The following is a 144179-nucleotide window of genomic DNA, read 5'->3' on the forward strand; positions in this document are numbered from 1 at the left end:
CTACATCTATCTGTCCCCTACTAAGAATGCAAGCTGGTTTCAATCGTGAAAGACCTCACCAAGCTGTGTATTTGTAGAAAGCCCTTTTCTAAACCCTTGCTGATGTTTATTTATCATTTGGTAACTCTCCACAAAATTTGATAAATTTTTAGCAATTATGTGTTCTCATAATTTACAAGAAGTGCTTTTAATGAAATCGGACGGTAATTAGTAAGTAGTGCAGAATTGCTTTGCTTATAAGTCGGGATGACCTTACTACTTTTCCAGTTGAGAGGAAGAGCACAGTCTTCAAGAGATTTAATAAAAATCAACGTTAGATAATGAGAACCTTTTCAAAAAATTTAGTGGTATGTCGTCTGGTTGGCACGATTTATTTATATTCAACTACAAATGGTTAAATACTCCCTCCGGTGTTACTTAATTTACTTTTATCAATTGAATGGGAAGACAAGTTAGAATGAAAAATTGTAATTTGATCATCATCTCTGGTAAACAACGATTGATAGTATTCGTTAAACAAGTTTCCAATCTCGTCCGTATCGGCAGCTTCTGATTGTTCTGTTAAAATTGACGTTAAATATTTCTTTCTTGGAGTTACAACCAAAACTTATCGGATACTGATTCCATAAAAGTTAGAAGCCTTATTGTAGTATAAAAGGACTTCGGCGAGCGAACCGCATCTTTCAGCTTTCGAGATTACGCAAACACTTCAGCCTTCCCATCGGGAGTACTCGCGCCACGGTAAGACTTCTTTGTTGTTTCTTTCTAGGTGTATCACGTCTCTCGTTATCCACAACATGTTTATGCGCTTTTTCTTTACACAAACGAGAAGAAACCGTTTTATTTCTTCCTGTATTGAGTCCTAAACCTATCCCAGAGCAGGTCAGTCGACGGAGATAAAGATTTCGCAAAATTTTCAAACTCTGAATAGCGAAGGTCGAGAATTCTAAAATACCTTTATCATCGGCCCCACCAAAGTACGGCCCCATTGTTACATATTTTGGTTTCTGCTGGAATAAATCCAGTGAACAGCACATAATTACTGCACAATGATTTGAAATTCACTCGTATATCGCCGGTATACGTGAACTGTGCCATTTCGTGGATAACAAAAATTAAATCGACTGTATTTTGATTATGCTAATTTTTTCAACGTGAATTTGTGTCTTCCTAATTTGTAACGAGCTATAGACCCTGAAAATATTGAAATAAACAAAAACATCGCAAATAAATAGATCACTGAGATTCATTTAAGCAAAAGGCAAGACCGAAAGAAATTCCCCGTACTCTTTTAAAGTTTACGCTGCAACATTGGGCAAACGTATATTAATGAAATGCTTATTGTTACAATGCAATCATCATTTTTGGGTTACCAAATTTTTTGTCCTCGCTATCATATGTGCTTCCTCTAAAGATCGCTGTGACTGTCTAAAATAATCCACTGCTTTATGTATTCTAGGCATATGATTATTTTTAAATTTAGTAATATTTTGTCGAATCGCTTCTGAGCGTTACCTGTGTCTTTCCAGTTGCAAGCTACCATACTGGGCGAAGAAAACTCACACCTACCTGAGATGAAATCAGATCGGCCGGCAGAGAGGCCGCGACAATTTTACGTTTTTTTTAGTAGTACCGTAAAACAAAATTTACAGTACGGTACCGAAAGTTTACGGTACAATGAAATTAAGTTACACTCTACTTTTTACTTTTAAGAGGAATTATTCATGTTGTCGGTGCATTTAAAGTGTGAACGCACAATCGGAACTATGCTCTATTCTGCAAATTTCATCAACAACGAATAAAAATGCGTGAAATCACTCTTTAAAAGATTAATTTCTGTCGTAATTCGTGACTGAGGCTTGTAGCTGCAAAATACTTAATTCAAAAGTAACGCAAAGACAACGTTATTAGTTTTCAGAAGCAACGGTAAAGCTACTCTGTTACATTTTAGAGGAAGGTAACAACTTTATCTAACGTGTATTTTCTTTTCCTTTTTTTGGCGAACCAACGAGCACCGATACATCGGCGCTTATTTTGTAACAGGCACAACACAATGACCACACAACGACGCACATCGTCGTTGTGTGGTCGTTGCTGTTTATAAAATAAACAAAAAACAACGACGACGATGAACCCGACGACAACAACAACACTTCTTAGTGTCGGACACGTTGGTAATAGTTGTAATGATGTATCTCTATTTAACAGGTTCATTGTGACTAGACACACTCCTGTGCATTACTTACCGAGCAGATGTCCTGAACATGTGCGCGTTAACGAAATATGAACGCCTTGGTGTAATAAGCACCGGCGTTTTGTCCGTCGACAAGATGACATAATAAGTTTGGTACCTCGAAAAATAGTCTGGAGGGTCACTTGTCCCACGGCTCCACATTTGTAGCCAGTTTGGGGCGATCAGCAACCAACGCAGTTACCAACAATGCGTATATTCAAACTTATCCGAAAAGGTTTACTGATTGTCTCTTATAGGGTTCACACAACATCAAAATCCAACCGCAGTCTACTCAACACGTTTGAAAACAGCACCGGACGAGCCAAGGAAATTTCAAGCGTCTAGAGAGATCGGCATTAAAATTATATAAAATAAGCAATGCCAGGATACTATCGAAAGTCAACAATATGCATAAAAGTGCAGGAGGATAGAACAGATATGATGTTTCTTCAGATATTCACAAAAAACATCAGCAAAAAAAACCTTACTTGAAAATCGGCGGTGACATCATCCAGCAGTGCGGCCACGATGACGGTCAAAGCAAGCGCTAAGCAAAATGTCTTCATGGCTTGGCTTTTGCTGCTTAATCTGCAGTCACACTGTAACCTGAAACCAATCCGGGCTTCTTTTTATACGAAGAAAAACTGAAGGAGGAGGAGGAGTTGAGAGCTTGCGGTGACTTCAGTACATCGAGCTCTGATTGGAAGGATAGCTTCCAGTTGCAGATGCTGTCCACCTTTTCCCAAATGCCAGGCTATGCGCGAGGGGCGTTCGAGGCATTTGATCGCACTGATTGGAGGGGGGAAAAGGAGTACTGTGTCGAGACAAAGACGGCTAGTCTTCGCTTCTACCCATTAATTCTTCATATTAGCGCTGGGCGCTGTGACGTCACCGCATGTTCTCCTCCTCCTCCTCTTCAGTTTCTCTCTGTATAGAAAAAGCCTCTCCTCCCTCTTCCGCCCCAGCAGATATTAAAATGACATGTGACCTTTTCGCATGACGCAGGGAAGCTGCCTTTCCGCGCGTAAAAAAAGAAAAAAGAAGAGCAATATCGTCGTTTTGTTTTGAGCATAGGATGCATTTTGTTTCGTGACATTTAATGTGCAACCGTGAACGATGTTCTTACGGCGAATGTCAATACGAACACGGTATGGTTGTCACGGTCAAAATTTTGTAAAATATGCTTCTTAACCTCCGAAGCTTCCAGCAGTATCATACCGACGATTAGTAAGTGTCACATGAGTATCATATTTTTTGTAAAAATATCTCGCAGAGTTACACTACAGATATTAATGGGGTTGTCTTTTACAGCGATAACTCCATCTTTGCGACTTAAGCGCAATGAAATCCCAAAATTATGCACGATGTAGTTCTCTTATCAACGTGATAAAAGGTAGCAACATGTTTTTTTTTTCTGCTAATTAAAAAAAAAAAAAAACTAGAATGTCGTGATCATTGATCAGGAGTAAAAAGGCGAAAGAAGTCGGTGATGATTGTAGTTTTTTTGTTCTGAGGTCGCCTACACTTCGTCTCATCCTACGATGGACTAAAGCCCGCCAGGTTCAATCACGAGCCTGTTAGAAACCACGTGGTATATTTGCTCCGTCATAAGTAAAAGCGCGCCAAAACGCGCCATGCGGAGGCGAGTTTTTTGTCTGCTTATCGAGCCCTCGCGGCGGCTCCGTCTGCTTGCTACTACTCAAGACTGCTGAAAGGATTAAACACCGTCTCGAAGCGATGGGAAGAAGAGAATGTGGGGTCAGAACCAGTGGCCATTAAGAAATGAAGATGGGTCGGATAGAGTGTTCGACATGGGGGCGTATGTATGAACCGCGCGCGGAAGGGAGATGCCGGTCCAGGCATGTTTTTCGTACACAAAAGTTGGATTCGATTTGATTGTTATGGCTCAGGCAAAACGACTTTGTCAGTGTTGCCTGCGCGCCTTCCAACTTCCCCAAACAGTTTACATATTTAAAAATATGGCAAGAACGTTTATTAAACTAAATACTATGTATTTTTATTTTACCAATATAAAATAGTGCGCTCTCATAACAGAGAACCATATGCGTTATATAAGTGCCCTTCGTAGTCTGCGTATCGGAATATCTCACGCGCACTCTTTCACAATGCGGATGTAAGCTTTATAAGTCCATCATAAGTTGAAAAGGAGCATAGATGGCATAACTTGAGTGTTACAAGGGACCCAACTTATTTGTTCATTTATGTGATAATATTGCTACCCCAACCCCACTGAAAAAAAAAAGAATCTATATAAGAACTGGTAGAAAATATCCAAAAACTGATATGAAATCTCCAAAAACAGATATGTGGCATATAAAGCTAATATAAAATATCTCGAAACTGATGTGCGACATATAATAACTGATATGCGACATATGCCAACTGATAAGCAACATACAAGTTCATATGTGTTTTAAATATTAAGCTTTATAACTTTCATGTCAGAATTTGCCATGTGAACAATAAGCATATCAGAACCACATTGTTATAATTTTTTTCAGTATACGACGTGACGCGCGGGCAAGCAAACACGTGGCTTGGAAGCGTAATGGACCAGCCTGATTTATTGGATTTCAAATAATTACGCCATGAGCGTTTACTTTTTACTAAGAGATTCTCTCCCTGAGCCGTTCAAAATACTCTCAATGTCATGACATTACTAAAAAAGTATCAACAATCTGGGAATATCATTTATTGCTGAGGTGGTAACCGAGAAAATCCGTACCTTCAAAACGATTAGTATAAAAGGCGGAAACGCAAAACTCAGAAGTAGTTATCGGGCGTGCTGTTGTAGTCACGCTCGTTGTGCCGTGTATCTGTATTGCTCAATGTTATATGTTCAGCTGCATAATGTATGCATAATGTATCTACATGTGTGGTAATTGTGGCGTGAGCAAATAAAAACATTTTTGTAGCACATAAACTGGGCGGTGGTACCTAGCGCCACCTAGCCTAACTGAATGATATATGCGACATATGAAACCAATATGAAATTATACGTTCTGATATGAAAAGTGTGTTCAATAAACATATCAGAAATAAATTTATATAATTTTTTCAGTAGGAAATACAGGTGTATATTAGAAGTAGGGTACAGATAATACAATAAAATTGGAGAAATCAACATATCCCAAGAGGCGGCCAGCTCTAGTTGGGTGAGGCAAATACTTCATTGCGTGCTCCGTCTACACCTCAATCTTTCTGCTTTTGGTAACACCTTTTCGCACGCGTAGCCGAAGCCAGTTGAAAGTCTCCAGGTGCGTGCTGGGAAAGGAGCTTCCACTCAAATCTTAGGTTGTCACCGTTTCTTTTACAGGAGGTGTGCTTAGGCGTCTCCATAAGTGACCTTCAATATTTGTTTCCCTTATTACGTTTCTTTCACTTCGTCATGACCACAGCAGGGCAGGTTATTGCGATTTTAGATTCTACTGTTTCCTTCTCCCCAGCATTGGCCTTTGTGGTAGCTCGTCAGCACCCGCTTCAATGACTAGGCATCCGGGTAAGACAAGAGAGTGTGAGCATTGGCGGCTGTAATCTGGGGTGTGTTCAAAGGGTCTATAGTGTAGAACACCCTCGAGAGAACTTGAATTGGTGATAATCTGAAATAAGTTATGGCAGTTCATATATGGTTTGAGGGAGAACAAATTTAAAACGATCAATAAGAAACTGAAATTTATTTACGTTTTTGAATGTGAAGCTCTAGTGTTTTCTCTAGTCGAGGAACTAAACTAGTAATCGGTGTTAATATAAAAGTTTCCTGCGATGATTTGGTAGAGACCTCTCAGTCTGTCATTTCTCGCATAGTGTCGAAGAGGAGCTGGATCTTTTTGATTTCACAATGGCGACGGCGTGTCATGCCTTTCAACTTGAAAAGAAAGTGTCCTCATGTGTATTATTTTTCAAGTTTATGTATAATGTAAGCTGTGTATGTTTCCTAAACGACCTTAGCACATTACAGTGTAGGCCAACTTAATGTTTTAAGAGCAAGTGATTCACTTGAACGTTTTACATTTGGGGTGATATTTTTATATGCCATAAGATATTTGTAGCCTCGGAGGTGACGAACACAATCTGGGAGTTTTAAGAGAAATTATTTGGAATGTAAATTATTCCTGCTCAGGGATCTTGTGAAGTGTATGTCCGTCTAAGCTGTGATTATACAAGCCAGGATATTTTTCTTTTTGCGCGATGTTCATAATTATTCACTTGAAGGAGTTCAGAATTATCTGCAAGGTTTTCTACCAGCTAGCGAGTTTACATAAACATATGCTTGGTTTAAACTGGTTGTCAGGGGAACTTACAATGCCGTATAAAATGCAATTACACAACAACTGTCTATTGACATTCATTTCTGAAAATATCTATATTATCAATAAACGATAAAAATAACAGAGCAGAAAGAATAGAACCTTGTGATACAACAAATTAACGTTGCACCTATCTAAAACAAAGCCCTCTAGAGTAAACAAAAAACAACCGCAACTGCACAAACAATAACAAATTGTTGCCTAATTGCCACAGAGACTCTTAGCTAGTTTAAGCTATTTTTTTTTTCATTTTAGTATCGCATAAAATTTTTGTAGCAGCTTACTATGCGAGACAACGACAAGCGCTTTTTTTCAAATTTTAAAATACGACGTTAGCATGTTTGTTTTCATCGAGTCTGGAAGCAAAGTCGTCAACATTAACAGAGGGAGACAAATCCGTTATAGCTGGCAGTGAGAGTATCTAGTATGAAAGTGCTGTTTTCGGTCAAGTGCCTTCCGGTTAATTCCGGATTTAAACAAATAAATGTTCAATAAACGTTTATTAAGAACCCTTTTATGGTCACCTAGACTTTCTAATGTAAATAACAAGATTATTAAGACAGTTCATGATTAACACAGAAAATACAGAGTTGATTATATTTCACCTCGAAGTCTTTTTGGTGATAGAGTAAATGAAATATAAACGCAGTATTGGTAGACATTCCGAACTGCTATAATTTTGTGCACCGGCTGAAAAAACTTGAAATTTATATAAAAACAAAAACAAATTCGGTCGTTAGTACCTGCATGACTTGGCAAATCGCTCTTTATGTCTCCCAAGAATGAAGCATGGTTCTTAGCAGGTCCGTAAACCGCATCTACTTGGGGGGATGTTTCGTCAAGCAACATTTTTCACAACAGCATTCCTGTTGACTCTTGGTCACCTCTACCTCATTTCACCTTAAATTCAAGCATGACCAAAGCCTGAAAGACAAACAAGTGCATACACACAAACTACAATCGTAAAGTCCCAGCGCACTGTCTGCACTTGATTCGATGAGTCGCCGGACGAACACGTACAGAATTTAGGTAAATGGTCAGCTAGAACGAGAGGGACAAACACAGACAAGGAGAAACAGAGACATACACACCGCTGTGTGTATGTCTCCGTACAGAAAGCGTGAAGTTGCTATGTCTGCTCTGCATGACTGGCACCTCGACTCGTACCGATCGGCTGCGCTCGGACTTTATGCGGATCGAAGTTTAGCTGAAGGTGTGACATGCCCTTTTGTAAAATGCCAACTCCTACTACTAAGCTTCCCCCGTTTTTGCTTATATACCTGGTCGCATCACTCTTTACATCGACAGCTGTTAGTGGCAGCCAAAGTTACTAGAACAACTCAGCTGGGAAACTGCCATAGAGCCTTCTTTGAAAAATTGTCTCCGATGCGTACTCAAGAACCGAACTGAAGGCGATCGCAACGCTGCTATTTCTCCCGCAGCGGCCACTCCGCGAACAGCACGGCTGCACGCATTGGCTCAGGTAGAGTTGCGCAAGGGCCGGTGATGCCACCTCACAGTGCCATTTCCGGAGTAGCTATATAAAGCAACTTACATTTTTTTTACTCCTCGCTAAAGGGCGGCGCAGTTATCGTATTCAGTTTGGTTTCGGTGGGCGCGAGCGTTTCGGGGCTTTAAGGGTGAGTTTCCCGACTCAGTGATTTAGTAATGATGGCGGTACCCCCTCCGGGAAATCCACGGTCGTCCTCTTCGCGAAAACGTCCGAGGACATCAATCTTCAGATGGCTCTAAAGGCCTGTCCAAACAGGATACTACAAAACTCACGACTCCGTCAAATCGTGCCGCGCTGCGCCTCCGGCCGTCGGAGGGAAATTTCCCTCCGTCGAAACTGCCGGGGGGAAACTTCCCCCCGTCAAATCTCCCCCTCGCTTCCTCCACGGCAGCCTTGCTCTGCTCATCACGTGGGTCCGGAGAGCCACTCACACGCTCTGTTGGCTGTCGGTCAGTCGCTCAAGGCCTCCGCCGTTTTTCAAGTCCCGAAAACGGGAGTGTGAGGGGGCAAGCCAGGCGAGTGCGCGTGGTGTCCAATGTCTTGTCATCTTGCAGCAGTTCTGTGGATTGGATTGGATTCCCGCGGCTCTTGTTCTTAACGTACCTCGTATAGACAAACAAACCTGGTTGGTTTGGAGTTTAATAAAATAAATGATATATTCTTACGTTCTCAGTGTTTCTACATACAACTAAAAGTCTCACTGTTGTGCACTGCACTTTATTTATGTTTTTCGAGCTACGAACGTGGATTTTGACAAAGAAAGCTGAGCCCGGGCGGCCGAAACACACCCTTCGACGCAGGAATGTCCCAAATCCACCCGAAGCCGGACCTCCTTGGCCTTCAAGCCGGGACGACGGCGGTACGCGAGGGCGTTGGCGAGGTGAGCGGTGACGTCAAATCTCACGAGTACCGACGTCAGAGAAAAGTGGAGGAGAGGAGGAGAGCAGTCGTGATCGTAATAATTTTCACGACTCCTGCAAACATTTTCACGACTCCGACACATCGTAAAAATAGAAGCGTCCGCTTCAATTTTCACGATTTGTCGGAGTCGTGCGTTTTGTAGTGCCCTGTTTGGACAGCCCTTAACCCGTCGACGGCAACCAATTGAAAAGTCGAAATGTTCCTTCCGTCAAGCTGGATTACAACGAGTGAACAACGCAGTGCCGCAATCATGTCTTCTGAAATCAACCGCTTTATCAACTAGGCTATTGACAGGGCAAATTTCAGTGAATTAAAAGAGATACACATTCCACCTCTTTTGACCCTTCGTAACTCTTCGGCGTCTCGCGCGCTTCCAGTGTGCAGGTGAAGCCAGAGTAAATTCCACCTAGAGCAACCCCTCCCCCCCTCATTCAGACATCATCACTACAGGATTCAGTTGAGCTTCAATGCTATTGCCGCTTTGGGAGGTTCTGGGATTTACTAAAAATGACGTCATGCCTTGGCTTTTTTTTTTGCGCAATATTGAGCTGACACCTCCTTATACCGGTGCGTGCGCACGAGTACCTAAGCAGATTAACTAAAAAGCTGCATGGCTTCACCTCAGCAAGCTCGTTGCCGGTTCGAATAGCGTAACTTTCAGTTACGGCACTCTAAGGTGGCTTATATCAGACAAGAATGAGGATGAGGCACGGGAGAAGAATCAAGAATGGAAGAAAAAAACGGAGCGGAAACTTTCAAAATTGTGCTTCGGGAGGCGACGTAAAAACTACATCGATTTCATAAGAATAGTAAATTACGCGAGCGCCGAGCTGCTACTGTCACTCTGACACACGTTACGCGATATCATAAAATGACCTCATATATGCTTATGCAGTAAGTTATTGTTTAGACCAGTTTCTGCCAGCATGAATATGTCTGGCTCACGAAGAATATCATATGCTCCACAGTTTGGGTGTTATTAACAATGCTTTCGCATTCATATGAAGTGCTTTGAGCTTGCCTCACGCAGTTCCAACCCCTCTCCTACATCATGCAATTCTGATGCCTCGTGTGGATCAAATAGACTGCCCTTTTCAGAAGATGTGTCCTTTATGTACACCGAATTCACATAATTCACCCTGTCATACCATAGCTTAGAGAAATTGAGTTTGTCCTTCCAAAATCTTAGAGCTTAAATTTTTGGGCTTAAGCTCACAGGCATAAGCTGAGCGAGTTGGTTCATATTTCAGACAAGGCCAGCTCAACTAGAATAAACGTTCATAGCTATATTAGACCTACAGAGCAAGGCTGCTATGAAAGTGTATAAATAAAAAAAGACACTCGTAGAAGAGGCAGAGCAATGCTTTGTGATATTTGAACCCTCCCAGGGACATGCCCAGCGAGTCTCGAAAATTCTCAGGTCATAGTCGTGGCGCCGATACCCCTTACTCAAAGATTTCCTGAGAGTGAAATGTCCCGGCTACAACATATTGCTGAACCAGTTGACCAAGGCAAATGCATGACAAGGCGTATATAGATATACGTAATGCTTTCTTCCTACATGGAAAGTTCACATGGTAACAAAGGAAAAGGCCTGTCCAAAAATTTCCCCAATCCAGGTAATCTGAGATGCAATTTTTTTGACGCAGGCAGAACGTGTGCTTGCTATGTGACCAATGCTTGCAATTCTACCAAATTTGAAAGACATGGACAAGGTGACGCTAGTACGGTACATTGCGTCAAAGGCTCTCGAAGAGAAAACATCACACATTATTATTGAAGGGATTGACTGCCTAGAAAGCTTAAAATGCCAAACGCATCAAAAGTTTATTTTTAGATCAACAATACATGAATTGCAGACCAAGGACCTCTGGCTTCGTGCATCGGACAAATAGGGAGGGTTTGTGGTTCTGGATTTTGAGAAGTATGGAGAAAAGGCCACTGAAGCCGCGGCTAAGTATTTCATTCCAGCGGAGGAAAAAATAACTAAATCAGCTAAAAGCGCCATTTTGAAGATATTCGAAGACAGCATTAAAAAAAAATCTCGTGACGAAAATCAAAGGTAGAAATGAGATCCATCTGTCTGTGTTTCTTTTTCAGCCAAATACACAAAGACGACGTTCCGTTTCAGGCTAGAGTCTCATAACAGAACACAAGGCAAAGACAGGTGTCGACCTATCTGGCAAAGCAGTTTCCCTAGTGCACGGTGCAAGATCCTTCCAGACTCCCAACACCAAACGTGTGGTAGCCTCTCTTCGGGAGAAGGGGCCTGACATCGCTTCCAGGTTTTCCATCGATATACAGGACTTATATTACTCCATGCGAAATTCAAGCCTGCTATCAATTCTTTTAACGACCATCGAACAGCAGAATTTCGCAGCCTTGGAAAACACAGCCGCCACGAATCTGGATAGTTTCTTGGAGCTTCTTAGTGTTTACCTGACGGCAACGGCAGTGTCGCGAGAGAATTGTTCATATGCACAAAGGAGTGGAGTGTGCATTGGGTCACGCGTGGTCCCGTACCTCAGCGATGTGTTCCTCGCGGCTTTCGGAAAGGCTATTCAAGAAAGATTCAAAGATCCAAGGATTGAAAGCATCATCCGTTACGTCGATGATTTCCTCATTCTATGCAACGCAGTGGTGGATGACGCAAGTGACGGGTGCCGAGACACAGTCATGCGATGCTCGGACCATAACTGCTTAGGGCTCACATACACCGATGAACTCCCCGAGGATTCTTCCATCAGATTCCTGGACCTGGCGTTGGAATTCAAACGTAAACACGTGTGCTTGAGGTACCAAGCCAGGCGATGCAAGGCCTTCTACCTTACGACTCAGGACACTTTATGAATAAAAAACAACGGGTGTCCACCACAGCCCTTTTATCCGCCCTAAAGAAGACTTGTCACACTCAGAGCGAACGAAGTTTTAAAACTCGGGTCTCGAAAATTAAGGACGCTGGATATCCAAAATCCCTCCTCGTAGCGGTTTGCCAGCCGCTCTGCAGGACCATCAAGCGCGGATTGTGGTGCACGGATGAAATCAACAAGGGAAGGACGAAGACTCGGTATGCATGCGATCGTTCGTGGTGGCGCCCTATGTTCACGGGATAACCAACAGGCTACAAAAGAATGCTGGGCGGGAAGGCGTTCAGGTGGTGTATTTGCCTCCGAACAAAGCCTCTTCCATATGTCGCAAGGTAAAGCAGGAACGAAGCAACAACGAGAGTGTATGTGGCACAGCTCACAAGTCTCAATACGCCCTGTGTGAAAAGGACGTGGAGTTCCACATTCCGCTGACAGGCGGCCGAAGTTACATTGGACACACCGGGCGATGCATTAGCAATCGTACGAGGGAGCAGACTACATCAGTGAAAAATCTGTCAGCAGGGGGACATTTGCCAAGCCATCCCATTGTCGTGTGTGTCAGTGTTCAGCACGGTTCTGCGACTTAAAAATCGTGGCAAGGGACAGGACAAAATTGGCTCGTGAAATCCTGGTGGCCCATTCCATTGAGTAAAACGGCTATGACTTCGTTAGAGAACTTTCTTTCTCGCTGCACGAGAAAGAAAAAAAAAGTTATTTTGGTGGGTAAATATTCGGTGAAGTAGGATGGCAAAATCAGAAAGAATAATATTTTCTTAATGTAGGGTTCTTAACAGAAGAGGAAGAAAAATAAAACTCAGTTGTTAGTCCAGCGGTTTGTAAGGTCTTTACTTTGTATGTATGTTTATTCTACTTCAAGATAGAAATCATCGTTTAAAAGTATGGCGTTCTTTTTTTTAACTTATAGGCGTACTACAAGAGAGCAGCTTTCTGTTTGAAGTAACAACTTTATAATAAAGGGGCGATTTTTTTTTGGAAATAAACGACCAAGGCAATTAGCCTTTTGTATTCTTAATGACTGGATTTGAACGCCTAGTTTATCGAGGCCCAGGTTTTGTAGAAGTTTCTCAAATTTCTCCTGGGTGGTTTCATTTGAATTCGACCAAGCTTGTCGGGGCCGGTCCTCAGAATTATCTGCCAAAAATATATGTGAAATCCCAATCCCTGCGATGAACAAAACTGCCTTTCAAAAAAATTAGAAATATGTAGTTCGCGAGAAAAAAAAACATGGAACGCTGCCGGGTGAAATGCGTGGAAATCGCGATTCCATTTCTGCTCAAGTTTAGACGGTCTTTACAAGATATTGAGTTATCACTTACTCCTAATACTTTTCATACTATAAGTATGCGATGTGTTCTATTTTTAGAGGAAAATTATTGTTTTTTACCATTTTTAGTTATTATTAAATAAAATCGCAAACATGCCACCCAGAGCAATTTCGACTAACATTAGGATAGTTATATCAAACGAACGGTATGGAGCTATGTCATGAGACATATAGCAATACGTAGCTATTTAAATACCCTATCGATTGGTATGTGTTTCTTGTTTATCGATTTTATTGAACACTATTGATTTCACCCCAAATATGTTCAAAAATTGAAAATATACAAATTTCGAAATAAATCGCCCCGTAAACAATTGGGCGTTGAGTCTGGGCAAAGGCACAGAGCGACAATATCCTCAGCCGTTATTTTTTCTTCCCGTACGCTGTTGAGGGCAGATAAGTACAAATCAAAATTTGTGCAGCACACGCATGCACACACGGTTTGGTCAAGGTTCAGCTTAACCCATTTTAGTCGCAGCGAATAAAATTTGGTCAATCCTAATTTGGAGTCCGGGTTAGCTTTCCTAAACAGCTTGTAGGCTTCTCTTATGGACCTGGTCATGTAGCGCTTGACAACGGCCTGTTGTTCCCCATCCTTCATAATGTTTACAACGTCCTTTTTGTTGGGGCTCTGCCGGGAACAGTCGAAATCATCGTCGGTGTAAAACTACGTGGCTGACTGCACGATGTCCTCGCCTATCTTAGCGCCTTGGTATGGCTCGAGACGATCCCATACGACAAAACGTTCACGAAGTCGCTTGGCCTTTTTTAGTATGTAGCTCGATGCCTCCGGGATTAAACGTGCGACCTCGTTAACAGTTAAACTTGCAGGCACAAGCGTGAGCAGCTGGCATCTCTCCTGGTAAGACGGTGTCTTGACAAAGGCTTCTCTGAGGTTTGCCCACCACTCGTCACAGTTAAGGCAGGAGGATTCAGTCCGGGAGTTTGACTCACTCGTTTCCAGGCTATATGCTGTAGCCAACTTTTTACGTACTTGTCTGCTGTACGACACTTCCATTTCCCGCTGTTTTCTTGCCGCATAGGAGTGACGGCTCTTCGGGCTTACGACAGACGGCATCCGCAAGGGAGTTGTCTCAAGCCCTTTAGCAGATATTTCTTCGTTAATGTCATCTACTACTTCATGTTCTTCAATGAAGCTTGCCGGAGAGCTTGAAGATGGGTCACTCACCGCACAGGCTGAAAGTTGCTCACCGGTGCGTCGAAAACAGTTCTGGCAGAGCATATCCGTCGACAGAACAGTAGCAGCTTTGGCTGGAGACAGAATTATTTTCAATGCTTCTACGTTGAGGTCGGTTACGGGTCGAAAATGTCGGTTGCGGTATATCACTCGCTTATGACTCTCAAAGTAGTCGGCACAGGACTTCCTTTTGACGCTGAAAACTGCAGCCATGACTGAAACGTGGACGTGAGAAATACGAGTGGCCCCCTAATTCTAAGTTCAAACCCGTGTGTCATTCCTTGCCGCGATCTTTTGCTTGTTTATTATTTCTCTCTTTCTGCTTTTATCTTCTTGTTGTTTTAGTATCGACGACTGTGTGAATATAATCGCTGAAAACCATCACCGAGAAAGAGCGCGCTGTATGTCTTTTCATTTAAAGGGGAGGGAAGTAATAAATAGCGAAAAACGACGATAATAAAATCGCGGGATAAATGAGGACTGCAAACTTTAGGAAACACGTACAAAATCAAATAGACGAACTTAAAAGAGATAGACGCCGACAGAGAGTTCCTCTTTGGTGTGGTGCTTGCGTGCCCGAGACTGGTCTTGCCGGCAACTGCCAAAAATCACAGTGATCATAACTAAGATGCGTTGCGACCCCTGCGTAAACAAAGTTCCGCGCGTTCAGGAGATCGGCATGATAAAGTCAAAACTCTACTCTGTTCGTCTCCTCCTCTAGATAACCTTGACTAGACGGAGACAGACAAGTTTGCGCAGTGAGGTCCTTTGGTCAGAGAAGGATAGTTGGGGACAGCGAACCGGTCCGATAAAGAGCCTCGGTCGGGAGCACGAGGTCAGCAAAGCTTATCTTAGATCAACGAGGTCAACTAAGCTTATCAATGATTGTCTCAGATGTATCGTCTGAGACAATTATTGCTCTCCCTCGCGCTGATCAAAAGGGACCCGCGTTTGAGTCAGTTCGATGAAGAACAGAGTGCTACTTACGTTAGCACCCCGTTTGATGCAAGAAAAAAAAAAACAGTTTGTTTTATTATTTTTATTTTGAAGAGGAGTCGTCTTCAAGTTCTACGTGGCTTTCAGAAATATTTTGTTCGTGATTTGTTAAACTACGTAAACAAATTACAACCAGATGTCCAACTCTCTTGGTGAAACGCCGGCTGCCGCTTTCGGGAACTCTACGTTCTTAATTCCCACCAATTTCGCTCCTGTTCGTGTTTCAAAGTAAAGGAAATGACAAGAAGCTTCCTTTAGCCGTGAAATTTGAAGGCAAAATTACAAAGCAATAAGAACATTTTAATCATTGTTCTTTCTATAGCTATAACGGCTTTTGCAATAATAGTAAGGGGTTTCATTTCTCTCAGAAACCGGGCTATCGTATGTAACATATAGGTTGCATATTCAAGTTCACTTAACCGCACTCTGCTTCAGCGATTTAATCGGTAAGAACACTCGCCCGCCAAATCTCAAAATATAATGTCTAGCTTGTCCCGCTCTCAGACTGCAGGTGGCATTACTGTTAACATGAATGGTTAATTTTGCCCTCCGTAACATGCGTCAGATGTTCCAGGAGTCGTCATGAGCATATATAATGGCAAACTGATCATGATGAACTGGCTTCTAAAACCGATTGTTATTATTGAGGCTGCCAGTACCCTTGTGGTGAAGCCAGAATAGTTGAACCAAGGATTGAGTGACAGGCTTAAAATTGGCTTATTTAACTGGTTGTCACCAAAATACAACAAAAATATTACACCCAAGACTTATTTACACTATTTCTACACCTTATGGGCTATGAAGTAGAGAAGTTAGAAGAAAATAAAAAATGGCCTTTTTGAAAAAATTTATTTCAAAATTTGTATATTTTCAATTTTTGTACGCATTTGGGGTGAAATCAATAGTGTTCAATAAAATCGATAAACAGAAAACACATACCAATCGATAGGGTATTTAAATAGCTACGTATTGATATATGTTTCATGACATAGCTCCATACCGTTCGTTTGATATAGCTATCCCAATGTTAGTCAAAATTGCTCTGCGTGGCATGTTTGCGATTTTATGTAAAAATAACTAAAAATGGTAAAAAATATAATTTACCTTTAAAAATAGAACACATTGCATACTTATAGTATAAAAAGTATTAGGAGTAAGTGATAGCTCAATATTTTGTAAAAACCGTCTAAACTTGAGCAGAAATGGAATCGCGATTTCCACGCATTTCACCCGGCAGCGTTCCATGTTTTTTTTTGTCGCGAACTACATATTTCTAATTTTTTCGAAAGACACTTTTGTTCATCGCTGGGATTGGGATTTCACATATATTTTTGACAGATAATTCTGAGGACCGACCCCGACAAGCTTGGTCGAATTCAAATGAAACCACCCTCCTATATTTCTTTTTTGGTGTCAGTTATTCCGACATTAATAAATTTTATCCCCTTGGTCGAGTCTTGGAGCCTGCATATTTTTTAACAAGCCAGAAATTCCATGCAGCAAAGTAGATGTTTGATTTTAGATATTGGTGCCTGGGCCACAATTGCATTTTTTCTAGTTGTGAAACAGCCTGTTCTAAGTTCTGAAAATGTTCATCGTTTTTTTTTGTTTTCTTTTTATTTCGGTGTGCACACGGAATTGCGTTTCGCCCTTAATGTAGACTTTAAACACTAGCGCATACTTTGGTCACAATTTCTTTCCCTTGCAGCCTTGTGTTTGGGGATGATCTGTGGGGTTCATTACTGCCCTTTCATTCAGAAGGTTAAAAGATACCAAGACCACTCATCCTGCTTAGTGTTTGCGTCATGAGGGCTGAACTTAGCATTTTGTTTATTGAGCAACAATGAGTTAACAAGTTCGGTAGATGATAGACGTCCGACGTCAGCCCGTTCGTCACAGAAAGGGAATGAATCTCAAGTCCTGATCCAGAAACACGCATTGTTCATCGCTGAAATCGAAAGGTAATTGAAAAGGGGTCCCGATAGACCCCTTGAACTTCTCCTTGGCGATTGATCTAAAAGTCGTGCAGTCATTGCAGGGTGTGGAATGGCGCTCATAATTGTAAATGTCATAATACGAAGATGTCCTTACAAAAAGTTCAAAGTCAGAAAAAGGTGAATGCAGGCTGATTTTTAAAGCGTCATTCTTGAGAGGACAGAAAAACTAATCGCCGACTAAGAGGAGTAGTCGTTCTGCTTGTGAACGTTATGGTGATATGCAGATGTTAGTCCCCCCTATAAACAAAAAAAAGATACAAATATTGCTCACCACTCTTCGAAAACGTTACTGAGTACTTTACTCGCTACCGAGATTAAAAAAAAAACGTAGCTACTGTGCTACATTAGACAGGAACGAGTTACGTTCTCGTCCTTCTTTAGAATGCGTCATTCCAAAGAGTAGTAACATTTCGAGGTCGTCCATCTTGAATGTTTCTTCGCTTTTAAGCAGGTCACTGATAACCCCATTATAAATACGCCTTTATTGTTGCAGACACTCCAAGGGGGCGTAATATAAGTTAAAAAAAATACACCAGGAATATACCTTTTAAAATGTGAAAAAGCTCGCCGAAAATTCGGAATAGAGTATAGGATTTAGTTTTTTTTTTATTAACATTCTTTCAGTAGGCAGACATGCTTCGATTTTTGCCAAATATTCGACTGAGAAAATAGTTGGCGACGAATGAACTATCTGATTAATCTTTAGGGTAATGAAATATTTTCTCAGCTTATTATTTCAGCATCGACCTTGAATTAGATGGAGTTTGGCTGCTAGTGCAAATACTTTGACACTCTAAATGACATCCACTAAGATTTCAGCACCTCAGAAAACATTAATTACATAAGCCAATTATTTTTTGCTGAAAATAAAAATTCGACTGATTTTCATTCTCGATTAAAAAGTACTGACATATGGAAATATTCTTATGTAGTTCATTCAACGAGATAAACTTTTCATGAAGAATCTCTTTAGGTCTCACCAGCATAGATTGTATGCTCATGTTTTATGCACGGTCTTGAAAATAAACCTCCCTCAAGCTGAAAGGAGCGTTGCAACGGTATTCGTTTGGAAGGTTTTTCACTTTACACGAGCTTACTGGCACTAGTGGGACCCAAGTATACACGCTTGCAACGCCACTGACCAAGAAACTGCTCTGTTGCGGTGTAGCTTCAAAACCAAAAGCGAGCCTTGTCTTTCAACCTCTCCTTCGCAAAACTTGATGATGTATCCAGGGTGTCGCAGTAACCCCCAGTGATGATATTTGAATGCGGCTCAAAGATGGTCCCGCCTCCCCGCGCATTGCGTGAGCACTCGATTTGGCCTCGCTATATTCAATACTCGACGAGCATTCGGGTAGTGACCCGTGCAATTGCAAGTGTCCAGTTGCTGATATGACGACAATGGCCGAACCATAACAATGCCTGAAACTCAGCGCGTGTCCTGTGCTCTGTCAAGGCGGGTACGTTTGCAGTAGGTAAACGCTTTTGAGTTTTTACTCCTTTCACGCTGCAGCTCGTTTTGCAAACGCGGCCCGCAAACCCCGTGGCCCTGATCGAACATTTGCCTCATCTCTTAAATCTAGGCTTTCTATACCGACGACTGACAATTTTCAGCGTGAACTTGGATCCGCGCGCTCTTCTTTGTTTTCTTTGTGATCCGTGTCGGCGTCTAGTCGGTGAGGTCACTCTTGCGCGAAAGTCTGCTTCGCTCAAGCACCGATTCGGCGAATCATCGCCACTCAACGATGGAGAGTCCCTGCACCGCCGTCACCTCAACGGCGAAGATGAACGCAATCTCCTTGAATCAAAAGCGTGCCATCCTCGACGGAGTGCGCATAAACGTAAAGAATTCCGTCCACCGCCGGCGTCCTCCTCAGGGCCGTCGCAGCTGTCGACACGGTCCGTACGTTGCAGGATCTTTTTTTTGATTGGAGCTTCTCGCAGTTGGCAAGCAGCGGCTCTGGTCTAGCAGAGGACGCGTGTAAGAAAGCCTTGACCGCTTTCTGCAGGCTCGATAAACATGTGCCTATGACAACCCATGTTATCTTTTTTTTCTTCATGCTATTTGTATGAGTTCATATATAACGAAGAAGCGGATATAGCGAAGCGATTGTTGATTCCCGTTGACTTCTTTATAACCGATTTCGACGGTAGATCATTAAGGTTAGAAATTCGTTCTATTCGGCGGAGATTGATACCACAGGGGCGCCACAATACTTGGTGTCCCAGTAGACTTCCGGTAGTCTATTTATTTGTTTGTCAGCAACGCTGAGTGAACGGGTGAAAAAATTTTCCTTAGAATTGTTACCTGTAACACGTTTGTAGGAACCTAGGTGCGTTGTAGAACTTAGTAAAAATAACAAAAAGATGTGAGACAAAAGGAAGAGTAAAACCGGAAGCGGTAAAACCGGAAGGGGTCCGCCGATAGTTGGCGGCAGCTAGGTTGTTTGCAAACAAAGTCGGTGAATATTCGCAAAGCACGAAAACTGTTGCGTCGTCCCTTTGCGAATGACAACCAACATTGAGATGATGAAGTCATCTAACCATTGAGTTCCTTCATGAGTTTCATAAGATATTCTTTTTCAAGCTATTTCTACCAGCTTAGCATGCCTTCGTGGTATGTTTCAACTTCCCTACCGCAAGTGTTCGTAGATAGTATACAATGCCGCGTGTAGTGTTTAGATAATAACATTATACATATCCATTTTTTAGCACAAAATAAAAACAATCATATGCAATAGCTCAATAATACGTAAATGTTCCCGCACTGCCAAACGAGTGGGAGGGACCCCGTCCGCCACGCCAACAACAATGTTGTTGGCGTGTGGTCCTGAGCATGACCAACGCCTAAAGGAGGTGCTGCAGCACCTGAGCAAGGCAGGACTGACGCTCAAAAAGTCGAAGTGCAAGTTCGGCGTGACTAGCGTCGACTTCCTTGGTGTCGTCGTGAACGAGCATGGGATTTCACCGGACCCCAAGAAGTGTGAAGCGGTTAAACAGATGAAACCACCCGTCGACGTTGGAGGCGTCCGGAGACTTCTGGGAATGGTGAATCACGTGTCCAGGTTCTTGCCACACTTGTCGGACACGACTGCACCTCTTCGAGCTTTGCTGGGCAAGAATAGCGCCTGGACCTGGGGACTCGATCAGCAGTCTGCCTTCCTGAAGCTGAAGAAAATGCTGTTTTCAGAGGTCTGCGTGGCAAAGTACCATCCGGCGCTTGCTACTGTTGTGTCCGTTGACGCCAGCTCGTTTGGACTTGGTGCTCTGCTCCTGCAGGACCAGTGCTCAGGAGAGTGAAGAGCAGTGGCTTTTGCGTCTCGGTCCTTGACCCCCACTGAGCAACGGTACAGCCAGACCGAAAAGGAGGCCTTGGCGGTCACTTGGGCGGTTCAACGTTTTGATGAGTACGTCCGAGGCTTACAGTTCTTGGTAGAAACGGATCACCCTCCCCTGACGTCTTTGTTTGGCAGAATGGATAAGGATGTCCTCCCGCTAAGGATTCAACGCCTCCGCCTCAAGTTAATGAGCTACCAGTTTAAGATACTCCACGTTCCTGGCAAGCTGTTGGCGACAGCCGATACCCTATCCAGGGCACCGTTAAGACAAGCGTCCGCGGTGGTCTGCACAATGGAACTCTTCGTGGAGGATGTGGTTCATGGGATCCAAGACACGTCGCCCGTTGGACTCGACAGGCTCCGTCAGGAGCAGGCTAGAGACGGCGAGTGCATGGCGCTCATGAAGCACTGCAACCATGGTTGGCCCGTAAAACCCAAGGTGGGAGTCAAAAATTCTGAAGTATTGGAAGCACCGTGGCGAGTTTACAGTGTGCGACGGGCTGCTCCTCAAAGGGAGTTGTCTAGTCATCCCTTCGTCGCTTCAACACGAGGTCCTCCTGGTCATCCACGAGGGTCACCAAGGTGTAAACCGCTGCCGCGCTCGAGCGCGTGACTCTGTATGGTGGCCAGGAATCAGCAAGCGGATCAAGTCTATGGTGCAGAACTGCGGGCGGAGTGCGACTACACGAATCCAACGTGCAGAGCCTCTCTTGCCATCACCTTCGCCCGAGCTGCCCTGGCAGCAGCTAGGAATTGAGTTGTTTCAATTTAACGGCCAATACTTTCTGCTGATTATTGACTACTTTTCACGATACTCTGAAGTGATCACACTAAGAAACACGTCCTGTTCATCAGTGGTCGAGGCTGTAACAAGTGTAGCGGCACGCTTTGGCATTCCAGAGCTCATCCGAAGCGACAATGGCCCGCAGTTTAGGGCTCAGGAGTTTGCGGACTTCCGACGTGACTATGGCTTCAAGCACGTGACGAGCAGCCCGCGCTATCCTCAATCCAACGGGGAAGTTAAGTGCGCGTTCCGGACAATCAAGGGCCTCTTCTCCAAGAACGACGACCCGTTTCTGGCGTTACTGGTCTTCAGAGACACCCCGGGGCCGTCTGGGTTCAGCCCCGCACAGCTGTTGATGGGACGACGGCTGCGAACCGGCTTACCGAAGCCCTCGGAGAAGCTGAAACCCGAGTGGCCATCGACGGAGGTCTTCCTCAAGAAGGACAAGGCAGATAAGCGTCGGCAGGCCACCGACTTCAATCGTCGACATGTGGCGAAAAAACTGCGTCCGCTCGCTACAGGCGAGGATGTCTGGGTCACGGACGTCCAGTGCGGTTCCAAGGTTTTAAACGAAGCACAGCGACCACGTTCGTACGTGGTGGAGACACCCCGAGGAGTTCTGCAGCGGAACCGGAAGAATCTGGTGCCGTACAAGCCTCCAGTGGCGCCTGTTCCAGAACCTCCTGATCTACTGAAGTCGGACGAGTCACTTACTAATGGACTTCTTGGTCTGCAGCAGCGGACTCTCAGCCGTCCGGCAACCCCTGACGTCGTCAGTAAGAGACCCTTGTATCCTGAGTCTGAAGTAGTTCAGAGGTCTCAATATGGTCGGGCGATAGTCCGCCCCAAAAAAACTCGACCTACAACTACGGTCTGTGGTGTAAGAGAAGATGTACTCTTTCCAACGTTGTGGTGTTGTTGTGGTGTTGTTGCGGTGTTGGTAAGAGTTGGTGGTTTTAGGGTTTTACGTTTTAGACGTCACCGGTATCTTTGGTCTTTGGCGCCACGTATTTGTTAAGTGGGTTATAAATGAAGCCGCCGGAAGCGAACTGCTTCTACCTCGTCACCGGTTCTGGGACCCTGCGTGTCGTGTTCCACTACAGTGTCGATAAAGGCTTTCCAGGGTAACAGCGCAGTTGAAGGCGACAAGTGCGAGCTAGTACACGCTCTACCGGAAGCTCTTCCGATACAGCGTGTACATTGCCGAACTGCATATTTCAATTCTTCCTTTCTTCTTGCTTTTTATTTATAAGTCGCCGAGAGGCCACATTTCTACCATCTGCTCTGCCGCTTTGCAAGTGTTATTTGCCTCCAGCACCAAGTTATTTTTTTTTTCGTACAGCGTGAAATGAGGAATCTCACTGATAGCAGCCTTGCCCCAAACTTATAATAGGACGTTAATCGACAATAGTTGCGGCCTGAACAGTTTATTTTAAAATAGCTGTCAAGGGTAGGAATCCCCTCTCGGGGTACTTGCGATGCACCTTCAGGCGAATGGCGTTGTGTGTGAATTCGGCATGCTTGACAGTCCCCGTGCTCGAAACTTCTACATGGCGAGGTCTTCGCTTCGGGGGCGCCAGTTTGCCAGATAGACACTGCGCCTTGTACTTCGCGACAGTACGGGCGCACACTCCGGTGTTGTTACTGACCGTCTCCAGGACTTCACGTCCGACTTCTCCGGGAAACGCGTTCTTGTACTCGCGTACACGTTGGCGATCACCTGATTGCACTCTTTCTAGGTCTGCGCACAACGAATCTTCGAAAATATCCGAGCAGGAGAGGTACTCGAGCTTGTTACGTAAGACGCCATCTTCTCATCTTTTACACAACCCGAAAACCCGAAAATTCGCAGCTGCTGCCGCATGGACGAAAACGAAAACAATTTAAAGTAGTTTACATTATTTTTTCCTTTTTATTGAAAAAAAAAATCGTGCCCCGTCGAAATCATAACACCACTATCAGTTGCTAGCTCCAAGGAGGCACATTTTTCGACTTTTTTTATAAGTGTCTTCGCAGGGGACGCACTATTTTATGGGGTGAACGTAGACACGGTCGGCGATGCAAACCGGTGCGCGAGCTTTGACTGCGTTGCATGCTACGTATGAAACGGAGTATAGTCTTGAATAAGCTGCTGCACCTTCACTCACTCCCAGAGACGCACCGCACGACAGTTCTAGAAATATGTAAAATGCAGACGCAGGATTCGGTTTTGAATAATATGGACGACGCGAAACTTGTTGAATGTCGTATAAAACGAATTCTCCAAACGAGTACTCGCAAGTGTAGCTATGTGGAAAGATGCCTGCTTCTTACGGAGCGAACCCAGATTCGATGCAAAAAATAAACAGACGTTCTTTTTTTTTTTTTACAATTATTTTTGAGAAAAGTGAACGTCGACGAAACTTTGTGCATTATTTTTTTTCCTTTCCTTTTTAACATTTTTTTTTTTGCATAACTAATATTGAAAAAAAAAAATGTCGACAAAGCTTTGAAGTAAATGGTGTCGGATTTCTTTCTAGAGGTGCATAGGGAAACGGCGGGGCTTAGGTTGCCGGCTGGACGCCGCGAAGCAGCATTCATACTTTTTTTTGTTTTTCGGTAGGGCAAATGCTGCTGACCTGTGACTCCCGTTGAGAAGGGAAAGAGTCAAAACAGAGTCACACGAAAAATTGACTCTCTAAGAGAGTCGTGAAGTGTCAAAGAGAGTCATGGAAGCAGTGACTCGCTTTGGACTCCCTTTTTTTAAGAGTGTAGGACACATGGCTCACTGTCAATTATCTTGGTGTTTGCTTTCGGAAGAGGAAGAGTACATGTTGAACAGAAATTATCAACGATTCATTGACGTTTGGCAATATGAGGCTAGCTTTCTTTTGGCGGTGAGCTTCCCGCTTTTTAGACGGCAGAAAAGGTCAATGAGCTCGTTCTTCCCCAATCGCATAATGTGATGTCCTCTTCGTGTCTTAGGGCCGGTTACACCAACGTCGCTTACCTTAACCCAAATCGGCTCTTTCTTAAGTCGGCTTAGCGTGCTAAACCGAGCTCGAATAAGCACGGGTTTAAATTCCGGTTGCACCAACGTAGACCCGGCTTTACAGACGCGTCCCTAGCTAAACGCTGGATTTGCGCAGGGGATGTAGGGACAAACAGAGCGAACTAGGGAACCCTCAGAGGGACGAATACGATTGGCGGAGAGGAATCACGTGATGTAAACAAAAAAACTGCCGTAGTAGTCGTCGTCGGCGTCTGCTTTCGCTGCATTTCTTCGGTGAGTAAGGAATTAAAGGTCTCCAAATTCAATCATGTGTTCGCTTAACGTTCAAAAGCAGGAGTCAACGTTTTAAATAAACACGAATGTTCTTTACATCTGTGATTGTGCGTTTAATATCCGTTGATAACAAAATATTTTGATAGTGACAGTAGTTTTCGTGCTCACATTTTGAGATAAAGGAGCCATCGGGGGCCCCAAATCTCACCGAACGCGAGAAGGACGCTCTAGTCGCTACATCGCTGAAGACAAAACATCATCGAGATTAAGTAGGCAGGTAAGATGACTACTAAAATAAGTCGTGCCTGAGACCGATGAAGTTCAAAACAGTGACGAACTTGCCACGGCAGCTGCGAAAATGCCCATAAATCGTCGAACAGAAGTCGTCGAGAGGTCAGGTCACGAGACCTTGCATCGACGGTACTCGTTGCTATCAGCAGGGTGACAGAACTGCACTGTACCGTCGTCGAACATCCGCTGCAGCCTCAAACGGACTTCAGTTTCACACTGTCGAGTTCAAAAAAAAAAAAAAAAAAAAAACTCTCACTAGCACATCACATCGTGCCGATAAGAACGGTCGTCCCTTCGCATCACCTGCCACAGCCTGCCCCGATACAGCAATGAACGAATCTAGCATAGTAGTCGTTACGATTTGTCGTCACCAGGAGTGAAAGATATAAAGCAAAATATTCCTAAAAGATCGCGATCACCAAAAAAGTTACGGTTATGGAACGATACAGTTTTCTGAAGCCAAGATTCTACTCGCGAGATTAGGAAAATTCACTGAAGATTGTCTCAAAACTCAGAAAACGAAAAAAAATTTGAATTTTCGCTGTTTTATTACTCAAAAGCGCCGCAATCTAATGCAAACGGCAGAGATATCGATAATCAGCTGATCGCCGAGATCATGTACTGCCACTATTCAACGCGCTGATCGGATTGAAGGATACGCGCTGCAAGTGTAAATAAACAAGGTGGTAAATAATACGTTACAGTTATGCGAAAATTAGCAAGTACACACGCATAAGCTCGTTGACAGAAGAACCAACGGGAAGGCAGACGTGAGCCCCACAGCTCCGTACGTATCCCGGTTATGGCTAACACGCCCTGAGAGCTTAGAGCTAACTTGAAAACAGGGGTCGATAAACACTTCACGAGACAATATTTTGCATCCTTGTCACAATCAAAGGTCATTCTGTCGAGACTTTCACGCTGATGTAGCCTAAAACATTTTGCACAACGAATTTCGTCCACCGCGTCGACCGCGACAAACCAGCCGCCATGTTTTAAATCCAGGATTAAGAAACAATCAAAAGCAAAGCGCCCAATGTTGAGCGCTCAAGTTAAGCGTAGTTTAGTGCTAGGTTTAGCGATAAGCGATTTTGGTGCAACCGATCGAAACCGAAACTAAGCTTAGTTTCCCGGCTAAGCTCCGCTTTGCGCTAAGTGGTGTTGGTGCAACCGGCTTTTAGAAAATAAATACATGTCTTGTCTTCTCAACAAAGCAGTTAATTTGCTGACAATATCATGTTGTCCGACCTCTTGTGTGTGCTTATCCACTCATAGGGGTCGACCCAGTCGTCAACCTTTTTGTCACCGGAACCAGTGGAGAAGCTTGTGTCTTGGGGTTGGGCGATGCCAATCTCAGGTGGCGGCCTGGTCGGGAGGTCCATTGCTTGTTCACCAGCAGGCATGCCTTTGGCCTAAAAGAGCTGGCGGTTACATAGTTTTGTATAGAGGGGAAGAAAGAGTTTGTGATACATACCCTCTCCAAAGCATTAGGTGAATAATATGGTATAGTTCAAGAGTGTCAAATGAGATGGTTTCTCACACAGATCCCAGTCGTTCTGTTTTTGGCCAGCTTACTGCCTTCCTTTCTTTATCGGAGCAATATAATAACGGTCAAACACATATTCTATTGTGAAAAAAAAAACATTTATGGGCTTAAGAGACCTGCATAGTTGCTCAGTTCAAAATGGGGAGCATCGTTTTTTTTTATTTTTTTATTACTGAAGCAACAAGAAAGTTTGCGATGAGCAACGTTGTCTTTTGTCGGACCTCTGCTGCGTTGCCATGAGCGACACCATCACCGCAGGCGCTGCTCATCATGGTCTCCACTATCCGTGAGAGCTCCCAATTCAATCAACTTGTCCGGCCTCTGTCGCGGAGCGAGCGTTATTGTGGTAATCGTATATAGTGACTTGTTTTGAGATCACGCCACTGTACGGTCGCGTGGTGGCTCGAGCATATGGCGACATATTTACGAATTGAAAAAGGGCGCACACTCAACGGGTTTGGTTGATGTCTTGGAATTCGTCCTAATCGGTCGTCCCATTTACTTCGTCCAGGCGCGATCTTCTGCGGCACCCGCCGGTTCCTTTCTGGGCCAACGCCATGGCTTGGTGAGCCCTTGTCTACCGTTCCTCGGCACGCCACGCCCTGGGCAATTAGCTACCGGCGCTGTTCCCGCTTTCTTACGCGCCGAGCAGTTTTTGGATTCAGTCGCGACTTAGGCCCTTGGCCATTCTGAATGGCGACAAGAATGGTATTTTTTTATAGTTAGTATAGGCAACGAAATGGAAGACGAAAACCCACAACCCGCGTCCCGAACCACTGCTCTAAGTGCGGACGCGCAACAGTCAATCGAATGCTCGAATTAGAATTTCGCTGTTCAAATACTACATGGTTGCATGTGTCGCCCATGTACTGCCTTCAGAACGTCACCGATACCTACTCCGCCACTGCCTGGGAGTGGAGGGTCAACAGGTCTTAGACACGCTGCCGTCTTCTCGCGCTGTCGCTGTGCCGTCGCCAGCAAACGAGGTCAGCCGCAGCCATTTTTGGAACTCCGACAAAGAATGTCGACCAAGAGACTGTCAACGCCCTCAACACAGGCTTCAAAAGGTTGTGCGATGTCAGCCTGGAGCATCACCGCTTCCGACGGTGCTATCAAGAGCCCGGAAAATCCTTGTCGGATTACTTCACTGCCCTTCGAGACTTGGCAGTTCCGGTCAACTTCGATCCTGAACAAGACCGAAACAGTCTACGGCTGGAGTGCTTTCGTTACAATTCTAGAACATCTTGTCCTTGACAGGAACCTCCCATTAGAGCATGCTGTTCAAATCGTCTGGAATATTAAAAGGGTCAAAACCGAAGCCAATGACATAAGCATTACCGCAGAAAAGCCACTCACATACAACGTCATGAACGCCACTCAGATCGTCGGCTACCGTCAACTACCTTCACGTAGCGCGTTGTCCTCCCGTCAATCAACGAGGCGGAACTTTTCAAGATGTCACGGTGAGCTGCAGAGCTCGCGATTGAAGCAAGCTTCACGTGAGTCCGTCCCTTTTACCACAAGTAGAACTGACTATCGCACTCCGAGGTATAACGACCATCAATGGGCTCCGTCCACTGCGTTCGGTCTCGACGAAGCCGTTCTGTGTTTCTTGGTACAGCTTATCGTTCGGTGAGAATAAGATGAGTTTTCTTCTTTGCACAGGTTGGAAAGCTTATTAAGAGCAGAGAAGACGACGTCACTGTTGAACTTATTGCCGATATTTTTAATGCCATGAGAAAGACTGCATCTGTAGGGCAGAACGACTGGTCTTGTGGTTTCACCCTGGCTCTTACAGTGGTTTTTAGTGTTTTAGTTTGCTCTCTGCAGCTGTTTTTAATAAAAAATAGGGTATCCGGCAGATGTTAAACTTAAAATTTGTGCATCAAAGCTTGCTGCAATGGAGTGCTCGCCAGAGGTTTGAAGCGAGTTGGCTAGACATAATTTTACGATACCTCTTTTTACCAACTTAGAATGTGCTGAATGAATTCAGCACATTCTACAAGCCAGTGACTTTCCCAGATCAACCATGGTTGAAGGTCGGAATTGAAATCGTGGGTCTTTTTAGCGTGCAGAACCATCATGTCGCTACGCCATGACCCTGGTCGATTATTGTTCAAAGTGGCCAGGAGTGCAATTCTGCTCAGATGTCACCACCGCAAGAGTTACAGGATTCTTGCATCTGGTATTCTTCAGAAAAGGTTTACCAGAGAATCTAGTCTCCGACAGCGGTCCTAGATTCATGTCCAAACAATTCGAAGACTTTCTAAGCTTTTGTGGAACCAAAAGTTGAACACCACGCGATTTCGGCCTACTAACCGCAAGCGAACGTGCAAGTTGAGTGTTTTAACAGAACACACGGTGGATTTGTCAAATGTGCATCGAGAGAGAAACGACTGATAAAATCTGCTGTGTTGATTGTATAGGCATATGCAGATGCAAACGACATGCGAAAACAGGTCTCTCTCGTGCTCTGCTTCTTCATGGTCGCAAGCCCCGGACTCGATTGAACATCTTGGGTCTCATCACTTTCTTCGCAATTGCTTTGAGGAAGTGCGGCGACTTCGTCAACGTGTTCCACAATATCAAAACAAAATCAAAGCTTACGCAGTCAAAAGGCAGAGAGCTTGAACACCGAAGTTTAAGGTAGCACAGCTGGTCCGTGCGAGGAAACCTGGATCCATTCTAAAAGAATCCTCTCCCTTGAGCAGTCCTCCTCGGATTATCAAGCGTGTGGGCCAGTTTACACTTCAGCTAGAAAATGGAAGAGTATTGAATGCCTCAAAGCTAGCGGCAGTTCCAGAACCAGCTTCCTCACGTTTGGGCATGAGAAAACTGCTGTCAGCAGGGAAGCTAATTCAAAGGTCAGCAGATCATCAGCGTTGGCAACCACCGCCTGCACAACCGGGCTGGTGGGGCCAGCATGGCCGACAGACGCCACGGACATCATTTCGTTCTCCAACACCAGACGGAAAACTGACGAGGTCAGCTCCTCGGCCGACATCTCTCACTGTATATCGACCCTTATCGGTACCCGCCACAGGTCCAAAGAGATTTGTGCCGCTGTCAGATGGACCACGGCGGGGACGACGTCCCAAGATTTGAAACTGTCTCTGACGTTATATACTATGTAGGAACATTTCTTTCTCTCTTATCCATTTCCCTTCTTCTTTATTATTCTTTCGCCGTTCCATTTCTTCGATCTTTCCTCTTCATTTTTAACTTGTTTAATTACTTTCTTCAGGCTTTGTTTTTCTTTCAATTACCTTCCTAAAATGGTAGGAAAAAAACTTGCATATTTTTAATAATTACTTTACAATCACTTGGTCTTCTTCTGTCTTTTCTTCTTTCTGCTTCGTCTTCTTTACTAAAGATAAAACCGACCAGTCTTGTGTCAGCCGCGCTTGTGTGTGGTCGCTTCATCGCGGTCCTCCAGACACCACCGCTAGTTCAGTTTCTTGATATAAAAAAGGGCAGAACTGTAAAAATGCCTAGTGTTGGCTGACGTGTTCTAAAGTTTTAATTGCTTATTAAGTTGGAATTGTTTTCTTATTATGCTGCCACAAACGTTATTTCTTATTTGCTCCAGAGGCGGCATATGTTGTTATCTAAAATTGTTAATTGTTCTGAAATGACGCTACTCGGCATCAAAACAAGCTGGCTCGTCATAATGCTGGCCGGACCGGCAAGAATCCCGCATGTGGAGTCGCTGTCGCAATAAGCCGCTGAGGGCGAGGCTGGAGCGGACCGCCGTAATTTCGTGCACGGGGGAGGATTGTAGAAATGACAAGCCGCGCATCTAGAATGAACTTGGCGCCCCTCCTTGCGTGCGTGCTGTTTGTTTTGATGCATCATCACGCCATTCACTTTTTTTTTTTTTTTTTGTTTTTTCGTGTTTACGATAAGCCGTGCTTGGCTAGATGCGCGGCTTACGATTACTACTAACCTCACCCGTGCTTAAAATTGCTGCAGTCCCTTTCAGACTCGCTCTCAACGGTTTATCGCGACGAAGTCTCTTTATGCGAGATTTCCGCACTTCTGGCCGTCGTTCTGTCGAACCAGCTCATTTTGATTCAGACTGAACGTTCGCCCAGTGACTCAGGCACATGACGTCATGTTCGGAAATAAAAAATGGCGCGCGCTTAGCGCTCTTGGTTCCTGTCTTGAAATTCGTCCCGAACGGCCGTCTCATTTACTTCGTCTCAGCACGGCCGTCTACGGCCCCCGCCGGTTCTTGTCTGGGTCAACGACGTACCTAAGTTAGCCCTTGTCTACCGTGCCGAGGCACACCGCACCTCTGAGCGAATAGCCACGGTCGCTCTTCGCGCTTTCTTACACACCGAGTCGTCTTTAGCCCCACTCACGGCTTAGGTGCTCGGCAATCCTAAAATTTACTACAGTTATGGGCTTTGCTTTGGCACACAGCGAGAGAAAGCCAGATCAGCATTTTAAACAGCTTTCTGGAATACTCAACAACAGACAATACCTCTCCATCGGTCAAGGCATCGAAGCGGAAAAACAAAATATTGGCGACCCGTAAGGCTCCGATAGCCCTCGTTCCACAGACGGAAGGAGCAGCTATGCGGAGGGCAAGTTCGTCTGCTTCTTGCGCATGGGGTAGCGGTGACGTCAGAACGACGAGCCCTGATTGGCTGATCGCGACCCCCTACCTGAGCGTCGTCTGCTCCTTTGCAACGTCGTCTGCTCGCAACGTCGTCTGCGTCTGTCTTACCTTTCCTGCGACTTTCGGAAGTGCAGCGGCCAGATTCACGAAACGATCTAACGCCAAAAATGTGCGTAAACAAAACTTAAGAACAAATTCGCATTCACGAAACGAAAATTTTGTAAGTTTTGCGCAGGTTACGACGAAATTCTACCACAGCTCCGAAGCTGTCTTATGCACTTCTTACGATCAAATCAGCATGACCGACAGCGTCGTGGTCGCGACGACCCACGGACATTTAATTTTCTACGTGCGCTTCTCACGCGTCCCGACTTCAAGCAGCAAGAAAACAGTAAAAAGTACTTAAAACAGACCATGACGCACAAGAACGCCGGATCCACAAACACCCAGGAAAAGCTCCAACGGCCACGATTCCATCGAACGCGACCAAGCGAGTTCGGCAGTTAGGCCTAGCAGGTACTCCGCGACTCGGCCTACCGTCTGCCCATGACCGGTTGGCGTGCTGAATGGAATATGCCCGCGCGACCCTTGTGAACCTTTCCCGTATTATATTTTGATTGCTGAGCTCAATTTTAGATTAAGAAGTCAATTTCTTCTTCTTGTTATCTCCTTGTTTCCCGAGGCAACAGTGACTCTCGCCGGTGAAAAAGCGGTGAGTCTCCGACAGACGCAGGAAAGGTAAAGCAGCCATCGCTTTGACTAGCAGACGTAAAGCAGACGGCATTAACTGCGCCAACCCGCCGACGCCGTTAAAGAATGAGGGGTCTCGCCGCACACGAAAGCAGGGAAAACTATTTGGGAGGGAACTTGCGGACACTAACACGCTCACTCTCGGTTCTTAGCAAACAAACCTCGGCGCCTCGGGACACCTCGCCAGTGAGTCCTTTGACTTCCCCCCTTGATGCGCGTCTGCTAGTTGTTAGACAAAAACAATGTACCACTCGAGCTATTTCGTCTGCCCTCTCTGAAAGGCGAAGCCGAGCTTTCTCGTAAAGACCTGCACTTCCGAAAGTCGCAGGAAAGGTAAGACAGACGCAGACGATGTTGCGATCAGACGACGTTGCAAAAGAGCAGACGACGCTGAGATAAGGGGTCGCGATCAGCCAATCAAGGCTCGGCGTTCTGACGTCACCGCTACTTCCTTTCTCATGCGCAGAAGACGAAAATCAGCCCACTTGCGACGCGTATTGCAGCAAATACAGCCATCTCTGCGTCAGACATTCCAGCGCTACGCCACCTCGGCGTCTCGAGGGGATTCTTAGGTCTATTTAGAGCAAGACTACGGCGTGGGGTGTAGCTGTCGTTTGAAGACGCTCCGAACGACAGTGACAGTCCTGATTAGAACACCGTTACGTGCAAGAAACAAGCGGAAACGCGTACGCGTCGATCCTCCTAGAGCTGCATCGTGCGGTGTCGCAGCCGAGCCCCTTCCTAAGCGCTTCACCGAGACTAATATCCTCCTGGAAGCCATTCTCAGGCACAACATACTACGGCTGCATGTACGATGCATTTGATAGAAAGGGAAAACACCATCACGGTCAGGATTGAATCGGAGGAGGTTGCTAAGTTCATTCGGGAGATCAAGGAAGTCACCGTTATGGGACGAACTACACCTGTGCAAGTATTCCGGACATATGGAGCTACTTACTGCAACTGAGTCACTGATGACATCCGCACTCTATAAGAAGACCAGCGGGGCGAGGTCCTGAACCTCGAACTTGAGAATGAAAAGATTCCCATGATGGCAGCCCTGCGTTTGGGCAAGAAATGACGGCGGTGTTGCATTTTTACAGTGACAATATCCCTCGATCTGTTCTCTACAGCAGGCGGTACATAAAAGTATTTCCGCACAAGCCAAAGGCAATTAGCTGCACTCACTGTCATTGCCAGGCCCACAAGCCGGACATATGTCCTCACACTCCGATTTGTGTCACTTCCGGCAACATGCACGACAACGTCCCTAGGCCCGCAGCTGCCTGACTTGGCCCCTGTTTTGTCACAAGTGTCGTAAGTCAGTGCACGTAGGCACTGACCGAGCCTGCTTGGCTTGGGTGGAGAGAAGCAAGCCAACCCGGAAAGAGGTCAAGAAACACATGGTACTCACCAAGATCCTGCGACAACAAAAGATCGCGTCGCGCGCAGTTAAGCTGCCGTTCCCACCCAGCTTCACCAGGTAGGCCGGCATGCCCAAGCGCGGCAACAAATTACCGACACTGCCTGTGGTAACGCAGTCGACAGGAGTACGAAAGCTCATGAACGCCTGCACTTTCCTGAAAGCAGGACAGGATCGGTTCAAGAGCATCGTTAAAGGCTAGCAAGAGATCTTTCACTACAATTGCAAGTTTTCGCAAATAAAAACATTTTTTGCTAGCAACACCCCGCTCATCACTGCTACAGCATGATTCGGATCCTACAGGGGATTTGAAATGGGCTCGGCGGGCGGGCGGCCGAGCTTCGAGCAAGTTTCGGTGACAAGCCAAGTTGAAACGTGACGTCATCATGCTACAGGATGCATAACGCGTGCTTTCAAGTTTCATAAACTCTACGTCTCCTCATGTGCTTCCGTCACTTCCCTTCGTCAAGCGGCAGAGACGATCCTCCGGGAAAGCCTTTCATGTACGTGCGGCCGCACTGGGCTGAGCACCATTTTGAAACGGGCGCGTACTGGACGCTTGTGCTGTACATTATTGTGTAAAGTGTTTCCAGTAATTTCTTTGTCCCTTAGAGTGAATTTCAACGCCGTCATTGTATTTATAATGGTCCGTGTTTTTAGAGCGAATGATAATAAAATAAACAACAATTGAAACGTCATATTGTCACGGGTGGTGACCAAAAAACAACAAATAAACAGGAAGATATAAAAGTTTAATGTGGCGAACATGTGCCAAAAATAAAAGTGTACAAAAAATAATAACAGAGCGTCGCGGGCGTCGAAGTCGGCTTAACACCAGAGTCGACCGCTATGGCGAGACTGAATGCAGATCGCCACGCGGAGCCCCTTATGTACGCGTGTGGGCTTCTGGAATAATCGGCGTAGAAGGTTCGGCCTGTAGTACATTCTGACCTCGAACAAGCAACATGTTTCTCGAATTTACCAGAACATTACAGTGCCAACAAAAATGTGCCTCTGCGGCCAGGAATCGAATCCTGGCTTTCAGCGTGGAAAGCACGCGCGATAACCGTTAGACCACGAGCACGCTGCCTTCTTCGTCACCTGCACTCGCGGCATTATCTCCCCCCTCCCCCTTTAAAAAAGTGCATCATCCCGATGCAGCACAAAACAAAAACACAGATCCACAGCAAAAGGATAGCAGACTCGCGAGTCACACTTAACAGTTCAATCTTTGACGAAAGTCCAGAGTTCTATCGTTCGTAATACGGTTTGAGCTGGACGACGTGCACCACCTCGGCCCGTGGCTGGCGTCTTGCAGATGGGCGCGTTCCGTTGGGTAGAGCTTCGTAGTTCAGATCGCCGAGCCGTCGGATGGTTTTGTAGGGTCCAAAGTAGCGTTTGAGAAGCTTCCCGCTGAGACCGCGGCGACGAATGGGAGTCCAGACCCAAACCCTGTCTCCGGGTTGGAAGTGGACGTCCCGACGACGAAGGTTGTAGCGGCCAGTGTCGACGCGTTGTTGGGCTTTAATCCGGAGTCTGGCGAGCTGACGGACTTCTTTTGTCCTTTGGGCAACCACCTGAGCGTCGTCGCTTACGTCGACAGCCGGTTCGTGGGGCAACATAGCGTCCAGCATTGTCGTTACCTTGCGCCCATGCACCAGTTGAAAGGGTGTCACTCCGGTGGTCTCTTGCACGGCCGTGTTGTAGGCAAATGTGACGTACAGCAACACCTCGTCCCATGTCTTGTGCTCGACGTCAACGTACATGGAGATCATGTCGGCGATGGTTTTGTTGAGTCTCTCCGTCAGCCCGTTGGTCAGCGGGTGGTACGACGTGGTGCGACCATGGCTGGTATGGCTGAGACGAAGGACTTCTTGCGTCAGCTGGGTCATGAATGATGATCCACGGTCTGAGATCAGGACTTCGGGAGCGCCGTGCCGGAGGACGATGGACTCGATGAAAAACTTGGCGCCTTCAACAGCCGTTCCTGATGGAAGGGCTTTTGTCTCGGCATACCGCGTGAGATAATCGGTTGCGACGATTATCCATCGGTTTCCTTGCGTCGGCGGTGAGAAAGGTCGGAGTAAATCCATACCGATTTGCTGGAATGGGGCAGATGACGGCGCAATAGGCTGAAGAAGTCCTGCCGGTCTCGTCAGTGGCTTTTTCCGTCGTTGACACCCGTAGCAAGATCGGGTGTAGTGGTGTACTGTCTTCGCAAGCTTGGGCCAGTAGTACTTTTTGCGTATCCTTGCAAGAGTCCTGCTGCAACCAGGGTGTCCCGCCGTCGGGTCATCGTGGCAGGCTTGAAATATTTCTTCTCGAAGACTGGAAGGGATCACCAACAGCCACGCCGTGTTGTTGTCGCTGAAGTTCTCCTTGTAAAGCACGCCTTGTGGGATGGAAAAGGTTGGCAGTGTTCGTACAAAACCGCGGGGAACGGCGCTTCCTTGTCCCTCTAGGTGCTCGATGAGTGCTCGCAGCTCAGGGTCGTCTCGGTGGAGTGCTGCCATGTAGCTGACATCCAGAGTGCCGAGGAAACACTTATCGTCGTCCTCTTTCGTGCAGGCAGGGCCGGCCTCGACTGGGGCCCTTGACAGGCAGTCGGCGTCATTGTGCTTCCGGCCGGACTTGTACACCACGGTCATGTCGAACTCCTGCAGTCGTAGGCTCCACCGGGCGAGGCGTCCGGAGGGGTCCTTCAGATTCGCCAGTCAGCAGAGCGAGTGGTGGTCTGTGACCACGCGAAAAGAACTTCCATACAAATATGGGCGAAACTTTGTTATTGCCCAGACGACAGCGAGGCACTCCTTTTCAGTCGTTGAATAGTTCCTCTCTGCGTTAGACAGCGTCCAACTTGCGTATGCGATAACTCGCTCTGCTCCGTCCTGTACTTGGGCTAATACCGCACCAAGTACGGTGTTACTGGCGTCGGTGTGGATCTCTGTTTCAGCGAAATGGTCGAAATGGCCAAGGGGCGTCTGGAGTCTTCGTTTGAGTTCGGCTAATGACATCTGGTGTTGTTATGTCCACTCGAACTTTACGGCGTCCTTCGTGAGGTGTGTCAGCTGTGCGGATAGCTTGGCGGAGTCTCGAGCAAAGCGCCTGTAGTAGGCACAGAGTCCGAGAAATCATCTCACGGCCTTCTTGTCAGACGGCGGCGTAAATGCAGCTAGGGCGCGGGTCTTCTCGGGGTCAGGTAGAACACCCCTGTTTTTCACGACGTGGCCAAGGAACTTTAGTTCCCCATAGGCGAACCGACACTTTGTTGGCTTGAGTGACAGGCCGGTGGTCTTGATGGCTTGAAGCACGGCTCGAAGTCGTCTGAGGTATTCGTCGAAATCTCGTGAGAATACCATGACATCGTCCAGGTAGACGAGGCAGCTCTTCCATTTCAGACCTGCCAGCATGGTGTCCATGACGCGCTGGAAGGTGGCTGGTGCTGTACAAAGTTTGAACGGCATCACTTTGAAATCGTACAGTCCGTCGGTAGTGACGAAGGCAGTTTTCTCCCGGTCATGTTCGTCGACTTCAATCTGCCAGTAACCACTCTTCAGGTCCATCGACGAAAAATATCGGGAGTGGCGCAGTCGGTCTAACGTGTGGTCGATGCGGGGGAGCGGATAGACATCCTTAAGGATGTCTATCTTCGTCACAGCGTTTGGTCGACGATAGTCCACGCAGAACCGCAGGGTTCCGTTCTTCTTCTTTACAAGGACGACTGGGGACGCCCATGGGCGTCTTGAGGGTTGAATGATGTTGTCGTCAAGCATCTCCTGGACTTGACCTTGTATCACTTTCCTTTCCTTTAAGGAGACTCGATAGGGCGACTGGTGGACAGGAAGCGCGTCGTCGTCGGTAACAATGCGATGTTTCGCCATTGGAGTTTGGCGAATCTTCGATGTCATGACAAAATAGTCACTGTATTCGGCAAGAAGACCAACCAGTTGCCGGCGCTTTGTAGCTGGGAGTTTGGGGTTGATGTCGAGCGGCGGCGGCGTCGTGCTCTTCTGCTGTGGCGACGAGGTTTCCTCGGAGATTGCGGTGACCACGGCTGGCGCCTGAAACTCTTCGACGTGGCCTCGGTGCAGTGGCGGATCCAAGGGGGGGGGGGGGGGGGGCGCGGTGGGGGCGATCGCCCCCCCCCCCCCCCAATTGCCTCGCCAGGCAACCCCCCCCCCCCCCCCCAGGGTTCTTCGTCAGCTCGAAGAAAAAACGTGAGCAATCTACGCGAGGGACAAAAGATTAAAACAGCGGTGGGTGGACGCGCCTGCTGGGCGCTTCCGAAGTGAGGTTTATCTCCGTCAAGGTCATGGTACGTCTTCCCGACAGGGACGGCGCCAGGAGTTTCGAAGTGGAGAGACAGTGGGGAGGCGCACCAAATATCAGGGTCCTCGACTGCAGGCACACTTCCAAACAAGGCCAGCACGTCGAGCACGGGGGGAAAATGCCTTCAACATATCTAGTCCCCTTTCTCTCTCTCTCCCTCTCTCTCTTTGGAGGTTGTCTGCGAAAAATTTGTGCCATGAAAGCTCCCAAACGCAGACGCCAAGCAGCCTTCCTCCAGGGTACGGATTATCCTTCCTCTCTAGCGGCCGCCTTTTCATCCCTTTTCGTTTGATGGTTTCGTCGTGGTTCTGGGCTTGTCTTTTGGTATGTCTTTTTTGGCTTGCTTTGAGATGCTGTCGCCCACGGGCTCACTGAAGGTATCGTATTGGCACGGTGTGCTCATGGCCAAGGAAAGTGCGGAGAGGACGTACCAGGAGGAGACGTTCCAGGGGGGGGGGGGGGGGGGGAGAATGCAGCTTGTACAACCAGGTGACCAATTGCTTTTCTACTCAACTGAGAGAGGAAGCAAATGCTCTGGGTACAGTGTAGTCTGGGTCTGAGCTTCTGAAAACGTTCTGGACTTCCCCACGACCTTGGCTCAAACATAAGCCCGCTTTCGTCCTCGCCTCCATCCCTCACTGAGGATCAGCGCCGCAGCGCGGAATACAGAAAGAAGCCCACGAGCGCCAGAAGGGGGAGATGTTTCCTCTAATGGGCTCCATACTGCCTGCGGTACGACTTCTCGTCGCGGGAGGCTAATAAAAGAAAGATAAACGGTACGAGCACTCTAAAGGCTGGAGGCTGCTTACACGGGGTCCTCAAGCCGACGCAGTAGGCATTTTTTTGTATACACTGCCGTTTCAACTTAGGGTGGCGGGACATATTTTAGGAAAGGCGACCGCTACCCCTTGTCTCCCCTTGGCGCCGTCTTTACTTTTCGAGTTAAACGCGGCTTCTGTGGATTGACGGCAGAGCTTTCGCGCGGCTTTGCAGGAGCCAGTATGTATGTGTCGAACGGAACAGAAGCGCGACTTGCTGGTTTGCAACTGCAGCTTTGAATTCCCCATCTAGGGACTTGGGGAAAACGAGCCCTTTCAAAGATGCGACCATACATAAATTAAATAGATAGTGCCTGTGCCCGTTCGAGTGAACACCGACTCCCAAACATCCATGCTGCAGTCGTAATCGGCCTTTAGCCCAGTTGAGATTCCGCTCTGCCCCATCATATCTCTGCACCTGTCCTCTCGACCCTGACGAATGAGCTACCTACCCAGAAACAAGTAAGTGTTCCTTTCATACAGAAAATATCCAGACGAAGTGCAATTGAATATAATTTGGAAGGATCCACTGCTGGTTTCAGGTCTTGTCTAGGTTTAAAAGTTATAGTTGCCGAACTGCAACATGCTTTCAAAAATATTCAACAATTATTCGTTTTTGTTCTCTCGAGTTGCATCGAGAACACGTGAAAACACGAGTTTGGGTTGGCAATGCCGCATGTGCTGCGCTCTGGACATTCCAGATATACGGTGAACAAACGACGAACTTGCCTGGCAACGTTCCTTTCGCTCGCTGCGTCAACAGTGTTTTGACGCCGCGAGCAGCGTCGAAGCCGCCGGGACATTTTTGTCGCTTGTTTGCAACGTACTCGCTCGATTGAAGCAACCGGCGACAATGAAAAGTATGTTTTAAAACCACGTTCTGCATTTTGGCACTGAATATAAAGTTCTAGCTACTATGCCAAGCTTAATCTCAAAGAACAGCCGAGTTTTAGATCAAACGTTTTTCGCATTGTCATTAGCTGCATGAGCTTTCCCCGTATAGTTGGCAAAGGTTGGCTCTCCGTAGATGCTCTGCGGGTGTAACGAGAATATATAAATATTCAAGCAGAAGGAGCCCAAAACTTGTAGTCCCGCCGGGGATATCTGAGCCATCAAGTTACACTGTCTGCAATTGTCACAGCCGCCATAGCACCAAACATTCATCCCAAGTAGTTAAACTTCTTTTTCTATTTCTAGCGCGCTGCCACGCGAATGGAGTAATCCCGTTTCCTATTACAAAATTCCTTGCGTTATGGTGTTCAGAAAGGATAGTGCCACCACAATTTTCTAGATACCTCTAGCGTGGTCACCCGAAAGGTTTTAATTCAAAGAGTTCATCCCCGACAGGTAAACTGATACAAAAGTTCTCAAGATCTATATTAGGTTATCAGAGTTGAATAAAAACGATAACTCCACGAAAAATATAAACACGACCCCCCCCCCCCCCCCCCGCCGTTTTACACCGAGGAACCGCCCCCCCCCTCCCCTAAAATGGAGGTCTGGATCCACCCCTGCCTTGGTGGTACCCTTCGTTAGGTGCTGCGGCTCCTCTCGAAAGTTTGTCACAAGAACAGTTGTACGTCTTTCTTGGAGATCCGTTACGCCTCTTGCGACACCAATTCCTTTTTCGAGGAGCAGTTGGACGCTGTTTTCCAGAAGAGCTTCACCGTGCATGGCTGCGTCGGTTACAACGGTGACGAAAACACTCGACCGCGGCGGTAGGTTCACATCGTCGGCGATGACGCGGATCGCGGTTGACGTCGTGTTGGTCTCCACAGGCGGTAAAACAGGTTTTCGCAGCGTCAACTGGTTTGCCCCGAGGTCGATGTCGACGCCATACTTGTAGAGAAAGTCCATTCCGAGCATAACGTCCCTCGAACACTCTTGCAGAACGACGAACTTCACAGGGCACGTTTCACCGTGGATCTCGACGCGAGCAGTGCGTCTCCCGACTGGCGTGATGAGATGTCCTCCGGCGGTTCGTATTTGGGGTCCATCCCACGGCGTCATGACTTTTCGCAGGCAACGAGAGAGCCTCCCACTCAACACTGAGTAGTCTGCTCCGGTGTCCTCAATGCCGATGCGTCGTGGCCGTCGATTATAACGTTTAGGTTGTTTGACACCGATGCAGGAACGTCGTTGTGATCCGTAGCGTCGAGAGAGTGGGAGCGCTCCGTCGTTCTTGGAGGCTCTTTACTACGGTCGTCTTCGACAACGCCATCTCCAGGCGTTGCCGCACTTAGCTTTCCCGGCGTCGCAGGGGAGACACGCTTTCCCGGCGGGATCGTGACACTGGGGACGCTGAACGTCTTGGCAATGGGGAGCGGGCTTCACGGCGGAGAGACGACACTGGGGAGGGCGAGCGTCGAAGGTACTCCTCGATGTCGCGAGGGCGTTCGCCGTACCTCGGGCGTGGGTCGTTTGGGTGGAACCCACGCAGGCCCATTTGCCGGCAGGGACAACGGCGGTAGATATGGTCGGCCTCCCCGCAGTGGTAGCAGATGGGTTGTGGATCCGCTGTCCTCCACACGTCGGTTTTCCTTAGCGCCGGCTGTTCTCGGCGGTCGTACTGACGTACTTTGTCGTTGCGTCGGGGGTACACCTGCGTTGGTAGGTCTCGTCGTGGCGCCACCGGGTAATGTTGAGCAGTTGGCGGCGGTCGTCGGGCCACTGCGGCGTAGGTCACTGTCGGCTCATCGGCTGCGGCCACGATGGCAGGAGTCTCCGGTTGAATTGCGCGCTGAACTTCTTCGCGTACCACTTCGGCTATCGACAGCGAAGCCGGCTGGTTGGCAGCAGGCAGCAGCTTCCTGAACTCTCCCCGGACGATGTCGCGAACAATTGCTCGAAGATTGTCAAAGCTGATGCCGCGCTCGTCGAATCGGGAAGACGTCACCGTCAAAGCAGCAGGCGTGCCGGCGAGTCCGTTGTGGTGGGTGGCTCGGATTGACAGGGGCCGCTCGATGTTAGTTGCCTCGGCGACGAATTCATCGACAGTAGTTGGTGGGTTGCGAACAAGACCACCGAAGATGTCACTCCTCACTCCTCTCATCAGGACGCGCAGCTTCTTCTCCTCGGTGGACTGAGGGTCGGCGCGGCTGCTCAGGCGGAGGACGTCTTCAACGATGCTGGTGACCGTTTCGTTGGGCCCCTGAGTTCGTGCTTGAAGGATGTCTTCCGCTCGCTCTCGTCGTGTCTGGTTCGTGAATGTTTCCTTCAGGCCAGCGATACACGTGTCCCACGATGTAAGTGACGCCTCGTGGTTCTCGAACCACTGCCTCGCGGTACCCTCCAAGGAGAAGTAGAGGTTTCGGAGGCGCTGCTCAGTGGTCCATTCATTATGGCGTGCTACACGTTCGTAGTGCAGAAGCCAGTCCTCTACGTCTTTGTGGGTCTCGCCATGGAAGTTCTTCGGGGTTCGCTGTGCAACAGGCAGGTAGACGACGGCGGCGGCGGTCGGGGACTGCGATTGCTGGTCGTCCATCGTCGGCCTCGTTGGCTGCTTGGTCCTGGGTGGCAGAAGTCCGTATTCCGGGTGTAGACCTTGGGTGCGGCGACTGGTCTGAGTTTTAAGTTCCACGTTGAGTGGTCTTCTCACCGGGCTTGGAATTGGGCTTGCACTGCGGGCCCTGGGAGGGGAATGCTGCACGGGCATGCGCTACCCCACACCTCTACCAAAATGTCACGGGTGGTGACCAAAAAACAATAAATAAACAGGAAGAAATAAACATTTAATGTGGCGAACTTGTGCCAAATATAAAAGGGTACAAAAGATAATAACAAAGCTTCGCGGGCGTCGGAGTCGGCGTAACACCAGAGTCGACCACTGGGGCGAGACTGAATGCAGATCGCCACGCGGAGCCCCTTATGTACACGTGTGGGCTTCTGGAATAATTGGCGTAGAAGGTTCGGCGTGTAGAACATTCTGTTCTCGAACAAGCACATGGTTCTCAAATTTACCAGAACATTAAATTACAAAGTCAACAAAAATGTGCCTCCGCGGCCAGGAATCGAACCCTGGCTTTCAGCGTGGAAAGAACGCGCGATAACTGTTAGACCACGAGCGCGCTTTTTTTATTGTATAAAACGTGTTTATTTACAAAATAAAAGCCGCCAGCTTGGCAGCAGCAGAAGGACGAAGCATATATGCACAGCACTTTTCTAACATGTCACTAGCATGATGCAGCACGCTTGATTAAGGGGTAATGATCATTTACAAATTATAGTGTCTATATATATTTTTGCCTCTTTTTACCATGTGCATTTCTAAACAGGATTTCATGGCAGGCCGCTGCTCCAAGTCAGACATTGCAGTGTGCTCCAGCACGCTGCTGGTGTAAGCAAAGCCGTCCACAAAGTGGTTCCAAGCGGTTTTGCCCTTCTCAGCCACCATTAAATGGTCCACTCGTGACTTCCAGACCGCGTGCAGCCCGAGTAGAAAAAGCACTTCGACACATTTTTTGTTATCGCCAGCTTGGATTTCAAGAAACTTCATAGTATTCCAGTCCGGCAGTGTGTCTATGCTGAACGCGTGGCCAAGCTCCGACCAAAATATCTCAGCGTTTGTACAGTACATGAACACATGTTTTTACCGTTTCCGGGAAAGGACACAATGCGCAATTAGTGGTCCACGGCACGGAGAACCCTTTGCCTTCGAGCCATGTCTTCACGGGTAGAACTTTCATATGGCATTTAACAAAAAAAAATCTTTGGTGCTTGTTTGTGCGGGATAATTCCGCAAACGTTTGAATACCGACGATACTCCTGGGGATCCATGTGGGGGGCGATACAACGGAGGCGGTATTGTCAGATCGATGGTATCCCAGTAAAGCGTTTTCCTTTTCACCTGTATGAGGTAGTCCCAGGAAAAACGGCTTTGGAAGAACTCGATCGCGTCTTCGATCTCCTTGTAAAATCTATGTACAGGAGCTCTCGGAGAAGCCTCCACCGTACTCACTTGCCAGGTCTGCCAGGTACTGCCCTCCTAAACATTTAAAAGACCGTGCCGTCCCCGGATTCACTTGGTCCCGGAAAAACAAAAACCGTTGTACTTTCAATTTCAACTCTAAATTAACGAGCTCCAGCCCTCCCTTGAAAAGACTTAAAAACAAATTAGTTCTGCGCGTACGTTCAAACAATGATTGCCAAATGAAGGTAGCACAAAGTTTATGAAATTTGTGAATATCTGATGAACGAGAAGGCACGATTTGTGCGGTGTACCATACGCTAGAAAAAAAGATAGAATTGTAAACAAAAGATCTATTGAATAAAGAGAGGTATCGTCCGTACCATTGGCTCATTTTTCCTTGTACGCTCTTTAAATGAATTCCATCCCGGCCCGTACTTATCTGTGCAGTTTCAAGCCCAACCCCGAGGTAATTAGTGACTGAGCAAGACCAGTTCATGCCCATGTAGCACTTAGGTGTTGTCACCCATGGGCCTAGCCAAGACCCAGTTGATTTTGTGGTGTTCATATTTGCCCCTGATCTGCTTCAAAACTCACTTATATGCTTCACAGCGAACTCCACCTCTCGTTTAGAAGTGCATACAATGGTGACGTCGTCTGCTTACGCAAGCATCTTAGTTGGTAGCTCGCCGAGATTCGCGCCCTGGATATACGTATTGGCTGTTATTGTTTTACACGGGGGCTCTAAGTATAATGCAAACAATAGCGGTGACATTGGACACCCTTGTCTGACTGAGGATTTTGCCCGGATGGAGGCAGTCTTGCACCTGTTCACTAATAATCGAGTGCTTATGTCTTTATAGCATATTTTAATGTATCTAGTTAGTCGATCTCCCAGGCGGCAACGGTCGAGCAGAGCGAAGAGATAAGAGTGTGACACCCTGTCAAAAGCTTTGCTTAGGTCTACTTGGAGCACTGCTATGTGGTGTTGCTCTTAGACCACGAGCGCGCTGCCTTCTTGGTCAGCTGCGCTCGCGGCAATCTCTGTCTCGTCTTTAGCGCGTATGGGGGCGACCACGCTCTGATCCATTTCCCACAGAGACTCCGTCCAGCAGACAGCTAAAATTAGCGAGAGATGCCGTGAGTGCGAGAGTTGTCGACATCTACCAAGCTACCGCTAACATTAACGAGAAATGTCGCGTGATAATGGTGAAAGTCCACTCTAGCTAAGGGATTCAGATACGCGCCATCTACAAACAGATTGGGAAACTCACACGCACTGCGTGCGCGCGAAATTACAGATGCGCACACCTTAGGAAGACGCGCAATTCAACTTTTCAGCAACAGATGGCGCAAGGCCAGACCCACGCTGCAAGATGTCGCTCACGCTATAACAACAAAGACGTTTGGCAACAAAAGACACGCGCACCTATGAACGGAGGTGTCAACTGCGCAGCAATTGAAATATCACGTGAAGCTGGTCACATGACGTACAGGGAAAACACGCGACAATGAATTTCTCGTCACTAATCCCACGTCGACGGACGACATATCTGTGGCGTCATAGTGACAGTGCATTTTCCCTCCTGGCAGATGGCTCAACAATCCTGAACTCTTCAATCATCACATTTCTCCGGTAGCGCCCTCCGGCGAAAGATTCAGCAATTCTGTTACAGAAGCCAAGTGGCAGGAAAACACGTAATCTGAATTGCCCGCTCGACGTACGAAATACTAGGACGAGTTAAGCGGTCTCGGAAGCAATGTGCTCGTAGCTCCAATAAAGAAAAAAAAATGTGCTCGTAGCACATAGAGAGGTCGATCCCCAGCCGGCCGCGGAGCCTTTTTTTATCGATTTAAATGCATTTACCGCGCAGCGATTCAAATACTGTCACGTGACCATCATGTGACCGCAGCGCAGCGCCCTCTGTCGAATGTAGCATAAACCCTGTGCTACATCACGTGAGCGCCCTCTGTCGGACGCAGCTCGAACCCTGTGACATCACACGTCAGACGCCCTGAGCGCCGCAATTAGAGTCCTATAGCGCCCTTTGTCAGACGAAGTCGTACCCTATGACATCACATGGTTGTTATGAGATGATGACCACAGCTGTCAACACCTAGTCAACCACGCTTGTGGTTTGAAGTCTGTGGTTTGAGGTGCGTGACCTCACACCTGTACCTCGGGGGGCGGGACCCGGGCGAGCTCCGATTGGTCACTGGCCAACGCCCATGCCCTGTCATTGGCCCCTGGGATGGGAGAGAGGGAAGAGGCCCCGCCCTGCTGCTCTGTGATTGGTCGGGACTGGCCCCGTCCCCTTGGGGCTTTGATGGACAGGTGACCGAGTTGTTTATTTCCTGTTCAATCGTGTATCATATAACACTACTGTGGGGCTCCCGCAGGGATCGGTGCCCTTGCCCACCTTATTTAACTTGCCTATGGCGGATCTGGCCTATGAACTTAACAAGGTCGTGGGTTTTGGATTCATCATCTACGCCGACGATCGGTCAGTTTGCACGTATGGGGAAGATCGGAGGGGAGGGGGCGAAGAAATGGTATTTCAAGCTGGACTTAACAGAACTGACACGTGCCTAATTCTTGGTGGAGTGCGAGCCGCACTAGAAAAGACAACATATGCAGTTGTCAACTCGCCCCGCGTGTATACGCGCGGCGAAAACTATGCATCACAACTCAAACAAATACTTTCTGGAAGGCGCAACCAGCCAGCGGCATCGGCTAAGGTCCTTGGGATCACATCCAGGCGAACGAAAGGGCACCCTATTGCTGCACAACTCACTCAACCATGGCAACCCTGGGCTAAATGGAATCCGCAGGATTTTTAGCGCTCGCTGAGAGGCAACTCAGGCCGTCGCCAAGCGGATGGTCAAAGAGATCGTAGTGTCCAGGGTGTGCTATTGTGCGAATCATTACATGCTTACGGCGCGGCAGTGGCAGTAGCTAGCAGTCCTAAACTACTAGGCAATAAGAGTCTTAACGGACCTTCCCCATTTCACGCCAATCCCGATGTTAAGGCAGTAGGTGCCACTGAGCCGAATGCAAGACGTAGGCGGGTGAGGAAAGATGCGCACGAAGCTCATCCCTGGCCAACAAAGCAGGGCAGGTCCATTCAAGGACTTCAGAGTGTCACACCTCAATGTCTTCCGGACCTACCGGAGCCGATTCCCCCGTGGGAAGACCTCCACGTCATCAACAAAAGCAAACCAACACTACGCAAGAAGGACTCAGGGCAGCTCGCAAGAAAAACATTCAACACGCCAAGGAACGAAAATATTTTTCTATTTAAGCCAGGCTTTAACAAAAAATACGCATGCAACTTAAAAAAAAAAAAAAAAGCCTTTTTTACAGAAGGTTGAATTGACATATTTCTACTCTGAATAAAAATACATGCCCTGAGCCTGCCTGGCACATGACACGGTATGCCGGTACCGAAAATACATGTTCAATAACGTTGTGCGTTAAAAACTTACAGGTCAGAGTTTATTTATTTATTTATTTATTTGCATACTCTCAAGGCCCGGAGGCATTACAGAGAGGAGTGGTACTATACAGTATAAAATCGTTGGCTACTTTCTTGAAGTCTGTGGCTTCAATATTGGCAGCAATGGAGGCAGGGAGGTGGTTCCGATCGTTAGAAGTTCTGGGAATGAAGGAGTCAAAGTATATATGTTTGTTCGACATGATGGAGTCCCCACCTTAAACTGATGGTCAGTGCGAGACGATATGTAGAATGCACGAAGATATAACTGGTCTCGAAGACGCGGGTTATGATGATAAATTTTGTGGAATAGGCATAGGCGAAGATACTTGCGACGAAGGGCAAGGACAGGTAGATCCAGGGTTAATTTCATTGCGGAAACACTTGCATTACGAGAATAATTAGAAAGAATAAAACGAGCAGCACGGTTTTGGATGGACTCGAGAATGTTTGATAATGAAGCCTGCCCAGGATCCCAAATTGTACAAGCATACTCAAGTTTAGGCCTAACTAGGGATTTATATAATTGTAGCTTCACGGGAACAGCAGCAGAAACGAGGTGTCGGCGTAAAAGCCCTAGCATGCGGTTAGCATTATTACATACGTAGTTCACATGCCTGTTCCAGGAAAGATTATGAGTTATGTGTATGCCTAGGTACTTGTACGAATCAACACATGATAACGGAGTATTGTTAACAGCGTACACGGTAGGGTCGGCGATCCTCGAAAGGCGGGAAACACGCATGCTTTGGCATTTGTTAACGTTAAGCTTCATTAGCCAGCTGGAGCACCAAGAATAAATGATATCGAGATCAGACTGGAGCATTGTAGTACCACATGGGTTAGTAATCAGGCGGTATAACACACAGTCATCGGCAAACAGTTTGATAGAGGATGCAATCTGGGCAGGAAGATCATTGATGTAAATTAGGAACAATAGAGGACCGAGCACAGATCCCTGAGGCACCCCGGAAGATACAGAAATAGTAGAGGAATTATGTTCGTTAGCAGTGACATATTGTGATCGGTCAGATAAAAAGCATCTAATCCAGCCCAAAACGTTAGGGTCAATATTTAACTTACTAAGTTTAAAAAGAAGTAAATCGTGTGAGACAGTGTCGAAAGCCCTAGAGAAGTCTAAAAATATACAGTCAACAATATCGCCAGAATCAATAGAACAAAACAGGTCATTAGTAAATGATAATAGCTGCGTTTCACAGGAAAATGATTTGCGGAACCCATGCTAACAGTCAGCGAAAAAAGAGTTGGATTCAAGAAATGCGATAAGGTGAGAGTAAATTATATGTTCAAGGAGCTTACAGGGCACGCTAGTTAATGAAATGGGTCTGTTGTTCAAGAGAGAGCTTGCATTACCTGATTTATGCAAAGGAACCACCTTCCCTACCTTCCAATCACTTGGTAAGGTGCAGGAATGTAAGGACTGGGAAAAAATTTTGCAAAGAATTAAAGATGAGTAGGTCGCTGTACTTTTCAAAAACTTCGAGTTGACGCCATCAATTCCTGCAGAAGAGGAAACCCATAAGTTCCGAATTAAGCACTCAACACCAAACGAGTCAATAGAGATAGGAAACATCGGCAAAAAAAAAAGTTAGAAAAAGTAGGGTAACTAGTTGGCGTAACGCGAGAAAAGAAAAAACGAGGCAAACACGTCATTCAAAACAGTGCAACAATCATTTTGAGCGATGAGATCATTACTTTCGTCACAAAGTTCAATCTTATCGGACCTATTGCCGCCGACAACATTCCAGAATTTCCGAGGATTTTCGCTGAGAAAGGAAAACAGTTTAATCTGATAACATTGTTCCTTAGCCTGTGCAACAGCTTGTTAGTACTCGGTATCAGCAGTGTCATAGGCGCACCAACGCTCAGGAGTGTTCGCTATCTTTGCGCGCCGAAATAGCCGTTTCTATTTGTTTAGCAAACGCCTAAGGCACGGATTAAACCAAGGGGCCCGCGAGTTCAAGCTGATTCGTCTTTGTAGAATATACCGGTTAACTAAAGAAGTTACTTTCTGCTTGACAAGAGACCAGTTTTCCTCATCTGTTCTTGTATGGAAACTAGGAATGTAATCAGCAATAAACGCTTCTAATTCATTGTTAATAGAAATAAAATCGGCTCTTTTGTAGTCGCGAATAACTTTCGATGAATCAACTGATGAAACAGAGGCCTGCAAATCGCACTGAATAACACAATGATCACTTAAACCAGGTAGGTCTGTTAAGGGGGACACAAGTTCAGGGGTTGTAGTAAGAACCAGATTTAATATGTTCGCAGAATGAGCTGAACATCGCGTAGGTCTAGTACGAGCTGTTTCAAATTAAAATCTAGACAAAGGTTTAAAAACGCAAGGCTTTCTGGGGAGCGCTCATATAACGTTGGAGAATCAGCATTCCAATTAATTGCGGGGAAATTGAAGTCACCCAGGAGCAGTAGAGGACAAGAAGGAAACCGCACAACCAGTGGGTTTAGAACATCGTAAAGCTCAGAACAAAAGCTAGTAGAAGAGGTAGGTGGCTGATAACAGGCGCAAAAAACAAAATCTTTGTGCCCAACACATACACGTGCACACACAAATTCTAAGGATGTGCTATTCGTTATGGCATTAGAAATTATACAATCACGGACAGCGATAAGTACACCACCACCTGAGCGCAAAGCACGATTGAATCGATAGAACCTGTACACGCCTTCGCATTCAAAAATTTCGTTATCAGCAATTTTGCTAGAGAGACACGTCTTGGTAAGGATTACAATATCAGCGGAGCATGTGTCGATGAGGGATGACAATGTATCACGTTTGTTAACAACACTTCGCATGTTAGAATAAAGGATAGAAATGGTTTTAACCACCGGGCCTCTTGTTAGCTATGTTACAGGCGGTCTAGCAATGCTAGTGCTTGGGGTGGTTGTGTCGCTGATAGGTACATGGGGCTCATTGGAATCTACTTCACAGACACTATCAGTTGCGGGGCAGTACACGTAGCTTTTGTTATTGACGTGCAACTTGTTGAGGCGAAGCGAAAACCTTTGGCCGCTGGCCTTGCCAAATTCAACCAGGTTCTTACGTGACAGTCGTGTAGCCCGACAAAAATCTTCGCCCACTGAAATCCCCGATCCTCTGAACTTTGGCCGTTTAAAAAGAACACAGTCCTTAGACTTAGAGGAAGAAAATTTAGTAATTATTGGGCGACAATTATTAGGGATATACGAACCTAACCTATGAGCACGAGATATCGCTTCACCAGATAAATTCAAGTCTAATATCCTGCAAAGAGTATTACGGATGAGCGTCTCCGTTTGTGACCAATTTTCATTAGAGCTATCGAGGAGGCCATAAAATATTAAATTGTCACGGCGTGATCTATCTTCAAGCTCGTCAAGTCGTGAATTCAGTGCAACAGTCTCACCCCGAACAGCCTCACTTACGACGTTAGAAAGATCGGGAACTTCCTGGGGCATGTCTAGAGACTCGACAAGAGATTCGACTGCTGCGAGCCTTGTAGTTAGGTCAGACACTTTTTGTTCCAGTTGACGTTGGTTAGTTGTGAGCTCTGTTAACATTTCCATCATTTCAGTATGCCGTGTGTCGGTTTTAGTCGATAGTGCAGCAATGGCAGCAAGAATTGCCTCACTCTGGTTTGGCCCCGGGTTTAATTCAACATCCCCAGACAATAGCAATAACTTGAGAACATTCACACACTTAAGAATAATGCTAGAAAGCATAAGTGGGAATCGGAAGAGTGGCACACACACATTGCGAGAACGTCCAGAGTGTAAGGAGGGATATTTACATACCTGCACAAAGAAGCAGAAAGGATTATTAAGCGACCGCATAGCTGCCGCTCTTCCTTGCCCACTGAAGGAGTCCAGTGTAATCCAAGCGTTTAAATCCGGCGGAAGCTCTGTTGACGTCGACGAGGGCGCCGGTTTGGTGTTGGCGGGAAGCTCAACCGTCACATCGAAGATAGATGAGGCGTCGTCACCAACAGGCAGCGCAAAAACGCTGCACAGTGACAGAGCGGTGAGGGTAGTTGGCTCGCCACGAGATATCGGAAGCCACGTCCAAAACAGGGCCTAAATCTGCACAACGAAGCAGAAAGGATTGTCAAGCGACCGCATAGCTGCCGCTCTTCCCTGCCCACTGAAGCAGTCCGGTGTAATCCAAGCGTTTACATCCGGCGGGAGCTCTGTTGACGTCGACGAGGGCGCCGGTTTGGTGTTGGCGGGAAGCTCAACCGTCACATCGAAGATAGACGTCGTCACCAACAGGCAGCGCAAAAACGCTGCATAATGACGGAGCGGTGAGGGTAGTTGGCTCGCCACGAGATATCGGAAGCCACGTCCAAAACAAGGCCGAAATCTCCGCAACGAAGCAGAAAGGATTGTCAAGCGACCGCATAGCTGCCGCTCTTCCTTTCCCACTCAATATAGAGTTGATAAGTAATCAAGTAAAAAACGCGCGCGTAGAAAACTACATGCACCAACCATTTTTCATTATACATTGGTCGCGACAATAAAAAAAAAAGAATACACAAGTTTTTTTCTTATTTTACAGTCTACTTTGCATTACACCAGGAAGAACTGATTCATAGGATGTCTGAAACGCGTAAAACATGGAAAAACATGCTTTTCAAACACGTGGGATAACGAAATTCCTCCTCGAGCACTCTAAAAATTGTAGCATATATCAGAAACTCCGAATGAAAAATATATTGCTAGCACTGACCCGCATAAAAAGTGACGATGCTCATCCGTTTTATTTACTAGCTTTATCACGTATTTCCTGAAAAACTGTCGACCAGTGCCTGGATCTTTTTAGTACTGGAACGGTACGCCGATGTACTTGGCTGGCACAGTCACGAAACTTACCTCTTGAAACACGGCTCACTAAGCGGCCCATGTACGGTGCCGAAGGGCGACTTGTGTCAATTTGCAGACCCGCCCGCCCCAGTTCAAAATAACCTTTCACTTCACGCACGAATTTTGATAGATTCTTTTTATCTTGACAAAGTATGGCTACATTGACAGCGGAAGACAGTAAATATACTTCAATGTTTTCGATTGAAAGCCCAGTTATGAAGCAATTTTCGAATACCATTTTACAAAACGTCTCTAAATAGGTACTAAATAAACATTGCAACAACTGACACCCTTTCTTGTCGTATGAATACAGACGAATTCGCGCAGTTGGCTCCCAATTGATTATAAGCTGTATGGTACATGCAGTATATGCCATTTGATCAAAACTTGGTATGACTTTGCCTACATCGACATTTTCCCGTATTGTATACTTCACGGGTAGGTGCACACGCTAAAATGCCTTGTCTATATGGATCTTAAGCACGGCAACTATCGAGGTCGTCGGCACATAGCTCAATTGATTTTTCGCTCTGAGAACGGTTGTTAAGTTAGGTCCCCTTATGATGCACCGAGTTTAGTGCTTTGCTACTATTTCGTTAATAACGTTTTGTAATTGCCGGAGTAAAATTTATTGAAACCTCGTAATTAACGTTACCGAGCGAAATACGCGACCTGCAATTGTCTTTGGTTTGATATTATCTTGCGACTGAAGCAAAAAATATTGGATATGCCTGAAAGTGGAGGCTGCATTGTACAAACGTGAGCTATGCGGAGAGCAAGTCGTCTGCTTTTGTCCAGAAGTTGCGGTGACGTCAGAACGACCCCGAGCTCTGATTGGCTTAGATTGGAAGGATAGCGGGTAGACCTCGAAGGAAGCTGCCTTGAGGTCTACCCACTATCCTTCATTCAGAACCAGCCTGAGCTTACGTTCGGACGTCACAACAACCCTTTCAAAAGAAGCAGCCGAACTTACTTTCCGCATTTTTTTTGGTGGCGTCGCTCACCCTAGTGTCTGAAGCAAGAATTATAAGTAATTTAGATTTACAACAATTTTCAACTCCACGTGACTGCAACTGAGGCATCCATCGGGCGTTACACGACTCATACGCGCTGTGTTTATCAAAGTTCGAGAAAGCAGACTCTCAAAGCTTTCGCGCGGGTTTGTGGTAACGAGCCCACTTCAAACGCTACGAGCCTAGAATCGAAACCTGAGAAACCTGCTGCAGCGTGCTTTCGTTTTCATGTATTTGGCAATGTCAGCAACGGAACTACTATGCCCTACGCCCTACCACCCCGACAACGAACGTTATTTCTAGTGATGGGAAGAACCATGACACTCATTGCTGTAAAATACCTTAAACGCACAGCTATAAGGAAGAGGCCTTTCACCAAATTATCCGAACACCGGGCACGTAGGTACACGCTCTGCACGCGCTCGTCTTATCAATATAAAAGTTCTGAACAAAATAATAAAATAAGGCATTGGCGAACACACGTGCTAAGTGATTATTTTTTTCAACAGCCACCGTCGCCAGCATTAGCGTGCGCGCGTGTACCTACAAGCATAGCATGCTCGACGGTCTTAGCGTTTTGCGTAATGTAGCCAAACATCCATTGAAAGTAGAACATTAGCCTTTTACTCTTAATTTTGTTTTAAATTTTCGTACTGAAAATTTATTCATAAGCATTAAACTGTTTTGCTAGAAATAATGTGACTGGTACGTAAGTATAACCGAACATATCTAGATTCCAGCGAAAGACCAAGGCAACAACTAAACGAAGCCGGACATGTGAAGGTTAGACCTTTCTGTTTTGAACTTCATAATTGTTTTGTATTCTCAGAACTGCCCTGCTACATTTAACAGACACTGAGCTGCATAAGGTCATTGCAATAAAGGGCAGGTTTGGTTGCTGTATACTTCGAGAGTAAATATTTGTTGGAATGGCGAATATAAATGTCATCCGCAGACTTGTCAACGTCAATGTAAGCGCGTATCTTTCTATCCGGTTTTTTTTCGACGAGTCCAGTCCTGTCCCTACGTAAACAACACATGACTCACAGCGGAAAGGTCATATAGAAAGGGAAGCGTATTACTCAACTCATATTTTGTACGAAGAAGGACCGTTTTTTATGTGCGTTTTATTCGCGAAAACCAACTTTTGCTATATGTTATATACACATACGTGCTTCTCAAGATAATAATTTATAAAACCTAAAATAACGAAAACATAATATATTTGTTTCGCTTTAATTTGATGATATGATATTAACTCAGAAGAAACCAGTTTGACTGTTCTATAGAAACTGATTTGGTACAGATAACATATTATAGAATATCTTTAAATACGCGTAATATTCAAAGGCAGGCAGTCCTAATCTCACTACCTTTTTTTTTGGTGAAATCGTGCGCACTTCCTCCAATTCTTGTTTTCGCGAAAATGCAGAGAAAATTCAGCGATGTTTCTTTTTAAACAAGTCACAATAAGCGCAATCATTGTGCTGAGTTAACATACCTTACTTATTATTCATTTATTTACAATGAACAGCCTGCATCGCAGGATTATTATGGCGGGAACTATAAAGCCTAATATTAATACCGCAAATATCTCGCTTGTGGAACATGAACAGGAAACAACTCAGTGAAAGTTGTTCAGTAAACATAAAATTTGTTAAAACATGACACTTAAAAGTTGGGATCACTTTCTGAAAAACCATATGATGTATTAAGTCTTGAATTAAAACGTCTTTGGAAATATTTGGTCGGGACACTTTTATTATTAACATATCAGGCAAGGGTGACTCTGGCGACCGGCATTACAACATTAGGTATAACGTTTGACGTCAGTTGCGTATCAGACATCACTGACGTATACAAGGGACTTTGTAAAATAAAAGCTTATATATTAATGTTATACCTCCTAATCTTCACTTACTTAGAAAAACCAAGTTCAGTTTACCTGACTTCACTGCAGTACTTGTTCATGGTAACCGTAATCCATTGATTTATAGCGCTAGAACCAACGTTACTAAAACACTCAGTTGGGAAACTCCCATAGAGACAGCTTTGAAAAAGTGGCCCCAATCTGTCTCCGAGCTCCGAGCTAATGACGAACACAACGCCACCATTTCTCCCGCAGCGGCCGCTCGAGGAACTGCACGTGACTTCCATTTTGGCTTTAAGAACAGATACAGCAAAAGAGGTTACAACGGTGCCACCCCCGTCTCCCTGGCGGACGCGCCGCGAAAAACTACCGAAGTTAAAATACACCTAGGTCGGGACGCGCTACATGAAAGGACTGCTGAGGCATGGTTGTATAAAAACAATCTTAATTGTTCCGCAAAACCTTGCAAACTAAAGATTATAAAAACATAACGCGCCCCTCTCTTTGTACTAAACTCCAATAAATTTCATGCAAAAAGAGTCTTTTCCGTTTGTTTTTACGCAAAAACAGGCTTTGAAAAAGCTCAAGGTGACCACAGCACAGACAAACGATAAAGAGTGGCGCTGTTGTCGCATTTAGCTCGGTATCGGTGGACGCCAGCGGCCCAGGTATCGACGGCGAGTTTCCCAGCTGAGTGTTCTAGTAAAGTTGGCTAGAACCAAGGAAAGTATTAGAGTGAAACCACTGTACATATATTTGGGACATTAATAAACTAGCACAGAGTGGCGACACTTACATCGCGCAGCGCTTGTCTCTGAACGGGCTTCGTATCTCCAGCAAACATGAACTGCTTTGAAATCGAAAACAAAATCAAGAAACTTGATGATCTTCCTGACAGAAAGCTCATGCGTGAAAGTGAGCCCCACGCATGACTTCTGAAAACTCCTCAGGATGTTGTTGAGGCACCCGTCAATTTGATCGTCAACTTCTGTAGTGCATAACATGAGGAAATCGTCCACATACCTAAATATCGCCGCGATTCTCCAATCCTTATTGCTTTCTTGGATGGCACGCCCGCACGCTCCGAGAAAAACTTCACACAGATGTGGGGCCACTTGGGATCCCATGCACACACCGCTTCTCTGCACGTAGTGGCGATCTTGGTGGGTCACTGCCGGGGCTGACAAGTAATAGCGCAAAAGTTCTAAAAAAGGCATCCACTTGCATCCCTGCCTCATTCTGGAATAATGTGAGGCCTTGGTCTTCGATTTTAGACCGAAGAACGTGCAAAAGACGCGCGTCCGGGATGGAGTAGAACATGTCTTGAACATCCATGGGAAACCCAAACACGATGGGTTTCCCTTTTTCTCAAAGGAAAGATATCACATTGTCAGAATGTGATATCTTGACACATTCTGATGTCTTGCATTTGTTTTGATGTCTTGCATCAAAACAAAAGGGAAGTCCCCTTCAATATTTTGGATGATTTTACCGTGTCGATGAAGAAGATGAAGCGTTTCATTAAACGCAGTCGGTAGACCAGCGGTTGTATGCGTCTCTCACGTTCTACTTTAATTTGTATTGTTGGTTTGTTCAGCTGGTATCTCCTTAATAAAAACCCAACTTGACATTTTTTGGCTGTGTCTGGTTGGCTTGGTACCAATTTGCAAATCAAGCACTCAAGTTAGGCCTTACTGCTGGTAGTTCGGATATCATTAGCATCTCTAGGCCCAACTATGAACGCCGAGCATCCAGGGCGACGAGACTATCATGCCAGGCTCACAAGCTGCATGTTGCCAACCTGGACCCACGAAGAAACGTCGTTTACTTCACGAACCCCGCTAGCACCCCCGCTCCAGCCCAAGGAGACACCAGCCTCAGCTGCGTGGCTTAACCTAACCCACCCCGACGTGTGTGCCCAGCGGCTCCCCACAGGGGTGGGCATTAAGGGCGCTGAGTTAGAAGCGAATGTACAAGCCGCCCAACATGCTGAACACAACCCCTCAGAAACAACAACCACAAACAACACCATCCACACAGACTCCCAAGTCGCCTACTCGGAGTGCTGCCACACATCCAAATCGACCAGCGACCGCGTGCACAAAATCTACGGCATCGCATCCCGCCCGGACTAAAACCACCACAGTCAACTCCGTGTCGATTGGGTACCCGCTCACTCGGGTATTCGGGGAAACAAATGGACCCATGACGGGGCGCGCGCAGCATTACGCATACTTTGCGCGCCAATCGTACCCATCATCTACAGCGGGTCCATTTCGATCCTTTGTTTACTGACGACACTCAACCGGACTTCACTGAAAAAGCCGCGCTCGCCAAGCACGAGCGAGAGAATACACTCCGCAACCTCTCGACTACAGCCTCCCTTTTCCACAGGCACAACAGAATGATAGCCCCAACGTCAGCAGGAGTGAGCCGGAAGGCCCAGACTCTCGTTCGCCGTGCCGCGTAAGTCGGAATAGGTACGTATGGCTAAAGAACAGCCTTTTTAAAGATATCACAAATAAGGAGCTTCTGCGGTTACGTAGCCAACGTCTGCCCAGAAATGAGGAGTTGAGAGCGGAAGTCAAGGCTCCTCAAAATCGTGTAAAGGCGATAATACGTTCGGCTAAACATAATCATTACACAAAAAAGCTTCATAACGCTCGCTTTAACTCTGGGGAAATGTTGTCCATAATTAATTAGCTTCGCGAAGTTGCTCGAAAGAGTGTCGCTGACCTGCTGGAAGAAGCTTTGGGTCCAATTTAGCCGCCACAACAAATTTCTTCGTTTAACATTTCGGCGCTTTCATATGTAATAAATAGCACATGAGACGACGCTTTCAATGCTAATGATACGAACGTCATTTTGTTATCAGCTTTTCTTCGTACACTTCGACGAGCTGCGTTGCGTTCTATTTGATTTGATTTTAAATGAAGCAAATCATCAGGAGTTTATGATACATCTACCATTGACCTCTTTAATCATTTTGATGCGCTTGTAGAAAAGTTCTAGCAGCCATGATAAATGAATTCATAAGTTCTGGTTGTTTGCATAAAGATCTAAAGGATACAATCGTAGCTCCTATCAACAAAGATAGCCCTCGTAATCTGCTGTTCTCACTAAAACTCATTTCGATATTGCCGTGGATATCGCAGATTTTAGAAACGCACCTTTTAGCCACAATGATAAGTTGTATTGATAGCACGGAATAATATCATTTCCACAGTACGGCTTTGTCCCGGGGCGTGGTACATCATAATTACTAGAGGTGTTCTCGGACTTACTTCATTCGTTTTTCGATAACCACTCTGTGCCTGTATGTAAGCATGTTCCCCGAAGCTCCTTGGTTGTTAGTCCGTTCGACTATTTCCCGGCTCCCCATCCAAAAAGTCATTGTAGGATTTGACGGACCCGGTAACACCTGTATTTTGAGTGGCCGATAAATTAATATAATATTATTATTTTTTATTGACTGGTTCTAACATATTCGAATAAGTGTGAAATCGAACACTAAGCGTGTTAGTTTTCGTAGCCCATGAAAAAAACTCTATGTGTTCCCGCAGTTATATTTGCATGGTTCTAACTGTACTTCCGGTTTTTGCTTTCCTGTACAGAATGTTAATTTTATAAAGTACCTTGGTATGTTTTCGTTTGGATTTATCATGGAATACGCACATGTCTTTTATTGCTAAGCGTCTCTATAGTGCGTAATGCCATCTTTACAATTAAAAAAAAAAAGTTTCTTACCTTGGCGTCCAGAAAGGTGTTAATGCATTCTTTGACCTATAGTATGCGCTCGGATATGGCATTACTCTCTTTTTTAATTGTTCCTTTGAATGACACCATAGAATGATAGTATTTTGAGGGGGATGTGGGAAAGTGTGTCCTACAATTTCTTCATCTGTTCTGGTGACAACTTGTTCACCTCGCTTCATCTACTATGATCTTATTCACTCTTCCTACAGAATATGGCTCAGCACAACCTTTGCTACCGTGATTTCAAAATTCAAAGAACTGCACCGCGTACCGCGTCCATCGAGATATAAAACTCGCTCTGAAGTTTTACGAGCATATAGTCGCTATAGTAAAAGCATTAGGGCAATATATGTTTCACAATATTCATCGCGTTACCGGGTTCTATAACTTTTTCTTAAGTGGTTACTTCAAGAACACACAAAAAAATAATAAATGTGAAGATACTGCTTAATGACGGAAATAAGCATTCGAAACTTTGAGTGTCAATTATTGATCCTTGTCTCGGTTTTTTTAATTTTTAAGAATATGCTTTCGCTGCCTTGTCGCGCCACACAAGCTTACTCTGGCTTCGGCAAACCTGACATTTTTAATTGTCGATTTTGATTATTAAATAATATTCTTCATATTATTATGACTGTATGACTGGGCCAGGGAGAAACACATGGGAATAGTCAGTGAATATGACTTGTCTACTGCAGCGTCGTTTTCAAAATGTCTTAATTTTCTTCAGTAACAAACCGGCTAAAAATTGCTGCCAAGAATAGTGCAGCCCGTGATTAACATCGGATGCCAAAATTGAAAAAGTCAGTGAATAAGTTTGGGAGCCAATATTGCCCATTGATTAAAATTGGATGTCCGTATTTCTTTTAATACGCACAACCAAAGGTGGTCCATTGATGGCGTAGGCATTGGTGAAAAGTGGCCCAACGTTGGGTTAAACGTTGGATTAAAGGCGGTCCAACGACAGCATGAATGACCATCCAATGTCGTCTTGAATGTTGGTTGAATCGCGGTCCAAGGTGCCATTCGCGAATGGTCCGACATTGGATCGGGTACCACGTTTGGGCAATCCAATGTTAGGCCAATATTGAAGCAAATATTTGCGGTGGTGGGCCGATGTTTGTCCAACAATGGTGTGCTGCTTGTGATAATGATAATAGTATTCTTTATTTAAATTGCCCCAAAACAAGCGCGCTAGTTCTTGTTTCACTTTTACGAAGAATGTAAATAATACGCAAAAAATTGCATGATCGCACCCGAGCCACGATAACGCAAATATAGTACATCACGCGAAAACTAAAAGTTACCGAGAGCATATTACTCAAGAGGAAGCGGAACTCACAGGTCGGCGCACAAGTGCCCAGATCCAGAGTAGCGACGCAGTTAAAAAGCGACTGGACCTGAGAAAGTTGTGAAATGTTGTACAATGAAATAATATACAAATATTAAATGTCGGGTAGAGCGAAAATTGAAAAAGAAATTAACTTAACCGAGGAGCTAAAAAGAGCCAATAGTTCTCATTTCTACGCTATGTAGAAAAAAAGAGAATAAAGTCATGAAAATCCCTTCTCTTTTTTAATATGACTTTGAATTTGAGGTTAATTCAAATATGTTTAGCAGATATGCTAGTTACAATAAATGCGACGTCTAAGCACCTATTATATACTTTGCGGCTTATTCCTTTGAAACAGTAGCTTTACACAAGCAACCAACCACATGCAGGTTACCTGCATAAAACCAGTCTGCAACCATTAAATATCTTAAAAACAACGGCAACCGATGCCAGGTTTCGGACCCTGGTCACCAGCGTTGAAGTCCAGCGCGGTGCTGACTGAGCTACGAACCCAGCACGAAGGAAGGGGAAGAGCAGGAGCAGGTGGTGTAAGGAGCGTGCGGAGCGAAGTGTGTTATAAAGGGCAAAATATTAAAAAAATAAGGGGACAGCAATAGGTGGTTTAGAAAAAGCACGAGGACGAGGAGGAGTGAAAAGACAGGAAAGCGCGCTTCTGCTCTCTTGGTCACCAAGATAATTCAGCGTAAATGCTTTGTATCCGAGTGGTGCCGAAGGGAAGCGCGCGCAGCTTCAGAAAGAAACAGTCATGTGGCATAATCTGTTTACATGCAAAAGCCTGTCCTATAAACAGTTTTCTTTTGTGACTTGCGCCATTTCGAATACTGTAGCGCCATCTAGCAGGCGTCCGATTCTGCGGCCACGCTGGGTGGTTAGAAACGTTGGCCGAAGTGTTCTTTGGGGTGCCGCCACCACCTTGAATTGGGCTGGTTGGGTGCTCCATAGTGTTAATTATTTGACTGAGGGCGCGTCTTGCGTTCTTGTGTGCCGCAGATGGCATATTTCATCTCACAGGAAATGTTTCTTGCTTTCGATTATGGCATCCGCCAGTACGGCGATGCCAAAGAGTGCGGCAGTGAACGCAACACCGATAAAAATAGGAGGCGAGTACTCAAAATAATGAATCAGTTAAGATAGCGATTGAATTTCCTTCCAGATGTTTCGTCGTTTTAGATGCTGTACACCCAGAATATTTTGGCATTTCGTGTCGTCGACACGAATAGAATATAATGTGAGCAAGGACGCGCGAAATAAGAACATTGAAGGGAACGATCGAAGGCAGCTCCGTCAGGCTTAAGTGTGTTTATACAAGCTTGATTTGAGGATCCCTGCCAACGAGCGTGTCCTTTGCTGAAAACTGAAAACAGCAAAGTCGAGATGGATCTGTAGCCGGAGCGAATCAATCAACAACTCAACAATTCAAAATCGAGGCAATAGCATGTTTCTGCAATAGAAATTTAAGTTTCTTTTACAGCTACATTATGTAAGAACGTTTAAAATAAAAGAAAAAAATATCCCAGTCGCGTTGTAATGGTCAACATGAGCTCGTCTTATTCTAGCAACACGTGGCGGCGGAAATGAGCGTTCAACTAAGTGTTGCAGATAACAATATAGTGTCAATATCACCACTGCCATATATCGGCATTACGATAACTTAGAATACAAGACGTTGCAAGGGCGGAAACAGCAATACTCACAAGAAAACATCGCGCACCTTGCGAGCGTACCCCATGTTCATCGACGGTACAGCGTAAAGTTCGGTGCGCGCTCTATTCATAGAATGTCCCGAGCACACTCGAAAGGATGGCGTTCTGGAAAAGTATTTTAAGTTTACGGACGCAACACACTGCAGCAGGAGGCCTTGGTTTTTTGGAAAACAATGAAGTTTAAAGACATTGCGATAATATCATGCACTTTCTGTTGTTATTTTTGTAGCTTCTCACCGAACACTGCTGTCCCGCTGACCAGAAGATTTTTTTTCGTTAAATAAGCTGGCTCGAATTAAACCTGAAAGTAAAGAAATGAGTGAAACCGCAAAGACGACAAGTGATCTTGAAGCAACACAAGTGTCCAAGGCATTCATCTGGGTCTCTCGCTCGTTCTTAACGAACCAGCAAAGATAAAAGTGCCACTAGCCCTATCTTCTTTTGTTTCTTGCACTTTCTCAGTAAAAAGGTCTATACACCACCAGAATTAAAATCTCCTCTCTCCAGGTACTAAAACACTAAGTGCCATCCCGCCCTTGGCACTTCTCAAACTAACAGCACCACCCACCCTACTGCATTTAAACACGTTTGGCAAATGACAAAACATGCACTTAATTTCTTTTACTAGCTCAAGTTCGTGACTTACGTTTTTGATAGCGAACTCTTTATCCAGAACGCAAATTTAAATTTGGACCTTTACTATACTCCGCGACAACTTTTCTTGGCAATGCAGTGGAAGGTACAGGCCCGCGTCCTCTCTCCCATTTTGAGTGTACGAGGGCTCTCCTCCTCTCCCCGGAAATGGGGGAGAAGGAGAGCCTGCGTACACTCAAAATGGGAGAGGGGACGCGGGACGTACCTTCCACTGCATTGCCAAGAAAAGTTTTCGCCGTGTATAAATAGAAAAAAAAAACTATGTTATAAGGGTTCCTAGTATTTCAAGACATCTGTGAAGCAACTCTCAATATTCTCGTCACGCTACCCGCAATAACAGCTGCTTGGGCGAGTTGGTGGAACAAGTTACCGACTTACGGCGCACAATTAGCACACACACAAAACACAACATAAACACCGCGCTGAACTCAACTCTTTTTTTGTATTTTGTCTTTGTTTTCTTCCGCGTCTTATAAACCAGTACTCACAATCGTCCGCTATTACGGGGCCTGGCCAAAACAAGATAAATGGGGACAATTTTGTGTATAGGTGTAATAGATATAGAAGAAAACAAAGACAAAATACAAACTAGAGTTGTAAGTTCAGCGCGATATGTATGTTGTTTTGCGCGTGTGCTAATTCTAGGTTTTGTGTGTGCTGATTGTGCGCTGGAATTCGCTAAATACGCCCAGATCGCTCACAAGAGAGACGCGCTGCACTGGCGTTTCATCAAGATTATATGTGTAGTCCACCGCAGTTTGACGTCGGAACAACAAAAAGAACTTCAGTTTATGGCATGGCTCAGCAGAAACTCATTCTGTTTGCATCACTAAAGCATACGGGGCACATCGAATTGTAATATTTTGCAGTCTCCGGGCACTGATAATTTTTATACATCTTTCAAAATGCCCGGAAAAAACGAGCTATTTGAAACTTTAAACACACGACACTATATTAATAATAAAATTTAAATGTCTGAGAGGTCCCCAAAACGATATCTGAGGAGCACCGATATATATATATATATAAGTGAGTGAAGATCGACAAGTGCAGCCGTAGTAATATTGTGAACGAAGAGGGGAGAAGGTGATTATTGAATTTATTGCATTAAAGTTAGGGAACGGGAAAGGAAAAGAGAGCTGGCGAAAATTTAGGCCAGGAGCGGGGATTGAACCCGCAACCTTCGCCTGTCTGGGGCAACGCCTTAAACGATAAGACCATCCCGGCCACTGGTTTCGGCGGCCTCAATTTCTGACCAGCTCTCTGTGTACTGTTTAGTTTCGAATTCGCTTAACTGGGTAGACGACAACAGTTGCTGATTTAAGGCCCGCGCTATTTCCGACATGCGGCAGTGACGTGGCACGTCATCTCAGCTTGCAAATGTAACTTTAACCTAACTTTAATGCAATAAATTCAATAAGCATTTCTCCCCTCTTCGTTCACTATATATATATATATATGATAGTTGTGCCACAGAGACGACGCAGAGCTCTGCAAGCGCAAGCGCTGAGCTCGGGACACGCGCGGCAGATGTTTCTCGAGACACCAACGGAACGGCTCGGCGGCGGCATCGGGCGATGCGATCTGCAGTCTCATACCGCTTGTAAATACTTGTAAATATTGCCGCGCGCACAGCTGGCCAAGTAGGCGGCGCGCGCGTGGCCTAACGGTTATCGCGCTTGCTTTCCGCGCTGAAAGCCAGGGTTCGATTTCTGGCCGTGGAGGCACATTTTTGTTGACTATGTAAAGTAATAAAAATCTGGCAAATTCGAGAACCATGTTGGGGGGCTTGTTCGAGGTCAGATTGTTCTACACGCCGAACCTTCTACGCCAATTATTCCAGAAGCCCACACGTGTACATAGGGGCTCCGCGTGGCGATCTGCAGTCAGTCTCGCCCCAGCGTTCGACTCTGCTGTTGCGCCGACTTCGACGCCCGCGACGCTCTGTTATTATCTTTTCCTTTTATTAATTTGGGCCCAAGTTCGCCCCCCTTAAACGTTTAGTTTACTTCAGTTTCCGTCGCCTCATCACTTGTCATCCGTGACAATATATTTACAAGTATTTACTTATTTACAAGTGTTTATATATTTACAAGTATTTACTCCGAACTGGCACTTGTCAATGTTGATCACGATGCCATTTTCTTGCAGTCGTTTGAAGAGCTCGATCAAGTCGTTCGCGGCTTACCATTCTGCTTCGCATACCTCGACGACCTCCTCGTCGCGAGCAGGAATTCAGAAGACCACAACAACCACCTGATCGAGCTCTTCAAACGACTGCAAGAAAATGGCATCGTGATCAACATTGACAAGTGCCAGTTCGGAGTGCCAGAGCTAACCTTCCTTGGTCATCACGTCGACTCGCGCGGTATCCGACCGTTACAGGACAAAGTCAAGGTTATCCTTGATTCGCCTTGTCCTACAACAAAGCGCGCTCTCCGACGGTTCCTTGGGCTCATTTATTTCTACGGGCGTTTCCTGCCACATTGTGCCACCCTTCTCCATCCGTTATAAGCACTACTGAGCACAAGCAAAGGAGAAACGTCGCCCCTCACATAGACTCCGGAAGCGACGCTCTCCTTCGAAAAAGTAAAGAAAGAACTAGCCAGTGCTACACTTCTGGCGCACCCTTCCTCAGATGCATCAACGTGCCTCATGGTCGACACTTCGAACGTCGCAGTTGGTGGTGTCTTGCAAAAGAAGATCAACGATATTTGGATACCCATATCATTCTCCTCACGAAAACTGCAAGACGCCGAGCAGAGGTACAGTACCTTTAGAAGGGAGCTGCTCGCGGCATACTTAGCTGTTAAGCACTTCAGAGACTTTCTGAAAGGCCGCGCGTTCTTTATTGCCATTGACCACAAGCCACTGGTCTACGCAATGAAGTCGTCGAGCCAGAATCATTCACCACGAGAGCTACGACATCTTTCCTTCCTCGCGGAATTCACTTCCGACGTCCGTCATGTGAAGGGAAAAGTCAGCAGTGTCGCAGTCACCTTGTCTCGCTTGGACCTCAATGCGGTCAACACGGAGAAGGAGCACTTCACCTACGCCGAACTCGCCGCAGATCAAGGAGAAGACGACGAACTCCATTCCATGAGGCTGACTGACACATCACTCGTGCTCAAGGAAGTCAGTTTTTCTGACAATAACGTTACATTGATCTGCGACACTTCAAACAGCAAACCCCGCCCGTACGTGCCACGTCATCTACGTCACGCGGTATATACATCTGTTCACTATTGGGCAGGAGATCGAACTATAGGGGGCGCTCTGACCCGTTTGTTTTCCCCACGCTCGGTGTTTACTCAACACAAGGCCTGTGCACATGCCGACAGGCCTTATGGGCATAGGCATGTCATCTTCTACAATAGAGCGCGGGGCACAGTTAAATGAAAAAATACTAACAATCAACGAAGCGACGTTAAGTGTCGGATCTCTCCTCAGAGAATGCGAGCTTGACCCACTTCGGCTTTTTTGCTAAGCTGGGATCGTGCGTGCTGCATTGTTCATGCAGGCCCTAGTGGAAACAAAAGAGCCCCTCCTCCCCCTCGCCGGAGAGCACGAACTCCAGCCGAACGCTGACGCCGCGTTCGGTTATGTCGACCGAGCGCTGCGTCATTGTATTTGTTGTCCCCATCCGTGTAGTTGTTAAGTTAACCGCTTGGGGCGTCACGGTCTGTCCTCCTCCCCAATCTTTACCCTGGCATACGAGCAACACAGGAATTAGTTACTTCCCGTTTCGTAGGGCCTAGGATCAATGCCAACATCCGAGATTGGGTGAGCTGTTGTCTGGCTTGCCAGACATGAAAGATACAGCGCCACACACAGACACCACTAGGAAAGTTCCCTTTGCCTTCGGCTCGCTTCGAGAATGTCCACGTGGACAATGTAGGCCCCCTTCCACCTTCACGCGGCTTTACCTACCTACCGACCTGAGTGGACAGATTTACTCGATGGCCGGAAGTTATACCAGTGGAAAACATAACCGGGGAAACGGTAGATCGAGCATTCGTTTTCAACTGGGTCAGCCGTTTTGGTGTCCCTCCAACAGTCACCCAGACCGAAGACGACAGTTCGAGTCGGCCTTGTTCCAGCAACTAACATTACTCCTTGGCTGTGTGCGGACACGAACCACAGCAAACCACCCTGCTGCAAATGGTCTAGTTGAACGCTCTATCGACAGCTCAAATCCGCTCTGCGAGCACAACCTCTCCCTGTGGCGTGGATTGATTACCTTCCTGTCGTGCTCCTGGGTCTCCGCTCAACCATGAAGACAGGCCTTGGGTGCACCCTGTCTGAGCTTGTTTATAGGGCTCCCCTTCGTCTCCTAGCTGACAAGGTAGAGCCTTCGATGACAACAACCACCATAGATCCGACATCATACGTTCAACGACTTGGGGAGGCAATGTCATCTTTACGCCCGACGCTAACACGAAAACCCACTGCGCGCCAAGTCTTTATACACCCAGCCCTCGTCCAGTCTACGCATGCATTCATTCGACGGGATTCTCCCAGAAATCCCTCAAACCTCTCTACGACGGGCCATACCTTGTTATGGATAAAACACCGAAGTTCTACACGGTGCTTCTGAAAGGTCGTCGGGAATCAGTTTCCCTAGATCGCCTAAAGCCCGCCTTCGTTTCTCTTTTGGACACAACTCTCACAATCTCCCAAAAATACGCTGTCGCCCACTCCACGCCTCCAGCGCAAGTGCCACAGGCCACTTGTCCAAGGGGGGGCATCTGTGGTAGTTGTGCCACCGAAACGACGAAGAGGTGGGCAAGCGCAAGCGCTGAGCTCGGGACACGCGCGGCAGATGTTTCTCGAGACACCAACGAATCGGCTCGGCGGCGGCATCGGGCGATGCGAACTTCAGTCTCATTCCGCTTGTAAATACTTGTAAATATATTTATGTGTGAAACCTTACTTCTGTTTCCCATAATATTGCATCAACTTCTCGGCTATCCCTGACAAACAGCCCGAAATAATAAAAAAGTGCCCAGATTGAACTCCACAAACCGATCACCCAGTACTTATGGCTGTGAAGGTGTTAAAGTTTGACAAAGTAAGAAGTAATCGCGTATGAACAATAATCTTCAAATCTTAGAAAATGCACAAAGCAAGAGTCAAAGAAAGAGAAGTTAGTGATTATTCCGATTTTGAAGTGTGAGGCCTCCGTTGTTAAAATTGTTTTTTTCCGGTTTCCTCGCGCAAAGCAAGGAAACCGGAAAAATACATTTTAACAACGGAGGCGTCAACACTCTTCAAAATTGGAACAATCACTAACTTCTACAAAAGTAAAGGAACGACACCTGAACTAAGCAAAGTGTTAATAATATGCAACCAGATAGGAATGAATGACTCGTACTATCCTTTAATGATAAAACTCGGCATGCAATTGACACCACTCAAAATTTTAGGCTTTTCTTTTCTTATCCAAGCAGTTATTTTGGTCCTAATCTACATGTAGGGAGCGCGTAAAGTCATGAACGCTAAGTATATGTCGTCATTTGGAAACAATTGAAGATCATCGGAGGCAAACTTGCAAATTAATCATGTCATATAACACCCGAGACTCTGGTGGAAAAAATTGGAAACTTTTTAGTAGAAGGAACAAACACAAAAAGGGACGTCTCCTTCTGTGTGTTTTCCTTCTACTAAAAAGTTTCGAATTTCTTTCACCAGGGTCTCAGCTGTTATATGACATGATTGGCTATCACCAGCTTGCCTGTACACTCACTGTCTTTGCTAAACTAGTCGGCGAAACTATTTTAAACTTGAGTGGATGATAAACAGAACCCAGTGTCATTTATTCTATCACGTAGGCAAATACCTTGCCTGGGCTCACGGGTATACACTCTAACAAAGACCCAAAAAAACATTTTGCCGGCGATTCAGGGTATTTTCCACGCTGCCGGCGATATAGGCATTTATTGCGCTTGATCACGTTTTGGTAACGCGCAATAAATACTAAATTTAGCATACCAAAGAGTTGAACACGATTTATTTCTAAAGTCATTGTATATGTACTTTTTTCGCAGGTGAAATTGTGTGTCTTTAGAGAACCAATTCGAATATATAAACGATTTCCATAAACGTGCAGAAACAGAGCTGTCTGTAGCACTTCGAACAACCGAAGTGAGTGTCTCGGTAGCTTCATGAACATTTGTCATGTTCACAACATCGCACCTGATCACATATTACATACTGTATATTAATAATTATGCTAATAATATTAATTAATCAATATTTCCGTGTTAATTATAGTGTCCAGGAAAAAAAATGTCGGCCTCTGTTCTGGCACTCCATAAAAAAAAGACACACACAAAATGGCAAAACTCAGGTTTAATGCCGGCACTCAATCTACACGCCTGTTACTAAAGTAATAACAGATTCAAAGGCCAGTTGAAGCTAAAAAAATAAAGCGCAAGAACATTTTTTTAAAGAAATAATATTGTCAGGGTGTTTTAGGGCTAAGCAAAAGAGCATACGGAGACGTGTTAGTGTCCAGCAACGGCCGGTCTCTTCTGAGGGCAAGCCTCCTCGCTCCACCGACGCTCGCCAATCCCCGAGGCACTGGCGCCGCCGCTGGCTGCTCTGGGTGCGCAACGCTGCTTGTCACATATGTCCCCCTCCAAGAGAAGACCACCCTGGCCTAGTGCGGATGATCATTGGAAGAGTGAGCTTTTCCCGAAGGGTGGAAGAGCATCAGGCGGTTAACATGAACGAGGTTCCGACCATGAGACGGACGATCGGTTGTTAGTGGCGTAGGCTTTACGAGGTGATTGACGGGAGATGTCTGGTAAATGATCCAAAAATGTCCTTGGTATTAATGAAGGTATTGATTACAGCATCTGGCCTTGCGATTGAGAAAACATGTAAAAGAGAATGTCATTTGGGCTGCGGGGCCCATCTTGGTGTCTATCGTCGTAGTGGCTTTTGGATTGTTTTTGGTGCTGAGCTGTACCTGCTAGGACAAGTTGACGGCAACGTCTGTACGATAGGCGCCATGGGAAGAGGAGCCATTCTTGAGAACTTCACTCTGGTAAGGCAGGTCAGCATCAATCATGGTAGACGGTTCACGGCCGTAAACTAAATGAAATGTGAAGATTCGAGTGATGAATTGTAGTGTCGTGTTGTAAGCAAAGGTCACGAATAGAAGGATAGTGTAGCAATCGGAATGGCTGTCGGAGACATACATGGAAATAAAGCTTGCGTGCGTGTGTATAAAATGTCTCCGTAAGCCCGTTTGTTTGGCGATGGTAGGGGAGGTTATTCGGTGGTTGATATTGCAAGCTCATAACAAATTTTCAAGTGTCCATGTCGTGAATTATTTTCCGTGATCGCTCGCTAGAGCTACATGGGCACCACTGCGGAGTACGATGTTATTTAAAATAAAGAGGGTGATGGCTTCAGCAGTAACTTGTAGTAAATAGGCAGTTTTGTGTATGGAGTGGAATGGTCGCTAGCGGCAAGTATCCTGCGATAGCCGGGTATGGACCGAGGAAAAGTATCAAAAAGATCAATGCCTACAGCTTCAAATGTACCATAACGAAAGAGGAACATTGAAGAAAAACAGACAACACCCTTATGAAAATGGCATATCTGGACTCATATAGAAAAAACAAATATGATTATATAAAACAATGGGCATATCTGGCCTATATCAAGCACATCAATTTATATAAGGCATATCTAGCGAGATATGCACAGTTTTTTATATATTCATATCTGAGTCAGCCTAATAGGGGTATATTTGCCTCCCACATAAGGCCAGATATGTCCCATTCAGTTAGGGCAACCTTTATATACAGGGTGTTTTTTTTTATTCTTGCACATTTGTTTTTAAAAAGGCCATGAAAGGTACACTGATGCGGTTTGTGCGAGTGAGTTATACGCCCAAAGGGACATTATGTGGACGCTAATCTTTGCGTTAAGTCGGCTAATTAACTAAAATTGACTAATTCATTTTAGAGCGCAGCTCTTAGGGGCCCGTTTCAAGCCTGAGTGGCGTCGGCGTCGCCGTCGCCGTCGGCGTCGCTGTCGCCGTCGCCGTCGCCGTCGCCGTCGGCGTCGCTGTCGCCGTCGCCGTCGCCGTCGCCGTCGCTGTCGCCGTCGCCGTCGCCGTCGGCGTAACCGCGCGTTGCATCCTGTGCAACCTGTTGCATGCAGCTCAGAGAAGATGCAACAGGTTGCATGCAACCTGTTGCATCTCAGAAAAAACGCCGCAACGTCGGCGTCGGCGTAACCAAGGTCACCCAAGGTCACGTGACCCCCAAGATCACCACAAGGTCACCCCAAGGTCACGTGACCCCCAAGGTCATGTGATTTCCTGAGGTCAGGTGACCCCTCCTCCAGGGTCACGTGACCCCCAAGGTCATGTGACACCCAAAGTCACGTGACTCCCCAAGTCGCGTGCCCCCCCCCAGGTCACGTGACCCCCGATGACGTCATCAGTGACGTCACTGATGACGTCACCGGCATCCGCATCGGCATCGTCATCAGCACTGATGACGATGACGATGCGATGACGCCATCATCACTGATGACGTCACCGGCATCCGCATTGTCATCGTCATCATCACTGATGTCGTCACCGGCATCCGCATCGTCATCGTCATTATCACTGATGACGTCATCAGTGACGTCACTGATAACGTCATCGATATCCGCATCGTCATCGTTACTGATGACGTCATCGGCATCGTCATCGTCACGTGACCCCCCAGGTCACGTTACCCCCCCCCAAGGTCACTTTACCCCCCCTCAGTACCCTTCCCTCCTCCTCCTCAAGAGCTGCGCTCTAATTCGGCGTTACAGGAAGTTGTAAACGGCTTTCACTTTTTTTGATTGGTGAAAATAGATATATGTTCGAATTAGAAACTTGCTGAGCGGTGTCCAAAATCTCTTAACCAGTCATTTTCAGAAAGACTTTCAGCGTGTGAGAAGCGTAGTGCACTAAAGTTACCACTCGTGGAACAGGTACAAGGCTAGCGGTTTCGGTAAGGCACCCGCGCAATTCTTCCGTGCCTTATCTAGCCCCAGCCTTGTACCTGCTTTACCAGTTGTAACTTCAGCACACTACTGCGCTTCACACGCGCTCAAAGTCTTCCTAAAAATTAATGATTTAGGGGTAATGGTTACGACGCTCAGCAAGTGTCCAATTGGAACCACATGTCTATTTTCACTATTTAAAAAAGTTAATTAGTGAATTTTAATAATTAGCTGACATCGCAAAGATTAGCCACCCATATAATGTCCCCTGGGTGTATAACTCACTCGCGCAAACCGCATAAGTGTAGCTTTTGCGGCTAAAATTAAAAAAAAGTCTGCAGGAATAAAAAAAAACGGTATATTGTTGTTTTCTATAAATAACAACCAAAAGTGAATTCTCTTCTGTGTAAGAAAAATACCAATTGGATATTGAGCATGTACCAACTTTTATTTATTTTTGCATGAGCTGCGCTTTACGTCACTCCTGATTCGCTCATCTTAATTCCCAGGAAAGGCAGGATTATCGACATTCGCTTAACGAACGTCGATGAAACATTAATGTCTACCAAACGTGTGTCCCTAAAACGTGTATCCACGAGAACGTGGCCGTGAAACGTGTTATCGCGAAACGCAGGGAGAATATAAAAATCAGTATTTTACCTGCAGTTGTAAAATTATATTAGAATTTGGTAGAAATTATTCTCCCGGGTGCCAGGACATAGACACGGCCTGATTCTAGAGGTAGTCTGGAAGAGTACCTTTATGGAAACGATCAATTGTCGCGAAGTGGGTTGCAGCGCACTTGCGTTGACGAGACGGGACTTGAAATGTGTAATCGGAGATATATGTCGATACGGCCACGGCAGAACCACCACTCAAACACAAAAACGAGAAGGAAGGTGTCCATGAAGATTCAACACGATGTAGCACAAGCTGTCATTTGTAGAACCGAACACTAAACGCATCAGAAAAAAATCTTGGGCTTCTTTGAAGAAATCGCTTGTTGCCGATATACGGGTAAAACTTTCCGAATTTCCAGCAGAAGCCGAAGCCCCCAGCGACACGCAGGCGCAACACACGCCAAACTAGATCCGGCAAAACGCATTCTGAGATGGCCAATGGCTAATGCGTCATCCGTCACCCCTAGATCACGCTTCTGGCATTTCCCGCGCATAGAGAGCAAAGTCTACGGCTGGTTGGTTCGGAAAGCGCGCACGTTCTAGCACGCTTTCAGCTTAGGGAGAGAGAGGGAAGGAGAGAAGCAACGGCCAAAACTGGAGTGCACACACAAAAGGCTTATCTTCTGGGGCCTTCCAACAATGACCACAACGAGAGGATTTGTCACTTGTACCGAAGGTTGGTAGTGCATTCAATGCTATGAGTGGCCTTGGCCTTGAGGCAGGTGCCACGTTCTGCCTTGTCACCAGCGTCTAGACTGTAGGCACGTGACCCAAACTGAAGACACGATTCGCCTAAAACACGCATAGCGTCTACCCTGCTGTCAATACCGAGTGAACTGGACAGCTCTACGAAGTCAAGCTTTTTGAATTTCAAAAGAAACTGTCCAACCCAAAATATAATTTCAAATGTAAATCTATGCCCGAAATTTGTTGGCACATATTGTCCATATATATATATATTTACAAATAAATTTAAGATTATGTGTACACTGTTAGGTTCGCGTTTTTAAACTTCTTTTTTTACGAAAGAGTTACACATAGAAGACACCACGGACAGCATATCTTCCGACTTACAACACACGATGAATCGCCGACACTCGTAAATGGAACGTTGTGATGCTGCGTGAACGGTTTTTGAATGATGTTGCGTAGGGTACTCCGGGCGCAACTGCTTCGCAGCCGTTCGAAGGAAAAATGATTCGCGAGGGAGAAGTAACGTCTTGCATCTTCAGTTAGCTAACAGTTCGTGTTTCACTACTAAATTTAACGGGGAAACATGAACAAAAGTAGTTTCACTGATACATTTAGCAGGGAAATTGACGTCCAGTGAGATAAGCACCAATTCAATTTCCTGCTAAATTTAACGGGGTGGATACACCGATGCTGACGGCGATGCCGGCACCACTTAACGCGGAAACGGGTGCCTAAAAGCTGCGATATAAAATCCATTATTTGATTAACTGGCTTTCCGATCTTATCAACTTCGTGATATTGTTACACGTCAAACATACAACCAAATTTCATTTGTCTTTCAATCTGTAAAATGAGGAAGTGATTAATTGGTCCAAATATCTGGAATAACTGTATTTGCACGTGTATATGGCGATATATGGCAGTGTTTGCCCACTTATATGGCGATATGTGGCCGTAATTGCTCCCATATATGGCGGATATGGCCATATTTGACTTTTTATATTGTCACGAATTAAGGCGACGAGAAAGCAAAGAGTAAACTGAAAATAAAGGTTTAATGGGCGAACTTGTGCCAAACAAAAAGAAGTAACGGAAGAGCGTCGAGGCAGCAGAAAAGCGGGCAGCGATTCGGCGGCACTACAGAGCGCTAGCGAGACTGAGACTGACTCGACAAAGTCGCGGGCAGCTGCTTATCTACCGTGTGTCACTATCTCGAAAGTTCGGCCAAGCAGGTTCCAGCGTCGCGCGCTCGGGGCGAGGATGAACTGGCACTTTCGAGAATAACAAAGCAGAGGGACAGTTACGCCTGCTGCGAGAATGACCGGGAATCTTCTAGAAGACCGTGACCAAGCGTTGCCTTCTTGGCTCTGCGGGCGGCATTATCCCCCCTTTTAAAAGTGCATCGCCCCGATGCAAAACGAAAGGAAAACGGAAATGGCTAGAACAATTACGGCGAAACAAAACAAACATGCAGTGTCACAATCCTAACGCGCGTAGAACAACTTGAGTCGAACTACGTGGACGACTTCGGGTCGTGGCTGGCGGCGTCCTGATGGGCGAGTTCCGTCGGGGAGCACCTCGTAGTTCAAGTCCCCAAGGCGGCGGATGACCTTGTAGGGTCCGAAGTAGCGTTTTAACAGTTTCTCGCTGAGGCCGCGGCGGCGAATGGGCGTCCACAACCATACCCTGTCTCCGGGCTGGAACTCCACGTCGCGGCGGCGAAGATTGTACCGGCCAGCGTCCACACGTTGCTGGTTCTTTATTCGAAGACGGGCTAGTTGGCGTACTTCTTCTGCTCGTTGGGTGACCAGCTGGGCGTCGTCAGTGCCGTCGTCCGTAGGGTTGTGGGGCAGCATGGCGTCGAGCATCGTCGTCACCTTTCTGCCGTGCACCAGCTGAAAGGGTGTAATGCCGGTAGTTTCTTGAATCGCCGTGTTGTACGCAAACGTGACGTAGGGCAGCACTTCATCCCACGTCTTGTGTTCCACGTCAACGTACATAGAATTCATGTCGGCGATGGTCTTGTTTAGTCGCTCCGTCAACCCGTTGGTCTGCGGGTGGTATGCCGTGGTCCGGCGGTGGTCGGTGTGGCTCAGGCGGAGTATCTCTTGTGTCAGTTGCGCCATGAACGAGGATCCTCGGTCCGTAATCAGGACTTGGGGAGCGCCGTGTCGGAGGACGATAGACTCCACGAAGAATTTGGCTACTTCCACGGCGGTCCCCGACGGGAGTGCTTTTGTCTCGGCGTACCTGGTGAGATAATCAGTTGCCACAATTATCCACCGGTTTCCCTGCGCCGACGGTGGCAAAGGTCCGAGAAGATCCATTCCAACCTGCTGGAATGGTGCAGTCGGGGGCGCGATCGGTTGCAAGAGACCTGCCGGCTTCGTCGGTGGTTTCTTACGTCGTTGGCATTCGTGGCACGAACGGACGTAGAGGTGGACAGTCTTCGGAAGCTTGGGCCAGTAGTATTTTTCTCGGATCCGTGCAAGAGTCCTACTGTAGCCAAGGTGACCAGATGTTGGGTCGTCGTGGCAGGCTTGGAAGATCTCTTCTCGAAGACTAGCAGGAATCACTAGCAGCCACGTCGAGTTGTTGTCCCCGAAGTTTTCTTTATAGAGGATACCTCTCCGGACGGCGAATCGTGGCAGGTCACGTGAGAAGGCTCGGGGAATCGTACCCCCTCGTCCCTCCAAGTGGTCGATCAATGCACGCAGCTCAGGATCGTCCCGCTGGAGCGCTGCCATGCCGTGAATGCTCACCGCGCCAAGAAAGTGGTGGTCATCGTCGTCGTCTTTGGCACATCCGGCAGCTGACTCGACAGGGGCTCTGGACAGGCAGTCGGCGTCGCTGTGTTTTCGGCCTGCCTTGTAGACCACGGTTACGTCGTACTCTTGAAGTCGTAGGCTCCATCGAGCGAGGCGTCCCGATGGGTCCTTCAGGCTCGCTAACCAACACAGCGAATGGTGGTCGGTGACCACCCGAAAAGGAGTCCCGTACAGGTATGGGCGGAATTTCGTGATAGCCCAGACGACGGCCAGACATTCCTTCTCGGTCGTCGAGTAATTGCGTTCCGCGTTCGACAGCGTCCGGCTAGCGTATGCGATCACGCGCTCCGCACCGTCTTGTCGTTGGACCAGTACCGCTCCGAGTCCTGTATTACTGGCGTCCGTGTGGACCTCCGTTTCGGCTGATTGGTCGAAGTGGCCGAGAATCGGTGGTGACTGGAGCCGTCGCTTTAGTTCGTCGAATGCCTGTTGTTGTTCTTCACCCCAGTCGAAGTTCACGGCGTCCTTCGTAAGGTGCGTTAGCGGCGCAGAAAGCTTGGCGAAATCCTGAACGAATCGCCGGTAGTATGCGCAAAGCCCAAGGAATCTTCGGACGGCAGTTTTGTCGGTGGGCGGTGGAAAGGCCGCTACGGCGCGAGTCTTCTCAGGGTCAGGACTTACACCTTCGTTGCTCACCACGTGGCCCAGGAACTTCAGTTCGCCGTAGGCAAACCGGCACTTCGTCGGCTTGAGGGTGAGTCCTGCGGTCCTGATTGCCTCTAAAACGGCCCGAAGGCGTCGCAAATGCTCGTCGAAGTTGGCCGAGAATACCACGACGTCATCGAGGTAAACGAGACAGCTCTGCCACTTGAGGCCTGCCAGGACGGTGTCCATGACACGTTGGAACGTTGCCGGCGCCGTGCACAGTCCGAAGGGCATCACCTTGAACTCAAACAGTCCGTCGGGCGTGACGAAGGCAGTCTTTTCTCGGTCCCGTTCGTCGACTTCGATCTGCCAGTAGCCACTCTTAAGGTCCATCGACGAAAAGTATCGGGAGTGGCGCAGCCGGTCCAGCGTGTCGTCGATGCGGGGGAGCGGATACACATCTTTCTTCGTGACCGCGTTGAGCCGCCGGTAGTCAACGCAGAATCGAAGCGTTCCGTCTTTCTTCTTTACCAGCACAACTGGAGAGGCCCACGGGCTGCTCGAAGGCTGAATGATGTCGTCGTTGAGCATCTCCTGTACTTGTTCATGAATGGCCTCTCGTTCCTTTGGGGAGACCCGGTACGGCGGCCGATGCACAGGGAGCGCGTCCTCGTTGGTAATGATGCGGTGTTTCGCAACTGTTGTCTGGCGCACCCTAGACGTCGTCGCAAAGCAGTCGCCGAACTCGGCGAGGAGGTCTCCGAGCTGTCGCCGTTCCGTGGCGCTGAGCTTGGGGTTAACGTCAAGCTGTTGCGGCACTGTACTGGACGGCTGACATGGCGAGGGCTCTTCGGAGATCGCGGCGATTTCGGCGTCGGCCCGGAGTTCCTCGACGTGTCCTATAGTGGCACCTTTCGTGGGATGCTGCGCCTCCTGTTGAAAGTTCGTCGCGAGGACCACACAACGTCCATCCTGCAGCTCTGCTACGCCCCTTGCGACGCCTATTCCTCTTCCGAGAAGCAGTTGGACGTTGCCTTCCAGAAGGACTTTCCCGCTGGCAACTGCGTCGGTAACGACGGGCACAAGAACACTCGACCGTGGCGGCAGGTTCACGTGGTCCGCAATGACTTGGACGGCGGCTGGCGACGTTTTGGATTCCTCCGGAGGTAGCACGGGCTTTCGCAGCGTCAACCTGTTTGCTCCAAGGTCGATCACGGCACCGTACTCACAAAGGAAGTCCATGCCAAGGATGACGTCTCTCGAACAGTCTTTGAGGACGACGAATTTGACGGGGCAAGACTCTCCGTAGATGTCCACGCGCGCAGTACACCTTCCCACTGGTGTGATGAGATGTCCGCCGGCGGTTCGTATTTTCGGGCCATCCCACGGCGTCATCACTTTCCGAAGGCGGCGAGAGAGCTTCCCACTTAAAACGGAATACTCTGCTCCGGTGTCGACGAGTGCCTTCGCGTCGTGGCCGTCGATGGTAACGTCGAGGTTATTCGACACCGTCACAGAAGCGTCGCTCCTATCCGTTTCGTCGCTAGTGTGGGAGCCCTCCGACGTTAGTGGAGGATATTGGCGTCGTTCGTCACCGGCAATACCACCTCCCGGTATTGCCGCACTCAGTTTTCCCGGCGAGGCAAGGGGGACAGGCTTTCTCGGCGGGACCGGCGGAAGGGCGATGGCGAGCGTCGGGGAGATGGTGAACGGAATCCTCGGCGGCGAGACGACTCAGGAGATGAAGAGCGGCGGAGGTAGTCTTCGATGTCCCGAGGTCGCTCTCCAGGACGTGGTCGAGGGTCGTTGGGCGCAAACCCTCGTAAGCCCAGCTGTCGGTAGGGGCATCGTCGGTAGATGTGGTCTGCTTCACCACAGTGGTAGCACAGGGGGCGTCGATCAGCCGTCCGCCACACGTCAGTCTTCCTGGGCGCCGGTTGTTCTCGCCGGACGCACTGAGGTCGGTCGTCGAGACGTCGGAGGTACGGCGGTGCTGGTGTGTCTCGTCGTTGCGGCGCAGGAGGTTGACGGGCAGGAAGTGGCGGTCGTCGAGCCATGGCGGCGTAGCTCACCGTTGGTTGTTCCGGTGGTGGCAGGTCGACGGGAGCCTCCTGCTGGAAGGCTCGCTGCACCTCCTCCCGCACTACTTCCGCCATAGAAAGCGAGGCAGGGCGATCGGCAGTGGGCAGAACCTTCCTTATTTCTTCTCGTACGACGTCGCGGATTATCTGCCGCAGGTGTTCGATGCCGATACTATTTACATCGGAGCGAGGTGGTGAGACAGCCGGAACCGTTGACACACCGGTGCGTCGTTGATAGTGCACAGCTCTGGCCAACAGCGCTCGCTCGATGTTGGTTGCCTCGGCCACGAAGCCATCTACCGTCGTCGGGGGGCTGCGGACAAGGCCACCGAAGATTTCACTCTTGACGCCCCTCATGAGGAAGCGCAACTTCTTCTCCTCGGTGGCTTGAGGGTCGGCGCGTGTACAGAGTCGTTGCATGTCTTCAACGTAGCTTGTCACGCTTTCGTCGGGGGCTTGTGTCCGCGTCTGGAGCAGGTCCTCCGCATTCTGTCGCCGGTGTTGGTTCGAGAATGTTCGCCTCAACTCGGCAGCGCAGATATCCCACGATGTAAGCGAAGCCTCGTGGTTTTCGAACCAGTGCCTCGCGGTGCCTTCCAGCGAGAAGTAGAGGTTCTGGAGGCGCTGCTCGGCGTTCCATCCGTTGTGGCGGGCGACGCGCTCATAGTGAAGGATCCAGTCCTCGACGTCTTCATAGATTTCGCCATGGAAAGTTGTCGGCGATCGGGGGGCGACGGGCAGGACAACGACGGGCGGAGCGGTCATCGTCGCGGTCTTCTTCTTTGACTTCCGCGGCGGGGGTCCGACGTCCGAGTTCAGGAGCTTGCCCTTGAAGACGGCGGCTGGCACGATGCTCTGAGTCTTCAACGGAAGGTCGTTGGGAAATGGGGCTTGTTGACCGAGTTCTTCTAGGGGTACGCTGCACGGGTTTCCTACCCCGCACCTCCACCAGAAATGTCACGAATTAAGGCGACGAGAAAGCAAAGAGTAAACTGAAAATAAAGGTTTAATGGGCGAACTTGTGCCAAACAAAAAGAAGTAACGGAAGAGCGTCGAGGCAGCAGAAAAGCGGGCGGTGATTCGGCGGCACTACAGAGCGCTAGCGAGACTGAGACTGACTCGACAAAGTCGCGGGCAGCTGCTTATCTACCGTGTGTCACTATCTCGAAAGTTCGGCAAAGCAGGTTCCAGCGTCGCGCGCTCGGGGCGAGGATGAACTGGCACTTTCGAGAATAACAAAGCAGAGGGACAGTTACGCCTGCTGCGAGAATGACCGGGAATCTTCTAGAAGACCGTGACCAAGCGTTGCCTTCTCGGCTCTGCGGGCGGCAATATCATCATATATGGTCATATATAACATATATCAGGGCCATATCCAACATCTTCGTACGGGAATACAAGCCCGTGTAGTCTGTTTGTATTCCTTGTCCCTCTTTCGTTGTCGCAAATTAGAAACCAACACGTTCAACCATCTTCAACTTCAAATGACACTGTTGAGAACAAGATGGGCTGAAGGACACCGGTCGGGCCCGACGAAGAGCGCTTGTGATGCTGACACGGGGCAGACGATTCAATGGAATGGCAGGCGGTTTGGCACATTCGTGGTGAAAAGTAACGATTGCGAATCCGCTCGATCGTTTTAAAAAGTCGAAGGTGTCTAGCAGTGGGGTCCTCATTAGGAAAGCGCATAATTTCTGATTGCAGGACTGATGAAAGAGCAAGTAGCCAGCGCTTTGCGTCGGGGGCGTAGTTGTGCTTCTGGAGCAAGCAATTATAAAGGGCGAAGTCTAGGCTTTTCTTAATAAAACGAGGATCGCTCTACGAGTTGGTGCCTTTATGATGCTCCAGGAGTGGGCGAATCCGGGTGTTGAGGCGCTGGGATGATAAAAATCTGCCAATGTAATGAGTTGCAATTACGTTGGGTGGTTACGGGGCAGATGTTGGAGTTTGCTCGTGTCCTTTGCACTTAAAGGACAGCGGGAGAGCCCGTCGGAGTCGTTTGGATTCTTCCAGACTTATGACGAACAGAAGTCGTACTGCTGTAGTCCAAGGTTCAAGTACCCACGACGGCAGGAGATCTTTTCATGGACGAGAGCCAGCAAAGCGAATGGTGGTCTCCGACAACGTCGAAATGATGGCCATGCATATAGCGACGGAATTTGGTGATCGCACATAAGAACACAATTCATTCGCGTTTGGTTGTGGAACATATTTCTTCCTGATTCGTTAGTGTGCGGATGGCATACGCAATGACGTTCTTCTATTAAGTTTTAGCGCCTCGATGCACGAGTAGAGCTCCTAATTCGCGTCCGTTGGCATACTCATAATCCCCATATGGGTGCAGGGGTCGCAGTGGCACAAGACTGGAGGTGAAGCAAGGGTGCGTCGAAGCGAAGCATACACCTTCATGCACAAAGGTCCATACATCCCCACAAAGTACGTTATGAAGGGGACGGCGTTGGCTGAAACCGTTTGATTAAGCGTTGAAAGTACAATTCCAAGCCGCAAAAGCTGCGAATGACTTTTACAGTCTTGGGACATGGGACGTCTCGGACAACACATATCTCATCGGGATCGTGATTGACGCCAACTTGACTGACGATGTGGCAAAGTACTTTAACTTTCCTTGCAGCGATGCGTCACTTCTTTCTATTTAATTAAATACATGTTTTAAGAAGGCAAGAAATAACTAGTGTCAAACGATTTAAGTGCTCTTCACATGTGGTGGAAAATACTATCATATCTTTGAGGTAACACGAGCATGTTTTCCGCTTCATTTTACGTAGGACTATATCTTTCATCCTCTCTAAGATAGCTGATGCATTGGAGAGGCCGAACGGCATGCAGTTAAATTTAAAGTCCGTCAACTGTAACGAATGTGGTATTTTTGTTGTTATGTCCAGCCATTGGTATTCGCCAGTATCCTGTGCGCTAGTCGAGATATGAAAACACCGAGGATCCTTCTATTTAGTCGATAGCGTCATCAATTTGTGGTAGCGGGTAGACGTCTTTACGAGTAGTTTGATTTAGGCGACAATAATCGGACACATAACCGTATGGAGCCGTCTTTCTCTGTCACAAGTACGACGGGATATGACCATAGAGCAAAAGAAGGTGGAATTACGTCTTTTGGTAGCATGTCCTCTACGACATTAAAGGTAGCGCTAAAGGCGAGGACAAGTGGACGACACAGACACGGATAGGCGCTGACTCACAACTGAAATTTAGTGAAGGATCAAAGGAAGATAAAGCAGAAGTGCAAGGTCACCTACGAAATGAAAAAGAAGACTAACCAAGACGAAAGAAAGCAACAATCATTTTAGAGCGCAGCTCTTAGGCGCCCGTTTCCGGCTTGAGCGGCGTCGGCGTCGCCGTCGGCTTAACCGCGCGGTGCATTATGAGTAAATTTTCCCGAAGGAGCCCGAGGTCCTTCCGAAGGACCTCGGGTTCCTTCGGGAGGACCTCGGGTTCCTTCGGGAGGACCTCGGGAGGACCTCGGGTTCCTTCGGGAGGGCCTCGGGAGGACCTCAGGTTTCTTCGGGAGGACCTCGGAAGGACCTCGGGTTCCTTCGGGAGGACCTCGGAAGGACCTCGCGTTCCTTCGGGAGGACCTCGGGAGGACCTCGGGTTCCTTCGGGAGGACCTAGAGGGGGTCACGTGACCTGGGGCTCACGTGACGATGACGTCATCAGTGACGTCATCAGTGATGATGATGATGACGATGTGGATGACGATGACGTCATCAGTGATGATGACGATGACGATGCGGATGCCAATGACGTCATCGGAAACCGCATCGTCATCGTCATCATCACTGATGACGTCATCGTCACGTGACCCCCCCGAGGTCACGTGATCTCCCAGGTCACGTGACCCCCCCTTCCGAGGTCAACTGACCCCACCAGTACCCTTCCCTCCTCCTCCTCAAGAGCTGCGCTCTAATTGGCGTTACAGGGAGTTGTAAACGGCTTTCATTTTTTGACAAAAAAATTAAAAGATAAGAAAAAATCAGGGTGAAAAATTAAAGATGTACACTAATGGAACACAAAAATATAATGAAATAGAAAGAAAAAGTTGGCAAAAAAAATTTAAATAAAAACCTATTTCAATAAAATGAAAGATAGAAAAAAGAAAAGGACTCTGAAAATTAATCCAGTTAAGCGAAGTTTTCACACAAAAGATTGTAAGTAGTGCAGTTCCTTCGCCGATAAGGCGGAGGATACATGTATCCACTTTAGCTGCTATGACTTGCGCCTTATCGTGCACCGTGGGTAGCCTTTGTTGGCGAAGGAACTGCCATACTCACAATCTTTTGTGTGAAAACTTTGCTTCACTAGATTAAAAAGGTCCTCTTTTAATTTTTTTTTCTTTCTTTCATTTTATTAAAGTAAGTTTTCATTCTAATATGTTTTTTGCCGATTTGCTTTCTTTCCATTTTTTGTGTTACATTAGTGTAAATTTTAAATCTTTAACTCCTTTTTTTCTTATTTTTTGATTCTGAAGTCAAAACTAATCGTTGATTTCTTTTGTCTTGGTTAGTCTTCTTTCTCATTCCACATATGCCCTTGCACTTCTGCTTTATCTTCCTTTGGATCTTCACTAAATAGCAGCTGTGAGTCAGCGCCTGTACACGTCTGCGTGTTCCACTTGTCGTCGTCTTTAGCGCTACCTTTAATTTTGTAACCTATAACCAACTATCCCATCGCATGATCTTAGTGTCATCCACGTGTTATTGAATAACATTTGCTCCACCAAAAACACACAGTACGGTCTTTAGTGAACTGTGAGTGCCTTTCCAGTTTCAATGAGGTGTTCGATTTGTGTAGCCTGTGTGACGGATGATTGAACAACGCGTGGGTTTTTAGGATGAGAGCACCGAAATTACATTTTGGGGTATGGGGTATCACTCAAAAAATTGTCAACGGTAAAACAAAGGTGTGCAAAGGACGGTGGTGAGGTCAGCGTTTTCAGATACGTGGTGGTGGGTCAAGTTCTGCAAGGTATGCATAGCTGCGCCGTGGAATTGCCGAGCATTTGCTAACAGAACTCCTTTGGGAAGGAGAACGCTGTGGTTTGTGGTATTTGTGACGAGAATCGACATAAATCTTGCCTCAACAGAAGCGAGACTACAAGATAGAAAAAAGCTGTTTTTGAAAATGGGGTCGTGCACCGGGTACAGGAACGTTGATGGATATCTTGGAAGACGTAGATGATTTTATGAAAGTTGTCGAGTTTAGTGCGAGGAGAATATCATCGATGGCAGACAGTTTAACTTCTCTGTTCTATAGTCGACGCAGTAGTAGTTTCTTCCGCAGTCAACAATTGAAAATTGGAACAGTCGATTATGGCGCCGCATGTTTCTGGAACGTGTCACCCGTGTTTGACATAGTACGTGCATTGTGGTAGCACAAGGAATTAAACAACATGATTGTAGCCTTGGATAAAAACTTGAGCAGTAAAACAACCTGTGGCGGGTAACGGCGTGGTTCCGGCATCTCAAAGAGTGTGGATTTTTCAAACTGGCCTTGTTTATTGTATTTCTCGAGCCGACTGCAATGCCTCATATGTGTGGGACACCAAAAACTTCCACGAAAGTCTACGCAGACACAAATGTGATGTAAGAAGGACGAGCATACAAGGTAGCGCTCTAGCGGAACGTGCAGGAAAAGAGCAATCCCGTCATCGACTTCTACAGCAATTTCATACTGGACGCCGAAAAAGACTGGGAAAAACGGCTCTTTTTAGAGTCATGTCATATTCAACACACAAAGAACAACCTCATTCGGTTGATCGGTACCCTCCCAAGCAGTTATATTCACGGGCTTCGAGGTGTCACAAGAAGGAGAGCGGGATTTAAACAGCAGTGAAAAGGAGAAAACTAGAAAGACGAACACTCAGACAAATAAGTCACCCGTGAACAAGCGACCGAGTAGGCCGCGAAAGCGTCGGGGTATTTAAACACAATTGGTAAGAGTACCTGCAGCTTCTTTTAATAATACTCACCTGACCAGACAGATTTCTTCCGAAATGTTTACTTTTCAAGCGTACAACTTTCAAATATGTTGCGCTTTCCACCTTTGTTGACTGGTCTGATAATGGCGATTTCTAGGCCATCGTGAATGATCCCAGTTTTTATAATTCCAATGAATATATGAAGCCATCCAATACCCAAAGAAGCGACATTTTGACGTAAGTCGCACAAACGGATGTCATCTGTCCCTGGTACTTTAATGGGCTTGAAACTGAACAGCAATATACGAAGATCTTCCAGAGTGATGTCGTGTAAACTGCTTAGTGCTCACAAGGATATTCGAGATTGTTTGGAATATCATTCTTATCACGTGAAGTGCCCAAGACTGAAGAAAAAAAAATCCACTGAAGCTTTCGGCAACTCATGTCGAATCAAACAAAACATTTTTTTAAATACCATCCCCGAGGGACGGCTTAAATGCACATCCCTTCACGACATTTACTAGAGCCCATGTTTTTGACATATCAAAACACGACTTATAAAATTATTCCTGGGTGTGCTGGTGCATCCTTACAAAGAACGGGTGAATTGATGTAATTTTGTTTACTTTGATATTTGACTTTTAACTCTTCATATTTTGGGTGTGGAGGGCATCGCGTTCATAAGGTATAATTTTCCTTAATTTTCAAAACAACACCGCCGTAAGCCAAGGCTATTTGGTTTGCGTTATTTCACTTAAATCATTCTAGTACAGACTCTTTTAAAATGTTTAAAAAATATCAACACGTTTCGAGTTGGCATCTCTGTAGTTTGTAATATGCACATATAAAATCAAGTCATAAGCTGCAAGTAGTTTATCAAGTCAACGATTGCAATCCTTCTTTGCTTCTCTCAGCGTTCTCCGGATTCGATCATCGCATGTCAAATCGACACGCCTCAAAAGAGTGATCCGCTAGCTTTTGCTCAAATACTGCCGATACTATAGGTTGCCTTTGTTTGTCTAAAATTTCTCTGGCCGATGCATGAAATTATAAGGTTACTTTGTAGGGAGTCCTTTCCTTGTTTTTGATCGCATTAGACTTCCTAAACCGAAGTTGGCAAGTTTATTTAAATAATCGCATGCCGTTGATTTTCAAGTCTGTACAACGGCGCTACTCTATTGCGGAGCGCAGTTAGTCGTCATACCTTAAAATAATTGATTGGGACGCATAAAGAAAGGACAACAGAGATATATAATTGTACTTTTTAATATTTCGTGTGCACGTTGGAAATTTTCTCTAAAATAAATGAATTGTTTTAACTGCGTGCCTGCTTTGTGTGGCATTGAAGACTGTGCAAATTATGGAAATATTTAATTATTATTTTTAATATCTTGTGTGGATGTTGTAAACTGTCTATAAAATAAATGAATTTTTTTCAACTACGTGCCTGCTTTAGGGTAAGATTGGCGGCTGTGCGAATTACACTACTGAAATCTCGGCGTTATCCACGCCTCGAGCTTCTCAATTTTATATACCTGACAAACGGTTAGCTGCGATGTTCATATATAGCTGTACGATCCTCCTAAGAACATGGCTTTCACATATATTTTTTACAGAACTTTTAAAAATATGTCCCAGACAGTCATGGACGATTTGACGTGGAAACAAACTATAAGATGCCGCGAGGCGTTGACCCCTATCCTGAAACACATTTTTATCATTTCACTTGCGTCAAGTGGCTTTCCCTCGCTTTGGTTGAATTTGGTGATTATTCCGATTTCGAAATATGGTGATACCTCCGTTAATACAAATGATCGACCTGTAACTTGCTTTGTGGATTTTCAGTGGTTCTTGAAATTGTTCATCATACGAACTTGCTTTCCTATTTTCGTCAAAAATTAAAACCTTCACACCATGGTTTTTGAGTAGTCGGTTCGTGGAGACCATGCAATCTGTGTATTTTTTCTTTCATAATTGCACGCCAGTTGACACGAATAAAAGACAAGGTATTTTCATATTGTTTTTTATCACCAAAGCATTTGACAACTTCTTTCAGAAACTACACTTGCACAATCAATTTCCATATCGTATATCTCCAGAGTTATGTAATTGTTTTAAGAGTTCCTTGTTATTTCGCACGAACACTGTTCGTATTGTATACAGTTTCTCTCACAGCTTTTGTTAGCGGACTGGCGTTCCTCAAAGATGAGTTATGGGTCCTCTTTTTTTATTTTTATAGACATTATAGTGTCGTCTGTTGAAAGTTTTCAGATGCTCCACCTTACTGCTTATATTAAATTGTTTTAAAAAAAATTATTCCCCAGAAGGCTGCAATATATTACAAGCTGATCGGTTATGTGTGCTTCTAAGGTCCAAACAAAGTCAGTTGCTGATAAACCCTGGAAAAACAAAAAGCTTTCGTTGTGCCGAAGCCGTACTGCTGTTGAATACACATTTAATCTTCACAGAATGGAAGTGCAGCGAGTCTCCCCTGTGAACGATATTGGCATGTACAAAGGGTGCGTTAACATTATACAATCCGCACACAGCTACTGACATTTACAAATTAGAGAAGGCCTAGAGATTTGCATTGCGCTTCACATAAAACCAATATAAAAATAAACGAATCGGACACCCCACTGTACGGAAGGGGTAAAACTGATTTGTTATCAACTAGGCGTCGTAGAGCTACACGACAATTATTACACTGTATGTATAATGATGACGTTAACAGAGACACTAGAAAGTATTTGACTCGTCGACAGGTTCATGTCACGAGAAAATTTCATAGTCGGACTATTGTTCTTTTCATGTATCGCATTAACTCTTTTAATTTTTTAACGCACCATCGAGGAAAGTAATAGACAGTCTCAAGCACCATTAAAATTGATATCAGCTTATTAGTTTGTCAATCTTTTGAAATGTTCGTGAAAAGGATTATTGTTGCTTTTCTGCTTATATTTCTACTGAGAAGTGTTGTGTATTTCCTTTGCTTTTTCAATACCTTCTTGTGCAATTAACTCGTTTAACCCTCCTGCCACAACCTCCAAAGGAGGTTGGCAATCAGCATAAAAATGAAATAAAATATTAAATCTAAATTTATTGTGGGTAGCGCGATGATAATTATGGGAATTTCACGCTCGCATTTCGATTTTAGGAACCCTTTTCATTTCTGTAGTAGGGTCGCCTATGGAATTTGCATCCATAATATGAAATTCGCTTTAAAAAAGCAATAGGCATGAATATTGAACATATTCAGAAAAAAAATAATTCGTAGTGTGTAGGACAGGTACTTAGAACGTCGAATTTATTATTACTATGAATATCTGCTAAAAATGTTCTCTTTCACTTATGTATAAGAAAGGAGGCCTGTAACTTCAGTTTTATACACATCAGCTTGAAAATAGCGCTAATCGCACTTCTCAAATCTTCTGTAAAGTAAATATTATATAAAATTGCGCTGTACCCGGCATTTTATATTATTCAATATTCCTTGCCCCTGCAACATTTACCATCTTTTTCGAATCCAGACCCTTACATCAATCCTCAGAGTTCCTCCGCCTGTTGACGAATTTGCTCTTTATTTTTTTTTTTTAATTTATATGTCGGTGTTTTGTACTATATTTATTTTAGCGTGCCTTCGATGTATTCCTGCTTATATTTGTTTCTTTTGGTGTTTTTGCAGAAGTACACCAGACTGTAGACCGTCTTTCTGGGGGCACTTTAAATAAAATGAACATTATTATTAAAAACTGCAACAATAGCAAATAAATCAACAAGTTATACGTACTCCGGAATTAGCGACCTTTCGCAGCAAAACGAAAGGTTACGTTTCAAAATATCACTCCCAAGCGGATGTAATTTTGCAGAATTATTATCTGACATTTTCTTATTGAATAAAGGTCACCTCCTACACAATCATGAAACAGGATCTTATGTGAATAAACATATTACAGAAATTATAAGGAAATATTTTTGCATTTATGTTATTTGATCATAATAACGATTCTATGTAAATTTATTCTTTGCTCCTGATTTTGCCCGCTCTGTTAAAATGTACAGATAATCGAAAAATTATAGTTAAAAAAGACGACCAAAAATTAATTTTTTTTACAATCAATTTTCGTGTTCCTAGTTGTGTGTACTAAAATAGCGTAAGAAAGTTTTAATATAGAGATATTTCCCACGATGAATTCGTTAAATTTACGACAGTCATTTTTGCCATTATAGAGCCAATTCTTAGGCAAACGCAGCAACCCGTCATTCCGGAACTTCTTTTACATTTAAAAGCTGAAGTGTGTCTGCGAGAGGACACTACTGTATGTAATTATATTGGTAGATCTCACGATGTCCCTGCAGGGTCACCTACACTTTCAGGTGTTTGGTGAGTGGTATCAGCACGGACTCCGAGCCATGTGGATTCGCCCGGCCACGTCTGGCTGCGCGTCGCTTTCCCGTTTCTGGGAAAGAGGGCCTCCTTGTGGTTGAGTTCAGCACGGGAAAGGTATGGACCCTACGCCCCGGCCAGGATGATTATGTTATGGCCCGGCCAGGATGATTCAGTTAGTCGTCTCTTCTTCTACTGTACCTCTCATATTTCACTTTTCCTCTCTTTTGTGTTTTTTCCCCTTCTTTGGTGGCTAGGGCTAACCTTGCGCGGCAACATATCCGTTTATCTCAACCCCCCCTACGGTAAAGCGTTTAAGCAAGTGCCATTGGTGTTACATATTCAGCGAAGCCTCTATTTTTTATGATGAGTTACCCTTTCACATGTTGGGCGCGATGGGGGACGTCACACAACAGATGCCAAAGTTTCTCCCATCTTTTATGAGTTCTAAGCGAGCTACAAAACCTGATCCGGCCTTGAAAATGGTACGGACCGAAGCAGCCCGCAAAGACACAGGAGCTGCAGCCCAGTGGAGCATAACCCGCTTTCTGGTAATGCATTCAAAGCAAAGTGGTAAACTGATAGCTAAGCTCTCTCCATTTCTAATTTAAAAAACCTTAGAAAAATTAGTCATAACTTCGAGGCCAAGAAACTAGCATCTGGCGACCTGTTTTATGAGGTAGAGAACGAAGCGCAGAGTGTTGTTCTTTTAGATTTAAACAAGATCTCGGGCTACCAGGTATCCGTCACCCCAGTTCGCCCCTTGAACAGCTGTCATGGCGTCATCTTAGAGGACTCCCTGCAGGAGTCAGCGAAGAGAAGATGTTGGAGGGCCTATCCGGGCTGGTCGCCGTTAGACCAGTCTCCATACGCTGAGACGGACATGAGTGCCCATCGCAGCACCTAGTCCTCGATTTTGCTTGCACCTTGCTGCCTGAGGGCATTAAGGCGGCTATCTTTTCTGCAAGGGGCGCTCCTGCATACCGAACCGAAGACGAAGCTTCATTTAAAAACGATTAGGTTACAGCTCTGTCACCAGTTGCGGAAAAACGACGCGGGCGAAGTGCGGAGCAACGCACCATCCAGCTGACACGTGCGAGGGTACGCTTCTCAAATCTGTCAACTGCACTGGTGCCCACCCCACCTACTCTCGAACTTGTCCAAAGCTTTAAAAGGAAAAGAAAATCCCAGCGCTAAAGATTAAAGAAAGTTTCACAAACCCTGAGGCGTGGAAAGAATTTTCCTTCCGCCAATGACACACTTATAACGAGGCGGCTGCCGGGGGGCAGAGCCGCCACTAAAGGCATCGGTGGGCACTCAGTACAGTTTTCGCGACTTAGATTGGCCAACCAGCCACCCAACCGGATAGATAGATGGACGAATGATAATGGCTATATCCTTTGCAACGGGCGGCAGCTTGCGCCGGCTAGCCTAACATTTCATCATCTTTTTTTTGTTACTTTGTATACATTTCGTATTCACACAGCTCTCCCCCCCCCCCCCCCCCCCTGTTAAAGTGTCATCGTTGCTTATTTTTATCTGTATTTTCACTCCTCCCTAGGTCGTTTCCACCAATCTTTTAATCTTCTCTTAGTTCCCGCAATCCTTTCCCCATCCATTCTTCCGTCCATGTCCGGAAAACCCCAGTGTCCCCTCCAAATTCCTAGTCATCGCCCCAAGAGGGTGGGACAAAGCCCCGTGCCCATTAAAATGACATGTTGTATAGTTTCTCTTTCGCGGTTGGATACGTCGCACAGAGTGTCTAATTTTTGGAATTTAGCCCTATGAGTTTTCATTCTTAGCACCGCCGTTCTAGCTTCAAACAGCCACTGAGCTCCCCACTGAAATATCATAGAGCTGTTCCTTCTTTATTTCTTGTTTTTGTGCCCTCTATATTGTTAAAGCTGAGTTCCCTGCATTCTTTCTTCCCATAATTTCCTTTCAGTTTTCTTTACTTCCTTTTCTACAGATATGCTCTGATCGCCTCCACCTCGTTTAATGTATTTAAATCTCAGAGGACGACCCGCAGGAGTCAGCGAAGAGGAGATCATGGAGGGCCTATCCGGGCTGGTTGCCGTGCGACCAATCTTCACATACAGAGACAAACATGAGAGCCCATCGAAGCACCTAGGCCTCACTTTTGCTTGCATCGTGCTGCCTGAGGACATGAAGGCCGGCTATCTTCTTGGAGGTCATCAATATGGCAACCCCCAGCGAGGATATGTGGGTTGCCAGACGACAGCGGCCCCTGCTCAAAGGCCCATGTGCCAGGACAATTCCTCATCGTCCTGGCCCTAAGTCTCAAGTGGTGCTTGCCGCCACTCCATCTCAGACCGGCGATGGGCCCCCTCCTTACACCTCACAGCGAGAGGACAAAACCTTAGAGTTATCTGCCAATCCCACAGAATCACCCCCACCTTCCAAAGGAGGTACAAAACCTACCGCCAAAAAAGCGGATAAAAAAATAACCTCCTGGTGTCACTGCCCGAACGAATATCACTTAGCTTCTGTTCAATTGGTTACAGCTGTAAATCCCACGCTTTTAACAATATATTAATGAAGCTGTTTAGTGGGTCATTTTAGTTTCATGCAGTGAAACGTTTGGGGTCTACTTTGTTTGTTTGCAGATGACTGTGTCGTTTATCGTAAAATAGCATCTCCCTCTGATTCTGCAGCGCTACAAGATGACCTTAACTCTATTAATAACTGGTGTAGTAATTCGCAAATGTCCCTCAACGTTAACAAATGTAAACACATGCGCTTCTCTCGTTCCACCTTCCAAACTTCCTCTACTCTTACTCTTAATGATGTTCCTCTACAACAAACTGACACGTACAAGTATATTGGTGTTCTTCTAACAAAAAATGAAAGCCGTTTACAAATCCCTGTAACGCCGAATTGGAGCGCAGCTCTTGAGGAGGAGTAGGGGAGGGTACTGAGGGGGGTCACGTCACCTGCGGGTAGTCACGCGACCCCGGGGGGTCACGTGATCTTGGGGGAGGGGGGGGCCACGTGACCTGGGGGGGGGGGGAGTCACGTGACCTCGGGGGGGGGGGGGGGGGGTCACGTGACCTCGGGAGGGGGTCACGTGACCTCGGGGGGGAGGGTCACGTGACCTCGGAGGGAGGGTCACGTGACCTCGGCCCCGAGGTCACGTGACCCCCCCCCCGGTTACGCCGACGCCGACGCCGACGCCGACGCCGCTTAGGCTGGAAACGGGCCCCTAAGAGCTGCGCTCTAAAAACTTCTCTTGGGACAGCCATACTAATTCGGTGGTGTCTGCTGCTAACCGAAGCCTAGGTTACCTCCGTCGCAACTTCAGATCTGTCCCAAGTAACCTAAAGCGACTCCTTTACATTTCCTTAGTACGATCAAAATTAGAGTATTCATCTTCCATTTGGCAGACTCACCTTTCTTCACTAACAGACAGTATTGAGGCTGTCCAAAACCGTGCTGCCCGGTTCATTGCATCTGACTACTCACGTTTTTCTAGTGTTACTCGAATGAAATCTGACCTTTCTCTTCCCTTACTTGCTACCCGACGGAAAATGTTTCGTCTGTGCCTATTGCATAAAGTCTATTATTCCCCTCTACTACATCAGACTCTTCTCACTCCGCCAACCTATTCATCCTCTAGACTAGATCATCCTAAAAAAATAGCCCGGCCACGATGTTTTTCCACAGCTCATCAAAACGCCCTTCTCCCCGACGCAATTGTAAACTGGAATGGCCTTCCCGGTGACATCGCAGCCATCAAGGATTCCGCCGCATTTCGCGAAGTGATTCATCAATGTTGTATTACCCACTCCCCTCTCTAACGCCTCACGGCCTTGAGGGTATTGTAAATAAATAAATAAATAAATAAATATAGATTATGTGTATTTGTTACTTAATTAGCTACGTTAAATAGCTCTAGCATTGCGGGGTACCTATTTCACGTCCACGAATAGACCAGTTTTACGAAACTGTCATCTTTTGGAAAACACCGCCCATCTTCTCATTCATCCGGTGGCGCTGCAACTCTTGTGCAGACTGGAATGAGATGTGCCCATATTCCCCTTGATACGCCCCTCAAACCTGTGGCAGTACGAGTTCTTAGAGACCGTCTCATTACAGCTGTTTCACTGTCCATTACATCATACACTGCCTTTTATATCCATGACCTCCAAGAATCTTTTACTCACTTTCCACAACTTTTTAATCCGACCATTTTAATGCTCAGCACACCATGTAGGTCAGGGTACAAGTTGATTTCCGGGAGAAAATCAGTTTAATGAGCGGCTTTTATTGTCTTTAAATTTAGGTCTTTTAAATACCAAAGCCACTACTTTTTAGGCTGCGTACAACTCTTTCACCTGAATTGATTTGAACATTTTACTGCCACCATAGCTCCCTTGCTTGAAGGTTTTAGAGAATCCATTCGTGCGTGATTACTTTTCAGTTCTTTTAGAGAGTCTGGTTGAGGTTTTTCACAGTTCAGAGACGAATGTCCAACACTTCAGAGACGTATAGAAGAAGATGAGGAAGCCAGCAGGGCATTCAGAAACGTATCAGAGAAGAAGAAAAAGCCAGCTGGGCATAAGATGCGTTTTTCCCATCGTCAGAGAGCCGACAGGACAAGTGTCACCCATCATGTCTTCGATCGACAATGTACTCAAGCTGCTCGGTTACAAGCTCGACCGCAAGCTGGAAAGCATCAAGGCCCACGTTCGCGAAGACCGCCGCCCCACTAACACCGGTTCCAACTTTCGGAGTTCCACCACGGGGGTGCTGGACTCCCTGCGTGTTCGGATATTCGGCCGGATCGTCTGAGTGTTAGGCAAGTAGGGAGCCCTCACCAGGCGCTTGAGTCTGGCCTGCTAGAAGTCATTAGCTCATGAACGCCTCGCGAAGACCTCTGTCGCGAAGTCTGCTGCTAGGCCTGATGCTCTCACTCACACTCTTCATGATTTCGTCATCATCGTCATCATTCCCACGATTAATTTGTATTATACCATTTTATTGTCAATAGAAGTGACACCGCTCTCCTACAAGGTTTGTGTGATTTCCTTTCTGCTTCCCTCCTGCTCTCGCTAGATAAAATAAATATATAATATCATATCACATCATATGTCTAGGTGGAAACTATACAAATCAGACTGAAGGTGTGCCTTGTATAGCTGCTACGCCTGATACTTCACACTGGCCATTCTGTCCCCTAACGAGGCTACAACATATGTTATTGAGCAAATCATCAATGCTGCTGCGCATTATATCCCACGTAGTTCAGGAAATTTATCAAAAACTCGCAAGCCATTGTGGAACAAAGATTGTTCAACCAGCTTTACGAGACCAAATAGAGCGTGGGATGTTTTCCATAGGTACCCAGTTGTGGAAGAAAAAAGATTGAATTTAACAGACGAAAAGCGCGAGCACGCTGGAAAAGAAACCCAGCAAAGAAAACATGCCGGTTAACATATATTTACTCTATAAGTAGCTTTGTTACGGCTAACGACGTTTGGGATGGTGTACGGAAAATGAAAGGCGAATGTTTGTCATCTCGGTATTTAATGTGCCTCTGGGGTCTGTGAAAGCTGTCGCTAATGGTATTGCTCAGCATTTTCATTGTTTGTGTAGCCCTGATGTTATTATCGAATTTAAACAGTCAAAATCTCGCGCAACTTGCTCTATTACATTTTGCTTTTTGGTTGGGGAGACGGGGGGTTGCTAATTCAAGGCCATATAATGAGCCCTTCACAAGGGGCGCACTAGAACAAGCTCTTGGTGTAAATAAGATGTCTGCGCTTGGGCCAGGCACACTGCTCTATGCTATGCTTCGAAAGTTGTCACATCCCTCTCTCACAAGCCTCCTCCTTTTTTTTCAGCGCTGTGGGAAAAGCATGCTTCCCTCAGGCATGGAAGCGGGCTCCCATTATACCGCTTCTGAAACATGGCAAAGACGCTGCACTCCCTTCCAATTACCGACCCACTGCACTCAGTAGCTGCCTGGGTAAAATATACCAGAGACCCAAAAACAGACGGGTAATGTACATTTTGAGAAAAAGAAAATCTCTTTACAAATAATCAGTGCGGCTTTCGCCGCGGACGTTCTGCAGTGAATCACTGCGTCCTCCAGGAAACAAGGAGCGGCGAAGCATTCGTACACAAATACCACTTCGTCTTTGCTTTCTTAGACTGAGAAAAAAACATACGACGCCACATGGAGGTTTGGAATACTTAAAGACCTTTAGAGCTATTGTATACGGGGCCGAATTGTGAAGTGTATAGGATACTTTTTGACGGACAGTGCATTCCAGGTTTGATTCGGCTCTACTTTGTCAGACTCATATTAGTTCAAGAAATTGGAGTTCTTCGGGGGGGGGGGGGGGGGGGGGGGGTGTCTTGGGCGTCACCTTGTTTGCGGTCAAGATGAATTCGCGGCCAGAATTTCCCTCTTTTCATCTCAAACTCACTTTAGGGAGACTATCTTCAGATCTTGTGTTCGTCTTGAAAATGTTTTACCTGTGAACGCAAGCTTAATATCTTGATATGTAAAATAAAACATAAAATATAAAGTCAACTCCTAAAAGATTGAATGAATTAATATATGAAATACCTAAGGTTAAATAAGTAAAATGAAAGCATAAAATAAAAGACTGATAATCCTATTGAGCGGTCCCAGCAACCTCACTGCTTTATATATCTTAATGGGATAAACTATTTAAATTTTTTCTCCTAAAATTTAAAGTCAGAGTACCTTTACATAATAAAAAAAAAAGAAAAATCCAAAACAGCTTTGAAATAGTCATCTTCAAACTTAGATTTCCACGTCGCTTATACCTCTATATATGTATATATATAAAAGGGGACACTGCCGCCCAGGTTCATAAAAGTAAAAACAAAATTAAAAGATAGGAGAAAGGGAGGGATCTTTTAAACGCACCTACAGCTAATTTAAAATACAACCTGAGCTTTCAATCGCAACATCCTTGCATTATGACATAAATACCTAACAGGAAATAAATCACTTAAGAAATACATAACTGCGTAAATATTAATATGCCACTATTTTCTCCTCTGACCCTCCTAAGTAATAAAAAATATAATAGTTGAATACAAGTAAATTCTTCACCACATATCATAGGAAAGCGATAATACACTAAATAATAATTTATACTTAATATTCCCCTTTTAAGAACAAACATCGCGAACCCAAGCCTCTGTCGCCGCCGTCCATCAGCTAGGAGAAACAAAGCCTCCTTTGCTTTCAAGCCACACCTAGTTACAGATACATACAAATAATTTCCTTTTTATAAGTTAACGCCCGCATTGATTCTTTTCAGGTGTATTCCAATAGCTGTGGCTTTGTAGTATCACCTGCTCTTCTATGCGGATTGACTCTTCAATCAAAATTTTTTGGTTGGTTATATTAGGCCCTATTTTTTTTTAATTTGTTTAAACCTGGTGTACCGTGGGGTAGTGCAGGTAGCGAGACACATTTTATTTTTATTCATTATAGCTCTCACTTAGAAAAATGAAAAATGTGAACGCAAGCTTGGTTAGTTCTAAACAAACTTGGTACTTGGGCAGACAAAAATGGTTTTAGATATTCTCCAAATAAAACAGTTTGTTCGCCATTTTTTTGCGACGTGGGCTGCTTTTGAATCAAGACCTCAAACTAAAAGCTATGCTGTTTTTTTTTTAAGTTAGCACTAATTTCTGCGCATGATCTTTGACAGCTAGGAAGCTTACTTTTATTTCGCACTTAAAATGTAAAAGGAAAACTGCCTTTAAAGTATGAACTCCTTAAACATCTCGGCCCACAAGACTTGGGGATCAGATAGAGGATGTGTCCTGCGCCTTTACGATTTCCTTGTGCGATTCCCTCTCGACTATGGTGCTTAGTGTACGAATCAGCGCGACAATCAGTCCTGAAGATGTCGGAACCAGTGCACAATCTTGGTTTACGACTCGCCAGGGGTGCTTTCCGTACATCCCCAGTTCTGAGTTTATACGCCGATTCCAATGAGGTGAGTTTGGGTAAAAGAGGGCAATATCTAAGTATAATATTTCAATTTGATATATCCTCTGGGGAGAAGATCCACCACGGGATTATTGTTTCCATCGTTGATAATTTATGGATTTCTTCTGGTCTTGATGAAAAACTGCGGCATAATATCCCTGAATTGTTTAAATGTCATATGCATTTTCACCCTGTTATTTTACTAGGAGCTGACTCTCTTACCCCAAATAAATGTGTACTCAGTTTTATTTCTAGCGCTGGCTTTTTAAAGCAGCTTTTATACCCATTACAATGAGAGGTGACATCGTATGTCTTATTACAATCAGATGTGACACCAGAATGTGAATTAACAACCGAGTTCGGCGCACTTTGGCCTAAGTAGTATTTAAAGCCATAAAGTCTAAAATCATATATATGATCTCACGATCTCTTATATTTGCCTTTAATAACGCAGTGTTTGACATGGAACAGAGTTGCCGTTCCAAAAACACTCGAATCCCGAGGAATATTTCTTACCAAGACATTGATAAGGGCAGTTTTGTCGGTTGCACTTAGAGTTTCTTTAGCTGCAGCAGTTAGTGCCCTTATCCGTTGAATTTAAGTGGCGGCCGTACGCAAAACCCCACATGATCGCGGCGAGTGTGTGATAGCTTCGAGGCGTAAAAAAATGCTCCCCATCACAGTAGCCCCCCGTTCAGGTCATCAGAGAAAGACGAGCTAACGCTCCATTTCTCTCTCGTTGTATCCCTTCGCTTCCTCCCCTTCGCTGCCCCCGTTTCAGGGTTCTCGGAGGTTCTTCATTGCGTCTAGAGGGAGCTAGTTCAGCTCTACCGCCCCCTTCTTCCCACGACATAACCATTGCTTACAGCTATCGCTCCATGAAGTGGGAATGGCAAACGCGCCGCGCTGAGAAGAGCAGACGGAGGGCCGCAGCGGTACAATAACAGCAAAGGGTGCAGGGATCGCGCAAGAAAGGCAGCGCGTGCCTTTGACGTATTTTCTAAAGCAGATCTCTCACAACTATCCTACTGGGTGTGACAAGTATGTAGCGCCCCCTCCAGTCCACCCGTCTCTGGCCGCCAGGCTCGGCGGGCAACATTGGTCAGCGCGCCAATAAACACCGTGGCGCGCACGCCGCCCCGGTCAGTCATCGTTCACACTAACAACCAGGCTGCGAGTCGTCTCTTTTCGGCGGCTGCTTCGGTCTCCTTCGTCCATCTTCTCGAAGAATCATGACACTGGCGACGAGGAACCGTGGCACTGGAGGCGAACAACGTGCACGGTTCGGCCCATGCCGCCGAGAGAGTCGGAACACCGCCCTTCGCTCCTGTTGCCATGCCGCTGTACGGAAGGCTCGAGTCGTTCGAGGGAGATGGGTCCGCCTGGCCAGTCTACGAAGAACAGGTCCACGTGCTCTTCCGGGCAAACGACACGCCCGAGGCGAAACAACGGGACATCTTCTTGGCCAGCTGCGGGACCCGCGTCTTCAGCCTCCTGCTCGACCTCCTCAGGCTGGCACACCGCACGTGAAAACGCTGGGTGAGCTGCTCGCCACGCTGCGCTTGCACTTCAGCCCGGCACCGTCCACGCTTATGGAGCGGTTCCGCATCAACAACCGGAGCCGCCGGGACGGGGAGACCCTCGGTCAGTTCGTCGCTGCGCTACGAGGGTTAACGAGCACCTGCGCCTTCGGCGACCAGTTGGACTCGCTACTCCGAGACCGTTTCGTCTGCGGCATCAACAACGCCGCCATGCAGACACGACTCCTGGAGCTTCCCAACCCCTCGCTAGACGACGCAGCGAAAGCAGCGCAGGCGATGGAAGCCGAAGCAAAGGACGCTAGCGAGATTGCGCGTGCGGCCGACTCCCCTTTGACGGAAACAGCGGAAGCGGTGGTGAACAAGATGGCGGCAAGGAGTGGTGCCTGCAGCCGCTGCGGTGCTGCCCACTCCCCTTCACAGTGCCGGTTCGCCCAAGCACTATGATTCATGTGCGAAAGAATTGGTCACCTCGCACGTGTCTGCCAAGGGGGGAGGACGAGCGGCGGTCAGCAGCTGCAGCAGCCTGGTTCAAGCCCGGGTTCCACACAAGCCCGGGGCTAGGGTGACCGTCGTGGCCAGGGTGGCCGTCGCAAGAGAACGCGTCGGGGACGAGCGGCACCAGGCCCGGGTCCTTCTTCAGCCGGGGTCCACGTCGTAGCCGAGGAGCCGTAGATTTTCGACGTGTGGCACACCAATAAAATTTCATCATCTGTGCCACCTTACTTGGTGTCTGTCAAAGTCTGTGGCTACCCCATCACCATGGAGCTGGACACAGGGGCCAGCCTGTTGGTCATGGCCGGGAAGCTGTTCAAGCGGACCTTCCCTGGCGTGTCCATCGAGGGTTCGGACGTCATACTGCGCATCTACTCCGGGCAGCTTTTCCAGGTCCAGGGTCGGGCCCAGGTCAGCTTTCGCCTTGGCGACAGGGAGGCAATCCTTCCCCTTTATTTAACCAAGGGGTCGTCGCCAACGCTACTGGGCCGGAACTGGATTCACGCGCTGGGTGTTCGACTGCCGAAGTACTAGGAAGCTGCACTGCACGTGTCAAAAGGCGTCCCGAGCCTCCTGACCGACTTCCAGTTCCTGTTCCAGCCGGAGGTGGGCACGCTCGCCGGCACGACGGTCGGCATCCACGTGCCGGAGGGAGCCCGGCCTCGGTTATTCAAGCCGCGTCCGCTGCCGTTCGCCCGGAAGGACGGGGTCACCCAGGAGCTGCAACGGCTTCAGCGAGAGGGGATCCTGGTGCCCGTCAAGACTTCGGAGTGGGCCGCTCCAATTGTCTCAGTCCTCAAGCGAGACGGCAGTGTCAGGGTCTGCGGGGACTTCAAGATCCCAATCAACCCCGTCGCTACTGTCCAGAAGTACCCGCTGCCTAGGATAGAAAATCTATGGTCGGCTTTGTCCGGGGGAGAGAAGTTTTCCAAGCTCGACATTCGAGATGTCAACCAACAGCTGGTGCTCCAGGATGTCACCCGGAAGTACGTCACCATTTCGACTACCATGGGACTCTTCCAGTACACACGCCTACCGTTCGGCATGGCCTCAGACCCAGCTATCTTACAGAGGAAGATGGACAACCTCTTCAGAGGCATGAGGCACGTGGCTGTGTTTGGACGACATCCTAGTTACCGGTACAGACGACGGGGACCACCTGCAGAACCTGTGAAAAGTCCTGACACGATTGCAGGGCGCCGGTCTCAAGCTGAGGCTGGACAAGTGCGTGTTCCTGACCCCCAGTGTGGAGTACCTGGGACACATCATCTCCCAGGCAGGGCTGGCCCTGGCACCCCGCAAGATTGAGGCCTTGCTCAAGGCGCCGAAGCCCAAGAACAAGAAAGAGCTTCAGAGCTACCTCGGCCTCATCAACTTCTGCAGGAGGTTCCTGCCCAACCTGTCGACGCATCTGGAGCCGCTGCATTGTCTGCTTTGTGATGGTCAGCAGTGGGCCTGGATGAAGGAGCAGGACTTGGGCTTCCAGCATAGCAAGGAGTTGGTCGTCAAGGCTCCAATACCAGTACACTTCGATCCGGCCAAGCCTGTAGTCCTCAACGTTGATGCGTCACCGTACGGGGTAGGAGCCGTCCTGTCGCACCGGGGTCAGGATAGTCAGGAACGCCCTGTGGCGTTTGCTTCTCGTCGGCTTCACGCGGCAGAGCAGCGCTACAGCCAGCTCGACAAGGAAGGCCTGGCGCTCATATTCGGTATCGAGCGCTTCCACCAGTACCTGTGTGGCTGGAAATTCCAGGCCGCCACGGACCACAAGCCACTGCTGGGGCTGCTGGGGCCTGACAAGGCAGTTCTAGTGCAAGCCTCACCTCGTGTGTTACGCTGGGCCTTAACGCTGGCGGCCTACAGCTACAAGCTGGCCTATCGCCCAGGGAAGGACCTCGGACCTGCCGATGCCCTTTGCCGCCTGCCCCTGCCGGAGGTGCCTGCTGCCGTTTCAGAGCCTGCTGAAGTTTTCCTTCTGGAGCGGGCCTAACCGGGGGTACTCACCAAGACTGCGGTGGCGCAGGCTACCAACCGGGACCCGTTCCGGTCACAGGTGGTCAAGGATGTTTCCCGAGGGGAGGAGCTACGTCACCAGACCTACCGCCACAAAGCCGCCGAGCTGAACTTGGAGCAGGGCTGCGTGGTGTGGGGTTCCAGGGTTGTTATTCCACAAAGTCGACGGGCCAAGATCCGGCAGTTGCTGCTAGCGGGGCGCCCTGGCGTGGAAAAGACCAAGATGGTGGCACGGTCGCACGTTTGGTGGCCTGGCCTGGACCAGGACACCGCGCACCAGGTGCAATGCTGCCAGGTCTGCCAGGAGAATCAGCGAGCTCGATCAAAATGGAGATCACCCCCTGGCCGTTCCGATTGAGGCCCTGGTCCCGCTTGCACGTGGATCTTGGGGGACCCTTCAAGGGCTACTACTTCCTGGTGGGAGTGGACGCATTCTCAAAGTGGGTGGAGGCACTGCCAGTCACCACTCCATCAGCAAGCGCGGTCATTGCGGCGCTGCGGCAAGCCTTCGCGGCGCAGGGATTGCCCGACATTATTGTGTTCGACAATGGTCCCGCTTTCGCCAGCGCCGAGTACTGGCTGCAGAAGAAGGGGTTCCGCCGGATGCTGGTTCCGCCGTTCCACCCTGCTTGCAATGGTGCAGCCGAGCGGGTGGTTCACACAATCAAGAACAAGCTCAAGAAGAGCCAGCCCGGGGATTTCCGGACGCAGGTGGCCCAGGTACTGTAACAGTACCGGACCACTCCCCATGAGGTCACTGGCCGTGCCCCCTGCGAGCTTATGCTGGGCCGGATGGTCAAGACCCTTTGGACGTCTTGCATCAAAAAATCTGGTGTACGGCACTCCTGAAGAAGCTGAAGCAGAAGCTGGCTACTGACCAAGGGTGCCGTCCCTGACCTTTGCCGGAGCCGGGAGCTTCTGTCTACGCCTGGAACTTCCGTCCTGGCCCACCCTGGTCTGCCGTACATGTGGTTTCTCCAGCGAGCGCCTTGTCGCTACTCGTCGGCATGCCCGACGCGACCACCTGGTACCGGCACGCCGACCATGTCAGGCCTCCCTTCGGGACAGGGCTTGCACCCTCGGCCGTCGCTTCGGAAGACCAGTCCGCAGGGCGACCAACGACAGCACCCGTCTCGGCCAGTGGAGCGCCACCCACCACGGAGGCACCTGCGGCTCCACTGGATAGAGCGCGACCGGTTCAGGCAGCGGCCGGCGTTGCCACACCTGGCCCGTCGACACCAGTGACCAGGTGGTGTACACGGCAGCGAAAGCTGCCGTGTACTCCGCCTTGTCACTGGTCCCTACATCGAGGACTTCGCTGCTCCTACATCGAGGACTTCGCTGCTCCTACATCGGGGACCCCGCTGACGGCTACATTATTTGGGCTCCTGCTCACCAGGGGCTGGCTGAAAACGAGGCTGCTGACGCTGCCGCTCGCGTGCTCTCTCTCCGGGAAGCTTCCTCCCCCCCCCCCCCCCCCTCCGAAAAGGACGCTGATCCTAATCCGTTTTACACTTTCAAAGATTTCATGAGTTACTACCAATCTGGCCACAGCCTTTAACCCCGCCCGCGTAAAGGCCTTTCAAAGGCGGATGAGCGGCTCTTACTCCGCCTCTACACCAATATATTGCTGTGCCGGCAACCCAAAAACATTTTGATTCGTCTTTCACCGGCAGCTGCCCGCACTGTGGAGAGGTGTCTTTGGACATATATCACATGACGTGCACCCACCCTTCCAATTCCGCTATCCCCCCTCACCCAAGCCCAACTCGGAAGGACTCGGAGGCGACCCTGCTCGGCTGCTCTGACCTGCAGGCCCAACGAGGCTTGGTCGGGCGAGCCCGGGTGGCAGCCGACGCCACTGGGATTCATTCATTCATTCGTTCATTCATTCGTTTATTTTCTGTGCTCATGAACAGCTTGACGCCTTGGTAATGATGCACAACAAAATGTTCACAGGTTAGTTACAAAAGTCTTAAAAGCTCCGAAATTTGGGTTAAAAACTTCAATATCTGCTCCCCTGAGGGTTTTGTAGAAGTGTTGAATACGGGTCATGGGACTGGTTTGGATGATGTGATTAACATGGAAAGTTGGAGAAACTCGCAAAACTTGACTCGGAACGTGAATATTAATAGCAGATGTGACTTGTGGGCAATCAATAATCCATGAATATATTTATACTGGAAAACAAGATCGCGCTCACGCCGTCTGGAACTCAAAGTAGGGCATTTGCATCGTTCCAACAGTCTCGCATAAGAATAATAAACAGTACGACCAATGTAACGATCGTAAACCATTCGAAAAAAACACTTTTGAACATTTTCAATCATCTCTTGGCTCGTAGAACTAATACAATTCCAGACTACAGAGGAAAACACCCACTTCGTCCGGATTAACGAGAAATATAACCGTAGAACACAGGTTGATGTGGAGAATTCACGTGTGATTCTAGAAATTACTCCCAGATTACGCAAAAAGCCGTTTATAAGGTTGTTAACATGTACAGTAAAGTATAACGAAGAGTCCATGCATACACCAATATCACGCGTGCACTCGACTCTTCGCAGAGGATCATTGCCAATCTGGTAACAAAGGTTATTTTTTTCTATTTTTCTAGACAAAGACATAATAAAGGTTTTAGAAGGATTGAGCGTTAGCATGTTCTGACGACACCAATTGCACACACGCCTAACATCCTCCATAAGTTTTTCACAGTCTTCCAAGGATATGATCTGCCTAAACAACTTGGCATCATCTGCATATTGCAAGACGACCGAATTGCGAACAATCAAGCTCAAATCATTAATAAAAACATTGAAAACGATCGTCCCAATTAATGAGCCTTGCGGCACACCCGAAGAAACATAGGGCGGTTAGTGATGTCCAAGAACACGAACAAAATTGCGTCTATTAGACAAATAATCTAGAAACAGGGAACAAAGGGAGGTACTCACGCCGTAGGATTCTAGTTTGTGTGCAAGGATTGAATGGTCTACTTGGTGAAAAGGCATAGAGAGATCAAAATATACAACGTCTACCTGTCCACGTGAAAACACAGTAGGCGAAACAGAATTTAAAAAAAGACAAGATTTGTCTCAACAGACTTTCCACGCATGAAGCCATGTTGTGAAAGGCTTATCTTATTCTTAAAAAAGTTTGAAATGCACTCAAATAAAACAATTTCATAGACCTTAGGAAAGGAAGATACGTTGCTATCTTCCTTTCCTAAGGTCTATGAAATTGTTTTCATAGACCTTAGGTCTGTAATATATACGTCATCCGTTCTGCCATTCTTATGTACTGGCACAGTAATAGAGTGCTTCCACAGGGAAGGAAATGTAAGGCTCTGCAACGACAAGTTAAAAATATGCGTTAAGACGGGCGCAAAAATGTAGGAGCATTTTTGACAATGAAGCTTGGAATGCCGTCAAATGCAACTGATAACTTTGGCTTCAGTTTCCTGATAGCAAGTTCAATATCAGTAATTTCAAAAGATAGAAATGACAGGTGATCACTGGCATTATCACTGACGCCAGGCTCAGGGAGTCCAGTTTGGCCGCAAGAATAAACCGAAAAAAAATAACTCGCGAAAGCATTTGACACACCTTCAGGCTCAGACAGCATATCACCTAACGAGTCAGCTTTGTTTATTGGTGACGAAGTTGTAGTTGTGCGATCATTTACATATCGCCAGAAAAGCATTGCGTCACGATTTAAGCTGCGCTCTGCTGATTCATGGTGTAATATTTTAGCGCGCATTAACAATGTCTTTGCTCGCGCACGCGACTCAGATCCCGAACTATGGATTTCCAACTTGTATCTGAAGGGGCTGGCCCCTTCTCGGTCAGCTCTCATGTCAATAAATGTTTTCCACCACCACCAATTCGGCGTTACAGGCTGTTGTAAACGTCTTTCTTTTTTCATTTTTGGTTTAGCAACGTGGCTGGAAACTTAAAAACTATTTCGATTTATTTTTCTCTTCTGGAAGCAAGATTTTTTTTTCACAACTCTATGATTTTCGGGTTTTTAACAGATGAGAGTGATGCGAGTGCTCTTAGAGTATTAAGTAAGTCAGTGAAGACGACAGAGTGCACGCGGGTTGTTTTCACGATGTGGTCATTGGCAAGACGTAGATCGCATAGTTCTGACATTTAGAATGGTGGCTGCGGATGCAATTATAGGAGTGCATCAAAAACAGAGTCCAACCATGCCACATCCAATAGCTGTATGCTTCATCGTCCCAATGGTGCGGCAGGAGCAGCGCACAAATTATCAACTTTTAAGTTCAAAAACCTATTGTCTCATGCGCCTTGGAGGAGTGTCTTTCTTAGTTTGTTTGGTCAGTGAGTAGTAACAGAAAATGAGGTTTCAATCCCATGGGGCTACAGTTTGCGAGATAGGGGTTACTGCAATTGCACCAGTCAGTACAATATAATCTACAGTGCGCGCCTTTCTCATGCTGAACGAAGGTCAAACAGTGGGCTTGTTTACAAATGCGTTTGTATCTTGCTTGTGCTCCAACATCTTGGCAAGGGTGTAGGGGAACTGAACGAATCGTGTGTAAATACATGAGTCCTATCGCAGAATTCCGTCCCTCCAGCGGCCATTCATTTGTTCCTGAATGGAGGCTACCGAAAAGCGATGTGCGGAAGGCACCAGTCAAGTGACGCAGCCTTTCGTGATAGACAGGATCAAGCATATTAGAGCTGACGGCCTCGCCGATTCACAAATAATACTCTCATAATCCAAAAACGAGCTAATCAGTAATCTATTGATTCCGTGAACGCAGAGTTGGTCAGAGCCCCGAGATGTGTGAGAAAGCACTTTCAGAGTGTTCAGTGCTTTTTGGCATTTTCTTTTATATCATTAATATGAGAAAGAAAATAAAATTGGTGGTCGAAAATACATTTTAGGAATTTGTGTTCTTGTTTTGTTGGAATTCGGGTAAAGTGCATGGTGACTTAGGGGACCAGCTAAGGGTCCCTCCCCGTAGGCGAGAGACGCAAACACACACAATTGTTTTCAGGAAACTTTTTTAACCCATATTGATCTTCGCACGTTAGTAAATTGTTTACCGTTAGTTGAATCCTACGTTTATACAAAGTAGGGTTGCAAGAGGAGACATATCTTTGGAGGTAATCAGCATAAAGGAAATAGTGAGCAGACGATGGGATGAACCAAGATATCGAGTTCGTTTTTACCTTAAAAATGTGACACTCAAGATGCCTGCCTGAGGGACTCTCTTTTCTTGGCAGAACCCTTTAGAGTAGGCTGTGCCCAAACTCTCACGGAAGATATGCGTCGCCAGAGAGCCTAAAAAAAAAACTATTATCCCGCCACGAATTGCAAAGCTATACAAATTCTGAAGGAGACCATGCCGCCATGCAGTGTCGTAAGCATCCGCGAAATTGAAAGAGAGAGACAAGCAGTACTGCCCACGTACAAAGGCCTCGCCAAAAGTAGTCTTAAACGAATCAGGTGGTCTAAAGTATATCAAGACCGCCGGAAACCCCATTCGTAATTATAAAGAAGGTTTTTTTTTTTTTTTTTAACAAAACATGTCTCTTGGTGACAATCCCTTCCAAAGCTTTACTGAGACAAATTGTTAGCGTAATCTGGCGGTAGCTGTATGCACATGATGCATCTTCTGCCTTTGGCAACGGAATAGTGGATGCCACTCTGCACGATGACGGGAATGTCCTTTCCTGTCAAATGTGATTTAACAGGAACAGGACTAAATCGAGCGTACAGAGGTAAAGGTGGGTAAGCACTTGATAATGGATTACGTCTCGTCCAGCAGCGGTAGGCTTTACTTCGCGTAGCACCTGCTTCAGCTCATTCAGAGTAAGATTTTCGTAAGCTTCCCGGGTAGCGCCGGATGTCCGAGTAGATTGCCGCTCTGCTTGAGCCTTGTGTTTCAAGAAAGCCGCTAAGGTATTCGGGGAGCTCGATACGCGATGAGAGTGTTCCTCGAGATTCGCCTGCTGTTAGAAGCTCTTGGGACACAGTCCATCTTCAGAAAGAAGCACTACTAAAAACGCGCGCTAGTACCCCCTGACTTTATTATTTTTTTCCTATATCTTTGCTGGTCGGAGTACCGCTAATAGAAGACGCATATCCTTGAAACCTCTGGCACTTTGCGCGGGAACGAATTGCACAAGCCTTCATTATTTTGAAACTGATTACGTTGGCCACTGTCGAATAGTGCAAAAGATTGCCCCATGATCTGTTCCGCATTTTTCTTGAATCTTCACAGTCGGCATTCCATAGTTTAGAACGACCGTGTAGATGTAGTGACGTCATTGAGATAACATAGGAGCATGAAGTAAGTGATTGTTAAACAGATTGGTAACTTCGTCAACATACAATTTGTTAAATGATGTGCAAGTAAGCTGGCTCACCTGGCTGAAAATAGGACAGTTGGCATCCTCGTGCTTCAACAAGAGAGTTTCTGTGGGCACTGTGAGAGTTAGATTTACTTGGTTTAAACTTATCGGGAAATAATCGCTCCCTTAGCGGTTAGAATTGACAGCCCAAGACAGGAGAGGAAATAATGTTGGGCTGCTAAGGGAGAGATCGATGGACGTAAAGGATCGACTTATGGAAGTAGTAGATGTTGGCTCTATTTTGTTTAGCAAGCATAAATCTATGAATGAAAAAAAAAAAGTTCTATCATTGAGGCACGCGTGTCTCGTCTTTTACTTTCTCAAGTAGGGTTATGATCATTGACATCGCCAAGGATTAGGGCTGATTGGGGACTTTGCTCATAAAGAGATTCAAGCTTTTCGCGATATAGAGGGTAGGTTGGAGGAACATGGAGATAACGGGCGGTTATCAATTAATCAGAAAGGACAGGAACTGCCGCCGCGTTTAATGTTGTATTTAAAAGAAACTCAACACATGGAGTAGGCCACTGGACAACTAAGATACACCACCAGAGGTGTGGAAAAAAATAGGATCTCTAAGAAAAACCTGAAAATGCATTAGGATGCTAGAATGACTGACGTTCAAATATGTTTCCTTGAGACAAAAGCCTCATGGTTAGTGAAGGCCTAAAAGTGAGCATACATTGTCACAGTTACAAAACACCCACGACAGTTCTATTGAAGGAATACGTCTGCCATCATATATGAGATAAAATTAAAAGCCCATGTTTAGACCTTCAATTCAATTTTTATCCGCGGTGCATTTTAAGTTTCCTTTGGCCTACTATTGTTAACCCCACAGACCGGAGATAAAAAAAAAAATCCGTACTTAATTGAGACCTTTACTCATGAGACATAAGCCTACACTCGTATATCGGTTCAGCTGGTGCTGCCACAGGCTAGCCCTTAGACGCCTGCGCATCCGACGGCTGACCAGGATTACGAGGCAGGCAGCCAAAGCTGCGAAGGGGTAATCCCCGACCTCGAGGAGGCTGGATTTTCGGGAAGGACAGGGGTTGCACACCCCTGCGCTTGAATGAATCCTAAAGAACCAGGATCGATATCTCACTCTGTGGGCGGAGTGGCTTGTCCCACTTTAGATGAGGGGGCGGGGGCTAGCAGGGGTGGCACAGGTCGTGTGTTGACGTCCCTGTTCCAGTTAGCACCGCTGACCGCGCAAGTCCCTTTCATGCGACATCAGCAAATGAACCTTTTGATGGGAAAAAGTATCGTTTCCTAGCTTTCAGATACGAGATGGTTTCTTTGACCTTCAAAAAAAAAAAATCCTTATCCTGCTTACAGAGGGGGCAGAAACGGGAATATCATGGGGGAGCTCCACGACAGTTCACACATGTTACTACCGCAGTTGTTGGTAGGGTGGTCGGTGCTTACATATTTAGGAGAAATGGCTTTTCCTCTGCAGGTGAGTTACACATGTCCAAAGCTTTGGCAGCGGAAACAACGCCTTGGATTGGGGATCAACGGACGGACCTTGCAGTTTCGGTACCACGCCTTTACTGCTACGGGAAGGGTTGTCGATGGAAGGTTAAGACAGACTGTTTTTTGTTTCGTTCCTCAACATCGCGACGGAAGATGATACGTCGTACAGCAGCGATCCCTTGAAATTTGTCCTTCAAGGATCTCGTTGGTGGAAATGCCAAAAAGATCATCTTCGGAGATGGCGCTCTTTGTGCAGTTCAGTGCGCGGTGTGGAGTCACGGATGTTTTGTAGTCCCTTTCTTGGTTGACTTCCAGAAGTGCTGTGCTCTACGCTGCGGTGGTGACTTCCAGAAGAAGGTCTTCAGCTGAAGGTTTATTTGCTTCTGAATCATATTCCGATAAAAGTATGGTTATTCCAATTAAAAATTGGGAAGTTTCGTAAGTGGTTGGTCCTCATTTTCAGTGTGAATTATTAGAAACTCAGGAAAGGAAACAGCTTGTAGGGTTACGTTTTTGTTCGTTGTGTCTTCGATCGAACCCCTTTCCGGGCGCCAATAAGGTAGTATTTAGCTTTGGCACCCATATGAATTAGAAAAGGAATTTCGGCTCCTGCGGTGTGTCGCGCGCCATCGAGCCCATTTGAGGGAACAGTCGAGAGACCATAACAAAAAGGGCTTTGATGAAACTGTAGATATGTTACCCTTTGTCCAGGTGCGCTACCCAAGCAGAAATATCTATCGCCGCACAAGGTTGGACCATACCGCCAAAGAAGGTGCAAAAAGTATAAGAAAAGTAGGAGAGCAGAATGTTAAGAAAGGATAGTAGTAAAAGAAAAGAGGGTATATTAAGAATAAAGGCGACTGCCTGGATCATCCTCGTCGGTCCTTACCAGGACACCGGTCTACGGGAAGCGGCGGCCAATGTGGTGTTTTGCCTCGTCCGGGGAACCCATAATCGTCCACACTTAGCCTGACCTCCACTCAATTACCAGGGTGCCCTTTCACCCGGACACGGGAAAGTCACGCATAGAAAGACGTGGACGGGCTAACCCGTATGGCTCGGGGTCCGTCGTGGTGCCACTCACTAAACAACTACATTAAGAGGTGCCCTCCTCGGAGTATTTTTGTAGGGGGAGGAGGGATTTTAGTTCAAACCCATAAGACGAGGTCTGCGACCGGTAGTCTAAGTTTTCTGTAATCTTTCAACCGCAATTTTATTTACTTATTTATTTTCAGTGCCTACCAACGGCCGGAAGCCTAGGACGGTAGAGCACCAAGTCACACTACACAGGTGAAGGTGACAAAACAAATGAATTAAAAAAAAACGACCCGACGACAACGAACTATATCAGATTGCAAACGCTTCTCTTGAATGGTGTGATGTAATCATTAACAAAGTCAGGACACGTATCAAGATGATTAGAATAGTTCCACAAATCCTAAGCGGTTGATCATATTCACATATCAGTAGAGCTCGGAGAGGTCTTGTCTTGCGTGATACGTACGTGCAAATCGTTTTTGGAGACGCTCTAACGTCGCTGCAGCAGTGGCACTAAAGTTGTTCGTGACAACTGAAGCAAAGTCTAATTTAGACAAAATATCGCTTTCGTAAGAAAAAGAAAACATAAAGGCTCGCGAAACACAGAAATAAGGCGAGTAACCATGCCGAACGCTTTAAAAACGACATTCTGTCAGAACCACCAAAAATGCTAGAGCTTTGTACACATTGCAATTCTAGAGCTTTGTACATTTGAAGTTACTTCTGTCCAGTTTTATGAATGGCTGTCATTCACAAATTAGTTTCACACTTTTTACGACGGTTAACATTAAAAAAAAAGATACATCGAAATTAACGTTTGCACTCTTCGTCAAAGCTTTTCGGCGCGAATCTTCTGAGGTCAACCTTGCCATTCCCAGCGCTGCTCTGACGTGCTTTGACCAGAACGTGCTTTGACCAGAATTGCTTTGCACGCCTGGCTGAAACCTCGGCGCGCTGTGCCAGTAGGTTGAACGAAAATTCTCGCGCAAGTTAAGTTTCCAAGCATAATATGCTCTGGTAGGTTAAGGAACAAATTCTCGGCGGAGGTGTAAACACGACTGCACGGAGATTCTTGTGAGTGTAAACAAAAAATCAAACAGTCAAAGGTGAAAAGATAATAAGACAAGCTAGAAATCGAATTCAGTTGAAATATTTCTGAAGATTAGTTACTGTCAATTAGTCAAAACCAAACAGCTTAGACTTCCCAGCTTATATCTCTTGCTTCGCGTGTTCTGAAGTATGACACAATGTGCGTCAAGATTTTGCCAAGTCTTTTCTCAGACGGAAGAGGTGCCAGCTTCAGATGCTTACGTCGGTCAGTTTAGAGTAATCCCCGATTAATCCACGAATAACAAATGTACTTGCTGGGAAAATGGACAGAAGTGCATACCCACTTTGGTGTGCAAAATGTGTGCCATTTTTGGAGCACAGCGAAGTTTAGCCTCTAGATTATGAACCTAGCCACCGAGAGCTGCGCAAGGATAATCCTGATTGCTTTATTTGAGATAAAATGGGCTGATAGTATGGCTACATTAACTTTAGTCGAAACAAAGTAAAAATGTATAGCTAGTATTTCCTGCGTGTTCATTGGCGTGTTCATTGGCCCCGGGATTCTACGTAACTGCTAGGGAAATGATTTCCTTGGTGTTCCTTGTATTGTCCTGGTCCAAGCCGACCAGGGTAGACAGGCGGCTACCAACGTTTAAGGATTTCGTGGCGCTTCACTGTATTCACTGGCCCCAGGATTCCAGGGAACTGCCGGGGAGTGGCTTCGGGTGCAGTGAAGGGGGGTGCGGGGAGGGAGGGAGGGGAGGCGAGGCGGACCACCTCGGGTGCAGCGCTCCGGGGGGGTGCCGCTACGGGCCGGTGGGGGTGGGGGGGGGGGGGGGCGCGGTGGGCGACGAGCGGAGGGGGGGGGGGGGGGGGAGTTGCGGCGGGCGAGGGGGGGGATGGAGGCGGGCGACGAGCAGGGGGGGGGGGGGTGGGGGGGGGGGGAGGGTGTCGCCGCGGGCCACCGTGCCGAGTGCCGCTGACCCTAGTGACGCCACTGTTCGGGTGTCGTTTATTTTTGCAAGATTCAGCGCGCCAAAGAACGACGGGCAATTACCGTCGTTCATTATTTTTTGGCTGGAACTTGCTTTTCATCGCACCCTAAAGTACTCAATACCGCCACATTTACTTATAACATCAACTTAAAATGTGCTTTTACGCTGCGCTTAAATTTGACTCTGTCGCTATTATTACATAGCCAGTGACATAGCTTCGTCCACGAGTATCTGCGCTTAGACCTGGACCAGGACCCGTTTCCTCCTTTTCTTTTCAAAAATTATGCGTTTGTTGGCGTGACGCGACGCGCCCGTGCCGACAGTACATTTCAACCGCAAGCAGGGTCCGTAAAAAAGCACCATGTTTGATTTCACAAAAGCGCCAAAAACAAGAAACTGTTGCACTGGATGTGTAATTAGAAAAGAAAATAGAACACATTTCATCAGATTCCAGAGGCCGGTTTATTCCAGAACAAATTAACTAATCGCAAATCAGTCGGCGCTTCGAGAAAAATATTGTAAAAAACATGCTACTCAACTAAATCTGCACACCTTGCCGCGGCGTTGAACACGCGTGTTCAATTTTCCGTTCGCTCAGACCCCGCGCTCTTTCCAGACTGAAAAGAATGACCGGGCGCTTGAGTCAAATTGATCGTCCCAAACTTTAAATGAACAACAAAAATCAGTTTCGCATGATTCGTGATTGCAGCCTGGTGGTGCGTTTTATTCGCGAAAGCAAACTTGCCTCAGAAGCTTCAAGCAAAAAATGCTTTCTAAAACCGACATGTGCTAAGCCTTTAGTTTTTCGAATGAAACGGGACACGCGAAACTTCGCCACGAGAAAGGCTTAGGTGTTGGCTCGTATTTCTAAGTTCAAGAAGAGGCAAGACTGCTCTCGCTGCACCTACGTCAAAACTTCGCAGTTTGAGAAACTTATTTTTAGAATTTATTTAAAGTGGGAACGACCCATCTGACTCGCCTGACTCCGCCGACACAGGTGGAATGCGGTCTGCACAGACCGCACCACAAAGTTACGAAAGCCTTGGCCACGCGTGGCGTAAAGCAAAAGTATGTGCAGGTGGCGCTAGTGATCAAAAACATAAAAAAGAAATTATTGCACGGAAAATCGCATTTACGGATCAGCGATCGCATTAGTGTCACTGATGCGTACAATGTAAGGAATCGGAACAAAGTAAGGGATACCGCGAATGTAATATTTATTTACATTTTTATTTTCATCTCAAAATTAAGCAAGCCGGGTCTTAATCCGCATTCGGATAGGTTCCACGTGGACTCGTGCTTATCAGAATTTGTAAATACGAAATAGGCTTAGCTTAGGCGGTCAAAACATAGATCCAACGTTACTAGAACCACTCAGTTGGGAAAATGCCATAGAGACTGCTCTGAAAAAGTGGCCCCAATCTGTCCACCAGGAAAGAGCTAATGGCGAACAAAACGCCGCCATTTCTCCCGCAGCGGCCACTCGAGGAATTGTATGTTCCTTCTATTGTGGCTTCGATCGGCGATTTTGGTGCCGAAACAGATACAGCGGAAGAGGTTACAGGGGTGCCACTCCGGTCTCCCCAGCAGACGCGCCGCAAGTTTCTACCCAAGTTAAAATGCACCTAGGTCGGGACGCGCTACCTGAAAGGACCGCTGAGGCATGGTTGTGTGAAAACAATACTAATTGTTCCGCAAAACCTTGCAAACTAAAGGTTATAAAAACATCACGCGCCCTTCATTTTGTACTAAACTCTAACAAATTTCATGCAAAAAGAGTCTTTTCTGTTTGTTTTTACGCAAAAGCATGCTTTCTAAAAGCTCAAGGTGAACACAGTACAGACACATGATGAGGAGTGGCACTGTTGTCGCATTTAGCTCGATCTCGGTGGACGCCAGCGGCCCAGGTTTCGACGGCGAGTTTCCCAACTGAGTGTTCTAGTAACGTTGCATAGATCTAACCTGCCATCTATTACACAACAGAAAATATATAGCAATCATTTCTTTGTTCTATGACTCTTTACTCTCTCTTTCATCATAAATGCGAGCGAACGAGAGCTCTTGACAGTGTCAACATCGACCTCACATTGCTTTCGCTCGCACTGAGTGTGAAACGAAGTGTAGGACATGTAGGGCACGTTTCGGCGGTGCACGAGGTTGGCGTAACTTCTGCAGGGCTCCAATTTTGTCAAAGCTGGGGTGAGCACGTGCAAATTGGAGGCAACACAAAGCCTCGTGGAAGCGCTCTTGTTCTTAGTTTACTGAATGCTCTGATCGCGTGCGCTGAAAACAGCCTGTAGCTATGGCTCCAGAGAAAAATTGGGGGTGTGTTTTATGTTTATACAGCCTAGAATTAGGTCTACCTCAATGGCCGACGAGTCTCCTAGCTGTAGATTAAAAGTTTAGACAATGCAGTACAACCGATAGCGCGGGGTCTTAACGTGCATCACGCTGCAATGATACACGACAGCGCGCCGGTAGGATGTTCATCCACATCGAAACGGGCAGGGGTGCGAATAGACCGATCTCACCATCTATTTTGAGTACGCCGCCGCTGCCGCCATGCAGCGTGGGAGCTGTATTCTTTCTGCACGCGCGACAACCCTGCTGGAGGTCTGCGCGAGCAGAGCACGAGGTGGCATGAGCTGTTTCGTGAACTGGTGTCTGCTTCGATAATTTACAGTAATTTACAGTAATGGCGGCGTCACGCATGCGGGGAACGCTTGGTGGGATCGGCCTTTTGAACCCAGGATCCCTGGGTTCATTAGCGCGAGCTTTCGCTCCACGTGCTCCGATCCCGCTCCGAGTGTGCCGAGTGTGCTTTAGCCCACTCGGCCGCCGATCCCGCTCCGGAGAGAAACATGTCTTCTGTTTCGACACGCACAGCACGTTAGCAACTAGATTACACCGCTGTATGAACTGCGAGCTGTAGATTTGAAAGGTCCACGAAAGCAGAAAAAGCCATACTCGGTGTCAGGTTAAAAGTAAACGCTGGGGAGGGGGTCGTCTCCTCTCGAGTGTCGCTCTGCAAAAGTGGAAAGAGATGGGAGGAGCTGCTTGATCTCAAAACTGAAAGTCATGCTCAGCAAATCCCACGCGAAGCACAAAATGCACTTCTTCTTCGATTTGTGTATATGTTTATGAGGCAAAAAACGCAGTGCCTCTTCTTTTCTTATGCCCATTTAGCGACGCAGCCACGAATATTTTCCAAGGGGGGAGGGGGGGGGGGGGGGGGGGCGACCCTGAAAGCTTCTCCCACCTCCCCTCTATCTACATCACTGGTGTATTTTCGGCTGTATGTGATCTTGAATTTCTCAAAACAACCCGTTTTACTGAGCCGTTAAACACGACGTGTAATTCAGACCAAACCCCCCCCCCCCCCCAAAAAAAAAAAAAAAAAAAAGAAATCTAAAAAAACACGTCTATTTTTTTAGCAAAAAATAAAAAAAAAATAAAAACAAACATCCAATGAATGATGAAGCAGTTACATGTCTTTACAAATGAGAAATCAAGCTGAATTAAGATATTGAACACCGTATGTTTGAAGGACGAGATGGACGTAAGTTGATGTAGATTTCAATCAGCAAACAAAGGTTATCAAGCAACGTATAACAGGAGAAGAAGCTGGGAAATTATGTCTGCTCGCCTTCGATTCACTTCAAAGTTCGTACAGAGCACGATAACTGCGGTAATGTCCACAGCAGTGACACCGGCCCCAGAAATATGAACTGTGATAGAGTGGGGTCGAAACCGAAACTATTACGTCGTATTCAATCCTTGGCTTCGTGCCAATCCAAAGCCACAAGAGCTTCCGGATCCTTGTTCGCGCCGGAGAGGAGACAAAGACCCGTTTCTCGGAGTGCGTTGGTCGATCCGAGTTTAGGTAAGTTTTGCCGATTTCATATTCATATTCATAATGCATGCTAGAAGAATATCCAGATATGCTAGATCATCTTCCGAACAACGTAGCTCACGTTGCCACCGTAATGCGGATGATTTTTCACTTTTTTCTACGATTTGAGTCGAAAAAAGTGAAATCATCTTAGCACTGACCGGCGGCGGCGGCGCCGCTATCTTGAGAATCTTGTTGATCTCAAGATAGCGGCGACAACGGAGCACTGCAGAGACGCTGATTAGATCGTTTCTAAAGTACGCGTTGCTATCAGTGAACTGTTCTGTGTTGTCAAACGCTTGAATACGGATGTTGGAACGAACGCCATGGGTGTGTTTGGGATGGCTGCACTCGGGTGGTTTTTACTTTGGCGTGTCGTCTAGTCCTTTGTTATGCTAGCGACAGCGTTGAGTTGTGCCCAGTATTTTGGAACTCCCGCCCTGCGCGCACTTGGTTTTCGCGCCGCGTCCAGCGGGATGGCGCGGTTCGAGTGTTGGTGTGGCGCTGGCGTTTGGCGGATTGATAGGACAGGCTCCTATCCTAGCTGGGCGTCGTCGTTGTGCTCGTGTACGGCGTGTGCCTCGCACAGGCCTGCGGTGCGTGGCGTTGGGTTTGAGGTGCGCGGGCCTAGAGTTTCTTAAAAGTGTTGACCGACCCCTGTTAATGTCATCGTTCTTGTTGTTTTCTTTCTTGTTGCCTGTTTGTTATTTTAATCATCTTGCTCTGGTTGATTGGCTAGCAGTCAATCGTGCGCACGGGCCCCTGCATATATGTCTAGCCTTGCGAGCTACCCAGAGTACTACTGTCGGTAATAATGATTATTAGTGCTTGCCTTAGCGGCGTTTTAATTTACCCCGGCTACATTCGTGACTTGTAGAACTCGTGGGTGCACAAGTAGTTTACATGGCTGAGGAAAGAGGTTGAATGATTTGATTAAAATGCTCTGGTCTGGTATAGAACTTTCAGTGGTACAAAGGTTGCAATAGAAACTCACACATCTGGCAGGCAGGCAGGCGCTCTCACATGTACTGCAGAGACACGTACAAATCAAGGAGATGCAGCTTTGAATGAGATGTCTCCTTACTAACTAAAACATATAAATACCTAAGGCTCTGGTAAAGTTGAAGGGGGGAGTCTCTTAAAGCATTTGTGGAAAGACCCAAAGCTGGCTACAATAATAGTCTAAAAGCTGGTCCACACTGTTGCAACCGACTAGGACTGACTCCGACGAAAGCAGTCTTTAAGCCTCTTGTGACGGCTTATGACCACGCCGTCCAGCAGTAATGGCAGTCGTAAACGGCTTAAAACCCTGTTTTGTTCAACTCGGTCGTAGTCAGTTGCAACAGTGTAAACCAGCTTTAACGCCTCTTAGGCGCATGCGCGAACAGTAGCTTCAGGATAAACTTGCGCATTGCACTGCCCCAAAGGATTTCGATCACATCCCCGGTGTTTATTTTTTATCTGTATCCCTGCACTGCAGAACACGTCAAGAGGCTTGTTGATTGCTGTGCATTTGCCTATCAAGCGAGCTGTGTTTTTTTAAGTGGTGTTTAATTTGTTTTTAGCTTCCTGAGATTTCTTAAGGTACCAGTAGGTATCTAAGCTCTACATGCACATTGTTCTTAACAGGCACTTCACCAGAAATTTGTTTTGAGGGGCGGGGGGGAACCCAAGACAAAATGCTGTATGAGGGGGAGGGGGAGGGGAGGGCCCAGCAAAATGGAAGATTTTTTGGGGGGGATAGGGTAGGTAATAAAGCAAAGGTGAGGTAGGCTCCTTCCCCCTCCCCCCCCCCCCTCCGGCTGCGTGCCTGGTTCTTAATACAATTACGTCATGAAGAAGCTAATTTTCCTTGTTTGGTTGAGTTTAATGGTGCTGTCATCATGGTCTTTGCACTGTCGACAACAAGAGAAGCGTAATGTTGGCACTTTTAGAGCGCAGCTCTTAGGGGCCCGTTTCCGGCTTGAGCGGCATCGCCGTCGCCGTCGGCGTCGGCGTAACCGCGCGGTGCATCATGGGAAATGTCCCATAATGCACCGCGCGAGCCCCCCACCAAGGTCACGTGACCTCGTGGGGGGTCACGTGACCCCCCGAAGTCACGTGGCCCCCTCCTCGAGGTCACGTGACCCCCGCCGATGTCGCGTGACCCCCCGATGACGTCATCGTCACTGATGACGTCACCGGCATCCACATCGTCATCATCACTGATGACGTCACCGGCATCCACATCGTCATCGTCATCATCACTGATGACGTCACCGGCATCCACATCGTCATCACTGATGACGTCACCGGCATCCGCATCGTCATCGTCATCATCACTGATGACGTCACCGGCATCCACATCGTCATCGTCATCATCACTGATGACGTCACCGGCATCCACATCGTCATCGTCATCATCACTGATGACGTCACCGGCATCCGCATCGTCATCGTCATCATCACTGATGACGTCACCGGCATCCACATCGTCATCGTCATCATCACTGATGACGTCACCGGCATCCACATCGTCATCGTCATCATCACTGATGACGTCACCGGCATCCACATCGTCATCGTCATCATCACTGATGACGTCACCGACATCCGCATTGTCATCGTCATCATCACTGATGACGTCATCAGTGACGTCACTGATGTCGTCACCGGCATCCGCATCGTCATCATCACTGATGACGTCATCAGCGACGTCACTGATGACGTCACCGACATTCGCATCGTCATCATCACTGGTGAAGTCATCAGTGACGTCACTAATGACGTCATCGGTACCCGCATCGTCATCGTCACTGATGACGTCATCAGTGACGTCAGTGATGACATCATCGGCATTGGGGGTCACGTGACCCCCAAGGTAACGTGACCCCCCCCTGGTTAGTTTAACCCCCCCCCCCCCAGTGCCCTTCCCTCCTCCTCCTCAAGAGCTGCGCTCTAATTCGGCGTTACAGGGAGTTGTAAGCGGCTTTCATTTTTCTTTTGTTGATCTGTGAAGCAAGTTTTGGTTTCTTTTTTTGTTCCAGAATATCAGTCTGATTCTTATTCATGGTATTGCAGGAAGTCTGTATCATCAAGAAAAAACTGCAGGTGGCTGGAAGCTGCCGATCAGCTGCCTGTCTGGATAGTAGCCATCAACCCAGCAAAGGCCTGCTGGCGAATCAGCCCAACCTGTTTCTCTGCTGCCATTCAAGACAGGATGCTTTGTGAAAAGTGAAACGGGGCCCATGCACCGCTTCCGCAGGGCCCTGCTGGTATTTATCTGACCTTTTGTTTTCCTAAACAAATAACACCATTACAAACTGTAATATACCGAGCAATTGCCCACTCTAAATTGGGGATGACCATAGAGAGCTGGGGGATAGGTAGGTAATAAAGCAAAGGTGTAAATGGTCGGGTGGTCCCTTGGTCTGACCACGGAATTACAAACAGCTGCCATTTGCAAAACTAGTTGACTGTGCAAACACGTAAAAACAAACCGTCTGTTTTTTTTTCTTTTTTTTATTACAAATTAACATCCTAAAGAATGGTTGCTTACGTATTTGCTTGTTCTTGTTATAAAGCCTTAAATTTATTCTTCCGAGTTAGACCAAAAAAGCAACCCATCTTTTTTGGGCACAACTTTCTTTGGCAATGAAGAGAAAGCTAGAGAGGGGGGAGGCAGGCAGTGCTAATGGCTCTGTGTTAGTGCACCAAATAGTTTTCGTTTGATTTTTTTCGTCTCGGTTTCAGTTAGGGTTTTGGCGTGTCAACCACGCAGTTGCTTCAGTGCATGTTTTTGTACAAGGATCGCGGTTGAGGGCGCTGAACCGCGATCGCCGAGCATGCAGGCATATTCAGATCTAATTCTGAAGGCTTCACCCGTTTTTAAACGTTAACACTCTGACTGAAGCACTCGGAGAGACTTGCAAGGTAGATTTCACCGTGGTCAATCTCCTAGAATTTAATTTGTCTCTCAGCTGACGAAAATAGGCAGTGTCGAATCAGGAAAAGCTGCGAACTTCATGATAGTAGATAAGCGCCGAAAAAATACCCAGACAAAACTTTGACGTGAACACTGGCGTACCAGCAACTAACATTTATTAAAAACAAAATTTCTTCTATAGCTGTGAAAAACGTCAGTCATGACTACAACTGGTGCAACCCTCTATCAAAAAATTAACTCTTTTGCCGATAAGGTTATGGATGTGTCACTTGTACACCTGGTGCCTTTGGCTTTAATCTTAAACGCTTGGTGTAGTTCTCTAGACTCTTTATCTGGGTGTCCGGTCAAAAATTTGATGTCCTTAAACGACTGGGAGCAAAAGCAGCGTCTGCAGTGTGTGGCCAGATGTCGTGATGGAAATCGCTTGTGTTGCCACCTCGTATTCGCGGGCGCAATCATTAACACATAGGCCTGTCTGACCTGTGTACACAGAACCATATGACACTGGGATTTTGTACACAACTTTGGTCGTGCATTTTGTGAATTTTTTGCAGTGTTTAGTTTTGCATTTGTCTTTTCCAAGTGCCGCTGCTGCAGCAACCACACACATCAGCTGCTGCCCTTGTTTCCCGTCATTTAATGACACCAAATTTTTGGCCAGATACCCAGATGAAATGTCTAGAAAGCTACACGAGGTGTTTGAAATTATAGCCGAAGGCACGAGTTGCACAAGTGACACATCCATAACCTTATCAGCAAAAGAATATGAATTTCTCGATGGAGGTCTACATTGGTTGTAATCATGATTCACATTTTTCACGGCAATATAAGAGATTTTTTTTTCTATAATGTTAGTTGCGAGTGCGCCAGTGGCAACTTCTTGACCCTGTCTATTTTTTTGGCGCTTGTCAATGATCATGAAGCACCTGACCCAAATTGCCACAATAACGAATTTCATGAGTGCTGCTGCGTTTTGAGGCCAGTTATCTGTAAACTCTTCTGGTGCTGAAAAGCTATTGCGCGGGAGGAAGATACAGAAATAGAAGCACGCACACTCCACGACGCAAAGTCGCATTCCATTTGAATCGCGTTCAGTTATGGCTGGCCCTAGGGGGTCGCTGGCACACCACAGCTCAGAATATGTGTAGCGAGGATTGCGCTGCAGAACCCAGGGGTCCTGCGCTCGATCCCCACCCCTGCTCATACACACCAGTGAGCTTGCTAGCCAACCGGCATACGGAAACAACTAGGAGTCCCGGTTCCCACTGTCCCATTTGTCATACACGTTGCACATCACTTGCTTGGTTTGTTTTAAGATTTCTTGGTCGCCAAACTTCGTAAAAACCTTACATGTCAAACAAAGGGGCGAGCTCACAGAGTGACCTACAATACACCACACTGATGATGCCCAAAGATGTGCATGATAAAGATGCCATCTTAATTTTTCTGGGAGCTAGAAAACCTAGGGTGAATTTAAACCAAGAAAACACAAAATAGCTAAAAAGGAAATGCTCTAGGTTTGGCACATCCTGGCTAATGTTAGGCTAACATTCTAAAGTCAAAGCTAAACAGAACAATTTTACATATATTTTAATTGGTTACGTTCCACCCAGCAAATTATAATGGTTGAACTATATTCAGCTACCCAGTGAAACAGTGTCCGTTATCTCTCTAGCTTTAGCTCCACTGCCACGGAACGTTGTCCCCAAGTATATCACTTTCCAGCTCTTTTTTGACTGCACCCCTCCTATTCCTCTCCTGCTTTGCTGTTCTACTCGTTCTATCCCCATTCTGTCTGCCAGTCGTGGAGATAAACGCCCATGGCGACAGGGCGCTTGATGTCTCTTTCATATATTTTTTAACTTGCTTAAAATAGAGGAATAGGCTTTAAAGGGATGCTGAACCGAAATTTCGATTCCACAAAACACGCGGTAAAAGCGTGCAACGGGGTGCTACAAACACCAAAACATCACTCATACCGCGATATCTCGAACGGATGACCGAATTTTTCAAGAAAAGAGGAGCATTTGACAGAGATGATGTCGTCATGTTTCTCCGAGAAGGAGAAGGAACGGCCTGGCGTCTTCTCCGCCTCGCGGCCTTGATGGAGCGAAGCGAAGAGAGGAGGAAACTCGGTATATTGACGTCACGCGCCTCGTCGGCCTGGTTCAATCTCGACCTCTTTTTCCAAAAATACGGCCATCCAGTCGAGATATCACCTTATGAGTAGTGTTGTAGGGATTGTAGCGTCCCGCCTACATTTCCTGCATCGTTTTTTCTGAAATCCAAATTTCGGTTCACCATCCCTTTAATATGTCCTTAGATGAGTTGATATGTTTCAAAAATAGGGGTTGAACGCTTACTCTGCCACGCGTGCATGCTCGGTGTTTTTTGGTAGTTTTATGGTGTTGTGTGTTACTAGAATACGTTGGGCTTTAGTATAGTTACCGCATATTTGTGCAGTAATTCACGCAGTTGTTAATCACCGTTAGTACCTAACTCAACCCTGTGCAGGGTGTCTATGAGCGTGAAAATATGTATTGTTGAGGAATTCGGCAATTGGAAAAGTCTCAAGATTTCCAGCCTAATCAGTATCGATGAGGGAAGTTCAGCCTTCCTTTCTCTGAATGTAAGCAAAAGACTCGGGTGGTGTGGGACATGCACCTTCCTCCTACTCAGCAACTCGGCCGGCCTGCCAACATAAATCTTTGCTGGAAACTAGAGTCTTGGTAGAATCCAGAGATGCAACTTCATCTCGAAATGTATTTACAAGGCAAACTTCTATACTCTCAATGAACTGCTGCTGCTTATGGCAGATATGTGGAATGGCTTCATAGTGCGAGAGCTTGTCTCTATAGCTACCCTAGTTGCTCCTGAATAAACTTCTAGGGAATCTATTCCGGGCTGTGAACATCATGGCAGTTGAGGTAACTTTCAGGGCGCCGAAAATACACAAGGACAAGATACAAGAAAGGAGACGTGAACAAGGCGCACTCGCAACTAGCGTTTATGAAAAAACCACTCTCTTATATACTCATGGAAAACAACACAGTCATACTACACAGTCATACTACACAGTCATACTACACAGTCATACTACACAGTCATACTACACAGTCATACTACACAGTCATACTACACAGTCATACTACGTCCGGTGTAGCCCCCTTCGTAGAAAAGTGTGCTCTTTTGCCGATAGTGACACAGACGTGTCACTAATGCAGTCCTTGCCCTTTTCTTTTATTTCGAAGGCCTCGTGCAGCTCCCTCGATATCCGATCGGCGTATCTGGCCAAAAACCTCGTGTCACTAAATGACGGTGTGCAGGAGCAACGGCTGCAGTGCGTGGCGAGGTGTCCCGACGGGGTAGCCCGTGTAGCCGCAGCATGTTCGCGGGCGCGATCATTAAAGCATCTGCCCGTTTGGCCAATGTACGATGCTCCGCATGACATGGGGATTTCGTATATGACGCCCGTAGCACATTCCGTGTACCTGTTGCGGTGCTTCGTATTGCAAGGATCTGCTGACTCACGCGGATTGTTGATTCTGCGACACAGTCTCGATAGTTTGTTTGGTGCGGAGAACACAATAGGCACATCGTACCTATCAGCAACCTTTTTAAGATTGTGGGTTAGTGAGTGTACATAGGGGATTACCACCGGCCTCACTGCTGCTCTTTCACGGGGCTGCCTCCGTGTGCCTTTGAACTTTTTTATTAGGGTGTCCGCTACATCCACCAGAACTCTCTGCGGGTAGCCCGCTTTTTGCAACCTCGCTGCCTGTCTCGTGAAGCTCGCTTGAGCGGTGTGTGCCCACGATCTTCTTAGTGACGCCTCGAGACAACTAGATGCAATTCCTCTTTTTACAACTTTCGAATGGGCCGAGCTGAACGGAAGGATACCCTTCTTAGAGCGTGGCTCATATGTCCAGCATATGTGATTTTCTTCAAGACTTAGCCTAAGGTCCAAGAACTGTATATGCCCGTTCACTGGCTCTTCATGTGTGAACGACAACCCATCCCCGCATGACCTAAAAATGTCAAGCACTTCTTCAACCCCGCAGCTCGGTGCGTCAGCGGGTCCGCCGAGGACAAGAAAGTCGTCCACATATCTGAAGATGCGACACCGGTTCGCGTCGCCCAACCTCTCGGCAATCTTTCTTCCGCACACACTTAAAAAAATATTGGACAGTATCGGCGCAACACAAGACCCGATGCATATTCCCCTCTTCTGCACATACATCTCTCCCTCAAAAGGGACAAACATGCTCTCTAGGTAAAATGCCAAAAGTTCCAAAAAATGATCAACGGAAATGCCACAAGAGGCTTGGAACGGTAGAACACCGTTTCGTTCAATGCACTCTCTGACAGACTCAAACAGGGGCTTGTGCTCAATCGAATAAAACAGATCTACAACGTCGATCGAAAAAGCGCTGCGCATGCCGTGTTCTTCATCACTCAGGTATTCGATAATGCAGTCTGAATTTCGCGCAAAAAACGGATCATGCAATTCCAGCAAGGTCAGATACTTGCTAAGGTAGCTGGCAACATGAGCCTGCCATGACCCCCTCTCCGTGACAATAGCCCTGAAGGGGATATCTGTCTTGTGTGTTTTCGCGGTGAAGAAAATGTCAAGTTGAAGGTTCTTACTGGACTTGGCACTCTTTAGCAGTCCCGTTAGTTCCAATACACCACACATTTCAATGGCGCGGGATTTCACCTTGGCTAGTGGGCCTGGTCTCACTCGTTTGAAGTTCTTCTGGATGGCTTCCCTTGCTTTGGTCTTGTAGAGGGCTTCAGGCAGGACCACGAAGCCTCCTTCTTTGTCCGACGGGCGTCATATACGAAATCCCCATGTCATGCGGAGCATCGTACATTGGCCAAACGGGCAGATGCTTTAATGATCGCGCCCGCGAACATGCTGCGGCTACACGGGCTACCCCGTCGGGACACCTCGCCACGCACTGCAGCCGTTGCTCCTGCACACCGTCATTTAGTGACACGAGGTTTTTGGCCAGATACGCCGATCGGATATCGAGGGAGCTGCACGAGGCCTTCGAAATAAAAGAAAAGGGCAAGGACTGCATTAGTGACACGTCTGTGTCACTATCGGCAAAAGAGCACACTTTTCTACGAAGGGGTCTACACCGGACGTAGTATGACTGTGTAGTATGACTGTGTAGTATGACTGTGTAGTATGACTGTGTAGTATGACTGTGTAGTATGACTGTGTTGTTTTCCATGAGTATATAAGAGAGTGGTTTTTTCATAAACGCTAGTTGCGAGTGCGCCTTGTTCACGTCTCCTTTCTTGTATCTTGTCCTTGTGTATTTTCGGCGCCCTGAAAGTTATCATGAACCAACTAGCCCAGATTGCCATTCTAATGCAGTTGAGGTAGTTTCTGCTGGAAAAGGGAGGGGAGGGGAGAGGGGGTATCCCTCAGCTTGACAGTCCATAGAAGCTTTGTCATCCAGGATTTTGAATGTTGCGAGGACAATGACGGCTGCGTTAGCTCATATATTGTTTCGCAAGAAGTTGTACGACCAACTGCCAGGATTGCAACATCCAACAGCATGACATGCCGGCTCCTGTGGTGTCATTTAATTTTGTCGCTTAGAGACCACTTTTGGTACATGGGGTGGTATGAACACTAAACGAACCAGTTGGAGGCGCATTCCAGGCACCATAACGGAGCCTCTGCTGCTGAGATGTTCTTATTGCAGGTATAATTTCCGATTCTGTTTCTTTTGTTTTCCAGTGGGAGCTCATGAAGGTGGCATGGTGCATGGAAGGACAGAGTGGCTGACAGTAAGCTGCCCAAGCAAGCTGCTGGCTCTTGTGACCGTCTACGAAAGCCTCTAAATGGGCTAAATTGCAGACGTGCCTGGGCATTTATAAATGGTAAACACAATCTAGACTACCTTTGAATTATGCCTTGGTCTAACGGATGTAGCTTGGATGTCGTGTTTGGCTGCTAGAATGGAACTGGATAGTGTTAAGCGGCACATGTCACCAAGTAAGCACACGCTGGGACGCTTATCCACAAACTCGGTTTCCCAGTCCACGAGCCACCAAAGACCCAGCCAAAGAGATCCTGAGTCATCCATGATTTCATGTTTCATACGTATATGATGGTTTTACTGCAGCAGCTCATACTATTTGACATTCTGAACTTTCCCATCACTAAGGATACATTTTCGTGGTGCCATCCGTGTTGGTTTTCAAAAGCTCTGATATCTGGGCCTTGTTTTGTTAGCTTCCATGCGAACTGTGAATCGCTTGCCAGGGATGCTTTTGCCACTGCAGGCCAATTTCCTAGGCAAGGCATTTAACTATTTCTGGTTTCATACTTGGCTTCAATTGATTGTTGAGCCATTGACATTCTCTTTCGACGGTGGCACTGCCACCACAATAGTCCCATCACATACACTGACACTACTGCCCGTTACAAAAGGTACAGCCGTTTGCATCTATCTATCCATCCCTTAGATGGTCTTTTTTTCTATGCCATGGTGGCCTTTAAGTTAATGTAGCTATCCACTTGCAGTGAAGTTCTTCACATCAAGTTAGATGGAATCTTTCACATTCTTTTAGAAGATTCTTCACTTCAAGAGTAAAAGGAGTTTTTCACATGCCTTTAGAAGAATGGTGCCAATATAGGAGTGTTGCTTGCCCCAACATCTCTAAACCACCTCTGTAGTGGTTTGTCGGTGTCTTAATATGCCGTGCATCATAATGTGTTTTGTCGCGCTTTTATGTCACACCGTTTCTTGAGTAGTTTACAAAGATCTTGTGGGCTCCAGTGACACAAAACGTTTTGTCTCCTTCTCCACATGCCTTATTATTTCAAGTTTTGTTGCAAATGTCAACTTTGCCCTCTAGACATTCACAATCATGACAACTCTCACAGAATTCAGTGGTTTTTGTACTCTTTTTACTGGTTTCCGTTTTGAGCAAAATGTGCGAGTGCCAAAAGCACAAGCTCGGAGGAAGGGATCAAGAAGAAAGAAGGTGGAACCCGCGCACGGTGTGGTTGTGGTGGAACGCGAAGCAAGGCATTGGCCCTATGGCCGGTGGAACGGCAAGCAAGGCTTCGTCAAGACTGTTGGTGGGCCCCGAGCAAGTCTTAGACAATGTGCCTGTGCTTGTGAGTGAGCACTGTGTGGCGCTGTAAGCACCCAAGCCACCACCGACATCTTGGGACCATGATTGGACTCTCCTCCTCCTCCAAATGTATGGCATCTTCGATTTGGCTTCTGTTCCTTTTGTTATGCTTTCAAAGCTTTTGTGTTTTTCCTTCCGCGGTTATGAGGAGTGGAACGCTTGCAAGATATGTTCTATTCCTTTATTTTTTTTACGACTGTGTGTGCGTCCTGTGCACCTTTTCTTTACTTTTGAATTTCATTACTATTAAATAGTGTTCCGTAACGCCAGGCACGACTCACTCTCAATTCCTACCGCCTCTCAGGAAGTCCATCGCCTAGGTGTGGCCCTAGCACCTGGACAGCGGTCCAATTCAAATTACAAGTTTGTTTTTATGGGATCTTTTCCAACCGAACCTGTGACTAACTTGTGACAGGTTCAAGTCCTGTAGTGGATGCCAGTTTCTTACAGGTTCGGTTGGAAAAGATGCCATAAACAAACCAACTTGTCATCTGAATTGGACCGCTGTCCAGGTGCTAGGGCCACACCTAGGCGATGGACTTCCTTAGAGGCGGTAGGAATTGAGAGTGACTTGTACCTGGCTTTTCGAAACACTATTTATTAGTAATGAAATTCAAAATTAAAGAAAAGGTGCACAGGGCGCACAAACGGTCGTAAAAAAATGAAAATAATAAAGGAAAAGAACATATCTTGCAAGCCTTTTGCTCTTCGTAACAGCGGCAAGAAAATCACAAATGCTTCAAAAGCGTAACAAAGAGGGAACAGAAGTCAAATCCAAGACGCCATACATTTCTAATGAGGAAAGTCTAATCATGGTCCCAAGATGTCGGTGGTGGTCCCAGTCCCTTGCGACACCAGTCGGAGTCGAGAACTTGTGGTGGCTTGGGTGCTTATAGTGCCGAACAGCGCTCGCTCACAAGCACATGCACATCGTCGAAGCTTGCTCAGGGCCCACCAACCATCTTGACAAAGCCTTGTTCGGGGTTCGACCTCCTACACCACTGAAGCCTTGCTTGTTGTTCCAACCACTGAAGCCTAGCTCTACGCAGCTTCCGCCTTCCTTCTTTTTTTCTTTTTCTTCTCTTCCGAGCTCGTGTTTTCGGCACTCGTCCATCTTACTCAAAACGGAAGCCAACAAAGAAAACAAATCGTTCAAATCTGTGACAGCAACATGTAGGCCTATTTGTTGGTTGATTCTAATGTCAAATATCCATGATTGTCCACATTGGATATCATTTGCCTGTGGTGTGTTCTGCAGCCACAAACATCTGCCATGCCACCACTACGCATTACCCTACTGAAAAAACCCATATGAAGTTATACCGGATCATACCGGTCCGGTATATTTAGACCGGAGGCCCGGTAGCATTATAGCGGCGGCCCGGAGTAGCTTTACCGCGACCGGTGTCCGTTGTCCGGAGTCCCGGTGATGCCATAGCGGCGGCCCGGAGTGTTTTACCGGGACCGGTTTAGTTAGCCCGGAGCCCCGGTAGCCTCATAGCGGTTGCCCTAACTGGTGTACCGGACTGTGGCTGCGGTCATAGCGGCGGCCCGGAGTAGCTTTACCGGGACCGGTGTACGTTGTCCGGAGTCCCGGTGACGCCATAGCGACGGCCCGGAGTGTTTTACCGGGACCGGTTTACTTAGTCCGGAGCCCGGTAGCTTCATAGCGGTTGCCCTAACTGGTGTATCGGGCTGTGGCTCCGGTCATACCGGGCATTACCGGAACTCCAGGAAAGCAAAGCGGTCGCCCGCTGCGCTAAGCCGGTGAACCGGATAGTCATGGCGGTCACCCGGTAACCCTATTGATAAGCGGGAAAGCTGTGGCCGTTTATCAGTTCGTGATACCGCGGCGAAGAACTGAAGCGAAAAGGCCGGCGACTCGCGAAGAACGGAAATGTTTTAATACACCTGGTTTTTACAAATTTAAAGCAAATTAGGGACAATGAAATAAAAATATCTACATAAAAGTGGAGCACGCATTAAGAATGTCTGCAATTGTAGTCTGTATAAAGCAAAAATATATATATGAGAAGTACAAAAAAGGGAATTTCACAGATCTTTATAAAGAGAAACAGAAAAGGTATTTATTGTCAAAATTTTTACTCACCCATCTATGGCCCAATCTGCCCCCACAAGATATTTGTAGCATCAAATCTCCTTTATTTTTAATGCTGCTCAAGAATCAGATACTCAGGTTTGCTGCCAGTTTTCCAGTCATGTCGTTACGCACGAGGTTGTTTTAAGGTTGTAGAGCAGGTGTCGCCAAACTTACACTGTCCAAGAGCCGCAATCAAAATTGTCAATTTTTCGAGAGCAGCACTGGGAAGTGGGGGGGAGGGGGGCGGGGTGACAGGAGGGAATATTGTTTTCTCCTGGCCCTTGCAATAACAGATTGTTTAGCAAACATACAGGAACTATGTTTCACGGAGCTTTGGTTTCATATCTGATCAATGCCTACCTTCATTTTTTGTTAAGTAGAGGGGAATTTCGCACAAGCTGCGACACAAAATTGACGCTGCCTCAACTAGCAGTTGGGAAAGCAGCAAAGAAAGTAGCGAATTTTTAAATCGAGATGATGTTTTCATCTAATTTGTTCCCTTCTGAACAGATCTTACTTAGAAAAGCTGATCAACATTGAATTTCATGTCATGTTTGCCGCCTGTTTCTTATTGTAATGTTTTCATCAACAAGCTTAGTGTTTCGTCCCAAATATTTTAATTTGAGAGTCCTCAGATTACGAGATCACTTGGCCCATGAAGCGCCGCATGCGGCGAGCCGAAGATTGGCCACCCCTGTCGTAGAGCATCTAAGGCACATATTCGTAATAGAAGTAATTAATCCTTGCAATGCGACTTTCATGACCAATCTGGACACAGAAAAGACGGTACTGATTTCAAGAAACTTTGAGTGAGTATAGTCATGACAATCTTGACTGCAGCAGCACTACGACATCACAGGTCTCTGTTTTGTTTGCCTCAGAGTGAAAGGAAATGAAGAAAATCGGTACTAAATGTCTCGACACTACATATCCAACCTATATCATATAATTTTTTTTCCTGTGTTTCTTTAAGACACTTTGAGAGTAATTTCGTGAAGAACTTGGAATCTTAATCCCGCAGGGAAATGGGAAAGCTATTTAACAGCAATAATGCATGATACAAAAGTTTATTTAAATAAAAAGTAGAATAGCATTGGTACTGCAGCTTAAAAATACTAAAACACTAGACAAATTAAAATATTGCATAATACATATCATCATTTTCCATAATACACATTGACAACTATTTACATCTAATATTGAACACAATCTTTTCTAATGTTGTCTTAAAGGGCCCCTGAAAAGAAAAAGATTTGTTTTAAACAGTCTAATTGGGACACGCGTGCAAAAAAATTAAAACAAGGCAAAAAAATAATTTTTTTAGAGCAATATTGATGGGGAGAGATTTATTTCAAATTCTGTAAGCAAAGGCCATGACGTCACGGGTCATCCCGGGATGACCAAGTCGGTCGTGAAGGCAAAGCCGATCAACCTCTCCTCCACGCGCCCGAAATGCCGAGAGAAAACAAGTGGAAAGGATGTGACTGCCCACTAAATCGCGTCTCGCGCCGTCAATATTGCTCAATTTTTGTTTTTTGTGCGTAAAATTAATTTTTTGAGACGCGTGTCCCAACCAGATTGCTAAAAAAAAAAAAAAAAATTTTTTTTCTTTTCAGGGGCCCTTTAATGGCCATGAGCTGAGGTGCTCTGTTGAAACCAGCTAATTTCACTTTTGTTGCGTTACATTGTCTCGTTTGTTCCCACAAAAAAAACAAATGGAGAAAGGAATCGATAGTAAATGCACGACAGATGCTTCTAATTTGCTTTTAAAATGAAGAAAAATTTAAATGATCTTCTAAACCTCTAAATGACCTCACAAGCATGTTTTCACTTATGTCACTAGCTTTTTTTCCCAAGTAGTCATACTCAAAACTACTAGCACTTTGTCATTTGGTGAATTCCTAAACAGCACTTTGTCCAGAATTACAATCTGTAGTAATGTGCCGGCTTAGAATGCTCAGTCACGTTCTACAGCATTTGGCAAGTCACAAACATAGGAGGTCTCCTCGGGTACAAAGTTAATAAAAATGCACACGCAGGCCACAGCCTTAATGTGGATGGCGGTCAGTGTCGCTTGTCGAGACAGAAAGCACTCGTTGATGTGTCTTGGAAGCCTGACATCAGCCTCGACCTCTACAATCTTTTTGCACAACAACACAGATTGTGTTTCACTACCAGTGTACACTAGCAAGATGCGCATTATCTTGAAATGTTCCCCTGCTTTAGTCAGAATTACACTTGAGTCACTTTTCTTGGTTCTCGAGTACTGGTCGCTGTTGTAAACCATCTTGTCTAGTACAAACCGCTTGTACTCGAGAACAGTGGCAGGTAGGGGAATACCTGCCACTTGAAGTGCAGCTTCTTCCTCTGACGTTAGCCGTCCCACAGCTGTGGGAGAGCCCAGCATACAAGCACCATCTGTGTACCAGTACTTCTCCACCCTCTTGAAGGCCAGCATGTCTTGGCAAAGCTTTTTTGTGGCCTCATGAAGTGGAATACAAGACAGAACCTGCCGAAGTTCCTAAAGGACGACAACTCTTTCCACAATTTGCATTGAAACTCCTTTAGCGGCGGTTACAGACTTGACTATTCTTCCGTTACCACTTTCAAACACAAATGCTGAATGCGCCCACAGAGGCCCCATCTGCTCCGCTGCCTTCTGAAGATGGAACAATTGATGAACATTGTGAGTCATGCAGGACTCTTTCTTGTACAGGCGCTCCACCCTTGCCACGAACTTCTGCAGAAGGTGGCCTGAAAATACACAAATATATTTTTGAAGACATTTCTTGGCAGACACATTCAAGTGAGAGGTCTCTGGGTTTTGTTGCAATTATATCCAAATTGTCCGTTTTAAAATGTTTTGCATAATAGTAGTGCTGTGAAATTAAACCTTTAAAGGTACTTCACAAGCAGCAAACAGAAACAAAAGTGCTGACGGGTTGTGAGGACCTTCCATCATGTGAAAATGTGCAGATCATCTAGGTGCAGACAAAAAGCGCAAGCTACACGATAACTACTGGCGCCATTCTCATTACTACACATCTTACAGCTTGTTCTGGCCACAGCTCGTTACACTAACACGTGGAAACAAAAGTGTCTGTTGACAATAACCACACAGGAAGGGTAAAGTATGACTGCCCCCCTAATGACCTGGGGCTTGCACTGTAAAAATGTTAGATCACCCAAGGGTAAGAACTATTCAATGTGCCTCACTTCAACATAGCTTTCACAATATCCCCATATCAGTATATTTAAATAATTTATTTTAAGGCATCAATGACACCAGCCCTAACTAAATAGTGGGGTGAGAAAAGGACAGTACAACATGAATTTCCACTCGCCCCACTCTCCAGGGTTCTAGGGCCCATACAATGTTATTTCAGCCTCTGCTTTTTTCATGTTATTTGGATTTCCTATTGGCTAGCCAGAATTGGAAAACCCAAAATATTAAGACATCATATTTTAATTCGACATTGAAAAAGACTTTTCAAACTACGGTGGCCTCTCGTGGTGTTAAACGTGCGCGGCTGGTGTCTGCAGAGGTGTCCGTTTTGTGATTGGCCAAAGCGTTCAGATGTTTCTTTGTGGAAGCGAAATAAAAGGCTGGATTGGGGGAGCCGTCCTAAGAAGGTAGTTTTTATGAAGCTACAGGGACCAAAAGACAAATAAATTAAGTTTAAACATTGTGGACACAAGAAACAGTAGGTCTGTTTGATTCGCCTGAACTGGCTGAACTAGTTCAGCAGTGCAGGAACTGGTGCATTCGTTTCAACCGGAAGTTGCACGGCCGCTGCACTGGTGCGTTCGATTCATCCCAGTTCTGAACAAGTTCAGACCCTGTTCCTCAAAATCTTGCACCAGCTCCGAAGTCAGTTCGGCGTCCGTGCAGAAGCAGACGGCAAGAGCAGACAGCGATTGCAGACGACACTCCTTGTCCGTCTCTGCTCGAGCCTCGCGGTGCCATTTTTCGCAGCTCTTGCTTAAATGTCCCTGCAATGTTTAACTATAACGCCAATACGGAGGTTGCATTTCCTCTCATTTATGATAATAAAGTACCCGTGGTGGACGCGGAATTGAGATCATAACCGAGGGTAGGAATTTAACTGATTATGCTATTCTGGAAGCGTTTCAGGCACCTGCTCGTGTAGGTTTGGATCCTTGTGGTAGGTGTTGAAATATTGGCTCCCATAACTTTTTTTTTTTTATGCTATGTGGGGATCCACAATGCTGATATTCTTCCTTACAGATACGGGAGAGGTATTGCACTCTTGATAGTACCCGCTTTCAGTTGCTCTTGGATGCATACTGACGACTCCGATACATTGCAGAGGTCTGGTATTTAGTACATTGGCCCTCACATGCCCCATAGCTGAGCATAATACTACATGCTTTGTCCGCTGGTATTTGTAGACGCCCACTAACGGGTTTAGGAGAAATGCCGAGAATCGGCATTGGCTTGGTAGTTTCACGCAGGTCTTTCTTGGGAATCAGAATAAACACTTCAGCTTGACGCCAAAGTTACAGTCGATAACTGCATTGGCCAAAACGCTCTTATCAGGCCTTCGTCTTCGAGGTGACCGCTACCGACCGCGCGCTGCCGCCAGTAACTCCCAACGCAAAATTATTCTGATGCCGCAAACCTATCGTCGAAATGCGAAACTTGAGAGACTTGAAATGAATCTAATATTGCTAAATGAATGTGAAGGACACGAACGCTTATGGAAATGACAGGAACTGAACGGCCGTTAAAAATACAGACAGAAACAGATTTCGTGCAGAAACGTTTTAGTACACTCGGATAAATAATATTCACAAAAAATATTCCGTTATTATACTTTAAAACTAAGGAAACACGAATAGTCTCATCAAACCACGACTAATTAAATGTAGCCTACAACGTGGCGTGGAGAAACAAGAGCCAACGGATGCAGACGACACCCTCCGCTTCCGCTCGGAAAGCCGATCCCAGCGCCAGTCCTAGCACAGCGGCTGCAGTGGTTCTGCGCCGCCGCTGCACGACTCCTGCGCTCCTCTGAACTCAAGCAGAACTAGTTCAGAACTTTCTGGTCGAATCGAACAGACCTAATGAACAGCGCCTCCCCCCAGTGACAGTTCGAACTAACATGGCCGCCTCTCCGTCGCTCGTGCTGGACCGGACGGCTCCATTACTTCGTTGCGACAAGAAAAGCTATTCTGTGTACCGTTTCCACGCGTCCCAACTTCAAGCATCCAGATCAGGGAAAGAAGAATGCGAGGCTGCAATTTCCAGAACGCAGAAGCGACAAAGCAACAACTCTGTCGATCAATACTCAAGCTGGCCTACACTGCAGGCTAGACTTAGCGTCCCTCCGACCTCCATGTGGGGCGGGAGGGCGCTAACCCCCCGTAGAGTTTGAACACGAGTGTGTTCAAACTCTACAGGGACTCTTTCTGTGTGAACAGCCTCAGCTTTGACCTCAATTGCTTCAAAAGAAGGCAAGGTTCGTCCCCTCATAGTTCTTGTGCCATTTTTGCAGTGGTGACCAGCTGTGCTGTTACGAGGAACATGTTTAGTGCAACCTCTCGTCGCACAGTGATAATTGCGTTGATCAGATCTGCTGTTTTGTCCAATATAGAGTACACATAAAAACTTTTGGATTGCCCTTTCATCATGCAGTAGGTATGCCTTAATTCTTCAGTTGTTCATTTTTATTGCAATGTGAAAGAAACGACAACATGAGTGTCGTCTTCCACTTTCTCTGAGGCGGGTTCAAGCCTAGAGTCTTTGCCAGTGTCGCCAGTGGCCTTCCGACGCCCCGCCTTCCTACTAAGAATCCGGAGTTTGAAATTGGATAGCTCAGGTGCATTCCTAACAAAATAAAGGAGTAATGGCTCATTTCGAGTGCTTTGAGCCGACGATACATACACAACTTCAGAGGCGGCCATGAGCCTAACTTGCACCCAATTGGCCAGTCTGTCCGCTCCCATCCCTCCTGTCACTGTGCCTACCACCTTAGATGCCACAGAGAGTGCATCTTTGCTTGTTTTTTCTTCTTGCACTTAATTTCGATGTGTGTACATTAACCTTAAAAATATAAATTGCCGAAAAATATTTTTTTCTCTGTGTTACTAGGTTGTCTGAGTGCAAGTGCTAAACCAGCTGAAAAATCATTGCACAGTCCCTTTAAAGATGTCATTTTTAAACCAACTCGCCCGCATCCTAAAGTTAACTTGAAGAACATGCATGTTAATTGCTTATTTATTACACTTTACACTAAGTAGCTGTGGGGGAATACAGTGGTAACGAATGAGGCACAAACACAATTTCAAACATGAAATACAACATTTCGGCGAAATAAATCTGCTAGGTACGGAGCGTGACACTGTTAGAGTGTACTCTAAACGACTTAATTTTGTGGGCTCAATATTCATGAATCTTGCAAAGCGCTACTTTGAGAAATATATTACAGTCATAGGCCTTTGCAATTAGGAGTGACAATCAATGTATTCATATTCATGGGGTAACTTATTCGTATGACCAAATTTTCTAAATTTTTATTAAACCGACAATTTCTTGAAAATTAGCCCATCACAAAAATTAAATAGTTTATGGTGTTACAAATGAGGTATATACAGCCAACTGTTTTTTTAGGCGGATTAATCTGCTCAAAGTCCTTGCTTGTAAGCAAAACTAACACACAGTTTTAAAGAGGTTTATGCGCATGGAGCCTGGTCTGGTTGTTTCTATTTTATATTTAAACACAAAATAAATGGTTGCAAGCACTCCTCATGCTTGCCAGGTTGAAGTGATGTAATCTGATTACAAGTGCCCGTGTTGCATGGTCATTCTAAAGAATGTTTTTTTAAATTACAAAATAATGATGAAATATTTTGCTGCAAGGCTTAGGGAATGAAACGTTTATAAATTAAAGATGTTGGAAAAAATTATTTTGAGGCAGTGTGGCCAGTGTTTTTTTTTTTTTTTTGAGACGCGTGTCTCAACCAGATTGTTCGAAAAAAAAAAGTTTTTTCTTTTCAGGGGCCCTTTAATGGCCATGAGCTGAGGTGCTCTGTTGAAACCAGCTAATTTCACTTTTGTTGCGTTACATTGTCTCGTTTGTTCCCATAAAAAAACAAATGGAGAAAGGAATCGATAGTAAATGCACGGCAGATGCTGCTAATTTGCCTTTAAAATGAGGTAAAATTGAAAAGATCTTCTAAACCTCTAAATGACTTCACAAGCATGTTTTCACTTATGTCACTAGCTTCTTTTCCCAAGTAGTCATACTCAAAACTACTAGCACTTTGTCATTTGGTGAATTCCTAAACAGCACTTTGTCCAGAATTACAATCTGTAGTAATGTGCCGGCTTAGAATGCTCAGTCACGTTCTACAGCATTTGGCAAGTCACAAACATAGGAGGTCTCCTCGTGTACAAAGTTAATAAAAATGCACACGCAGGCCACAGCCTTAATGTGGATGGCGGTCAGTGTCGCTTGTCGAGACAGAAAGCACTCGTTGATGTGTCTTGGAAGCCTGACATCAGCCTCGTCCTCTGCAATCTTTTTTCACAACACAGATTGTGTTTCACTACCAGTGTTCACTAGCAAGATGCGCATTATCTTGAAATGTTCCCCTGCTTTAGTCAGAATTACACTTGAGTCACTTTTCTTGGTTCTCGAGTACTGGTCGCTGTTGTAAACCATCTTGTCTAGTTCAAACCGCTTGTACTCGAGAACAGTGGCAGGTAGGGGAATACCTGCCACTTGAAGTGCAGCTTCTTCCTCTGACGTCAGCCATCCCACAGCTGTGGGAGAGCCCAGCATACAAGCACCATCTGTGTACCAGTACTTCTCAATCCTCTTGAAGCCCAGCATGTCTTGGCAAAGCTTTTTTGTGGCCTCATGAAGTGGAATGCAAGACAGAACCTGCCGAAGTTCCTGAAGGACAACAACTCTTTCCACAATTTGCATTGGAACTCCTTTAGCGGCGGTTACAGACTTGACTATTCTTCCGTTACCACTTTCGAACACAAATGCTGAATGCGCCCACAGAGGCCCCATCTGCTCCGCTGCCTTCTGAAGATGGAGCAATTGATGAGCATTGTAAGTCATGCAGGACTCTTTCTTGTACAGGCGCTCCACCCTTGCCACGAACTTCTGCAGAAGGTGGCCTGAAAATACACAAATCACAAATACGCATCCGCTCCTGACCCTGGTCGTGTCCTGGCGGCATTCCAGGCAATCCTCCGATATTTAGAGGACCCGCAGGCGCCCCGCTCGGCTCCAGGCTGCTCAAGCAATACGATCCAATCATCGCCGCCGCCCGACGTCTCTCTGCCCCTGGTAACACAGGGACACATAAGACGACGAGATAAAAGACCATACAGCAGAGCGCATAGGGCGCTCATTCATTTGGTCTGTAAATAAAGACGCTTGAAAGAAGAAGAAGAGGCAAATCTAGTTTCATAATGTGACCCCTTTAAAAAGATTGAATATTATGAAACACAAATTCATACCAGCGTGCTCCAGCCGTCTTGGAGTGAACTCCTGCAACAAGAGGATGTAGACCGCCTTCACTAGGCAGCGGAGATGTTTCCAGTAGCGTTGATCCAATATCCCCAAGGTGCACGGTAGGCAGTAAAACAGCAGCCACTGCCTCCACTCGCTTGCCTTCCGAAATCTCCTGTCGCCGACAGGCCGAGGAAGGCGAGTTACGGAGTGCGGGGGCCGGATACTCAGCAGCCGCTTGTTTACTGTGGCCACCACAGAGGGACTTCCTGCAAGACAAGTGTAATGTTAATAAAGCAGAAGACCAGAACAAGCTCAGTCCTATGCATTAGTGTCGCAAAGGTTTTGATTACAACTGCCTTCTCGAACTATCTTTTATTGTAGTCACCTCATCTGGTCTGGCCATCATTAACAAGATAGAAAAATCAATGACCTCGACGCAGAACAGACACTTTGGCATCGGGTCCCCTTGCTTCTTTACAATATGCTTTATCAGGAAAAACCTTGTGTATTTAAATTCAGATGGTAGAAACGAGCCCCACACCGTCCTGTAACTTGTCATTATTCGACCCTTTCACAACTGCTGCATAATGTTACCTAAACATTTTTGAAGTTGCATTTTTCAGTTGAAATATCTGTCTGAAAATGTGGATTGTTGAAATAGACAACTAGAGCAGATGTGCTTTAAAGATGCAGAAAACATCACAAGGCTCACATTCTCACTGTTTTTAGGAACCTATGTCTAGTGCAAAAGGAAAGGCGCCAGATGCTGCAGTCAGCAAAATGTCAGTAGCCCTCAAGGCAGCCAAATTTAGACTGGTGAAGAGTGTGTTTTAATATTGCACTAAATCACTCTAAGCCCATCCTGCGGCTATGCCCTGATAACGACTGCCTCTAAAGCAGTTGTTAGAACTTCCCTAGAGAGTAATGCGCATTGTATGGTCATTTTCTGACGGCACAGCTTCATTGGGCAGGACTATTTATATAGCAAACAAGAAACAGACAAGCCTAAGAGAGGAGCTCTGACACCCACCACTAGGTCACCAATGCTGAAAATATGAGCCCTTCGCGATTTTGTTGACTACAAAAAAATATCAATCTCGTCCCAACGAGGTGAGGGGCTTAGAGCGATAAACTGGTATCTCGTTCACCAAGCTAAAAAGACCCCCACTTGGCTGCTGCCATCTTGCACAATTTTGACGACTAGACATGTGACCATACCAAATCCTGAGGCTTTGACGCAAAACTGGGCCGAGATTTGTATTGTGGAATTAACAGGGCAAATACGACAAGGAAGGATAGACAATGGAGCGCTCCAAAAGCGCTCCATTTGGAGCGCGCATATTCCGCTCGCACATCTGGCTCGAGTTGGTCATCTTCCGCTCGTAGATCTCTGGCAGCGCCCGCTCCACGGAGCGCCTCAAACCCCGCCGAACTTGCTCTGCGGGATTTCACAGATCTTTCCGGAAGTTGACAGAGCGGCCCACTGATTTCCTTCTAAATCGGCAGTGCGCATGCGCGGCGAGATTGGAGAGGTCGGCGGGCCGGTTGGACCACGGTCGAGTCGTCGAGTTGGACCTGTTCGGGTGCGTCGGTTGTTTACGCGGGATTGTGACGGCTCGAACGCTTCTACCTCGCGTAGATCAGGGATACAAAGCCGGGACTGTGGAGCGTGGTAAATCGTAAGCGCTGACATCTTTGATCGTGAGAGGAAGAACGAGAAAAGGAACGACAGAAAAGCCGGAGGCAGACGCAAGGTTAGGCCTGTTCATTCTGCAGCCAATGATTGTTTACCTTTTTACATTGCACTCCGCCGGCGTTTTTCCAAACAATAAAGCAAGAAGAAATTAGACAACGACCGTGCAAGTGATGGTTTGTTACCTCTGTGTTTATTAAAGTCGTACCAGAAATCTAACTCTACCGCTGGCAATCGCTGTCCGTGCCCTGCCGCTTCGAGGCGGCCGAAAGGTAAGTGTGGTTGCCGAACGCGGACGTCTTCGTTATTTGTGACATGGGCGCCGTGGTACGTATAATTTCGCCCAGCTTGTGTCGCATGTTATTTCTGCAGCTAAGCAGTGGCAGTCGTCACTGGTCGTCGGAAAGATCAGTCGGCTGAGGCATTGGTGGGCTTGTCAAGTTCGAGTAGAGGCCAGTTTGAACGGCGGAGGGGGAAGCGGTGGGGAGGGGTGTGGGGGAGGTCACTCAAAAATGCAAGTTTATATTCCCCTCGTCAATTAGGAGCGGGTCCCACGGAGCGGAATTTCGCCTCCCTCGCGGATTTTAGGAAGCGCTCCGGATCTACGAGTAAAATTCACCATTAAGTAATTTAGAGCATACACAATTGCCGCAGCTTCAACATGATTCAAGATTGCATTACTTGCTTTAAGAAACTTGTTTCAATTGCCTGCAGATGTCGGCAACAAACCTTAAACGAACTGATGAGCGCATTGGTTTAAGCTGAGAATCTATAAAAAAAAAAAACACAGATCCTGTTTTGTTATCGTTCCTCTTTTTCTTTTTTTTTTTACGTCCTGAAATTACAAAACGCTAAGCCGAAACGAACCACTTCTTGTATTCCAGGGGATTTTTTCACACGCAGTACATGGGATCATGATCGGATTGGCGCAGTGCATCGGGAAGCCGACGGGGGCACGCACTGCGAATTTCTGGAATGGTCTATTGCAGGGGTGGCCAGGATGACCCAGCCTAAGAGCCGCAAACAAAACCACTAAACTCCAAAGAACCACGGGGGGGGAAGGGGGGGGGGGGGGGGCGAACTCTTGTTCAGAGCAATAAACGAAACTCGAACTACTTTCAATCTACCCGAGTCAAAAGCAATCGAACTGTACGTAAGGTAGCAGTAGCACAGGACTACCAAACCTCAACCTGTATTTCGATATAAAACGCGTTCATTTCTTTTTTGGGAAGGGGGGTTAAGGGAGGGAGCCGCGAGCCGCGCCTTAACACGCGAAGAGCTGCAGCTTGGCCACCCCTGGTCTATTGCCACCATACGCCATAGAATCATTCGCAGGAAAGTGAGGAAAGTCCAAATGGAGGCCATAGAGTTTAGTTGTTAATGAAAAAAGGAAAAACCTTCCTGACATTACTACTTTGCATCCCACTTCAAGGAAAATTAAGTGCTTCCCTAAAGCGGTTAAGTTATGCTTGCATTTGAAAGGTGGTTTATTTGTAGCAGTTAAGTTACTCTAGCATTTGAAAGGCGGTTTATTTGTGACAATTTTCATTGACATGTTGTCAGGGTCCAAAGTACTTGCTGCTTTTTATTTGGCCTTATGATCTCACACCAGGTTATGAAATAAGTCACTTGTGTTGTTTAACTCTGTGGAACTGTTTTAACAAGAGTGAAAAAAGGCTTGCTGACAGACACAACGTGACTACAGTAAGTCCAAAGTCCTTACCCTCCAGGTGCTCTCCACTTGCCAAGCACCAGGAGCACCCGAAGTACCCATTGTACTGCACGTGGTGTCGGACCTCGGCCCGCGCAGGTGCGTCGACGCAGCAGCAGAGGGCGTGGACCTTAGACGACAAGACGGTGGAGTTGTGTTCCCAAGTCAGCAAGCCCAGCGACGTCACTTCCTCGACAAACTTGGTCATGAAGAGGCTCGTGTCCGGGTGGCTTGAGCCAAACCACAGTCCTCCCAAGACACAGTGGTTGAACCGCTCAATCGGTGGAAGTTCATTAACAATAAACTGAACTGGCCACACCGACGCTCTCGAGGACTTATACAAAGGGCTGCCATCCGTGTTGAAAGTAATGGTGAGGTCAGTCCATTCGTGTAGACCACTCTGCTGAAGGTGTCTGTAGCCTGCTGCATTTGTAATGTCTTGAATGACATCTGAAGGTGTCTGAGCTTCTTCTCTGAGCTTCACCAAATTCTCATGAGGCACCTGCTTCGTCTGACTGATGATATGTCTCATTTGGTCGTGCAAATTCATTGTAATGAAAAAGCAGCCATCGCTTTTGGCCTGGGCAAGCTCGAATGTCATGGCACATTTGGAGCACACTTTCCTGGCTTCACTCTCGCTGGCATCATCAATGGAGGATCCACACCCTCCACTGTAATAGTGGTATCTGACCACGTTTTCAGTCTTAGCTGCCCACAGCTTCCTAAAAAGGTATTTGCTGCGTGGTAGAGCATCACTTCCAGCACCAAACAGTGTGTTTACTAGGTGCAGTAATTTGTCTAGCGCAGTCCAGGGCATGTTTTCTGAAGTCAAGAAGGCCATGATGAGGGCCACAGCCTCTGCCTTTGTTGTTGTTGAGTGTAATAAGGTGCTCTTCCCATACTCAGCAAAGCTGTCCGCGAGACACTGAGCTTCATCGTACACGGGCGCATCCGACACACTGTCAGAAGCGTGACTGTCGTGATCAAGTCTCATATTGATGCTGTCGCCCTGACCAACGGGATTGCCATACTCATCTTCAACAACCATGCCGTCCTCTCCGTCAAATGTTTCTTCAAGGAAACCGTCCGTTTCGGCTTGGCCACTCTGAACTCCATCATTTGTGGGCTGGTCGTTCCTTTACGTAGATGGCGAAGGTTCGTTCACACTCGTGCCGTGGCCACTCTGGTTGGTATCGGCGCACTCGGCAATCCGTGCAGAATTACGCGGCAGTTGAATCGGCTCACCACTTTCTAAATATTTTTTCCTCCGTTTGTTCGGGGTAGCCATGGTATTCATTTGGCCGACACAAGGTAACTGAAAGCTACTAAAAAAAGTTGGGCCATATGCACACTTTTCCCACGTGTGGAACGGTGGAACCCAGTGGGTGAAACCACTCTCCTTACTACAGACAACATAGAGTTTATGTATACCAAAGCTCGACACCTATCGTTCGAAGCGCTCTGGCTTTTGCACACTGCGGCTATATTCTCAACTACTAGTGTGGAGACTCGCCGCAGCGCGCAAGAAGGTTGGCATTAGCAGAGCTCTGCGCATTCGAGCGAGAGATGAGTAGGCCAACTTTCCGTTGGTGCCGTTGGTAGTTCGCCAACTGAGTCGATCATGCAAGGAGGCGAAACTGAATTTAATTGGATTAGGGAATAATTTGTCTTATTATTTTTTGGTTAATGTACTATACTTGAATAATAAAAACTAAATAGGTATTTCAAATTGGACTTAAATCTTAGTGAATAAAGAAATGTTTAAGGACATTTTTCTTTTATTGTTTTTATTTTCGATATGTATGCTTTATTAGGTGAGCAGTACAGATCGGTGACGGCGTTCAATGAAATGTCGGGTCCTTGCTGTAGTGTGTGTGTAAATATTGCTTTTATTATAAATTAAAATAAATAAATAAATAGTGAGCTGCAAGGGCGTTTGCGGGAAAACCGAACAGGGAGCTCAAACCCCGCCGAAACGCGCTAGCTGTTCGGATTCGCAAGTTTGAGAGCATGGCGTTACATAGATCAAAGGATAAAGAAAAACGATAGTTCCTGATGGGACCGACGTCCGCTTAAGCAAGTAGTAATTGTAATAGTAATCTTTATTGGCTCAGGAGAGCCGTGGCACCATGGGAAGGCGACAGCCCGTGCCATGGAGGCTCGCGCAGAGCCTGGGCCCGTGGTGCCGCGTCTAGTGATGATGATTAAGGGTGGGGAGGACGACGATGATGCTGAAATGGAGCCCGCGGGCGAGGGTGCGGGCCGATGTTGCTGCTGATGAGGGCCCGGTCGGCCCAGTGCACTTCAGTAGGCTGCTCGCCGGGTCGGTCCTCCGTTCAGCTGGCAGATATACGTCTTGACATTGAAATTGAACTGCGGGTCTCCGGTTAATTTAAATAAAAACGCTTCTGCGCAGGAAATACATTCTTGCTTATTCTTTCATGGTGATAAGTATTTTCACCGAAAGAAACATTACCCCGAATCAGGCTTAAGTGACCGTCGACTCACAGAAAAATTCGGTTTTTCTTTATTATATTTTTATTCAGGCAAAACATCGCGTCCTGCTCGAATCACCAGTACTACGTTCCGGCGGATTGAGCTCCCTGCGACGTCTAGTTTATTTTTCGGTGCGAAAAACACTGTTCGGTTTTCTCGCAAAAGCCATTAAATCGGGTACGGCCACGGTAGGGACAACTGGTACGCCTCCATTGTGGCTGCAAGCTTTCGATGCTTGCGTTTGCCCGCTTATGTAACATAGGGACGGGAATGCAGACTGACCGAAATCCGGTCTCAGGGTTGATCAGAAATCTAGATGCAGTGACCGGCGATTGGAGCTGGAGCAATGGCTTTCTGCAAAATTGCCGTGTGAGAAGCGCCAGGTGCGTTGGAAGCTTGTTTTTGACTGCCAGATTCCCCCCATGTTAGTGTATGTTTTCTGGTTTAGCATATGTTGGGGCATACCATGCGGAATTTTGTCCCGTCTAATTTTTAGCGCGCATGGCATAAACGAAGAAAAAAGCTGGCACTTTCAGCAGGCCTTGATATCAGCATCACCATGCATTGTGACTTTTCGTATCATAAGAGTGAAGCGAATGATGCATACAAGCACTTGGGAAAACCTAAATGTGCTTTCGGGCAAAGGCGCCTCCGGTTAACAGAGGTTATTGACAGGATAACCAGACACGGGTCTCACAAGCTTGTTGTACGGGCTGTATGCCTTTCTGTACGTGCCTGCGATTCGAGCGCTAAACCTACGTGTCTGATTTCGGCGTCTTCCTGAGTAGCTTGTATCGTACTGGTGGGAGCAAAAGAACAAATTATTTTAATCTAACACACTAAATACACAAATGGACACAGGCACCCCTCACAGTTGCACGGGTGGACACGTTTTGCCAATATGTGCTTCTTTTCGTGTTTTTGACCTCTTAGGCCTTATTCCCTTGGGCCGGGCGCGCTCTATCCGGTCTGTAAGATCCAAGCAAACGTTCGGAACACGTGCAGCGCAATCTCGCGCTGCCTCGGTCGTTCCTTCTATCAATCTCCGTCTTCGCGTGTCTCGATCTCGATGAACACAGTACCGGCTTGGGTTCGGCTTATTAAGCGGTCTTGTGTAGTACCGCGTGGACGTACTGCGCAGAGCATTTGACGAAATGCCATTTTAAAGCAACGGCTGCCTAAGCACGCATACAACCAAGTTGACTGACTGAGCTAGAAAAGAAAACACGCGGAAGCTTTCGAAAGAGTAAATTCATGTTAATGGCATTATCATTTCTGCACCGCTCTTTTTGTTCACCAGGATATA

General features: G+C 46.6%; 2 protein-coding genes and 1 pseudogene across 2 annotated transcripts in view; 1 reads left to right on the forward strand and 2 right to left on the reverse strand.

Annotated features, from left to right (window-relative positions):
• Positions 1-2799, reverse strand: part of LOC121837626 (prokineticin Bm8-d-like) — a 12510-nt gene extending 9711 nt beyond the window's left edge. The window contains exon 1 of the mRNA XM_042293316.1: positions 2722-2799. Within this exon, the coding sequence (XP_042149250.1) occupies positions 2722-2799 (78 nt within the window). The remainder of the gene's footprint in view (positions 1-2721) is intronic.
• A 47053-nt stretch (positions 2800-49852) lies between these two features.
• Positions 49853-50821, reverse strand: LOC121048313. Its single transcript, XM_040504502.1, has one exon. The coding sequence runs from the start codon at positions 50819-50821 to the stop codon at positions 49853-49855; it is 969 nt and encodes a 322-aa protein (XP_040360436.1).
• Positions 50822-51277: 456 nt separating this feature from the next.
• Positions 51278-112020, forward strand: LOC120848307 (annotated as a pseudogene).
• Positions 112021-144179: the final 32159 nt, after the last annotated feature.

This window comes from Ixodes scapularis, unplaced genomic scaffold (genome assembly GCF_016920785.2).
Source record: "Ixodes scapularis isolate PalLabHiFi unplaced genomic scaffold, ASM1692078v2 PGA_scaffold4__175_contigs__length_147842914, whole genome shotgun sequence".
Taxonomy (NCBI): domain Eukaryota; kingdom Metazoa; phylum Arthropoda; class Arachnida; order Ixodida; family Ixodidae; genus Ixodes; species Ixodes scapularis.

What these genes read in the sequence shown, in the direction of transcription:
- LOC121048313 (XM_040504502.1), bottom strand. Translation starts at nt 50,821, where the DNA reads ATGCGGTCGCTTAATAATCCTTTCTGCTTCTTTGTGCAGGTATGTAAA.